The sequence below is a fragment of the Platichthys flesus genome, chromosome 5 (assembly GCF_949316205.1).
Source record: "Platichthys flesus chromosome 5, fPlaFle2.1, whole genome shotgun sequence".
Classification (NCBI taxonomy): domain Eukaryota; kingdom Metazoa; phylum Chordata; class Actinopteri; order Pleuronectiformes; family Pleuronectidae; genus Platichthys; species Platichthys flesus.
In genome coordinates this window covers 24,312,032-24,456,210 of record NC_084949.1, presented here as the reverse complement: position 1 = coordinate 24,456,210, position 144,179 = coordinate 24,312,032, and the positions used below count along the sequence as shown (strand labels likewise).

General features: G+C 44.1%; 1 protein-coding gene across 1 annotated transcript; it reads left to right on the top strand.

The window, feature by feature from the left end:
* The first annotated feature begins 31,900 nt into the window (after positions 1–31,900).
* Positions 31,901–143,944, top strand: LOC133953468 (protein sidekick-1-like). Its single transcript, XM_062387393.1, has 6 exons — positions 31,901–31,937; positions 113,015–113,171; positions 116,479–116,585; positions 118,248–118,395; positions 143,528–143,661; positions 143,925–143,944. Exons 1-6 carry the CDS (start codon positions 31,901–31,903, stop codon positions 143,942–143,944), a joined length of 603 nt encoding a protein of 200 aa, XP_062243377.1.
* Positions 143,945–144,179: the final 235 nt, after the last annotated feature.

Here is a 144,179-nt window from a genome sequence, read left to right as displayed (position 1 = left end):
GTCTGTGTGTGTGCGTGTTCGTTTGTTGGGAAGGTGTGAGCATAAAATTGAGCGATAGAGTGCTCTCATTGATTTCCACAGTAAAGGAAAAGTAATCTTCTCTGGGCTGGACTCAATGTTCACCTACCTGTGCGTGTGTGTCTTTGTTTGTGTGTGTGTGTGTGTGTTTGTGTGTGTGTTTGCGTGTGTGTGTGTGTGTGTGTGCTCTACCAGTGATTAAAACACTGATCAGAAAACAGTATTAAACATTTTATGGGCTCCCCTCACAGATATATCACTCCAAAATCAGCTGGTAGCAGATTATAATTGTGGCAGTAAAGCAGGAGCAGTGTGGGTCCAGTCAGGAAACACTGAGCTGTTGTGTGTGAGGCAGGTTTCAGGTCAGTTTGCTTCTTCAGCTCCGAATTGCTTTCCAGTGAACTGGTATATTTCAACCTGTGGAAAAGGGAGAAATTCTCCGTTTGGATCAGGAAGCGAGTCGAGTGTGAGATTTATGAAGCACTCTCTGAAATCCAGGGACCTTCTAATATGATCAGGAACCTTTGTCTGTTTGTGTTTCTTTTACAGGACCTGCACCATCCTCACACACTCACACACACACAGAGGAGGAGTCGTGGATCAATGTGAACACAATCACTGCAGTGCATCTCTGTTACAGCCTGTGTGTGTGACCTCTCCTCCCTCTTCAACCCCCGTCCTCTCCCACATTACGGCCGCGGACACACCGTGGAATAAATCAGGGCTCGGTTCCCCACAGATGACCTCAGTGATGAAACACTACACAAGGTTAATTCAATATAATCTCTTACAAATGTGATTTATGTGTCGGCTAATAGCAGAGACAGACAGCCTGTCTGGAGGTGTTTGTCTTGTTGATTTAACAGTGTTTCTATAATGTGCCGTGCATTAGAAAAACAGACATTGTTCAGACACTTGAAAACAGATAAATCTGTTAATCGTGAGCGGGGGGGGGGGGGGGGGGGTTAAGGGGAAGGTGATAAACCATCCGCTGCTTGTGAATGTGTCTGTGCAGCCGTTAAGATAAGGAGCTTTTCATCAGGAGGGAAGACAGATCCTGATAAACACGTAAAACTCAGAGCCAGATACTGTAGGTGATTAGCAACACACATTCTTCAAACTCCTTCATGCTCTACTGGAAACACTGTGGAGGCTTAGATTCCTTCATTTATGTGCACTGTAGTTACATTTGATAAATCCTTTACTCAGAAATATATGTACGAGAAAGGACGACTTCAGTTCTCAGAGATCTGCGAGGTAGCGATCAGGGGGTTGGAGCAGGCGTATAGCGCAGATACACAAACTCGACCAATCGCGACTTCGTACCCATGTCCTATCTGCTAACATGGAGGAGACAGAGGTTGATGTGCAATACTCCAGCCAGCCACCAGGGGGCGGTCGAAATGCTTTGGCTCAACTTATTGGGAGCCGTCATGTCCATCTTTTCTTTTATGGCCGATGGTTAATGCATAGTCATCTGGGTGTGTTAGTTTGTGAGTGTGTGCGTGTGTGTGTGTGTGTGTGTGTGTGTGTGTGTGTGTGTGTGTGTGTGTGCGTGTATGTGCAATAACTCACAAGTTTTTCCAAGATCTAAAACTCATATTTGTCAGAAAATCATTTCCATTATATGACGTCGTATGATAAATGACATCATACATATTTTAAAAAATATATATTTTGAGGTTTCCCTGCATCCTATACGACTATAGGCAGCACCTGAAGCTATATACATCAAAAAAATACTAACGACCACGAGGTAAAAACTACTAAAATCATCTGAAATGGCAAAAGGACATAGAGAAGTGGGGGGTAAAATCATTCTATCACCAACAGATAGACAATAAGAAAACTTATCACCCGACTGCAGCTCCTTCGAGGTTCTCCAGCTCTCCTTGTTCTCCTCCTTGTTTGGTTTCACTCGGCTGTTGTGGTTCGGTGTCACTGCTCTCATCATCATCATCATCATCATCATCATCATCATCATCATCATCATCATCATCCTCAGCAGCAGCAGCCTCCTTGCGTCCTGCCTTTTTAAAAAGCCCGGTGTTTGCCAGCTGCTCCGCGGCCGAGCTGCACTCAGACCAGGTGAGTGAACAGGGAGCAGCGTTCAGCAGCTGGAGACACAGATACCGACTCGGCTCCGACTCAATGCTAATGTTCCACAGAGGCAGACACATGATGAGGCGACTTCGGCAAATGTCCGAGTTTTGTAGTCGGATTAAACGCTGCACTCAATTCAATCAACAAATACGACTTAAATATCAAGTGCTATCAATTCCATTCACTCGTTTGATTCTGTTTTCTCAGTCTGCTTTTTAATTTTGACTTCAACCAGCTCCGTGCTGCCGGAGCGGACCCCTCCTCGCTCTCTCCTTGTTTAACTCACTTCAAGTTTCAGAGGTTACATCATCACTTCTCGAGTTCATTTCACCCTCTTCAGGATCCTGTGCTGCGCACCACCAGATGATGCCGGTGATGATGCTGGTGGTGATGCTGGTGGTGATGCTGGTTTCAGTGACCTGCAACAATCGAGCCTCGTCTGGACTCAGCCCTCAGAACCGTGAACCTGATATTATTGATAATATATATGTTTTTTTATTATATAATCTTTCTTAAATAGCTTTTTTGTCCATCTTCTCCAACACAGAGCTCTGGCCCTTTGATTAGAAAGCCCAGCAGGGATTTATCTGGTACTTCTGGGCTCATCATCCTCATCGTGGTCATTGTGACCATGATTGAAATAATGGTGGATTTATCCACATATTTCTGATGCAGCTTCCGTACAATGAAGGTTAATGTGAGAAAAATATATACTCCGTGGTTAACATTAACATTAACCACGGAGCTTTGATCTCCGCGCTTCAGAATCAAAGACCCAGAGCTCTTTTCACTATTTTGCACAAACGGCAATCATCACAATCATCACAATCATCACAATCATCACAACCATCACAATCATCACAACCATCACAATCAGTAGGAAGAGTTCTGACGCGGAGCAGGGTGACAGTGTGACGCAGTATAAACGCAGATCAAAGACGCTACTGGAGTGAAACTGGTGTCTTTGATTCTCCGACCAGGAAAACCTTAGCGCGTTCTCTCCTTGGGGTTCTCTGCTCGGTTCCCTGCTCGGTTCCGACAGAACTGTCTGATGGCTCGACGCCCTGGTTCAGCAGTAGAGCAGTTTCCCACTCAGCCTCCCTCTACCGTTGATTAGTTAACTCACAGTAAACCTGCAGGGGGCGAAACTAGGCTCATTTATGTGATTGCCAATCATATAATCAGAACAGCGATTATGTCATTAGAGTAACATGGAGGTAAAATCCCGCCTGTGCTTTTGTCGCTCTGGTCCCTGATGGATTGACAGTGAGACTTTGTTCTCTGCAGTAGTTCAATCATCCTTTATTTATTTTATTAATCGGTTGAACCTGGTTTAACTTTATTCTCAGCATGGAATCTTTTTTCTTTGAGCCTGTTTTACATTCGCCCGTTTAGGTGGAAGAATGAAACTAACGAGGAAGAGTTCCAGCTCAACCCTGATCCTCCCAGTTCCTGGAGAACCTGAGAACCTGCTGCCAACTAGAGCAGAGAAGTACTGAGCATAGACTGCACGTACAGAAATGAAGCCACAACATCTGGGATTCGAACTCTGTGCCGTAGAGATCAGGAGCTGCAGTATTGACGAGCTCGACCAATCGTGAGTCAGTCTCAGCTAATCAACAACGACACAATAAATGGGTCGTAGTTTCATCTGTTGTTCCTATAGCCTGAAAAGAGATAAACTGACCCATTATTAAGACATACTATAACACATAAGAATCATAATTTTGTAACCAGATCAATTTAACCTGCATGATCACAAGATTAAGGGAAATTTTGAATTCTCAGAAGATGACTCCTAACGAAAAAGGGCAAGGAAAGGTCGAGGACCAGCTCTCACTGTAAAAAACACCGGTTGGAATAAACCTGCACCTCTGAGGATATGAGATAATAATCTTCATAATCAAAGCCCAGCACAGAGCAGCTGGATGGGGGGGGGGGGGGGTATGGGTCATATATTTAAAGATAATTATATCCAAGTCCGACTTGAACTGAAACCAAAACACATTCGACTGTACAAGTTTAAATTGAAACGCTTTACGCCACCGATCAGACTGCTAATGGTCGGCCTGTCTGTCACAGTGAGTCGTCTTCATTAGGCGGGGGACCGGGGGGGGGGGGGAGGGGGGGCTGAACAATAGAAAACTACCACGTGGAGACACAAGTCGCATCAGTGGAGCTCGTGATTAGACAGGACTGGGCTGTGTGTGCAGGTGAAGATCTCCTCTTCCCTGTCCGGACTGGCCCCTGAAATCCAAACAAGAGGGAGATCTGAATATCACGACCGCTGACGCACTTCTGCAACAGCATGAAAAATGTTGCTCTGCATCAGCAAACAATGGCCCAAGCGAGTCATTAATTACCTGGCATGACTGTTATACCACACACAAACACATAAACACACACACACACACACACACACACACTCTGTATTCTGCTGTTGTTCACTCTTTATGTGTTTGATCCCCGCAACCTAATTTAATTTTCACCGCCGAGAGCTTCCTCAGGTTGCTGTCACTCTGCGTGTACAGAGCGGCGGCGGCAGCAGCTCTGCTAATTTCCCTCTCTGTCCCCTCTGTGGAAGCTTAAACCTCATGTCTCATGTCTCAGCATCAACGACTAGGACGTACACACACACACAGACGCACACATGGAAGGCAAACACATTCTGTGCACATTTGCCAACAGCCCGAGGACAGCCTGGAGCGACTCCAATTAACAGCAGCGCTCACAAAACACAAAAAAACGCAGACTCCTCTGTTCTGTACATTTTTTGGGGGGACTTTAAAACGGGGCCGCTCCAAAAATTGGCCCCCAAAGCAACGTGGCACAGACACACACAAACACACACAAACACACATACGCCACCAGGAGATGTTTGATTAGTATCTTTCCGATGACTTTTTATTTTTATCACCATCGTCATCATTCTAGCCTCCGCAGTAATGAACATCTTGGCCCCGGAGAGAGAACACACATGCAGACAATAGCACGTGTGCATAACACAGCCTCTAATGTCAGGTTGAGTGTGGGTGGATGAAAGAGAGGGAGAGAGAGAGAGAGTGAAGGAGAGAGAGAGAGAGAGAGAGATTGCTGGTAGGAAAGACAGAAGGTCGGATGTAGAGACAGGAAAGGCTGAGGGAAGATTAAGGATGAGAGCGGAGTCAGGGGGTGGAAAACAGAGGTAGAAAGGGAGAAGGGCGGAGGGTGGTACACAGAAAGCTGAGGAAAAAGATGAAAGGAGGATTAAAGGAGAGGGAGAGAGTAATAGTGGGAAGGCGTGGAGGTGGTGTTATGGGGGGGGGGGGGGGGCGATTCTGCAGTTAATTCCTCTTCTGACTTAGAAAGTAACGAGTGAAGGCGGAAACAAGAGAAGACAGAAGGAATAGCCTTGAGTGGGACCGGGGATATGCGCCATGAATAATGGAAGGCTACAAGGTGCATGAGGAATTGAGATGCTAAGAGACGGAGACGACAAGAGGGAGGTGGAGAAAAGACGAGTTTGAGTCAGAATTGATGAAGAGGACTCGGGGCATCTGTCATCCCTCCTGTTCCTTGAGAGTCCGCCGAGAAGGGGAGATATTAAATGAAGAGAAAAAACAAAGTGGGGCTCGACACAAAGGGGTTTTGTTCGAAAGATTACAAATGAGATTGACCAAAAGAAAAAGCAGAGTAGCCTGACTTGAGAGGGAAAATTTAATTAGGTAAGAGTTTTATGAAGCAGCGAGGGAACCGAAGGGATTTAGACTTTTAAAATTGTGCGTTGTTTCAAGTAGCCTTGTGTTATATTTTTCTTTGGAAGCCGCACAAGGTTCAAGTGTCTCTCAAACCTCTCAGAGGGTCGGATGTAGAACAAACATCCATTCATTATCATTACAGCTGAGGGGGGGGTGGGGGGGGAGCACAGAGTTTATGGTCTCAATCGCTAGTTTCTTCTTTTCTTAGAGCATGATGTTCATTTTGATGCCGTGTGACTGACGGCTGCTACCGTCCAATGGGTGCGGCCCGCAGGTGGAGGTGGGTGTGCTCCCAGTCAGGCTCCACCCCCATGCTCTTCCAAATATGGTTATTTCTGGTTTCAAACAAGTCACGATGGACAAAATGTCTGAAAAGTGGAGGCAGCTAACAAACTTGTGTCACAGTCTTTTGTGTAATCACCTTCCCTGACTCTTGATGTCAAAGTGAAGCTCTCAGGTATCTATGACCTACAGTTGTGGTTGAAGCCTGCACAGATCTATAGATCTATATTCAGAGGAGCTGCATAGAAGATACTGATCTGCTCATCGAACTCGCAGAGTTAAGCAAATGAGCAAATTTCCTGAAAATGTCCAGCTTTGGCTTCAAACTCCCGATGGGGGAATATTGATTCACAGTTCAGGCTCAAGGAAAAACATTAAAAACAACAAGAAAAAGATTCCGGTTGTGATAATTACTTATAACGATGTGGAAAGGCTGAATAATAGAAACTTGACAACACAGCAGCAGTTATCATCTATTGTGGTTAATTAGATGAATTAGACACCTCCGTTTATGATAAATACAATAAATTATCTTGTATGCTGTATTTTTATATATGTTTAATTGTATTAGGTTTGTTTACTGCGTAGTAATGCTCATATTTTGTATTTCTATTTATTGTTATTGTCTCGTAGGTCGATTCGTGGCTGGAGCGTCTGTATTGAAATCCTTTTGTCTGCGTTCTGATCCCCACCTGCTGCTAAAGAAAGAATTATTTTGAAATCCTTTGCTTGAACTTTGGTTGAATCGAGAGTTTAAATGATTTACTCGGTAAGTAGAAGAGTTCTCATGTGGGTGGAAATGGCCTTGAGCGGACCACGCAGAACTTTACTAGTGTTTCTGCTGGGGAGGAGACCCTGACCTACCTGTGGATCAGATCTACAAATCTGATGAAAGCAATGAAAAACACAGTGATTTTTGTATTTTCTTTTTCTAAATGAGATTTCCTTTATTGACTCTCGAGCACATCTCCCCCCCCCCCCCCCACCCCCACCCCCCGCTCCACTCAGCCTCTGAACATAATTGCCAGATCCTCTTTGGCCACAGTCGGTTTTTCATACTGCAGAGCAACGTTTTCCTCTGGATAAGTTGATCTCTAAACTTTGACAGTGGAATTGTCCGGACGTGACAATGCAGACGATTTAATGTGTCGCCACAATCGAGGCTTTCCTGCGCCTCCATGGGCAGTTAGAGGGTACCCCTCGTGAGAAGGTAATGGAACAGAAGCACTTAAGTTAATTAAGAAGCCTTATCTATGGTCCCTGCGCTCCCGGAGAAAGAGACCCCTTTGAATTGACGATGGCTACGTAATTACCCTTTATCTCCTCGTAGAGAGGTTAGGAGTTCTTTAATGAAGAGCAGTTTTGTTTAAGAGACAGCTGGAATATAAATGGCGGGCGCAGGCGTGTGTGTGTGTTTGTGTGTGTTTGTGCATTGGGTGCAACACAAAGTTCTTTCCATTCACGAGAAAGTGATTTTTGTGTGTGTACGTGTGTGTGTGTTTGTGTGTAATCGCGATAAGTGTGTGTGCTGTGTGGGTGGGTGATGAGGGCGACTAATTTACAATTTAGATTTTCCCTGTCTGGTGCGATCATTGTCCTTCGGCTAAATGATATTCGACGTCCTCTTCCACATATAACCAGTCTATCTCACGTGCACACAAACACACGCATGCACATGAACAAATGCATATCCACCTATTTCCTAAAGGAAGTCTATGCCGCCTCTTACTGAGACAACCTTAAAGGGAAGATATTAAAAACAATTAGCATTAATTCTACAGCAACAATGAAATGTGAGGAGGGTCAGTCGATCATTTTCAGACAGGATCGAGTGTTTAATTGTTCCAGCGTTAAAATGTGTGTTTAATGGAATATTAACGTCAGTGGAAGAAGATAGAAGTAACATCTTTTGTAGCGTAGACATTGTGTGTGGAAATAAAGTTTCAGCTGGTAAGTCATTGCAGAGTTCGGGGGCTAGTCCCTCAGTCTGGGGGGGGGGGGGGGGGGGGCTCTGTACTTGTTGCTGTGGTTTGCTGAGACAGTCTCTGGTTCCTGCAGATGAGAGCAGCTCCTCTGCAGCTCTGCTCTTTTTAATGAAGCGACAGCTTGTGTCCTGGCAGCCATCATGAAAGATTCCACTGGAAGCTGCTGCCAGAATCTTAATCTCTCCGTCTTTCTTTTTTTTTCTTATTTTTTCCCATCAGTGAGAGGACATGAGTTATTGTGCATGTTTCTTTTTACGACTCATTATAAGTGAATAATACTATATTAGAGTGATGTATTGGAGTGGACACTGCACATACACATATATCCGGTCTGTAACCTTGAATTACTGTTACATTGCGGTTGTTGATCTAATTTTGTTCACACCATAGACTGTAAATTAAGATGGATGAAGTGTCTACGTTCAGAAATGAACCAAACTTTTCAAACCATCCTTGAGAAGTTGACATGTATTTTGATTTCCTGGTCCCAGCCACTACCATTGAACATGAAAACATGGAAAGTGAGCTACACTATTTTAACTCATCGTCATAATTATTCAATTTATTCAATTTATTTGTCCTGAACGTTATTTTCTTAAACTTGCCTGTTCCCCTCCGTTCATATTGACTCTGTCACTGTTCAAATAATCCTTGTAATCCATTGTTTGTGCAGTGTTTAATTCAACTAAATAAACTTTTAAGGCATATAACTGAATAAAAGGTGGATTTCTTGGTTCATGAAAACCAGATCGATTCACAATTCTTAGGAGGGTTTCCCCAAAACCTCCACACACTACGTTATGCATAGAATAATGAGGGAACAGGATAATGCTCAAAGTCTTTTCATAGCACTGAACTTTAATGTCCTCCCCAGTCCCCAGATCTGAATCCAGCAGAAAACCTCTGGGCCGTGGTGGAACAGGAGATCTGCTGCTGACAGATCAGCAGAAATGATCTCAGAGCAAAGTTCCCAGCATCTTGTGGCAGAAAGAGCTGAGGCTGTTTTAGTGTACGTGTTCCTATTTAAGTCCTTGATGAGAGTATAAAAGGAAACAAAACACAGTGTTTGACTTTAATTATCAGTAAATGTCAGTCAGACGTAAGAGTCTCTTGAAAAGGGAGCACGCACACACACATACACACACACACACACACACACACACACGCTGCTCCTTTGTGGCTCTGCAGTGATTATAAATATGCATGCGATTGCTTTAGGTAGAGGAGATGGAGCAAGGATGGATGGAGCGAGGGAGGGAGGGAGGGAAAGAGGAAGGAGAGAAATCGGGGGCTTTAAAAAAGAGAAAGATCCTTTGATCAGCCGGGGGAGAGAGAGAATAAAGTCACTTCTGTTCCATTACCACCCTGTTGCTGTGGAAGTGGAAGAGCGACGCGTTTCTCTACACACATGTGATCCATCCACTCTGCTTCAAACACACACTCACACTTTATGAAGTTCAAAATCACTGTTTCACACACTTGGGGTTTTTCAGTGGAGCGGAGGTGGGACAAGGATAATCCTGGAGTGATTAAGGTGTGTGTGTGTGTGTGTGTGTGTGTGTGTGTGCGATTGATTCCCCCCTCCCTCTGATCATGAAGCAGAATCTCTGCAGAGGATATTTCTGAACCGTCTGATTATCCAGACAGATTTTCTGAACTAATGTCATTAATTAATGTCGCTCTTTTGTTTGTGATGTGTTCCAGGCGTGTGTATCAGCACAGACACACACACACACACGAGTCACACTCAGTGTTGTGTCGTGCTGTGACCTGTGTCTGATTCATCAACTGATGCTGCTGTGATTCATGATTCCACAGAACTCAAACCCTCTGTGGTTCAATCCCTGCTCCTTCTATTATCTTTCACAAGAAAGTGCAAGTTAAATTAAACGGGGATGTAAAACCAGCCAACATCATCAAAGTAATGTTTGTGTTAATGTCATTTATTACGATTTGATTATTGGAGATTTTCATAATGGGCTTGTTTACATGCACACACATGTCCCCCCCCCCACACACACACCTCTTAACGACATGCATGATTGCTGTGTTGACGCCACAGAGCTACAGACAGTGGATTTACATCAGGTGATGAATCAGCTAATCACAGATCGATGCCTCTCGACAGCTTCTCTACAACTCAGGACCCGGTGAGCTCCTTCGTTTGATGGTTTAACCAAACTTGTTCATGTTTGAGCAGGAATCCATACAGACGGTGTGACGTGGTGCCTGTGGCGAGAGAGTACAAACACACACACACACAGAGCGCACACACACTCTGAGACAAACGCACTAATTTGAAAATAACCATCTCTGAATTTCGTCCACAAATCAAACGCCTGCAGCTTCACACACAAGCTTCACGCGACTGTTGTTAATCGGCACAGACACAAAGGTTTGATTAAAGGAAACGAGCAGGTTCTCTCTCTCTCTCTCCCTTTACAACCTTTCCTTTCCCTCTCTCTGTCTCTCCATCTCTCTCTCTCTCTCACATCCATTGCTCACTCTCTCTGTCCAGATGAGTTTTCCTCATCCGGGCAGATTGTTTCCTGAAGAGTTCCAAAACCCTAAAATGTGGATTTAATCTTTTTATGCTCTGACTATATGAATGAAAACATGTAGAGTATTTGACCCTCTCTCTACTTTTGCGAGTGTATTTATCTGTGTGTGTGTCTGTGTGTGTGTGTGTGTTACAACAGAGAGTGCAATGCTACACAAACCCGAGAGGATTGAAAGGGGTATGATGTAAACTAATCTCCGTCAGCAGGCTACGTCTCCCTCCAGGCAAGACGTTCATTGTACACTCACAGAAACACAGAGCTTTTCATTACTTCAAACAGAAGATATCCTTAATAGCTAAATGGAAAAAGATGGAGACGCTCCCTCATTCTCTTTGTGTGTGTATGTGTGTGTACTTGTGTACATGGGAAAATATAAGCGAATCTTAAGATGTTTTCATATATGGATGGAAGAAAGAGATGGAGTCAGGGGCCATGAGGGACCGCACCCCCGCACTCAGGCGTCTCTAAACAAGCATTGATCATGTCCTCCAGCGTGGGTGCACAGGGTCTAGTGGCAAGATCAGGAAATATGGATTCCTTTGGTGGATGAGAGGTTGTTGGGGCAGAGGATGACTGCTGGAGGTCTGTCTGCGTGTCGCTGCCAAACAGAGACAGTCGAGTCATCGGCGAGGGTAGCTGACCGGAGAACAGCAGAATGGATCGGTTGATCCTCGGAATGAGAACCAGAAGCAGGTTTGAGGTCATCGATGGGCAACTCAGGACAAGCTTGGTGTCTAACGAGATGACGGCTGACTCAGGGACAGTCTGATCCGGCCTCAGCTCTCCTCTGTAGACAGGAGAGCTAGGTCTCTGTGGAGCTGAGCAACTTGGTGAGACACAGGCTTCCCTCAAGGGGTCTCAGATCCCTAGATATATTGGATGGATGGATGAACTTGCAGGAAAGGGAACAGGAACAGGATACTTCACACGAGGATCACAGGAGAGCAAACTCAGGGTGATGGGAGTACCGGGACTGGTAGTGTAAGGTGGAAACTTAGGTGATTGCCAATACAAAACTTGTGAGCGAGTGCATCATGGGAAAACGTCCAGGGACATCTTGTGGGTGAAACGGTTCTGAAGGGGAGAACATGGAGATGGAGGGAAAGTGAGCGAGTCCCCGAGACTCCAGGGAAACAAGGAATCAGACTGAGAACATTGTGTTGAGCACAATATGTAATGGATTCTTTGCCATACATATTGAAAAAGAAAGAATAGCAAGAGGAAAATGCTGCTGAAGATGCTTTAAATATTAACTTGATATCTATTATTTAGCATGTGTGAACAATTATTCAATTTTTTTGTGTTTTATCTGACATTCCCACATTCAACCCTTTTTACAGGCCTGAGGAGATTTGACTACAGTATTTAAAGACCCTATAAGGACTTTTTAACTGGTTATGAAACAGTCATAGTTTAATAGTTCTGCCTCTTTATGACCTACAACAAAAAATGATACATTCCAATGGGCTTTTTCTATAAACTATTCTCGATGTTTGTGGTCGGGACGGATGACCTTAGGCTGAGGGAGACCAAATGGAAGCAAAGAGAGCAGGCCAGGCTACATGCTAGGATATAGGCTAGGCTACATGCTAGGATACATGCTAGGCTACAGGCTAGGCTACACGCTAGGCTAAAGGCTCATTTGAACAGACCAGCGCTCCCAAGTCTGTTCCTCGCCAACTCCACTCCTCCGACAAGCAAGCTGGATGAGATCAGAATGAGAAACCTGATTACCTCATGTGTAATGGTGTGGTTTGATATTCCAGCCGACTTTATGTCCCTGTACATCAGGTGAATTGGTATGGTCTCGGGTGGGATGTTCCATTTGTCCACATGAGGACCCCGTTAATCTTGGTGTGGACGTGGATCATGGGACGAATGAATCTTCGTTAAACTAATGAATTTTTGAGGAACTAGATTGATACTGATATTGTTATTATAAAAAACCTAAATTAAAATCCAGTCAGAAATATGTTAATAAAACAGAAATGCATTTTGAAAGAAATGTAATTCTGTCTGGATGACATTTGTTTATGGGAAATGAGGAAACCTTTACATCCACAGTAACATGCTATTTAAAGGTACCTATGATTTGTGCACATGCATATTTTGAAGGTCATGTGACCACTGGTAAGCTGACATACATTAAACAACGAGACTGAATCTCACACTGCATGAATTCAGAGTACATGAGGAAAAGGTTCCAGTTCAAGTTTATCTGATCCAACAGTCTGTGAACGGTAAATCAAGCTTTCACTCCCAGCATGAATAAGTATCCACCTGGACCTTTCACTTTCCTCTCATTGGCTCTTTTGCATGACTAACACTTAAGTGATGATTGGATCTTCGAGCACTTGAATAATGAGCGGATTATGCGAACTGTGAATACTGTGTTCCCTCACTTGGAGAAAACGCCTGTGGTCAAGAATATTTATTATCCCCGAGGGGCCATTTGTTGTACAGCCGGCAATCAGTGCATGACAAAGCAGACGATCGATAATTCAATGTAAATAAATACGATATAAAAATGACAGCGGCAGCGGCAGCCGGGGACAAATGAGCTTTTTAATCTGTTTGTGCTGCAGTGACTCTGTGGCCGGAGGGAAGCAATAAGGAGTCTTTGAACAGAGGAGGAAGACTCTTCAAAGAGCTTGTCTTCTAAAGACGATGAAGGTCAGTGAGTGTCGTCCTGGCTGCACACTTTAACAAGTTCCCTGCAGTAGTTACAGACGAAGGCATCGTTCAGTAGAGCTGTGGTCATGCTAAAGAAAAACTTGATCTAAAGTTTTATTGACGCATTTTCTTTTGTTACTTTTAGTTCCAGCCTGGAGATGCTGCACCGCCAGCCTCCGTCCTCACAGCACAAGTTGAGGTCACATGTCCTTCTCCTGCCTCCACAGCCACTGACTCCTAATCCTGTTTCATTAATCACCTGAGCATGCACTCCTCCACCTCCACTCTGCATCTCCCAACACAAACAGTAGCCCCATACATCACAGGAGGAGTGGGGGTCCTAGGGGTGAATACAGTGGCCCTTAAGCAGACCTAATGATTAACGATAATAAATCCTTAATGATTAATGAAGATACGTGTAGTAGTTTTTGTTATCTAAATGAATATTTTTTCTACCATACTGGGCCAGAGGCAGTGGTTCTGCTCTTCGCACTGGTGACTAAAGGACAAACCTGTATAAATGAGTTGCTGCTATACAGGTGGGGGGGGGGGGGTTTGGATCCACTTGTCATTTTAAAGAGAAGCGTGACTGGAAATCAATACAGAATTTTTCTAAGTGATCATTTTTTATTCTAAGTGTGACGAAACATTTCAGTTCTGGTCCACACGGCTTTGGGGGGGGGGGGGGGGGGGGGGGGGGGGGGGAGGGGGGACTCACTAAACGGTTTGCTGAGTGTGACGTTCCAGACGGACAGGGTGGAAAATGGTCAGGAAATTGTGTCAGGACATTTTCTTCCGGACTTCTTCCTTTTCAGACATGAAGCAGATCAGATGTTTTCACAGCAACAACGACAGGAGCGAGCTGCAGGAGGAAGGATATGACAGCAGAGGTTCTTATCACTACAACTCTCGTGTTTGTATTATTTAATTTTGACGTTCTCCTGATGTTTTACAAGGGGGGGGGGGGGGGGGGGGGAGTTCGGAACATGAAAAGTTGCTTCAGTCACCAAATCTTTCCCCGATCAAAGATCTTCAGGAGATTCACTCAACGACCAAGATGAGGAAATATGGTTTTGGAAGAATTGTCCACATCCGTCAATGAGTTTGAGAGACTGAACCCTGATTCACCCGATAGAGATATTTCACTTGTCCTTTAATTTTCACCCGGTGTGTAGATATGCTTGTAAAGTCCATCTCGCTGGTGATTCAGTCCCTTGCCTCTGAAGTTTAGAGACAAACTGTATAAACTCCTTTTCTTCCCGAACAGATTGCAGTAGGTCGGCTCAGCGTATCTGCTGATTCAGAATACTGATCCGATGCCAGTGCTCTCTTGTTTCTATCTTTAAAATCTCTAAACCTCAGAGCGTACAACAAGGTAATGTAAAGCCAGGAGTGGCATTAGGAGCTGAGTCAGTCAGACATCGGGACAGAATGAAATTGAGTTTTATAAAGACAAAGAAAGTTATTTTATTTTTCTACTTGTTGCATCGTTCCCTGAAAAGCAGACGTGAAGAAAGTGAATATTGGACTCACACATTGTTTGGTCTGGACTTTTCAGTTCAGTTGAACCAATAATCCAAAATTTTATCCGATCTGGATCTCGGTCTGGATCAAATAACCAGCTGCTCATTTCCAGTGTGAAAACTGGAAATGATCTATTGTTCTAACCAATTGCAGGAATTTTACACAGTCAAAAAATAGTGGCCAAAAAATAATGAAATCAACTAAATTCATAAATTACAACATAAAACCAAAACTAACCAGATAAATTGCTAAGAATGTAAAATGACATTTATGCTTTACTGTAGAGTTTAACAATCACCCATTCACACACACATTCATTTTCGGGGTTCAGCATCTTGCCCAAGTAGAATAGGAAAGACTGGGAACCGAACTGCTGACCTTCTGGTTTGAGGATGGCTGCTCAGCCACAGTCGTCCCATGAAATGAAACAAGTCATCAAACTTGGAAACACTTTCAGGTGAAAACATGACTCTAAACTAGAAGTGTGAGAACCTCTGGCCAATTTACCATCATATTGCAAACACATATATTTAGAACAGATAAATACGCTCTGCATTATTTGTTGAGAAACTCCCAAAAATAAAATGAATGAAAGAGTGAAAATAAATCCTGGATCTGGCCCCGGAATCAAATCTGCTCCTCCAACTTTTAAATAAACCATCTCAGTGGCTTTTGTGTAACACTGCTAACATCAGCTCCCTGGTAATTGTTTGTTCAACGGTTCAATGCATCAACTGCAGGTTTTGAATAACTTTTGTGTTTGGAACACATCACAGCGGAAACGTCCATCCACAGGAAAACAGCAGGAACAGACGGAATAACGACCCTGAAACTAGAGCAGCTAAATAGAATTCAGCCAATATTGATTTTATTATTTATACCTGTGCTTTTCCTGCAGTGACATGTCGAGTTGTGCTCTGTGGGGGAAAAAAAGGCCTTTAATGAAACTGCATCTGTAATGCCTGCAAGAATTCCTCTAAGAGGATGTTGAGGTTTTAAACGACCACTTAAATAAGCCGCTGGTCCTCGACTCCCATGTTTCTCATTGTTTCCATCTCCGTCAACAATTTAACTACGGTGCATTCCAGGTACAAACAAGTCCCTGATGAGAAGACAAAAAGCAACAGGGCCGTCTTTAAACCAAATGTTAGATGATTAGCCTGTAGCCTGTTTGAGAAGAGAGGGAGAAACATCAGCTGCAGAGGCAAGAAGAAGAAGAAGAAGAAGAAGAGAGAGAGAGAGAGAGAGAGAGAGAGAGAGAGAGAGAGAGAGAATGATGCACAGGGAGATAAAGTGTTTTCAGTTGATTTGATTCTCAACCAGTGCAGCTGAGACCACTCACACACACACACACAGACTCTCTCACACACACACACACACACACACACACACACACTCACACACACACCGCTGCCACTTTCCAGCTGCATGTCAGACCTAAACGCTTGTAAAAACCGAAACCAATCAGATCTCCTTCTGAGTGAGAGGGCTGGTGTTCAGCTGCGGCTAACAGCTAATTTGGACGTGTGTGTATTCGGGCATATGTGCTCACGAGTGTGTGTGAGTGCGTAATGGAGTGTGAGGCTGCGTGGGAAATCCACTTCGGCTGCCGTCAGCCTGCTCCTCTGCACACGGTGCACTGTCAGGGTCAGGTCATCCGCTGAGCTCTGATTGGCTCCTGTGACCCGGATGGTCACAGGAGGTGGTAGCAAACACACACACACACACACACGTACACACACACACACACACACTCACTTATTGACCTAGACAGTTTTGTTCGAGGCAACACATCAGCCCCACATTGATGCTCCCTACCACTGAGGAGGACGGAGGCTGAGATGGCCTGAGGGGGGCAGTGTGGCTCTGTGGTCCAATGGGAGACGGAGGTAGAGGAGATAAGAGATGAAGATAACCTCACCTCGCGACCTCCAGCCCGGGGTCGCCCGCTCTGCCCCCGGTGCACATCTTTAGAACGAGACCCCACCTGTCACCGTTTCATCCTCATGTTTTCGTTGCTGCTGCTTTCAAAGCTCTTTTCTCTCCGGACTCTGAAAGGTGATTGGATACGAAATAGAACTTGTTACGGATTCAAGGACTTCGGGTCAATGTCTTTTTCAAAGCAGAAGTTTTGCCACGTCGTCAGTGGAAAAGCACAGGAGCGAATAATAAAATGAATGATGGCTGAATTCCACTTATCTGCTCCGGTTACAGGGGCATTGTGAGTGCTGGCGCGCTGTCACACAGTCACGGCTCATTGGGACACTCGGACTAAACACTGCCATCAGTCACGTTATCGGTAACACCTGTGTTTCACCATGACATGTCAAAATGTCTGCAGCGCAAAAAGGCCGGTGGAAAATAAAGCAGGATGAATTGCAGAATTTTGTGTAGTTAATCTGATGGAATGTGTTACAGTCTCCTCGTCTCCTGCTGAGTTTCCAATGCTCGTGTCCGGCCACGTGTCAGAAAACTGTTTCTTTCCTTGTTGATCTGCATTGTTCATGTTGTCTTTGGCATGTGCTCAACTCCCTGATGATATTTTTCCTGGCAACTGCAGTGAGAAAGCGTGTGTATTTGTGTGTGTGTTGTGTGTGTTTGTGTGTGTGTGTTACACTGAGAGGAACACATAGCGGCCAGAAACAGGAGACGTGTGAGGATGCCAAGGTGCTATGATGTGCACGTGTGACAGATGCAAGCAGGAAAGCATGTCAGGGGTGTGCACGCACCGGCTTCAGCTCAGCAGGCAGTTGCTGTGTGTGTGTGTGTGTGTGTGTGTGTGTGTGTGTGTGTGTGTGAATGTGTGTGTGTTTGAGTGACATGGAAGTCATGCCTTCATGCATGACTTCCATGGTGGTGAAAAAAAGTGGATATATTTCTGTCTCTCACACACAGGCAACACACACATACACAAACACACACACACACACAAACACACACAAACACACACACACACACACGACTCAAGGAGCAGTTTGGAGGAATGCACTTATTTGCTTCATGGTCGAAAGTCAGATGAGAAAACCGGCACCGTAAAGATGAAGGTTAACTCAGCTTTGCACTTCTAGTCTGATTAGAAGTGCAAAGCTGCATCAGATACAAAAATACATCAACCTGAATCATCTCAAACGTTCTAATTAACACATCACATGGAGTTTATTTCAAACGTGCAATAAATAAACATGTGAACACCGTCATCACTTTACAGGAAGTCATGTGCAAGACCAGTTCTTGGCTGCGACAGGAAGTCCTCGCAGGTTTTTACACTTCAGTTTCTGTCTGAATTCAATAAGACGTTGATTTTACTTGTGCATTAGTGAGTTAGTTCAAGCATTACCAGGTTCAAGCATAGACTATACGTATGAACATGGACAACATGACGGGTCCCCAAAGGGACACTAGCTTATCTTGATCGCCACCTGGTGGTCCATATTAGTAGACATAGTCCCAGATACAAAATCAAAGTACACGTCAAATATCTTTTGATGTCAAAGATGTTTTTTGTCAATCGAGGTAGGTCTGGTGTTTGTTCAACTGGGTGAAGCTTTATGATTGACAGCTGAGACTGACTCCTGATTGGTCAAGCGTGTGTATTTGTTGATACTGCGACTCCGCCCCACGATCACTACTGCAAAGACTCTGAATTAAAATGCATAAGATCGCAGCTTTCCTATATCCTATAGATATTTTGGCCTCATTTCTTGATAGCAGATAGTATTCAGATTGTATTATGACATTAATTTAATTTCTCTTACTGATACTTAAATCATCAGTAACGTTCTTGAGAAGGTTATAACTTTTCTTCCTCGACTTCGCATTGTTCTCCCACGTGACCACTTCTCCACCAGTAATGTGCTTGTTCTCCTTTTTTGTATTTCAGTATCTGCACAAAAAAGTGAATCTTTTAATTACAGAGTTCACCTTGTGAAAATGTTGCTTCATTGATAAAAATCGATCAATGATCAGGTTCCGTTTCACTGTTGCCAATGACCTCAGCTCCTGTTTGCATCCAGATGTAAACATATTGATCAGTGGTTCAAATTGATACTGGAGTTTTCAGAGCCCGAGCTTTTTGAGGCCACATATTGACCGGAGCCAAACAAAAATGAAGCAATATAACGATCGGGTCTAATGAAAGCATCACCCGCACAGTAATTAACACTAAGCAAATTAATAGCTGAGAAACTGATGAGCCTGGATCAGCTATAAAAGGTCAGGACTCTGAGGAGCTTGTGTCTGATCCGAGATATTCTACGTTCTGGATTTAAGCTCCTTTTGTTGTGAAACTAAAACAACCAGCGCTGCTCTGATCTGACCTCAGACACAAAGTCACTGGAACAATTTATTTCTGACACGAGGACGCATTTGTCTCACTTCAGTTATTGGTCGTAATGCGTCTTTGTGGAACAGTAAACAAGCGTCTTGCAAAACACAATGAATAACGTTCACGTCAAGTCTGAAGTCTGAAACTCGGATGTTACAACTTTTGATATTTAACATATTGTAACAAAAGTGTTACTTCAATTTGATCACCTCCCGGTGGCTGGCTGCAGTATAGGTCATGAACTCTGCCTCCTCCATGGTAGTGGATGGGACATAGACCAAACTAAAAAGTGTAAGGACACGTTAAAGGTTAAAATTTGTTATGTGATGTATCGGTCCAACATCTATAACGACAGATGCTATTCTGCTTCATAATCACGGTATTCTTTTATATTATTCTTTAGAAAACTTGATTTCATGAGGCAAATCAATCTGAGAGGAGTGAGTGGACATGACATAGATGGAGGTGAAGGCATTAAAGGTTTCTATGTTTGTCATCCCCACAGGCAGAAGAACATTTAGATATGTTTGAAAGATGGATCTGGTTAAAAATAAGAAAAGATGAGAGTTTGGGGGAGGACGAGTAGAGGACAGAGAGAGAGAGAGACAGAGAGAGAGAGAGAGAGCTGGTGGATGGGGGTAAAAAATGAAAATGAAAACTCATGGTGTGTTTCCCTCAGGGTATGGCATCACTTTTCTGTGAGGTCTTTGCAATACTGTCCACACCCTGCAGACTGAGAGGGCTGGGAGTAAGTGCCTATGGGCGCCCCTGTGTGTGTGTGTGTGTGTGTGTGTGTGTGTGTGTGTGTGAGGGTGTGCAGGACCACATGCTGCTACAGGCCTATGTGTGTCAGTACGCACATGCAAACCAACACCAATTCATCGGCTGTTTTTTTTGGGACAGAATGGCTTTTTGTGTTTGAGCCGTTCGAGCTCTGCTTTGTGTTCCTCTTTTGTTTGCTTTCTTTTCATGTGCGTTGCACGGGGCGTGCCGAGTGCCCACTCCGTCTCCTTCTCCTCCACAGTGTGACGCTGGGTAATTGCATGTGATTACAGGTGCACCGGGAAGAGATGGAGAATTTGATCCTGAATGTCCGCCCTGCAGCTCTCTGAGGCCAGCTGCGAGGCCCTGCAGTCAGGCAGGACGCGTGAGGAGCCGAGCGGCGTGACACCAGGCCCAGCGCTGGATTAACCGTCCACTTTGTTGCCACAGGGTTGACACACAGTGGGAGCTGAGAGATCAAGCACACACATGCACAAAGGAAGTAAAACAAACAAAAAAAAACGTGGACCCACAGACTCATCCACTAGCGCACAGCTTGACTCCTTCGTTTTGCATTTCTCTCTCTGCAGCCTCTCTCTCCGCCCGGTTCACACAACAACCCTGAAATCGTTGGTAATATTTTTCCCTTTTATAGTTTCTTTTTGACTTCAATCGTCCTTTTTTCTCTGGCTTTTCTCCATTCTCTTTCCATAAAAGATCCCTGAAAGCCTCGACTGCGATTTCCACAGCCTCTTCTATCGGCTTTACTCACTAAAAAAGTGATCCCTCTCCACGGCAATCCTCCCTTTCTCCCACTGGTGTTACACTTATCCCCACATCCCTCCCCGTCTCTTTGAGTCCGCGACAGGTGTGACCTAACTCCTTTCAATTCCCTCTTCATTTCCTTACCCGCTCGCTTCTCTCACATGAAAGGCTTCCTGCTCCCCTCAGCTCACCCTCATGCCTGCTCTTTCTTCTCGCTGCGCCCTCACCTTCTCTCTTAGCCCCAGGAGATAGCTCGGATAACAGGTGGAGCCACTGGTTTTGGCGGGGGGGGATCAAGTTTCCATCTGCCTGAGATGCAAGAATGTAGAATCACCCCAGGCTACAATGAAAACGAACAATAAACTACACCGTGTTGCACACACTGACGCACACACACTCATACACAAGCCATTAGGTGCTTTTTCGATTAGAAAAGTGGACTTCTATTCATTCGGTTTATTAGCTTTTAATGTCGTGTCTTCCTCTGTAATTATTTTTTATCACAAATGTGAAGCGAGCGAGAGAAGGTGGATAAACAGAAGACGAGTTGAGACGGTTCAATTGCTCACCCAAAAAGTGAAGCCAAAGCCTGCTGATTGCCCCCTGGTGGCTGACCACGCTATTACCATGTTAGTGGATGGGACATGGGCCAAACGAAAAGGTCAAAGTACACTCTCAAGAATGGTTTCTGTCATTTCAGGCAGTTTTAATGGCAGAGATGTTGAAGAGTTGTCGCTGCTAAGTTGGTGGTTTGGTTTTAATCAGTTATTTGATTGTTTAAAAACAGGGGGAAGTGTCGTGACTGACATCTGAGAGTGGAACATGATGGGTAACGATGGGATCTTTATACTGACTCCCCCGATCACCACTCTGCAGACTCCAAATGCGCAAGATTTCATAATCTGGATACTTTGGCTTTAATTTCAGATAATAGGAGTAAGTGGTGGATTGTACATACTATACTACTATATATATACACACACACACACACACACACAAGCACCATCCGTTTCCCCACAGGTCACGTATCATATCATATTTGCACATGGTTCGTTTGCGTTTCTATGCACAACAGAGGATGTGTGTGATGTCGATGGGGGCTGCTCTCTCTGACTGGGTGTGGCACACACGCTGTGCTCACGCTTGATTAATACACACCTGCCTGCGGCAATTACACAACGGTGAAAGAGCAGTTTACAACAAAAACAAGAATAAGCCATTAGTCGGTGTCCCACAGCTATGCTTTAAAATCTCAGTCCCTCTCGCCGTCTGTCTGCAGCCTCTCAGCCGAGGTGTGTGTCCCACCAGCTCTCTCTCTCCACTGCTATGACAGGTCAGTTAATATTGACATTATCTCCCTCCAGCACGCTGACAGCTCGAGCTGCTGGAAGCCGCTCGTTAGCTTTGCATGGGCCCGTACGTGTGCCGGTGCGTGTTGGAGTGTGTGTGCACGTGAGCACTGTGTTTATCGCCGGGACAGAAGTCATTACCCGAGTCAAACAGGTGCTAAAGAGACAGGGGACGGTCCCACTGTTTGCCTCGCAGAGACTAACAGAGATTGGTGTCATCATTCAGCCCGATCGTAGAGCCCTCTGTGGAGGTCACCTCACCGCTGCACTGAGTGCGTTGAAGAGAGAGTGGGTGCACCGTGTGTGTGTGTGTGTGTGTGTGTGTGTGTGGAACAGAAAGAGGGTGGGTGAGAGCAGCAGAGCACACAAACGGAGAGAGAGAGAGAGATTTGTGGAGCAGACCTGATAAAATAGATGTTCATGCACATGTCAGGTCAGATATTCGTCTGAGCTGTGTGTATCTTGGGGGGGCTTGTGTGGCCCTTGTGTCTGTGTATGTGTGTGTGTGTGTGGGGGGGGGGGGGGTAGAAGGATGCTTTGGTGATGAAAGCAATAGATGGATAGAGGGCAGGAAATGCTGCAGAAATTGTGTTGGCTGCAGGTAATTGGAAGATAAATTGGCTTCAGAATTAGAACCTGTGAGCACGGAGTCACTGTGTGTATTGAAACCAGTGTGTGTGTTTGTTGTGTGTTGTCGGCATGTTTATTGACATTTGAATTTGTCCCATCCACTGACATGGAGGAGACAGGATTTTTAACCTATACTTCAGGCAGCCACTGAACACTGTGACTATTTAGGTAAAAACACCTCCAGTCCGAAAGATTACAGTAAAAATATGAATTACACAAAAATGTATTCCCCTAAAAAATCACCGCTACCACTTATTATTACTTAGTTATCCAAGGCAATAATTTACTGATAAAAAGTCTAGCTTTCAGTGCGTCACTGCTTTAATTACTGAGCTGAGGTTTTGTATCTTTAAAAAGATTATTTTTAAAACTCCAAAATTATCAATATCTTCTAGGTTTTCAAGAAATCAGCTCTAATATACCGGAGTTTAAAATATGGACAACTTATTACCAAAAACATTTCCCAAAATGAATTCTAGCCCCCTTTCAATTTGTGATGTGGAGAATGTGTTTGGCCTGCAGCTAAATGTGTTAAGATGCTGCTTACATTCATTCACTTTACACTGTCTCACGACCTGACTCGGCTGGATCCGCACAGAGATCGGAGAAAAGTTAATGAGTTACACATTTATTTAATATATGAGCTACAGTAAAAGTAAAAGGATTACTTTTTTATGACGGAATTAGTCTGTTTGAAATATAGAAGTTGGAAAAAACTGGTAAAAACTGCATTTCATGGAGCAATTTTATTTTTAGATGATTAGTTCCAAGGCAACAAGGTAAAAACAGAAAAGTATGTTGAACTGTAAAATCACATCGTTTTTTAGTTTTGTCTCTACTTGTTTCAACTTCAACTCAGTGCTGAGGAAAGTAAAATGTCAAGCAGGTGACCATTGTGTTAGGAGAATTCCACATTAAAAAGAAGAACCTTGCTCAAACTCAAAGGCACCACACAAAGCACGACAGAAGGTGGGTTTTTATTTAACAAAATAATGCTGGTTGCAAACAAATTAAAGTAACTGTAAAAGAGAGAGAGAGAGAGAGAGAGAGAGAGAGAGAGAGAGAGAGAGAGAGAGAGAGAGAACCCAAAGCCGACTCGGAGCAAGCTTGAAGGTTGTGCAATTGGTGATGGTATCATAGCAACTGGCAGGCATCCAAGGTTCTGTCCCTGTCTGCAAACACCGCCGCCTGCCCGGTGTGCCGATCGGTGGAGATGTGTAACTGAGGGGGCGACAAGGAGGCCGTGATCCAGAGCTGCAGAGGCCACCGAGTGGGAGGAGAGGGAGGAACAGGTCAGCCAGGTGTGCGGTCGCTAAACTTTTTAGTAGCTCGCAGGTGAGGAAATAAATCTGGGAGGAAACACAGGGTTTGACACAGGTGGTGTTTGCCGAGTTTTAGTATTGTGCAGCCGGGAAAAAAAAAAAAAAAGCCACCACACGCCTTATGCAACCACAACAGGTTCTCTCAGTTAAAATGTGTGACAGAAATATGAATGAATGACAATAAACCACTTTAATCTTTTCATTTTGTTCTTTAAAATTAAGTCACAGACTGATTCCGAAATCACTCCCTCACTCACTATTCCCTTCTTTACGAGTGACTTGTAAATAGACGACTATTTAAAAGAAATATAACAATATATAAGTAAAGGGTGACATCATTATGATGTAAAACATCAACAACAACATCATCCGGTGGAAAATCCAAAAGTTAATGTTAAAAGGTTTATTTTACACTTAGTATTAATACTTCAATGTTAAAAAAACATTTAAAAGACCATTTTTAAATTTAGAAATAAACTTGTTCTGACACTACTACAAAATGGCGAACTAACTATGTAGTGAACTGTAGCGAGTGATTTCGCACACTGACAACACTACAGGCTCACATTTTCTCTCTGCAGCATTTTGTTCGAAGTGGGTCCAAATGTCGACCTCTTGTGTTGTCGTCATGTTCATTTCCCTGTGCATGGTCCAATCTGTTGCCAGTGCTTTCACTGTGTGCTGCTGTAATGCCGAATCGCCATAAAGATGATTTGAGCGCTCTGCTTTATTGTGCCTGCTCTCTTTCCATCAGTTTTTATCTTTAAACTAACTCGTCCGTTTTGTCGATAAATGATATTGCTTGTTGATATTTTCACATCCATTTTTTAATGGTGCTGTCTCATCGTACTCTTGTCCTAACCATGGAAAACTAAGGGAAAGGTATGTGCTGTAAGATGTGGGGGCACCGCGAGCTGCCGGATATGTTTTATTACTTTTTTACATTGTTTCTTCATCTTTCAGAAAGCACCTTGATAGATGAACACATTGACTCAAAAAGATATTCACTCATTCAGAGCTTTGATGATAAAGGTGTAAAGTTCTGTCCCTCTTAAATCTCCCTTACTTTAGGTCTTGGTCTATATTTATCAAAAGTTTAAGAACTACTGCAAGAGAAGGAAAAAAGAAAATATTTCTGTGATGACATTCCATCAAAGGAAAATGTCAAAACACTGTTACAATGTGAAAAATTTTGCTTTTGGTATTAAATCTACAGAGAATTACCTGCATTTGCGCCTTGCCTCAGTTTAACATAGGTTCACTGTGACTTTCAGCTCACTCAATGTCTGTCCTCACTGCTCTCATGCTGTCATTTCCTACCACATTAGGGTTCCGGTTATCAGAGAAAAAGCTCTAAAATCCCACTGTACACCACCTGCTCAGCGGCAAATAGCAGAGAGACGTGGTTAGGGGACATAGTTAGAGACTAACTGAAGAGCAGAGGGGTACATTAAGCAGCTGAAGGGCCTGACATTTCCTCTCAGGGGAGGGTAGAGACCAAAAATAGAGCTAAAAGGGTTCGGATATTAAAGTTATTTCTATAAAGAAGTTTCTCCTCTCATTCAGATGGCTGAGAAAAACTAAGGAAGGTTTTTCAATCGAGAGGAAAAACATCTTCCAGAACATCACGCTGCGAAAAGGTTTAGGAAACGGTGATGACGTGTTCACATCGCTGCCCCCTAGTGGCCAAAACAACTCGTAATTGCGGGTTTAACCAGTTTTTCTCTGGCAGAAGAATAAGACACATTTATCAAGTGACTTTTCTCAACAAAATGTGAGATTAATCATGATTAACTTCACACGTATAAGCAGAGCAGGAGTAGTCAATAAGATCAGTTCACTACCGGTGGTATATTTACAATTTTTTATTTTTAGAACTGCACTTCAGTACACTTTTGAGATACTGGTACTGCTATACCACACTGCTTTTCAGAGGCAAATATTGTATTTTTGCCTCGTTATATTTGCTTGATAACATGCTTTTTGATGGATAAACTTTTCATGCAATACTTTTACTTGATGGAGTATGTCTTCACTATAGGGTATTTATTTTACTTAAGTAAAAGATGTGAGTACTTCTTACACAACTGGATTAGTCCTCCAGCTTCCCTGTTGGGGGTTGACAAATAGAAAAATGACTGAAATGCAGATATATAGGCTATGTATCCCCCCCCCCCCCCGAGTTAATGTATTAAATTATAATGCTGTTCTGATAGTACTAGGGAATTAGAAAATGGGGATTTCGGTGATCTAATGTGGAATCCAGAGCAGCGCATGTGGTTTGGCTGCAGACGAAGCAGCAGAATATATTCATGGAAAGTCCAAGCAGCCTCATAACCACTCCACTGGAAACAGACTGGTGGAAGCCAAATGCCAAATGGGCCTGGATGGAAAGATAAATGGATGAGCTGAGGTGAAGGTGCTTGAGGAGAGTGGGTTGGGGACAGCTAGACGGAGCACGGAGACTATTTGGTCACTCGGGATGGAAAGTCTGTCTCTGAGGATTTATTGAGGCAATAAAAGATAAGGTCACTGTGTTGTAGGCTCTAACATTAATGTGCCATTTAATGACCCTCACCATGGAGGAAACTAGGTTATCACTGGTGCTGAGATATAACTCCAGGCAGTTTGTTTGTAATCAAGCAAGCGTATGTGTTTGTTCACCAGTGGCGCTTCAGAGGGCCCCACCAAACATTAATATATATATAGATATATATATATATATATACATCTCACTGTCATCCTGCCCACCACTGGCTCACCAACCACATTTACACTATTTTATTTCTTTCTTTGTCTTGGGTGTTTTATCCCCAACAAAAACAGCAAAGACAAAGTAAAAAAATTAATGATTTAAAAATGCATGTTCCTGAATCAGGAGTTGGATATTGGCCCCTTCGTGTGGGCAATGGCCCCCTAAATAGCCCCTGACTCAGAAAACCTTAGATCCGCCACTGTATTGGGTAGGAAAATTATCTTTTTTTATGACTATTTGTGTGTGTGTGTGTGTTGGGGGGGGGGGGGACTATATCAACGTATACAAACTTGTAATAATTTGAAATAACGTGTCATAACTTGTATTAGCTTGTGAGAACTTATTTTCTGTATGGGGGGGGGCTATAAAACGTATAAAAACTTGGAGTAACTTATTTTCTGTGTATGTCTGTGGGGGGCATCAATTTATAAAAACTTATAAAAACTTATAAAAACTTGTAAAACTTTTGAAACTATTTTCCGTGTATTTGACGCGGGACTGGAGGTTTAGTTGGGAGGGGGGGGGGCGTCCACCACGCTCTCACCACTTTGCGTTGCTTCCCGCCCCCTGAGTTCAGGTCACCCAATAGGAAAAACGGAAGGTCCTGGCTCGACCAATCAGCGCCGAGAGATGACGGTGAGCAGAAGTTTGGTTTGTGAGTTTGGGACAGAGCGAGAGATGAACGCGGAGGCTGCGGGAGAAGCGTGGAAGTGAGAGCGGAGCATTCAGACATCATACCCCCACTGAAGTCGCTTTAACGCGGCTAAAAACTACAGGAGACCCTCCCCGGTTCTCTCTCACTTTCTCTCTCCAGCCCCAAGTACCGCGAGTGTGCGCCGGGCAGCGGGGCGGAGGGCGGCAGGTGTTCAGCGGAGGGAGACGCATCGCCTCAGTCGACTCCCGGAGCCTCAACAGGGTGCACAGGACGGAGGAGAGCGGCGGAACAAAACCCCTCAAAAGACCCGCAAAGCTCCGGAGCGGACACCGACACACACCGAGTGAGGTGTGGAGCCCCGCGGAGGACTGTGGACGCGGAGCCGGGGAAGGCTCCCGTGTCGCAGGGGACAGACTCCGCTGCGTGTAACGGTCGATCTTCTTTTTTTACCCACTTTTTCCTCAATGAACTCCTCGGTAGCAGCGTGTTAGCACAGCGGCTACACAGCTCGGCGGCGGCGCTAACAAACTTAAACGGGCTTTTTTTGTGTGTTTCTTCCCCCCCACCCTCCGGGATAATAACCTGTTGTGTCATTTCTTCCGTGAAACCCGAGACGCGGAGCAGCATCACCACCACAGTGCGGCGAGGTAACCGATCTGGTGTCCGAGGAAAGAGTGCCCTGCCCGGGAGAGTGCGGGGTGATTGAGGGGGTGAACCGGTTAATTAGCTTAACTTGCAAACCGCAGACCTCGCGTCTCCATCCCCGGTAGAGACCGCCGGGAGGGGAGAGCTGGTCCCGGTGTGTTCAGCAGAGAGACAGCAGCGGTATTCACACAATCAATTAGTGGATTGATTTTTACACACACACACACACACACACACACACACACACACACACACACACGCACGCATGTGGATGATTTGTGTGTTTTATCGCTCCTCTGTTAATGCGAGCACCGCCTAAACAGCTAAATGATCCACGGGACAAATCCCCCCGGTGAAGACATCAAAACAAGCGCGGATTGGAGCTCTAATAGCGGGGGAATAAGCCGATAAGTCTAAAACACACTCAACTGTATTAATTCCGTGCTCCGATCAATCCCGCGGAAGATGAGGTATCGCAGGGCGCAGTTGAACCGGGACTCCGCCGCAGCACGTCGGGACCACGGGGCCGTTTTACCTTGAACACAGACACACAGACACACACCAGGGACCAGAAAGTCTTTGCTGCGGGTTAAGAACCCTACCCCTCCTCCTCATCTTCATCTGCATCCTACTCTTCCTCTTGCCGGGTGTTGCACGTCGGAGCTCGGGGACTCATAGCAAGGGACAGCGGTGAACTCTCCCGGGGGAGAAAGCTCGGAGCTGCCGGTGCTGAATCCCGGTGCCTCGCCATCCACGACCTCCTCTTTCTCCAGAGAGTTGCAGAAAGCGAACGCACTAAGCGGACACGGACACTGTCGTTCCCCCTGCTCTCCTGCGGGATGGAACCGGGAATTAGCTGCCCCGATGGCTCCCCTGAGCGTGCGGAGGGACCCGCAGAGGGGAGCCGGCCGGTGATCACGAGGAGCGGTACGACCCGGAGAGGGGGCCGGTGTCTGCCCGTTTTTGTCCTGCTCCTCCTCGGCAGCTGCTGCCACATGTTGCACGGCCAAGGTAAGAGCTCGGGAGCCCTTGGGTTCAAATGTCAGACGATGCACTAAATAATGTTAACATGGAGGGCATTCTTAATGTGGCAGGATGAGTGTGAGCAGAATGAGAATACCTCCTGACTGACTCAATTCCTATGGGAACCATGATGAAGAAGTGGAGAGTGAGATGGTGAAGAAGGAGAGAGTGAGGCAGTGTAGGAAGGGAAGAGTGAGATAGTGAAGAAGGGGAGAGTGAGATGATGAAGAAGGGAGGAGTGAGATGATGAAGAAGGGGAAGAGTGAAATGATGAAGAGGGGAAGAGTGAGATGATGAAGATGGGAAGAGTGAAATGATGAGGAAGGGAAGAGTGAAATGATGAAGAAGGGGAAGAGTGAGATGATGAAGATGGGAAGAGTGAAATGATGAAGAAGAGGAGAATGAGATGATGAAGAAGGGAAGAGTGAGATGATGATTAAGGGGATAATGAGATGATGAAGAAGAGGAGAGTGAGATGATGAAGAAGGGGGAAAGTGAGATGGTAAAGAAGGGGAGGGTTAGTTGATGAAGAAGGGAAGAGTGAGATGATGAAGAAGGGGAACAGTGTTGATGAAGAAGGAGAGGGTAAGATGATGAAGAAGGGAAGAGTGAGAGGATAAAGAAGAGGAAGAGAGAGATGATGAAGAAGGGAAAGAATGAGATGGTGAAGAAGGGGAGAATGAGATGATGAAGAAGGGGAAAAGTGAGATGGTGAAGAAGGGGAAGAGTGAGATGGTGAAGAAGAGGAGAGTGAGATGATGAAGAATGGGAGAATGAGATGATGAAGAAGGGGAGAGTGAGATGATGAAGAAGGGGAACAGTGTGTTCATGAAGAAGGAGAGAGTTAGATGATGAAGAAGGAAAGAGTGAGATGATGAAGAAGGGGAAGAGTGAGATGATGAAGAAGGGGAACAGTGTGTTCATGAAGAAGGGGAGAGTGAGATGATGAAGAAGGGGAAGAGTGAGATGATGAAGAAGGGGAACAGTGTGTCCATGAAGAAGGGGAGAGTGAGATGATGAAGAAGGGGAAAAGTGAGATTGTGAAGAAGGGGAGAATGAGATTATGAAGAAGGGGAAAAGTGAGATTGTGAAGAAGGGGAGAGTAAGATGATGAAGAAGGGGAGAATGAGATGATGACTCCAAAACTGGAAAGGGTTAGGGTTAGAAACAAGGGTGTGATTTATTGTGTAGCAGATATTGTATGGTGTCTGCAGGAGAGTGAGGTTGGTGGTAATCAGGTCAACTACATTTCATTTTGTAAATGAAGTCATGTTTGTGTGGGAGTCGGAATGGGGGGGGGGGGGGGGGGGAATCAATCTCCCACAGAACATGTGTGAATTATTGTTATTGTTATGATGCTGCATACATAGTGGGAGGATGATTGTAAGATTAAGGTATTGAGGATGTGTATGGGGGGGGGGCTGATAATCCCCCTCTTTGTCAATGACCTGCTTAACTACAGCTCTCGGTGTGGCCCCGAAGCTCACAAATGCACAAACACACAGACACACACACACACACACACGCAGCCACGCGTACCATATTAATTTGAGTTGCCGTCTATTTGCCCAGTATTAACCCTGTTGCACTGGCAGGTCTCCAGATTAGTAGTGGTGCCTTGTGGTTGCAGAGGTGGGGGGGCGGTGGTGGTGGTGGGGGATGGTAGTGGTGGTGGTGGGGGGGGCTAGGGTTTGAAGTAATTGTTGATTACAGCAACTAAAACAAGACAGATAAGATGAGATATCGATTCCTGGGCAGAGCTGTTTCTGGAAATTGTGTGTTGCCATGTTACATTAGTGTATGTGCCTTTTTCTTCTGGAGTCGTAGAGAGAGAAAGTGATGCTGTGTGTTTGTCAGTGTGTGTGTGTGTGTGTGTGTGTGTGTTTGTGCGCGTGCAACACATGGGATCATGTCCGAGTGGCAAAACAAAAGCACCGAAAAGGTCAGGCTGGTGTCAGCACAGTTTTCTCTGGGTCACAGATGGTGTGGGGGGCAGAATGTAAGGCTGAGGGAGATGTGGAGGAGGGGGTCTCTGGAATGTCTTTGCATACGTGTTTGTGTGCATGTGTGTGTGTGTGTGTGTTTGTGTGTGTGTGAGAGAGAGGTAGGGGTGGGCTATTTGTGAACGCACGGAGAATGTGTGTGGCGTTTGAGTGCAGGCAAGTGTCTGCCTGAGTGTGAAAGGAGGAGGGAGAGAAAGTGATGAGGAGGGAGGGAGTTGGTGTGAGGTAGAGCAGGGGAGCGAGAGGGGAGTGGCAGGGAAGGGGGGGGGGGGTGAGGAGGAATAATGGAGTGGTGGATGGTGAGGGTTGGGTGGGTGGTTGGGGGGGGGTTAGAAAGAGAATGCGGCGCACCGTGCCTGTCACTCAGAGAGCTGTGCCTGCAGTTCAATCGATGACGGCGGTATGACAACACCTCTGCGTGTGTCAGAAGTTTCCTTGTCACACACACACACACACACACACACACACACACACACACACACACACACACACACACACACACATACACATTGCCAAAGAGGAGACGAGAGGCCGAGGCACGGTGTGGCTGCAGAGTCAGCCCCTTCCGTCCTCCCTCTAATGTCAAGGTGTCCGCAACGGTGCCCAAGTTACTGCCGTCCGCTCCACACACCCCCCCCCCCCCCCCCCCCCCCCCCCCCCCGGAGCTTGGGGACGTGGCCGGGGGGGTTGCCTTGCTGTGATTTGACTGTACCTCAGGACGTCTGGCAGGAGTTGTGTGTGCGTGTGTGATGGGAAAGGGGGAAATCAGTGAAGCAGATTCGTGATGAGGATGCCAGAGGTGGTGGCTGTGGTGGAGGGAGGTAGGGGTGGGGTTATTGATCTGATAAGTCGTGCCAGGCGGCCAATCGAAGGCTGTCGATTTTCCAGGTTCCGACCCCTCTATCCCCGGCATTTATTAGAACGTTTTATTTTAGGAGGAAAAGGATGAAATTCATGAGCCAAGGTTGATCCTCCTGATCTCTCCCGTCTCTCTCTCTCTCTCTCTCTCTTTCTCCCTCCCTCCTCCCTCCCTTCCCCCCCTCCGTCCCAGTCCCTCTTTCACTCTCTCTCTGTCTTTTTTTCTCAGTCAATCGATGCCCACACCCCTCCTCATAAATGCAAGGCTTTATATACACCAACTCTCATCTCTTGGAGCACATTTAAATAAGCTCATCGATCTTTCATTTTAGAGTTTAAGTGACGGCAGCATTTTACTGTCTCACTCCTTCTCCTCCACCTCCCACTCCTCTTCTCCCACTTCCTCCACCTCTCATCTGCTCACCTCACCTCCCTGTCTTCCTTATTCATAACCCCCCCAACACCCCTCACCTCCTCCCAGTCTCTGAGAGTGTTCTGCTCCACAGCTGTTTGACTGGCTCACGTTTCCATCATGGATCCAGACGGAGCCTCATTCTACACTTAATATTCCACATGAAGTCTAGGAGGAGTGGGGCGTTTGAAAATGTAAATCATATTCTATATTGCTAACAGGCCAGAGTCCCGAACGCCTGTTAGTGAAAAGAAGGAGAACTTCTCCAGCTGTTATGCAGCTCTGCAGTTTGAAAGTCATGCATTTTGGAATGAAATGAAAAAATGATTTTACAAACACCAAATCAAATGGGACCATTTAATATTTTGAATGACGTTAAAGCAGGAAAAGGGCTTCACACAGCAACAGGGATGTGAGCAATTCGGTCTGTAATACAGAGAATGGGGAATTATTTTGTCCTATCTTTGCTAATGTGGGTAATGATAATGGTCCATTAGTAGCCGAAGTGTTTTAAAAAATACCCATGGTCTTTATTATTGCTCCCCTTGCCCGGGGTAATTGAATAAAATGTGGCTTGAGCCTCCCAGCTGTTAAACCAATGCTCTTCTCTCTCGTCTGAATAACAAGTTTCAGGTCACAGCTTTTTGGAGCACTCGCCAAAGTTGAGCTTCTCATCATGACTTTGGGAGTTGCCTTCAGTTGCGAGGAGGCCAAATAAAGCTTCCACACGCTGTCCCACTTTGTGGATCTGTTGATTGGGGCTGATATGACACATGTCATTGGCTCAGCTCAGCCAGAGCCCAACGCTGATTGGACCACACCGACAAGTGAACCGAGGCAACTGATCTGACGTTTGAGAGTTCAAATCGAATAGACTAGCGTGCAACTTATGTGCACTCTCACACGCACACACACAAACACACACACACACACACACATACACACTCAGTCCCTCCCTGTCGTCATCGTCAAACAGTTAGAGCCGAGGAGGACATTTGCTTAACTAGGCTGTAATTAGGCGAGGGTGCATTAGGAGCCTTGTCTCGTCTTGAGCTGATTATCATTGTCCACGCTGCACAACCTGACCATGACTTGTCCACCTTCGCCACGCTCTTTCAAATCTTGTGTCTGCCTCTCGGGTCGAGGACGAGACACAACCATGTCCACATCTAATTCAATTCACAAAAGTCATTTTGCATTCGAGTAGGACATTAAAAAAAATCTATTTGGGGGCTTAGAATAACTTTTGAGTAAATAAAGTGTGAAATACAAGTAAAATAAAGTTCTAGCTGTCCTCCACTCTAATGGTTTGTACTCGAGGTCACCATTATATCTTTAAGCAAACATATATTGACATATTAATCTAGAATATTCCTAATTATTGAAATTACCAGAGGAGTTTACTTACTTGAATACACAGTTCAATAGCGGTCGATCCGTGCAACATGATCAAGAAGCCATTTAGAAACATAGAAAGAAGTGTAAAGATTATACTGTTGCATGCACCACCACATTAGCATGCAGCCTGAGGGTTTTTCATGCATTTAAACTAAATTTAATGGAAGGTAAAAAACAATTCCTCTTTCTTTTTTGCACACAGACACAAATCTAATCCTACAGCGGAGCAGCTCAAATCCGGGAGACCTCTGCAGAGATTTACGATTCTGACGGATTGAGTGTGTGCATGTGTATCAGAGAAGAAAAGGAAACAATGAAGAAGAAGACTTTGTGTGTGTCTGTTTTTGTGTGTGAGTGTTTATGAGATTTCAAGTTAGTCAGGTCCAAGAGGGAGTGAGGTCCCTGGTGAACTCCCTTATTTTCCCGTCTGTCAGGAGAAACAAATCACCATACTTACACAGCCACTTGACACTTTGTGCTCATATGTGTGTGTGCGTGGTTTGAGAGGGACAGAGTGTGTGTGTGTGTGTGTCTGTCTAGTTGTTGTGTGTGTGTACCAAGAGATTTAAGTCTTAGCTGATCTGCAGACTACATACAGCAAAAGAAGTGACTGCTATAGGGAGGCAGTCAGAGTATCCTAATGGAAAGTGATCACTTGTGTGTGTGTTTGTGTGTGTGCAAAGAGAGCGAAGCAGGTGCATCTACTCCATCTTCTTTTGTTCAGGCTCAAATGTTTTTTATGCCATTTTAAGGTCAGATGGGCCGTATTTCCTCATGCAGCAGTGCTAGTATGACTGTGGTCAGCTCAAGGCACAGACTATCAAACACTTAATAGCAGCGTTGTTGAGCGTGTGTGTGCAATGTGTACATGTGTGTGTGATTTTGTGTTTGCCCAGTCAGAGCAGCTTCCTATCATTCTGAAAAGATTCATTTTTATAGACATTTGCCTCAAAACCATCCTTCAGAGCTTTGAAACATGAGCCAAGTGGGATAAACTCCGGTCTCCCTCTGCCTTCCTCTCTGTCTCGCTTCTTTTTGCGCTTCATTTGTTTTTGTGTTTGTTCTCCCGGTGCTGCTCCTCTTCTTTTCGGTTTTGATTCTTTTCTTCCCTGCTTGTATCCCCATAAGGGACTACACAATCCATCGCTGCAGGCCACACAGGTGGAATAGAGGCTGTTTTGCTGTTTAGGCCTTAGTGTATATTATGTAAGATAGGGGGAGGAGGATGCTATTGATCCCCTGTGTCGGTGTGTTTGGAGTGTGTGTGTGTATATCTGTGTCTCATCGTGCAAGTTTCAAGATGTTTCGACAGCAAAACGTCCAAATAAAGCAAAACACTAGCAAGATACCAACAAGCAAAACACAAAAACACAAAACCAACCTGACACACTGAAAAGTACGTGCATGGGCGTGTACAAACACCCTTTCACAACTTTTGTCTGTCAAGGAAAGTGCAGAAAAAGTTTAAATCCATGATGCAGGCTTACTTCTGTTACCACTACGACTACTGGTGCACTGCCCATTTGGAACTGGTTGTTTGTTTGGCCTGTGGTAACGTTGGTTGCAGCTTTCTTTCTGAAAGTGTAAATGTGCAGCTGGTAATTTAGTCAAAGCAAGTAAAGACCGACTGCTGGTCTAAGAACGCAATATCCTGAACTTCAAAATCAGTTGTCGTGGCTGTTGTCGTCTTATCGCAACCTGTTGTTGTGAACGTGCTGTTGTCATGATCAACAACATCACTGTAACCATTGCAGAGCACTGGCCGCCTGTATATTCAAAGTTTAAATCGAACATGTCTCTATCCAAATCTCATCAAGTTCCTCACTTCACCTTCTCTGTTGTGAAGCAGATAAGATGAGTGGTTCTAGAGATAAGCTTTCCACAGACAGACAAGCTGAGATTTCTGGAATTACTAGATAGATCCTCACGTATTTTTTATTCCTGAACATTTGTACAACTTTGTTTTGGGTGGCAGGTTGGACTAAGCAAGACTGAGATTTAAAGACTCACCTAAATAACTCGATTAATAAACAAATACTGATTCTATGCAGTTCAAATATGCATTTGGAAGGTAACTGTACAGTTGTTCTTAATTATGTATTGCTTTTATTAATTTTTCACAATGCATCACAACATAATCCAGGAATATTAATACATTAGTTATATGAATTCCCCTGAAAGGTCTTTGTCCATGGAGCAGATTAAATGTGGTACAATCACAGGCTCATGATCTGTACAGTTAATCTTTGGTAATTATGTTTTTTTTGGTCCCATGGAAGTTCTGGAGAAATATATTAAGCCCCTCAGCAGGGACAACCTTCAAAATACAATGTCTACAGATTTGTGTAAACACACAGAGAGCAGATTGAGGGACAGGAAGCTCTGACGGACAAATGGCTCTGTGCAAATAGGAACCAAAACAATCCAATCAGTGTACGAGAGGAATGTCCTTCAGATGTGATCCCGAGAGAGATGTTTTATTTTGTAATGTGGAGCATGTAACATTAGACTTACATTTATCTTGATATTTTAAAAAATTGAAGAAGACGGTGACCTCCAAACGCGTGTTGTGTGCAGTTTGCCTTTGGGTCATTGATGCACCCAGAAGTAATTAACTCATAATTTATTGGTTAAATGTGTTAAATAAGGCATTTTCATGAATGAGCCGTGACAAGTCAAGAACAGGACTTTGCCGCACAAATGAATGCAAGTTACAAACTAATTTAATAAGACCTCTGGCTATTGTGGAAGCAGAATGGCTGGGGAATCAGAGAAAGAGAAATGATTTCCTCTGTTGAGCAGTGACAGTGTGATACTTAGCAGCATGTAAATACCCCACTTACTAATTAAATGTATCACTGAACTGCTGTGCCCACACATATATGAAAATATAACATAATTACTACTGTAAAGTTGTAATTGTTAATGCACTGATATAAAGTGATAACATTTATGTTCAACTTCTACTAAATAGGGTTATAATAAGAATACTTCAAGCCTCTGCACACACACATGGGTGTTTTTAACTACTCTGGCTAATTAGACTTGGTCAGGTTGAAAATTGCTGTGGGAATTTACAATGTCACAAAACTAAGGGATCTAATATAAAGGTCTTAGTGCATGGCCTACTATGGCTAGTTCAATGGCAGGATAAAAGGTTGTAGTGGGTCAACGGGTGGTCATGGGTGTGTTTTGGGCACAACATTCAAATAAGTAGCATCTTCCATTCCCTGGCAAAGGTGTGCTAGCATCTTGGTGGATTCCTTATTGGTTGATTTTCCAGATAGTGACAACAAAAAAACGAATCTTCTTGCACATGTACAGAGTGTATGCACATTGTCTCCACTTAGGGGCACATAAGTATCTCGACAATGTGTCCTCAACGAAACCCCAAAATGGATGGACACATGACAGCTGCGTCAGTGGGAAACTAGCAAAGACACTTGCTTGACAGAGTGGTGCCTGTTGTGAAATATGGCCCAAAGTACCAATAAGAATGATAACAGGTCTATAAGACATCCTGTCCACATGGAGGAACAGGAGAGTGGAGCTGTCAGTCAAACCCAATTCGTCCACTTCCACTTAGTCCTGAGAAGAGTCAGAAACACTCATCTAAAGCCATTAAGCTTCACAGCACATCACTAGTAAAACTAACAGACTCACAAGCTAAGGAGACGATAAAGAAACATAAAGAAAACATGATTTCAACTCAACCTTTTTTTTACATAGGTGAGTACAATTGAAAGAAAGAAATGACCCTCTACCTTTTCCATTATTTCCAAAACACGTTGTCATAGATGATAACCTTTACGTCACCTACCACCGAGGCATATCAGTGTTTTAATATACATCTCCTACATAATAAAACTGCAGTTTTCACAGTTACTTAAGACCTACTTTAAAATGGTAGAACGGGTCCAATTTAGATGCTATCTAGAGCTGATTAGCTTTGCATTCAGGAGACATAGGCTGCGTTACAGCCTTTCTCTAATTTAATTGACATAAAGTGTAAAAAGTCCCTGTTAATGTAATCGAATGAGAAAAAAGGTTATGAAAAGAGCGACACCCAAAAACCTTGGCAAGCAATACTTAATTTATTTTCTGAATTGGCAGAAATATTTCGTGGAATTTAATATCGCCTGATTACTCACGCTTGTGATCTTTGTGTATTTTGTTCCCAAAGCATCTCATTAAAAAAATTAAATACATGAAAATCAGGGGAACTAAGGGCTTGAAAAAAATAAACCTGTCACACTACACCTTGAGATTATCAGGTATGCTCTTCCAAAAAACATACAAATACTTGTCCCTGAGATTATTTTTTTAATCTCAAATCCCTGATATGTTTTACCCACCTGTGATAAATGGTAACATCCTCCTCGGACTATTTTCAGTGTTTTTCAGAAGCAGCAAGAGGAAGATGAGAAAAGAACTAATAAATGAAACCGAGAGCTGCTATGACAGCTTCATCATTTGCGGTACATTTTATGGGGCTTAATGATTTTAAGAACTTTGAACCCAGTTATAGTAATAAACTGTGCAAAGTTGTAAACAACCAAACAACTACACGCAGCCACTAGGGGATTAATCTCTAATCAAGTCAATAATTCCAAGGGTTCCACATGCAAAAACAAAATGTCCTCGGATCCTTGTTTGGCTCAGGTTGTGTAACTGTACCATCCACACTCTCTGAAAAGATAACACTGTGACTGTATCCCCTAAGAAAAGTATTCCCATGTCAGCAGTTTGCTTCTCTTTCTCCAGGCCATTATTTCCTTCCTACTCAAGGCCATGCTTAGACTGCCCACTTAGGGGGGAGGTAAATGTGAGGAGATCTTCACAGGATTACTTTGCAAAGCACTTTCAGATAAATTCTCTTAATATTTGTCTTCAGTCATCTTATTTTCAACATAGCACTGAAGAAGAAAGGGAAGAAAACTAATGAATGACAGTGAGAGAAAGATGCAACAAAACAAATTGAACTTCTAATGCACTGCTGGCAAACAAAGCTATGTTTAACACTTGGTGTCATTCATCAGTCGTGTGATATCATTTGACTAATCTTCTGCCAGACGCTCTTTTAAAGTGCAGTGCTTTTGAACAAAAGACATTTCCACCGACCTAAATCAAAAGTCTGTTACAAAATTGTTGAACTCTAATATGATGAAAATTTTGTTTTAAGTTTTTGCATAAATTACTCACCATTGTCTGTTTTAAACAAGAACATCTGGTTGTGGATTCTCACCATAACAAAACCAAACTGTCATTAGCCTGAAGTGGTTTTTACACTGTGAAAACTTGTGTAACCAATATTGTGAGAAGTATTTAACTCATTTTCAACAAGTGTCCTTAATGGCCGATGACCTGGTCCAGATTACATCACATGTACCCAAACCCTTACATGGAACCGTATACATGCACTTCTTATCGGAAAATAATGTAAATGTTGAGGCAGTTATTCTACAGCCAATTTCATACCGTGGAGACTACACATGAACAAATACATTTTCTTTGTAATTAGTTTGCCCTAAGTCACCATAATACTGCGGATAGGCAATCTTACGTGGTGAATGCTGTTCCTTTCCCTTGATGGAGCTCACACCACACACATACTGTACATTGTGTACGAGGCACGTGTTCTGCATACATAGTAGAGCCTGACCGATTTATTGGTTGGCTGATTAAAATCTGCTGATATGAGCCTTTCACAGACACATCAGTGTTTATGTTTGTCGATATGCGGCAATACAAAAATCATATTCCTCTGAATAACCGATGCAGAAAATATTTGAACTGTTGCTTACATTCCGTCTCAAGCTCTGGGTGGCAACTGAAGGAAAGAAGCTGGAACAAAAGCAGCCAAATTTGTCTCTGTCAGGTGGCTGGACTCAGCCTCACAGATGGTTTTAAGGAACTGGGACATCCAGAGGAAGCTTGGCGAGTGGCTCGTTAAGGTGTTTTGGGAATCGAATCCTGGGTTCCTTCCCTTGAAGGTTTTTCTGGGTATGCCCCAAATGGGAGGAGGCCTCAACTGGGAGGAGACCCCAGAGTTGACCCAGAACTCACTGGTGGGATTACATATCCCATTCTGCCTGGGAACGCCTTGGGATCCATCAGGAAGAGCAGGAAAGCATGGTTACCTTTCCGACTCAAGCTTGGATAAGTGGAAGACGACGGATGGACAGATGAATGGAGCTCAGGAACCTGAATGTTACTGTACCTACAGTATGTTGAAATGCATGAGGAGAATACTCAGTATAGGACCATTGACTCGCTTTAGAATGATTTCATCTGGATTTATTGAAGGTAAAATCATCTTTGATGCTTAAAATCACAGAGTTCAGGTTCCTGACACATACAAACGGAACAGATTCGTGTTTACAGGAACAACTGGGGTAAATAAAATAGCAGGTGACTGGAGATACATCACACAAACACACATTCACTCTCTACTAACACCTGGGAAAAGCTTTTTAATCCCCTTTCTCTTCCTGCCAGTTATTCAGTGGCAGCACTAGATTTGTTAAAGGCTCAAGAGCAGTCTTATAGTGAGATGAAGAAAGTGTCTCTCCTCCCTTTATCCAGCTTGCTTCAGTCAGCATTGGGATTCGAACTGGAAACCTTCCAGCGGATCCTACCCCAGGCACTCTCTTTATCTCTGCACGTTATTTTTTACCTCTCTGATTCTTTTCTTCCCATCCGCCGGAGCCATTTTTACAGTGGCTTTCACCGGGTGTGGATTCATACGCTGTGTGCATTTTTCAGTGGGAGAACATCAAATATGGCCCCCTCCCTGCGCTCCCCCCCTCCCTGCGCTCCCTGCACCAAATGCACCTGGCTGAGGTTCTGTTATTTGTTTGTGTATGTTTTCATTTGTGGCGGGGCCATCGGGCTATTTGAATGGGATCTTTGCATAGTGAATCGCCAGTCACGGGATATTACCGAGGTCAGCTGGGGCAGTGTGTGTGTGTGTGTGCATGAGTGTGTGTGTGTGTGTCTGCATGTGTGGGGGGGCATTTTGTGCGTATTAGAGCAGCATGATTTACTTGTTCAGTGCAAAGGCTTTTACGCTGCTGCAGGTGTGTGTTCTCAGCTTGATGCTTTTGATCTGCCACAGGTGTTTCAGAGGATGGCTGTGTGTGTCTGTGTGTGTGTGTGTGTGTGTCTCTGTGTGTGCCTCTGTGTGTTTGTGCACACTCGTCTATGAATGGTGATTTATGCTAAAGACTCAGAGCATAAAAGGCCCTTTTTGATCATCTAGAAATAGAAGTAGTGTACTGTATGAGTGTGTCTGGCCAGAGGTTCTTAGCTTAGTTCTTTGATCCAACCAGAGTTATGCATACCTCAGTGGGAACTGAGCCAACAGTATGGAGATCTGGCTTGCAATACCGAAGTGTATATGTGTGTGTGTGTGTGTGTTCGTGTGTGTGTCTGTTTCTGCGCAGGTATATGTGTGGCAAGCGTATGGCCAGAATCAAAAAGTGGTGGCCTGCGTTTGTACTGCATGCTTATGAGTGTGCTGGAGCTGCACACTGCCAAATAACCCTGATGTTTTGCATGTTGGTATCTGCCTCATCAATAAAATGTCCAAACTCTGCTCTATCTCCAGACTGATGGACAGTCCTGGGAGTCCTGTTTTGGCTCTGCCTTTTACAGCGCCTGTTATCCAAAAGGGCCCGGGGAACGTAATGACATTTTTGGATGGTTAAGTGATACACGTTTAGAGGACAGGAGATAAAATTCCCAAACATAAGTCCCTCTTAAAGACATTTAAACAGAACCAAATCAATTTCCAAACCATTTCCCACACTGATGTGATTACATCTCTGTTTGCCTCTATTCTGGGACTCGAACGTTCAGATTGACACCCGGTAAATAACTCTTAACTCATTTCCAAGATAACATACCATATTTATATTACAGAGGATCGTGTCACAATATAGAATAGCACATTTTACATTGATTATGAAAACATTCTCCTACACACACTTTCTATCAAGGCAAAGGGAGTCATCTTGAAACCAATGGTGGTTGTTATGAGATGCAAGTGCCTCAGTGTAGGACTTAACCACCAGCTTCTCCATGTTAGTGGATGGGACATTGACTAAATGTGACTAGATCTTCATTTACAGTGCGTGGTTGTCAGATATGAGGTCACGTGGAGCAGATGGACGGATGACAGAGGTCTGCACAGAAATGAACAGACGTAATCAAAACAAAGTCTGAGATACTCTAGTGAAAATGGATGGAGTGAGTTCCTCAAAGAGAAAGACTAAGGATGCTCTCTTACTTCATCTTCCTCTCCAGTCGTTCCACATCCTCTCTTCCTCCGTCCCGGCCTGTGGTTCATCTTTTGCTCCTTTCTACCACTTACTTCTCTCCTCCACTCTCTGTAATTGGGAAGGGGAGGCGCACACACATTTGTCTTATTAAGTACACACACATACACGCGCAGACTCACACCCACACCCACACACACCGTTTGTAGTAAAATGAATGTGTGTGTGTGCTGGTAGAATCACAAGACATCTCTCTTTGGATTCACTTTAGCTTATGAAAGTAGGAGCAGAATGAGAAAAAAAAACTAAAAACAATTGAAAGTAAAATGGAAGCATTCAGGCGAAAGAGAGAAATGAATTATCCTGTTTTGCTTCTTGATGCACACCATTCACTTCACTGTGCCGAGCTGCTGCAGACTTTGCACACACAAGTGAACAATGCAGGACACACACACTCACATAAAGAGACACCCTCACACCCTCGTTTATATTATTAGTACTGTGGTTGTGTGTGACTCAGCAAAATGTTCATGATAGTCAATTGCGGCACTCAGTGTTTTGAGTGGCACAATAACTATAAGAGGTTAGAAGGGAAAATTAATAGTAGAGTAGAATTGATAAAAAGAACACAGTGATAAATTATGGTAAATCAAGCACATACAGGTATATATACAGACCAGACTGAAAGTATTAAGGAAGTTAAACATCTTTTGCTTTCCAGACTCTGCGCTTCAGCACTTTCAATTTGAAGACAAATAATGGATCCTCCACTGAAGTGCCAAGTCTCAGCTTTTATTTGAGTAGTTTTAGTACTTTACATCAATATTGAAATGCGTGGGAGATATATTCCTTTTAAAACACAGTGCCACTAACAGCAAGTGTTTCAAGGGATCGGGCTCTTAAAGACTAAATACTTCAGAGGAGAGAAAAGCAGCTGCATGTAGACAAATATGAGATTACCGTGAGTTTTCCGTGAAGTCTTGTGGTTGAAGCAATATGGTTCAGGCAATAATCTTCAGATTCATCAATGACGAAAACCAGACGTAATATGTTGTGGCTTGAAAAGAATCTGAACCTCGCTGCTGTAGTTTGACAGTTCAGGGGTAGGCTCGTTGTCAGTGTTCTAATGGTACGTTAAATTAAATCTTTCATGGTGGCTCACTCTAGATTACACCATGCATCTTATGCTGCTTAGACATGACAGCAAAATAATAATCTTTAATGAATTTTACATTTAATTATCCCCTCTCTTGAAAAAGGACATGGGATTCATTAAATGGATCACTTCGGAAACAAAAGGGTGTAAATGAGCCAAATGACATGACAGGATAATTTTTTTTAATAGATGATAGACCCGGAGTTCCAGTGAGAATTATTTTGTTTTCCAGTGGCAGTCTGCAGAGAGCCGGGTTCCAAAGACGCTGCTGAATCCAACGTCTCTTAGGTGCAATTCAAGACAAAGTTTATAACATAGTCAATTTCGATATAAAGAAAGTTATCAGGCATAATCATTTATGTTTTATGTTTACAGCCTCAGAAACAAGGGGAGCTTTTCCTCATTTGACATAATATTTAATTGAATACTTAATTTTTTTTCCATAGACTATAAATGTGGCTGCAGTTTAGGTCCTTATCTCCACCATCTCGTAGACGGATGGGACATGGAACAAACCGTTTCAGACCTTTTTGTAGTTTTTATCGCATTGATCAATGTTCTATTTTTGAAACACGTGATTGAAAGCTGCGACTGACTCTCAATTGTCAAACATATAGTACGGTTGGACCTTGATAGCGAGTGTCTCTCGAAAGGTGAATTCAACTCTGAATGGACATCGTCTGCCATGAGTTTCTGTAAGTTCAGAATTTGGCTTCCATGCAGTAATTTTTTCGATGGCCTGCTTTATGGCCTCATTAAACTGTCTGTTGTTAATAAAGGGCGGATGATGGGAGCTGATGTGATTGGCCCTCAGTGTTCTATCCATCTACACCTGCTGATACTGCAGTTCTCCTATTAATCACACTTTCATCCTGGTTCCACACCTCCACGTCGAGCCCTGCTCAAACAAGGCTGCTCCTGCAGCTTGATCCCCGTGCTGGTAAAGAACTTGTTGACTCCTACACATTAACACTCATTTCACATCTTAGACCAACTATAGACCAGAGTGTGCTTACTGTTGGTGTTTAAGTGTATGGCTGACTTTATTCGATAAGACGTGTTTTGACGTCAGAGCTGAAGTACTGTGTAAAGCGTCTTGTTCATCTTCTATCAAGGTCTCCAACTCACAAGTAGTCAGGTTAAACAGTTCTTAGAACTTGTATATGATTGAATTCCACTTATCTTGACTTCCATTCATTTACAGACCATGGTTTGAGTTTCACAAAGGCGCTATGACCATGATTATCCACAATGGAAGTGTGTGCCTGGCTCGCACAGTGTTTAGCTGGGCAGAGATTGTTTTTCCCCCACTGCATTAGAAAGACGTTGCAGTAGATGGCAGAAGTTAATTATTTTCCACACGCTCTCATGTGCATGAGAATGACAGGTCTGTTTGTGAGCTGACAGTGTCACAGCAGCTCATTGACGGCAAAGCTGAAACTACCAGCATTCTGTGTTCTGCTCGCCGGCCAAGGCTGGTAAAAACTTCAAGGGTTTTTTCAATGGTTCACTGATGCAGCGGGACTTTTCCTGGTGTTATCGATGGTCAGCTCGACTTTGATCCTTCCATCACTTAGTTTTCAACTTACACGACAGAGCGCATTTTGTGGAATATGCAGGGAAACGCTGGACGTCAGGAAAATCAATATATCAAAGCTTTTCTATCATTTTGTTTCACTTGCATCAGTGCAACAGTATGATGGACTCAGATGATTGGCTTATTGGGGCGGAGGATGGGATTTGTGTCATTAGGATTCTTTAAGTTACAGCTCCAGAGAGCAGCGAGAAGATAAAAAGCTAGATTGAGATGGTTCTTGGTAGTAAAACCACGAATGTGTCTTTTTATGGATATAACAACTTCGGATAAAACACCAGTGAAGTGAAAAAATATCAGTTGCATGGAAAAACAGTCATTGCGGCTCAATAAAAGACATACACACATTATTTGCTATAGTTATTGATATTTTCCTAAAGAAAAACCTGTGATGGATATGTTTGCTGCCAGGCTACTGTCTGCAGAGTTAATTAAAACATTCTGTTACTCTCAATAGGACAACCTTACCCGTCTTATACAGCCAGTTTCCCAGTATTTGTCCTTTATATGCACGTATCAGTGGCTGACAGCTGGAGGAGAGGGCTGCATCTTATCTCTTCATATTCAAGTCCGTCAACTCCCCAGTGAGTAAAGTATTTAAATGAAAAACTTACCTCTTACCTGATAATGACAGCACAACACATAAATATAACAACGACCAGCAGGTTGATGTCAACAAAGAAACAAGCAAGATTCAGGATTAGCATTAGCCGTAAGGAAAGCGGCCCTGCAACCTCTCATGGGAATCGAACATTAACATTAGATCTAATGCACTGATTTCAAAGGAATATGCAAAGTATGTAAATGATCATTAGATTAAAAGTGTCTTTTCTATTGTTGTGTTGATTCTAATACCGGTGTTTATTCTGTAAATGTTAGACGTAGTACTTATTTTTTTCATCTGCATGTGTCGCATGACTGCTTTGGTCTCATCATGACTTAGTGATCACGCCTGCGGTAAAAGAGAGGCTAGCTTAATTAGCTCAAGATGGATAACAACCCTGAGATTTCAGAGCCCTCGGGCGCAGGTCAGCAGTTAGCAAAAGAAATAAAAAATTCATCAACAATAACACTGGTATGAACCAAATCAAGGTCTGAACTGAAACGTGGATTTTTGGAGAATCGTTAAACCTCAGGTATTTCCTACATTATGTGTAAGCTAGACAAACATTCCTCCTGGTCAGTGCTGGACTACAAGAACTCTGACTTCTCACCATCCCTGACAAGTGAAGCCACGACGTGTGTTCACTGTCATTTCAGTCACAGCTCTCTCTCTTTCTGGAATTCATCGAAAAAAACCACTCACCTGCTTCGCCAATTTGTACCAATCTACATTAAGTATGTCACACTCGGATAAAACAAGGCCTGACACGGAAACCACAATTTCTTACGCGAGCAGCGTAACGTCGGTATTGAAGCAGTAATCTATAATAAAACCCTGTAATAATGTGATCGTATTCTCTGAAAGGCACTGTGTGGGTTTTGCTCCAATAATCCACTGTTCTAAATGTCAGTCCACGGCTCGAGGCAAACATTATGCTGATTACTGCAACCATCATTTCTAAACAGCTCCTCATGCCCGGCAAACACACCTTGACTGGCCTTTGTGTGTGTGTGTGTGTGTGTGTGTGTGTGTGGGTGTGTTTGTGTGGGTGTGTGGGTGTGGGTATGGGTGCGAGAGAGAGAGAGAGCATTTTAAGGCCTGGAATTTACTGTGCAGTCTAATTCTTGGCCAAATCGACTTAATTTTATTCTTTCAGAGTCACTTTATGTGACATAGTGGCTTATTAGGACGTCAGCTTCTTGTCAAAAAGTGTACGCGTGGGCTGTGTGTGTGTGTTTGTGCAAGTCTTTGTGTAAACCATGTGTATCTGAGCATTTTTGTGCACCAGGAGGGTGGATAATTGCTGTGTGTCTGTTGTTTGTGTATGTGAATGGGCTTTTAAATCACCTGCTTTCAACACGCTCAACACAATCACCGCTGAAAGAATTTCGACACCTCCAATACCCCCCCCCCCTCCCCTCTCTCTCTCTCACTCTCTCCCTTCTGCCTTTTCCTTCGCCTTCCACACCTCATGGTCTTCCTGTCCATTGCCCATCTAAATCTATTGTGCTTGTATCATGGATGTGTCAGGCTTGTATAATAACACAACCGGGTCCCCCCTCCCGCCCCTCACACAATCTGCACACAACAGACATTACACAAACCAACATTGTCATAAATGAAAAGACAGAGGGAGGGAGAGTTGGGTTTTGTTTGTGTGTTGCTGCTGCTGCTGCTGAAGGAACAACACTGTATTTAATACAAGGTCAATATAATTGTTCATTTCCTCATATTTCCCTGCAGCAATAACTCCACAACACAATGAGAAGAATATTGAGCTAACACAGTGTTCCAAAAATATTAAGAGAATTTATGAAAACAAAATTGTACTATTGCATTATTTAGATTGGCAACGAGAGAGAGATGCACATGTTGAAATTGGGATGACGGTGAATTTGAGATATATTGCGCTGCCCTAATATAGATCCACTTAGATGGAAAACCAGCTCTATCTTTTCTAAGTTTTCACATTTCTTTTCTGCAGCACTAATCTTTTGTTACTGAATGGCTTTTCTGCCACATTCATATGCTCACGAAGGTGCACACACAAAGCCCAGGGAACGACACGCACAATTCAAGTGCTGGTTTTTGTGTTGACTGAACAGCAAGACACAAGTTTAAGTGGTCCGTGTTTTTTTCTATCTCAGCCATTAACCTGTCAAAAAAATTGCATGCACACACAAACACACACACATACACAAAGAAATGTGGTTTTACATATTAAAGGAGATAAAGGCTCAGTGCCATATATAATATATATATATAAAATAAATATATATATATATATACGTACATAATGTGATTTACACTTCCAGTACTTTACATATTTCAAGGAGCTTTCTTTCGTTCTTTCTCGTGCTCTCTCTCCCTCTCTCTTGGTCTGACTGTGTCTTTCCATGCTGTCACCCCCCCCCCCCCCCTCTCCCCTCCTGGCATCACATTACATTCAGTCTGCAGAAACTTTCATTTCTCCCACTCTTCTCTTGCTCTTTCACTTTCCATCCCCCTGTTTTTTCTTTCCCAATTTACTTCCCTTTAATGTGACTTCTTGTTGCCCCTGTTTCCCTGCCTCACCATACAAGGGGAGGTTGGGAGGGGGGGTGATAACCCTGTCCCATGGGGATATCCACTACCAGCACCCTTTGGCACCAGCTGTGTCTGAGGCCTGATCTATGTGTACTATGTGTATTCTTGCATGGCTGAGGGTGACGGATTCCTTCCCTTGCATGTGTGTGTGTGTGTGTGTGTGTGTGTGTGTGTGTGAGAGTGACAGTAAGTGAGTCGGAGAGGAGGGAGTTTGGTGCATGTGGTCGGTAACTCTATCCTGGACGACATGCAGCTAAAAGCATTAGGTTATAACAACTGCCAGCCCTGGCAGCATTTGACTGGCTATGGGCAAGGATAGAAGGACAAATGGGGTGTGGTGCCTTACAGCTGTGTGAGAATGTCTGTGTGTGTGTGTGCGCATGTGTGTAGCCCATTCCATCAACGTCACTCGCTGTGTGAGCACTCAGTGATTATGGTAGCCCAGAGTTGTTAATTTGTGTAATCAGTGTTTAATTGGCATTCAGGAAAACACATTAATCAGACCAGAATAAGTCTCCAGCTTCTTCACGCTGTCATTCATTAGTCTACTTCAATCAGCCAATCACGGCCCGGACTGGGAGCCCGGCATACTGGGTCGCAATCACAAGTTCCACCAAGACGCAAGGACGGCATTTTACTGGTCACCATTATACAGAAGTGCAGAAGCCTGTGTGTTTTCAGCAGTGTGTGTTGTTTCAGCTGTCAACACACTAACTGTATCTCCAATGATTGGATGGGAAATATGGTTGGATGGTGTCTAGTGAATTGGCATGTGACAGCAACTACAGTGAAATATGGTGACGGTTAATTACATCATCCACTGGCCCAATACTGCTGTGAACGTTCATCCTGTGTTTGTGTGTGTGTGTGTGTGTGTGTGTGTGTGTGTGTTTGTGTGTGTGTGTGTGTTTGTATGTGTTAGGGGGTTGTGGCTCTGACATATGAGGGTCTTGAAGATATAACGCTCTGGAGAGTATAAGCATGTGTGTTCAAGTGGGTTGATTATTCATGAGCAGGACTTTTGCATCTCATCCTCTGCAGACAGAACAGAGAGATAAACAAATACAAAAGTAAAAGTTATATTTACTTTAGTTCAGTTTTATTTGCATGGCTCCAAGTCACAACATGCAGCGTAAGGTTCAGACCTTTGTCCCAGAGAGTAACCATCAGTTCTCATCATGAGCAAATGAAGGAGAGTAAAGAAAGACAGGGAGAGAGACGGGTATATATAAAATTGTTGTTTTTCTTAAAATGTTGTAGGATGTATATCCTTAGCTCCATGAACTGTGACCTCAGCTCCTGGTGTTGTGGTTAATTGTTGTGGCTACCTCTACTGATTTAGCTACTGCAATTATACTACCCATCAGCCTTTATTGATCAGGTAGAGAGTGAGTCTCTGGGCATGTTGATGAAAAGGGAGAAGAGGTTTTCTTATCTTTAAATGGCGTGTTCAGTCTGAGGGAGCACTTTGAGACGGACGACATTGCTGCTCGTATAGATCCTCCTGTTCTCCCATCCAGAAACTAAAAACACAAAATAGGCCCCACATTATCATTAACAGTGTTTCCCCTCGTGATGGCCCAGTCATGACCGGACTGGGACCACCAGTTTTTTTTTTTACCATCAGCCAGAGATCAGTGCAACATCGGCCCTGTGTGTGTACCACATCATTCTAGGGACGGCCCAGCACAGTGTTATTTGTCCTTTACATACATTCTTTTATACTTTTTCCATTGCAATAACATTAAAGATCTCTCTCTCTCTCTCTCTCTCTCTCTCTCTCTCTCTCTCTCTCTCTCTCTCTCTCTCTCTCTCTCGCTCTCTCTTTCAATGGACGGCCTGTTGCTGTAGCCATTACTTCGGCAAACAGTCATAAAGTATTTTCTTACCCAGTTACTTTCTACAGTAGGTGTGTGTCTGTGTGTGTTTGTGTGTGTGTGTGTGTTCCAGCTCTCCCTGTGTACCAGTCATCATTCAATGTGTGTCTAAGAGTGTGCTGTGCGCATTCTGTGACTGGGCCTTAACGGCCAATCACAGCAATCAAGCCTCTCTGCAGTTACGGCTCACAGATAGGATCTAATTCAGTGGATAACACTGCAGGTCTTATTGTTTAGCCGAGCAAGCTGCGGAGGAAAAAGGGTTTTTGTGAAGAGAGAAAGTTTCAGAGCGCTGCAGGCTGAGCCCCAGGAGGAAATCGCTGAGGTTATTTTTTTTAGCAAAGCAATTTTATGTTTCAGCCCTCCATCAGGAGATGAAGAACACATCACAGGAACACACTGGTCCTTCTTGATGCCTATAATTGGTCCTGGGATTGAATTGTCTAATTCAGAAAAGCTATTGTAAACATTTCTAAGGAGAATCTACGGTTAGGGCTTGAAGCATTCGATAACAAATATGAACGGGGTTGAATGATGGCCCTGACAAAAAAATAGTTTTTATGAGTCTCCAGAGGAGCCCTGGGTAGAGACAAGCAGGATGTACTGTTATACAATAAATACCACTGAGACTGAGGGAAGACTCATTTCTTCAGTTGTACCGACGGCAGGATTACACTGGCAAATCCATGCAGGTGGTACAACCTGTTCAGAGAAACACGAAATGCAACATGACAGGAAACACGAGCCTCCATGTCTCTGTCTCGGGCACTTTCCCGGCTGTTTGAACCTAATTTGTTTGTTTGGGTGGGTAAGTACAGCACGGTTTGTTGACTGCTAAAAAACATAATTGAGTTGTGGCCGTGGAGGATGAAGCTGCATCTGGTTATCTTGTTATCTCGCAGGATTGAATATTTTTCCTTGATGTCAGACACGTTGTGATCTCTCCACAAACAACTGGGGCTCTGATTACACTGATGTGTGATCTCCTGATGGTCCGGGATCATCAACGGCTTTTTTATTATCCTGTAAAATGCAAAGTCAGTTTGTTCTGTTCGCAGAACAAACACGGGTATCTGTTGAAGAGTAAATCGTATTATTCAGATTGAGAGTGAATTTTACCTCGTGTACAAAAACAAAATCTGCTCATGTTTACGAAATGAGGCACCGCTGCGCTATCACTGTGAAATCACATCTTAGATCTTTATTGTTATATGTTTAGATTCTGTGGCAATGACAGAAAAACAGGAACTTCTTTATTAGAATAATTAACCCAGAGAATCACTATTGGGAATATTGAGCTCCCTATACCACAGTAAATTACAGTTTGATCCACACATTTATAATATTTTCTCACACCACTCATTATGGCATAGACTCAGATGATTAGTTGAGCTTGAACTAGATGTAATTTCTGTATGTGTGTGTGTGTGTGTGTATGTGTGAGTGTGTGTTGTGGTGTGTCTGCTTGTTAGCACCATGCAAGAAGCAAGGTACACTTTTTAATTACAGCTCTCAGATAATTTAGAGGAGGAGAGGGAGAGCACGCCAGAAGGAGAGAGGGGCAGTCGTGGAGGAGGGTTAGTTTAATCTCACAGTTCGTTTCACCCATTGCTTTTGGTTTTATACTTCCTTTTAAAGACATAAATCACGGATCATCCCGGAGAAAGGCCGAGAGAGGGAGGAAGAGGGCGAGACCGAGAGAGAGAGAGATGAGCAGCAGTCGTTATATAATCATATAATCAGATTATAAGTACATTAGCCATCATTTTCTCTCTGTGATAAGAGGTAAAAGCACGAAGGAGTAAATATAGGGGGGGGGGGGGGGGGGGGGCGACCGACCATCGATGTGAATAAACAAATTGGGTCACAGAAGCATGTGTGTGAGTTTGTGTGCGTGAATGTGTGATTATGCATCAAGTGAATAAATGTTTGTGTTTGTCTCTTAAGTACATCTGCTCTCAGTGACTTCACAGTGTTTACCAGCTGCTCGCAGTTGGAGCATCCATAAATATACAAATAACTCATAAATTCATTCATTTAGTCCCATGTATGTATGGCTATCGAATCTTCATATTAAACTGCCGCCTGTGTCGACCTGTGTGTGTGTGCGCCTCTGCATAAATTACGATGAATCATGTGTTTACAGGAAGAAGGAAACTGGATAAATTCCCCTCTCCTCTTTTCAAACAAGTCTCGCAGGAAAATGTGGAAAGGAGAAGTAAAAAACAAACTCAAACAAGTGATGCAGCTCAAATAAAACTTTCTGCTGGATGTAGAAAAGGAATAATACATGGAAAACTTTACTTTTCTTTCCAGGACACTAATTTCCTACTAAGGCGATCATTTCTGGGGATTTTTATTCGCACAATTTGCCCAAAATAAGCATTAAACGACCGCTGCAAATCAAAGAGTTGCCAGTTATTTAAACACACAAGTTATGTGTTATCCGTCGCTGGCTTTGACTTTCTTAGCGTCCTCCATCGGCCCATATGGGAAGTTTAAGGAATGGGAAAGAGGAAGAAGAAGAAAGAGGGTCTTGTTTAAAGGAAAAAGTTGTTTGCTTGATTTGTGCAGGAGCATGAGGCTGATAGAAGAGTCAGGGGAGCTATAAGCAGACGGGAGGGGGAGGGGGTGGGGGGGGTGATGATGCTGCTTTGTGTTGCAAACCAGTGTAGGCTGCAGGACTTTATAAATAGACACGGATATGCATCATCGACTCCGGGCTGTATTCTGATCTTTTCATGTATGGTTGTGGGTAGAATTTTGATTGTTTTGGAAATCTGCGTATTCAGACGGCTTTGTTTGTGTGTATGTTGCATATATGTGTCGTCTTTATCGGGATGAAATCAAGTCCTCGTAACGGATCAATGCATCTGAGAGGGCGGCCATGTTTTCAGGTTGTGGTTATAGGTTTAGCTTAAGTTCAAGTTGGGGTAAAGGAAGATTTTCGAATGCAAGCTAATGAATCATCATTACGTGGATGGATTTTCACCAAACTGAGTGTGAATATAACTTGAGATTTTTAACTTGTACACCTGTTTTGTTGCTTTTGAAGCTTCAGATCTGTATGCATGAACGTGCACGATCCAATTAGCAACTTCCGAGCCAATGCCGAATCCTTCCCAACTTTGCAAAGATGGTAAAAATCGTAATATGTGTTTTAATGGCCACTGTGGCTGAGGCTGGTGCTGCTAATGGTCAAAGTGAGTTTGACAGACACAGTGTGAATGGAGGATAGAGAGGGAGAACAAAGCAAAGAACGCTCTCCTCCTTTGTGATGGCATTAGGTTTCTTCTTTTGAAACTGAACTGTGGACCCTGTGATTTAGTTTGCAGCATAGCACCTGCATAGACACACACTCACTCTCTCTAATACGGGATCTGGGAGATGAATGTTTGGTTATTTGGGATCAAAGGGGAAACCGTCCCCTCTCATCTCCCTACTAATGGCCTATTGGGTTAAGGAAAGGTCAGGTTTAAGTTCAGGCTATTTCTATGGTCAGGCACGCAATAGATATGGTTCAAGTTAAAGATACACAATGTTCCCGGTCATGGAGACAAGACTGTGTGTGCCACCGCGCGTGTGCGTGCATTGAGTGCATATGTGTGTTTTTATGTATGGAGGGAGAGGAATATCCATGCGAGTGGGTATCTTCACACCCTGGCCACAAACAGGAGTGTTAAAACCTCTCAGGCGGCGTGTGCAGACAGCACTTTCACTCCTCTCCCCTCCATCTCGCTCTCTGCCACTCACTCCATCCTCGAGGACATGTTCTGAGACATTTACACCCTGGTTCTGTCCGTGTGATATTTCCTCCCACCTGTCCCCCCAGCCCCCTATGACGCCTGTTTCCCCCCCACCATGTCCTCTGTTCTCTCTTCTCCAAACATGCTTTCAGACACCACGCACATCTCCACCCCTTCCACCCCTTCTGCTGTCGATTCCCCTCCTTCCCCTGCCAAGTTCAGGTGTGTCTGATCAATGTCTAAGCTGTTAAATCCTCTCGATGCTGCGCTGTTGGGTCTGCAAGCATCTGTGTATGTGCGTCCGTCCAATTGTGGTGCCCCTGTATTTAATACAGACGGGATGAAAAAAGTCAAGGTAAGAAAGGCAGAGGGCCATGACAAAGAAATGCAAGGGACTGATTTGTGTGCCTGGTTATTAACGCGTCTCAGCATTCGTGTGCGTTCATTCCCAGTTTTAGAAAATCTGATTCTGCTGGACTCCAATGAAGTTCTTTAGCAGAAGCATCATATTTCATAGGTTTATTTGTCAAGAACTGAATAAAAAATGACCACAAGCAGTCCTAGAGCATAAATTGTTGCATTGTACAAAACAATTTTGCCAACAGGATGTTTACCTGGCTGTAACATCGTCATCCATCCACATTTGGTATTTTCATGAGCACATTTCATTATTTATAAATGAGGTTTGTGGCTTTAAACATGGACTTCACCCTACAGGTATTTCCGCCCTGTGTGCTTTGTAAGTAGCATTAGCTGTTGGCAACACTCCTCGTTCTCTGCAATGTTTTCCATTAATTACCCAGACCGTGGCAGCTCGCCACAGTTTAATTTGTCCTGCTACAGTTTCAAAATCAAATTAAACCAATTTGGACTGGACATGGGAAGCACCGGGAGAAATCCTGCCAAAAAATATCCATGATGTGTTTACCGTCCTCGAAGTCAGAACTCCACATAACTTCGGTAGTTGTCACTCTAGCTGTGTGACATGTTCAGTGGTTCGCATGCAATTGGTTTGAATGTATTCAAATTACCCCACTAGGGACAGGATTTTTGCACCTTGCTCTTACATGTGGAGGCAACTACACTAATTGTATTGATGGGCGAAGGCCCCCAAAACACAAAACTAACTAGAAAAGATGTTAGTTCGAGAAAGTAAAGACTTCATATTTGCCTTAGGAAGAAGGAGAGTGAAGTGATGTCCGCCATTAGATGAAGATGTAGAAAGACTTCATGAAGTTTGTGACAGCAGTACAGCAGTGACTCGGCCAAGGCTGATTAGGGTTTAGAGGTTCTGGAACTAATAGCTGGGTTTGTAGTCTACTTAGCCCAGTCAATGACAAGGTCGTCTGAGGCCTCGGCCATCACTTCCTCTCTCCCTCATACTAATCCAAACACTTTAAACTGATTTATTAATCTCCCTCTCATTCCCAACTCTCTCTCTCTCTCTGTGCACACATGTGTGTATGCGCCCTAAAGGCCCGGGGCAGAGTACAAGCTGTGTGCTTAACTCTGGTCTCAGTTAAACTCTCCTGGATTAGCCCCTGTCCTCTCCTCTCGTCACCCCTTTACCCTCCGTCTCCTCCGTCCCAACAGTTCCTCCTCGCTGAGGCCACATCTGTCTCAGCTGCCATTTGTATGTATTTATTCACACTTACTGCAGCAAACAGATTCCTCTCTCTCTTCCTCTCCACCAGTGGTTGCTCTCTCTCTCTCTCTCTCTCTCTCTCTCTCTCTCTCTCTCCCCAACATATGGCAGTGTGATATCCACAGCCGCAAGGCTCTAATTTATTTAGCTAACGATCTACACCACCTCCCTGAATGCAGAATGAAGGTCTAGTCTCTCCCTCTTTCCTCATTCCCCTCTCTCTGTCTGCCTCCCTCTCTTTTTACGCTGTCTAACGCTGTCCGCTTCACCTGTTGTTCCATGCATGTAAACGAGCATGCAGACATACAGATACACATACACACACACAGACACACACACACACACACACACACACACACAAACTCTCTCTCTTGTTTAATCTAATTAAGCAGGAACATGTTTAGTCAAGCAGGCTGTAAATACTGAGACTGTATTAGTGGAATGAAATTAGTAGCTGCTCTGTGTGTGAGTGTGTGTTTGTGTGTGTGTGCGTGTGTGTATTTTGGCTCTATATATTGTCGTTTACTAAAGAATGTATGCATGTGTGCATGGACAGATTTCTGATGTTAATTGCTACAGGGGTTTGTGCTGGTTGCATGACTCAACTAATGAATCCAATATAATATTTTTGCACCCTGTTTACAAGCGGGTTTATAAAAACACATGTGTGTGTTAATGAGCGAAGATGCTCTGCAGTATGTTGGGCTAATACGAAAGGATCAGAGTAGATTTTGGTTTTTGTGTCTCTGCTCGACTGCTTTCCTTCCAATCTGTCGTTCCTTCTCACATCGTCTCTCACATTCACAACTTCACACACGTAACCATCTTCTGCCGCCGCCACTTCTCACTCTAATCCCCCGAAATCAACATATTGGTTGGAAAGCTTCATTAGAACCAGGCTGATTTCCAACTCCTCTCCCGAAGAGGTCGGAGACAAGTTTGGGCCCCGTGACGGAGAGCCGGCCCCCTCTCCAGTAGCTATAGCAACAGAGTCACCCTTGGACCAGCTGGTGAATGTGTGTCGGGATGGGGATTGGTTGTTAGTGTCAGTTTAGATCACATCAAATTATAGTGGACTGCAAGTTCCATTAGTCGTTATGTTCACCAGATTACTGATGATGCTCTCCCGGGAGCTGTTAAGGAATTATTAGAGCCTGTATTTCTATGGAAGTGTCATTGAGTATATTGGTTAGACTCTTTCTCCTATTCTTTGTGTGTGTGTGTGTGTGTGTGTGTCTGTTTGTGTGTTTGTGTCTAAGTAGGCCAGTGTAGCAGTCTAGTTTGAGTCCAGCTCCTAAGAGGCAGCTTAATAAATTGCTTTTTTCCCTGCATCAAATCAGGGGAGAGATATGTGATTGGGAACTATTTTCTCGAATGTGTGAGAGTTGGGCTGTGAGAGGTGTGCATGCATTTACTTGTGTGTGCGTTTGTGTTATTTGCGTCAGCCGCAGAATTGAATTGTATTCAGCCTGTTTTTTTTTATTCCCCAGACCAAATGAGTTAGGTGTATATAAAGCTTCCCTGTAAAAGGCGAGTGCCAAAACAGAGCTTCTCTCACTTCCCCGTGCCGTATTTGTCTTTTCACGAACCCCCTGTGCAGTGGGAAGAAGCATAATGTCTGTACTCGGCTCGCATCCTTTGTTTTGTTTGTCTCTAGCTCCTTCCCCTACCGTTAAGTGACATTTATATCCATGTCTCCTAATGAGGGGAAGTGTCTCTGCATGTGTGTGTTTGTTTGTTACAGTGAGGGTCTAGCAAAAGTCCGAGAAAGACAAAGTAATCAGCTAAGTGTTGTCTTCACTCCCAGTTCAACCTGCGACCATTTTAATTTGTTTATTCCAACCAGGCTGTGTTTACTTGCACATTTCTGCTGCACCAGATGTGTGTGTCTACTAATTTCCGTTACATCTTAAGGAGTGTGTGTGTTATCTTTCTCCTGATGTGTATTTCTATTCAAGTGCATGTGTATTTATCTGTGTATCTGAGTTGCAGAGCTCATTAGCTGTAACAGTAACACTATACTTTATTGTTTGCTCCGCGATAGTGAATGCTTTTATTGGAAGACTAATTAGCAGTATAGATAGCGATTGTGTATTTGTGTGTGTGTGTGTGTGTGTGCTTTAAAGTCATAGAGTTTTAGTGTATTTATTACCCAATGTAACTGAATGACTGCCACATATCCTTAACCATTGTTGTCAGTGAAGATTGTTTTCCCTGGCGTCTGTTCTTATTGTTTGTGCTGGTGTGCATATGCCAGCGCTCCCCGAGGGTGTGTTTGTGTGCATGTGGATTTGTGTTGTGTGTGTGAAAGTCAGAATGTGGGGCAGATGCAGATCAATGCATTTATTAGCAGTTATATTGATCTAGGGCTCTGTTAAGCCCGCTAAACGCTGATCAAAAAGTCCTCTGATATGTTACAGGCTCATAACCCTCCCCTCCCCAATCCGTTTACTGTCTCCATCATTCTTCTTACTATCGCCGTGAACCGGGCTGAAATGTGAAACTCGAATCTTCTAACGTAGCTCGTATGATATTACTGCAGGCAGCTGAAATATTATATCAGTACAATAGGTTTTCCAATAATCCAGTGATACAGGGCATTTTTTTCAATTTATTTCAGACAAGGCTTGTTGCAGCGCTGACTCAAAAAGTTGCTGGAAGTTATTTGGAGTTACAGCGCCCACTGATATGCACAGTTTTTGGTGTTCTTTCTGTCAAAGGCATACACACACACACCCACTCACACACACACACACACACACACACACTGCCTAACCTCTGGCCAGGGTTCCATCCAAGGTATTAGGGGGTCTTAAGAGGCAGAATTCACTAATGACTTCCTTTATCTCCTACACACAGCTTTAGACCAGATCACTGAGGCTGTACACACGCACACACGCAAACACACACTCGCAGTATGAGGCACTAAAGCTGTATTTATTTTTTAGCAACACATCTGATTACCCTAATGGCCTCTCCAATAACCCCTTCATACCAGACGTGAGAAGATGTGCTTAAGGTCTCCTCCTCATTTGACACGCTTTGTGACTTTGTGGTCTCCAACGCTCTCCCTAAGCTTTTGTTTTGCCAAATTTGCGTTCACCTTAAAGGTAGAGAGGGACATGTAAAATAGAAGACAGATGTGAAAAACACAAAGAGCATTTTGGGGATTTTGGGAAGCAGCCCAGGCTTCTGTTTAAGCAGCTAGGGAAGGATTTGCAGTAAATAAGTCAGGTTGGGAAGATGGGACTAAAAGATAGGGAGAGAGAAGTAGTGACAGATTTGGGTGGATGAAGGAATGAGGGAAGTTAAGCCTGGTTGCTCATCTAGGGAGCTCTAAATACACACACACACACACACACACACACACAGAGTCGTATTTGGATGCACGCAGTGAGGATGTGATTCCTGGACATTTAATATACAACCCTTTGGACTTGGTTAATGATTTGTAGCCACCCAGCTTCATATGTTCTTTGTTAACCTCCCACCTCCGCTCTCCAGAGACCCCCCCCCCCCCCCCCCCTGCTTGGGGAAATTGCTCTGCCAACTCCCTGCTTTGAGCCCTGTCACCACATGCCACTGCGGGGGGCTTAGATCAGAAAGACCATCTGGCTTCATATCACATATAAACATTCCTCTGTGTACGGGCTTGACCATCAATATCTCTTCATCACAGAGCAGACAAGCTGAAGTGTGTGTGAGTTTGGAGAGTGTTTGCAGGTCTGTCTGTCTGGATGTGGCGTGGACACCTGCTCTCAGAGTTCTACACTCTTCATCAAACCACAAACAGCCTCCTGTTTCAGGAAGTCTCTCGTCCTGCTTCTCACTTCACTTTTCCTCGTTTTCCCTGCCGGCACTCTGCCGGTTGTTTGAGCACATTTTCTAGCTGCAGTTTTGTTGCAGGCAGAAAATGTCCCAATCACTTGTCAGATGTGAGCAATCTGTATCCTGCTTTCTATCTCAGGACTCCTCGATGATTGCTCGTCTCTGTCTTTGTGCCGGAGGGGGGTCATGATAACTCTAATGTTGCCCTCTTTCTCGTGACTGATGAAAAGAGAATATCAGTTGTTTCCTACACATATAGGCTCCACTTGGGCCGGCCTGGTCAGGTAGAGTAAGACCTGCCAAGGTAAAACAAAATCCATCGGCTTCAACCTGACTTCATTTTACATAGAACAGCTTGTTTCACTCCTTTTAAACCACATTTACCTTCACGTGTCTGACTTGTGTGTCTGCTTAACTAACCTCCACCCAGAGCCTGTGTGTGAGGGGTTAAGGTCATATTGTAATTCTGCATGTGAGCAGGGGACAACAGGTTACACTCTGCATGTGCATTGTTCATGCACCACCCACAACCACCAGTAAATTGTCAACCTGTGGGAAACAGGAGCTTTCCATTGGTGGAGTCCAGCGCTCATCAGCATGCACATTTTTTTACCACTGCAAACAAGGTTGATGTTTTTACACCTTGAATTTGTTTTAATGGCTGTTGCATTTGGCAATATCTACAAAAAACTCATTTCCACAAAATTTGGTAGAAGGATGGGACAAGGGCCACGGAAGAATAAATGAAATTTTGTTATGAATCCACACACAACTTTCACCAATTTCCAATTTTTTAGGGGATTGAAACCCATGAGTGTCGATTTTGTTGCAGATACAAATAAAAATGTATCATGTATTTACCAAGACTTCATACATGACTCATGCAGCCGTTGTTGTAGATCGACAGCTGTGTTTTCTAACAAGAACTTATTAACTCAAGCTTCTCTGACCCCAGATGAACAGTTGAAAAGTGTCTGTTCCTTTGGTGAATGTGTCCGGCAGCAGCTGTTGTAATTAAAGTGACAGTGGGTTCACAGCAAATCTTTAGACAGTGCTCAACCTTAATTTTCCACTCGAGCAATCATAGCGCATTATTGCTGGGATAATTAGTTGAGAGTAATTGATTAGGCAGTTGAGAAAAAATTAATCACTGGTGATTTTTGTGGAAAGCGTTCTTTTTTTTTTATATCTCTCCTCTAAATTGAAAATCGGGCAATTTGAATCAAGCAAGCTAACTTTCACATTATGCTCAGAGATGATGCAAAAGTGTAAAAAATGTCTTTCTACTCCTGCAACTATCTTGAGTTATATCTGTGTGATATCTTAACAAATGTAAGTTTGACGCGTTCATTCTAACGAGCGCTGATAAGATTATTGTCTATTGTCCAAGACCCACTTAAGAGCCAGATCTCTCATCTAGAGATGTGACTGAGAATATAATTAAAACTGTTTGCTGGCTTTTGTCTGGTTATACAAAGCCACAGCTTTGTATTCAGTTGGCACAAACTGTGGCAGAGCAAGTGCAAAAATTAGCCACAATTGAAGTCCTGAGTGCTGGAAACACAGTGGATCTGTGGCGGTCCAGCAGGGTCAGTGAAGGCAATCCTAATTAGATATTGGCTGAATGTAGCTCAGGCAGCTCGGATTTTAGGCTGCCTCAGCATCCTTCACAGTCATTATAAACTCACCAAGAGACACCAGCTGCTATGGCCGACAGTCCTGCATTAGTCCGTCTCTGTGTGTGTCGACGGTCTCTAAACGCTGGAGTGAGAGTCGGAGAGACCTCGGCTAGTTACGCGCACACCCTGACATCCCTGTGATGGGAAATTGAAAACTGTGATCCTGTGTCCTCTGCCTTTTCCCTCTCTCTGTCTCTCTCTCTCTCTCTCTCTCTCTGTCTCTGGCCGTCCCTCTGAACCTGACACAAATCTTGATGAGACAATGGAAAAGAACACACAAGCACACACACACACATACTTGTAAGCTCAAGTACTCACACAGAAAACCGCTATTTTTTCAATCTTTCTCCTGTAGACTAGGTCCAGCACTCGCAGCCCTAGGGTGCTCATTCAAGGCTTTAAACCTGCACTGATTTGTGTGTGTCTGTGTGTTTCATTGAGTCTGCATCTTTGTGTTTCTTTTTCCGTGTGTGTGTGTGTGTGTGCGCACACTCCAGGGGGACTGCTATCTGATCCATTGAGATGAATGGCCTGTCTGTAGCTCCTCTATACAGCTGACACTATCAAATAGCCGCTGCCGTTCCCTCTCTTTTACTCTCTCGCTCGGCTTTCCCTCGCCTATTCTCTTTGCCCACCGGTCTCCTCTTGCCCCATCGCACCCCTCATTTGCTGTTTACAAGCAGAGCGAGGGATGACTGGCATTTCATTTTTTGCAGGAGAGAGGAGGGACAAAGATCAAGAAGTTAGGAAGAATAGAACAGAGGGAAGAGGCAGAGAGATTCAAAGACGGAGAGGTGGAGGAGGCCTCTCTGTCTGCCAGCATCTGTTGCTGCAGGGCAGAAACAGGAAGGTGTGTGTGTGTGTGTGTGTGTGTGTGTGTGTGTGTGTGTGTGTGTGTGTGTGTGTGTGTGTGTGTGTGTGTGTGTGTGTGTGTGTGTGTGTGTGTGTGTGTGTGTGTGTGTGTGTGTGTGTGTGTGTGTGTGTGTGTGTGTGTGTGTGTGTGTGTGTGTGTGTGTGTGACAGGGAAAGCGCGATGGTCAGGATTAATTCAGACAGACCATTTGATGCCTGAGTGATGCTCTTCTCCCTGTTTCTTTCTGATCCTCCTTCTCCTCCTCTCTCTTCATCTGTCTCTTAATTGTCTCTGTCCATTTATCAGCCATCCCGACTATTGCATCATTATTATCAGCTTGATGACTTTGTTTTTACAGTCATCCGTTGAGACCTTGTCCAGGGCAGATATTTGTCAGAGCTAGAACCCCCCCCCCCCCCCCCCCCCGGTCGATGCACAAGCCAGAAAGAACCTGAAGAATAGTTTTTTTCAACTTTACCAGCTTTTATATTTTTCCCATTTAACTCAGAAAGATTGAGCACAAACGCGATTCACTATTTATAACTAATGGCAAAGTGAAAACAAAACTTGATGGAGTTTGACTTTCTCTGACTGGTGGAGCTCATGGAGAAACACACACAAGTTAATTCACCAGTGTTTAACTAGGTATTAGGTGCTTTGAGTTCAGTTTCAAACACATAGACTGTATTTAAAGATGGACGACATCATGGTTACCCAAAAGTGAAGCCTTTAAAAAAGTGTCTTGATCCCCCCCTGGTGGCTGGCTGCAAACGAATCCAATGGCGCAAAAATGGAAGCGTTCTGTCTGGATAGTGGTGGGACGTCACGTGGAGACAAATTGTCCATCTTTACATACAGTCTCTACTAGGTACTTTAGGTCAGAGTTAAACCAGGAACCTTTTATTTTAAGTTCAGGGTTAAACCAGGTACTCCGTATTTTAATTTCAATGTTCAAGTAGCCTTTAACTTTTGGAAGGAGTTGTGTCAGTATTTAAGAAACTGTACTTTAATGAGGCTGGCATTTACCATCCGGACCCTAATAGTCCTGCGTCTGTTCCCCAGCAGCTGAATGTGGTCGAGCTCAGTTCAATCATTGGTTTCTGTTTCCCCACAGTGATTCAACATTGTCTCCAGTCTTAGTCCTGTATGCGGAGTTGGAGGCTACGCCTCATTAGGAAACATTAGCAGCTCAACTGGGCAATAATAACAGCTCCATAAATCACACTGTTCCAGCATATAGGTCTTAGTAGCAGTTTGGGCCGTTACGATTTCTATTCCACAGGTAACACCGCAGGTCAGTATACTGGTCAATCCACTGCTGTTAGCAGCAGACGGGCGATGGTGCCATTGTTTGTGATGGATTCATTTCTTGCTGTTTACTGCCTCCATTTTCCAGCAGCTCTCTTGCGGCTGTGGGCTGTTTTCCAAACACCACTGCCTCTGAATGAGACTCAGAATCACCCACAGTACCAGTACAGGCTCGTTCCCAGCTCAACTTTGTTGGCAGATTGTAAATGAATAGAACATCTATTTTGAGACTAATTGTTTTGTATCTATTTAATTAGAGAGGAACTTAAAACCCTTTTCATGAGTGTGTGTGTATGTAGGAGTACGGTACTGTACTGGTGATAAGCTGTGGTGTTGTACTGGGACTTGTATTCCTTCTCATCTTTTGATTGTCAGACACTAATCCACTCTCCGTCTTGTCCTCTCTCCTCCTTCTCTGTCCTCTCTTTCTCTCTTTGCTGCTTATTTGCAGAATAATACTTGTGGGACGCTGTCCATACGATTCCACCTTTGTCTCTCGTACAGCTTCTATTCTACTTTATAATTTCATTGCCTATTATTTTAGTGTTCAGTGTCTTCACGCCTCTGCTGCTCCCGTCATTTCTTTTCATATTCCCCATCTGAAATGAATGAATCAACAATCACTGCTTTGTGTGTCTGTTCTCTAGTTGCTCAATTATTATTCTGGCTGTGCGTTTGCTTTATTGAGAAGCCGGGTGTTCCTCTGACAGAAACCCTATTAGATGTTTACCTGTAGTGTCCTAATTAATCATTCACAATGCAGCGTGTGTCTTTAATTAAGCTCACACTCAGATGCTGTTGTCACAGTCAAGCTTTTCTGACGGTTTTAAAAAAGAGGCATAAAAGCGTCTCTGCCACCGTCCTCCGCTCGGCTTCGATCCGCTCTGCAGTTGACAGGTAATTTATGAGAGAGAGGAGGGGGGGGGGGGGGGGGCTACTCTGACACAGACCTGGCGTCAGCAGACACACACGCACACACACACACACACAGAAACTCACACACACAGACAGACACAGACAAATCATCACCTTGTCTATGTAACTGATGTTTCAGTTCAGAGGTCAATGACCAATACCTGACCTTTCTTGATACCTCAGATTACGTGTGTGTGTGTGTGTGTGTCTATGTCCTGCTGTCGGTGTGTGTGTGTGTTTGTGTGTGCTGCTGTCTGTGCTGGGAAAGGGTCATCAGTTTCCGTGTAGGGGTGATTAAATCTGTAGCTCACGTGCACAGGATGGATTCATCACAGGACAGCTAGATCACTGTCACATACATACACAGAGGAGGTGATTTGTGTGAGGTTAAATGATTGGTCGAATGGCAGCGCGGTGGCCTTGACCCTGAGGTCACCGTGGCACCTGCCCCCCTCCTACAGTCTTTGTCTCTCTGATAGTCCTCTGTCATGTCAAATCAGTCTGGACTCACACCTCCACTGCTTCCTTGTTGCAACACAGTTTAAATCATCATCCAACAACTGAGAGAACTAGGCTGTTTGTTGAACTATTGAAAGCAGAAGGTGAATGTGATAAAGGTCTTTACGATCTTTTGATTATAGAGGATACGTAAAAATGCACAACAGGTCTCCATCTCCTTCTGACGTACGAATATGAAGCCAAAATTCTGTGCCGCCATCTTGGATTTTTGTCGTCATTAGGTTCACTCACCAATCATGAGTCAGTCACATGAAACGCTGATTGAATGGGGCCAGGGGCTAAAACTGTTTGTGTATGTTGTTTTTCTAATTTGAGTTGTTGTGCAGGGTGTGTGTGTGTGTTTTTGTGTGTTTATGTCTCTCGACTCACGTTGCTCTCTGGGTAGTGCAGAGCGCCGACTATGTGTATGCATCTTTTTGTACCCTGTGCATCTATTGTGTTATGAGTATATGCTAATGTCTTTATCTCACTGCATCCAATCCGTTTTTTCTGAACTGAAACATTGAGATATTTATTTTTGGTTTATGTTTTTGAGCAAGCATGTGTGTGTTGTGTGTTGTGTGTGTGTATGTGTGTGTAAATGTGCATGTTTGTGTGCAGAGCAAAGTGTTTCAACCGAAAGATCGAGGCCTTAAGTCAAAATGATAGTTTTATGGAAAGACCCTCAATGTGAATTTGTTTAGTGCTTTTTTTTGTCGCACACTTTCCATCTTTCACCGAACACACACGCACACACACACACACACACAAACACACACGTAGAGTTAAAAACACACACTCAACCTGACCCAAAAAGCACAGGATAAGAAGCTAGGGCTCTGGAGAAAGTGAAAAGAGAATCAGTGTGGATGTGTAGCCGTTTAAGACTCTTTAGTTCTTTATTTTTCTAATTAGACCATGACACAATGGCACAATAAAGGTGTTTGCTTGCTGTAGGGCTGTATGTCCTTTGTGTGTTTGTTTGTGTTCCTTAGCACACCATGGAATTTATTGTATTTTTGTCCTTTGTTCGATAAGACAGCATAAAATAACCTTTACTCGTGTATATGCTAATTTACTTAGGTTTTTGTTTGTCTTCTCCAACATATTCCCCTGCTCCTGCATGTTCGTGCTTGAGTGCATTGTACGTTCAGGAACACAAGCATATACTGCATCACCACATGTGCTGCAGGCGGGATTGAAGGCAGGCTCTTGACATTTGCTTTATCAGGCAAGCTTCAACCTTCTTTCATGTCAATTAAGGCAATTAAGAGATTAAGTTTGTGAATGGAGATTAGCATGAATTACCATATCTGAGGGAGGGACTGGATTACTTCCTCTAGTCCCTCACTTGCTCACACTCCTTCTCTTTGCTGTATCTTATCTCAAACACTCTGGTTTGTTAAATGAAGATTTTAAAACATGGAAAGGGATTTCTTAGGATTTCACTGTGATTGTGTCCTCAAAAGGGACAAATGAAATATGACCAGTGGCACTGGTTCATCAGAACAGCTGGATGTTCCCTGGATGTTTCCCAAACTCCCCCCACTGTGCTGTTGACTTCTAAGACTGGCTCACTGTCAGCAAACTCATGGTTTAGTGCGTCCTCGCCTGCCTCGCACGCACTCAGGAGAAGGAGAACACTCTGTCACTGCTCTTACCGAGCGGCAGAAAGGCGCTAATGATCATCATGCTGTTATTATAATATTTCAGCATGTCTGCTTCTGCCAACACGCTGGTGAGCCAGTGATTAGCTCTGATCACAAAAACAGACCGAGGCTCTGAATCAAACTCAGGGATCGCTGCAGAAGAGTTGATCCAGGAGATAACAAATTGGAATAAAGATGACTCTGGCATTAGCCGGCTGACTGATCCGCTGGCGCTGTATCGGCTGGAAAAGTTTGCAGACGTCAGTTTTATTTTATTTTTAGTTTCAGGTTTTTCACCAGTATCACCATCTCTTTAGTTTCCCAGCTGTCAGCTGTTTAGGCTGCTGTTATGAAGCCTCATTTATTCTTTCACAAAAATTTGAATTTTTCATGTGCATTCCCCCCCCCAAATTGTTACTTGATAGCAACGTGATCTATTGCAGTAGAAATGTGAGTCTGATGTACTTTTTCAAAACTTCCTGTCAAAAGACCCATTATGAAACAGAATGCAGCCCTGAAGCAGTAATACGTCTCCCACTGGTGAGGGGAAAAAAGAACGCGTCAAGAGCCGGAAGAATTTCTCAAGCTGAGTCTGGTGCTGAGGGATCGCTGGGAGATCTGCTTCATGATGTCAGCAGCACAGTCGGATAACATACCCGACAGCACGCGACTAAACAAAAGGGCCAAATTAACACGGCCATGAGGATCAATTGGCAGTAAAGAGAGACACAGTACACATTGAGAGGCGTCATCTTAAGACATATGTTCACATCTCTAGCACTTCTGAAATGTTTTAATATAAAAACTTACATCTTTTTGACCCTTTTTGTTGGATTCTTATGTGACATATAATCTTTGTGTGTAAACTTAATAGACTAAACCGGAAGGTGATTTATTTAACAACTGATTTAGATTTAATAATGTCTTATAACATTTTTGGACAATAACGTCTTTAGGGGACTCAAATGCATCGAACCGTATTTCATTGTGCTTTTCACGAGCGCTGGCGGTCGGCCAAACGGCAAACTACTCAACAAAGTTCAGCCGAATTCATTGAGTCGCTCCTCAGATAGTGTTGAGAGGCTGCAGGAGGTAACAGGCCTTGAGGCAGGCTTGTGTTAGAGAACAAACTTTACCTCTAATCAAATAGTACCACTGGCCTTATTTTGATAGAATACAGAACTGCCACATTTCAAAACGCTGCCATCGCAGCAGCTTGTTGACACTAATGTAAGAAATCAAACTTTTCAATTCAGAGCTTAACCTATAAAAATGCATGTATGTAAATTAAACTTTATAGTTGCACTTAATCACTTTGGTCCAAACATGTTCATTAAAGGTTAGCGTAACTTCATTAGCTCATGATGGATAATAACTTTGACCTGTCAGTCTCAGACCTGTAGATTTGGAGAGTCACTACAGCCCCATGGCACGGTGGTGCACCGGGTAACCCACACCTCCCAGCAGCAAGAAGCTCCTTGATGGCCTGTGTGCATGGTTTTTAATCTCCTCGTGTCTGCATGGGTTTTCTCCAGGTGCTCTGGCTTCATCCCAGAGACATGCAGCTTAGGTTAATTGGAGACTAATTGCCCAGTGGTTGTTTGTCAGCCCTGAGATACACTGTCGACCTCTCCAGGAAGTACCCCCCCTCCCCCGCCCGGTGCCACCTGGGACCTTAGATTGGCTCCATCTCCCCTACAACTCTCAAAGGATAGGTGGGATAGATAATGGATGGATGAACAGATTACAACCCCTCGTCCCAATTATATATTCTGCAACCATGTGCACCTCTGAGTAAACCCTATTTGTTAGAGATGCTTCGTTGATATCTGGGAACATGACGACTTCTTTACTGCAGCTACAATCAACACAAACTTTCACACTGGCATCGTTGTCAAAAACAGGCGACAGCCCCTTCGTCTCCTGAAGAGAAACTTATCATCGAGGGACCTTGTGACTCTGCTGAATGTTTGTTTGGGCCCACAGGTTCTAAAGCAGATAAGATGCTCATGTCTGGGAAGGATCCCCCTCAGTGCTTTCCCATCTCCCAAAATGTCTGGCCTTTGATTTACACCCAACGAAGCATCTCCAGACTTTGCCTTTTGATGAAATCACTGACAGGGGGTTTAAATGCTCGCTTGTGTTTCTAAGAAAAGAAAGATGTGCTCATTTTCGCAAATTTAACTGAACCGACTGAACTGGTTCCTTTTCATTGTTTGACTGCTTCTTTCGAGGCCTGTTTTTTTACCCTGCATAGCTGTTGTTTTCAAGTCCTGCCAAACCGAGAGCTAAAGTGCGGCTGTCAAACCAAAATAGAAGCCTGAGAGAGCTGGTTCACACCTGTCACAGGAAAATCTTAAGGAGACACTTTTATAGAAACCCCCCCCGTGAAATGTAGATTCAAAATAAATCGGGAAAGGGATGCAGCACGGAGAGAATTGTCATTTTAGCACACTGTGACCATGGGAATCCGGTTCTCAAACCTTAATGATTTAACAACTGATCCTTCGTGTGGGTACAGGCTTGAGATGAAGCCGGAGTCCGAAGTGGTCATTTTAGCACCTCCTGCTATCCGGTCCATCTCTTAGTAATGACCTCTAACCTCAATGATTCATAGGAATAAGGCATAAGAACCCACGCACAGATTCACCTGCATATAAACTCACCCTGTCGGGCTTCCGCCTCTCCAGAGTGCTTTTATCTGTGAAAAGAGTCCATGCATCAACCTCCTCCCTGTGATTTCACTGGCTCTTCTGTGCTTCACTCCTGCCATCTCATACTTTACTTTCTCTAACCTATCATTACATCATGAAGTAGCCCTCTGACAAGTAGAAGACATGCTTTCAGAGCCGTGTGTGTTAGTTTGTGTGTCTGTGTGTGTGTGTGTGTGTGTCTGTCAGTGTGAGGTGCTCCAACAGTCCACAAGCCTCATCTCCTAATCACCTGCGGAATTGATTGTGTTGCCTCTGCCATCCATCACCCCAGGGACCCGCCTTGACCACCTTTTATACGAGTATGCATATGAGACCTTTTCCACCGAGATGCAGGGCTCTCGCCTTTCTGCCTAGTGCAGCTGTCTTAAACTTCCTGGACACATGCCCACACCTCACACACACACAGCACATGTTGGGTCTGCAGAAACACACACAGGTACATACACACACACACGTAGGCACAACTTGATTCATTTTGCTCATGCACATGTTTCATGTAAAATGCAGCATGCAGCATGAGTGATGTGACGTGTGTGTGTGTGCGCTGTGTGTCGTAACGAGGATAGCTGGGCAAGTGTGTGTGTGTGTGTTTTTGTTTTTGTTTGTGTGTGTTTGTGTGTGATCATAAATCTGTGCTGCTGGAGAAGATGTATGTGTGTTGCTTAAAGCTGTACCAGCGAGGAGACTGGGTTTTTCTCTACGTAGGGTAAACATCGCTGGAGGCTCGCAATCTCCTCTAGTCCCCCCCCCCCCCCCCCCCCCCCCCCCCCACACCCACTGCTGTTCGCTCTTCCTCTTAAGGGCAGACAAATCTTCTAGTCAAGTCGCACACTCGCAAATGCACACTGACAGAAGGGCGGGCCATCGCGCCTGCATTCCTTGTGTCTCTGGCGTTGATCAGTGTAACGCTGATCCAGATCCTGTCTGTTTCAATGCTGGCTAACATCTCTAGCGTGCGCCGCCATCAAATCACATTACATCAAATCTCATTACGTCTCCTCTGATAGAGGGCTGTGACAAACACCACCCCTGTGACAGGCTCACCCTCTGTGGTCAACTCATTTCTCCCTATCATCCATCCCTATCATTTCCTCTGACCCTCACAGCTTCCCTTATCACAGCCCGCATCCTCTACATCTGTGGTCCATTATATTCCACTATCTATTCGTTTTTTTTGCCTCCCTCGCGCTCATTCGATAGCTTTGCACACAGATAAATCTCATGCACATGTACAGAGGAGCAGACAATAGGGTGATAGACGCTCTATTGAGTCGTAGAAACAGCTCCCTGCTGGTTTGAATGTGTTTAAGTTCTTAATAGCTGCAAGTCAGCATAATCCACAGAGATAAGCACTGCATTATAAGAATGTGCACACACACACACAAATACTAGCACTGGTGCACAGACACACTCTGTTTATCCCCCTGCACATACACACTTGCACAAAGGGACGTTTGTTCGATGTGTTGTTCCTCCGTGGCTAGTATAGCATGAGTGGTGTGCAGGGTATTTACATGTGCCTCGGTGACAGCAAAGCACTTTCTCCATCTTACTTTCTTATTTCATACTTTCATGCTTCCATCCACCTCCCCCCCGCTCACACCCCCGCGACCTCCACCCTTCACAATCTGTCTCATATTTTTGTTTTTACGGCTCTCCTGCGTTTCAATAGCAACATTTTTTTTCTTTTTTCTTCATGCATGCTGTCAGAGCTTTTCTGTGGGTGTTTTGTCGTATATAGGGAACTAGTGGGGGGGGGGATGAATGTCAAACGCTTTTTTCAGGTCATCTGCGAGTGTTGTATGGACCAGCCCTTTGCTCAGACACTAACTGCCAGGATTCCTAGGGCTGAATGATATTAGACAAAGATATCAACAAAAAAAATGGGTTGGTCGTCCAATTTGAGTGGTTGTTAAGACCAGAAAGGTGCTCTATGAAATATAGTCAATTTATTATTTTAATGACTTTTGCACTTAAAGAACGTGACAAAAATAAAGAGTAATGTCACCAGGTATAATTTGACTTTGGCTTTGGGGTCTGTATCAAACAAGAATGCACCTTTTGGATCTGGAGAACGTGATTTGTAGGCCGGAGAGCATCATGTATAATATCTGGCATTTTGTGACACGTTTGACCTTTTGCAAAAAAAAAATGCAGCTCCGGCGATTTGGACGAAGCCGAAAAGCAAAGATAAAAGAAAGAGATAGAAAGTTCCTCCTACGTGAGATGGTGAGCAGCGGCAGCCGAGTTGTGTGGAAATTTTAAACAATACGGAATGTTTTTTGTTTTTTTACTTCTGTGATGGCTACAGAGAGTTTTTCACTTTAAGCCTCATTAGAGAGAGAAACAAACAGAAGATGAAAGTTAAGAATGTGAGAATGAAGAGATGTGAGTGTGTGTGGATGTTTGTGTCCAGTGCCAGTTACGATAAACAGTCTTTTAAAGGCGCCTTTCTTCATTGTTTTTCACCTCCCGTTGCTCTGAAGGACTGCGAGCATGTGTGTGTGTGCGTCTGTGTGTGTGTGTGCGAATGAGAGTCGGTAGGAGAACAGAGGGAATGACATGCAATGATATATGATGCAACACAAAAAAAAGGGTTTCTCTGCATTTCCTGCTCGCTTGAACGAGTAGTAGCTATTATCTCGCTGGGTCCAGTCCGTGGGTGTGTAGCGCTGGATTGCCACCTCTCGGGTTCATTGCTGTCTAATGGCTTCCTTTAGAGAAGCGTGAGAGAGAAGTCAAGGTATGTGCTTTCTTCGATTTCCCCGGTTTTCTTGAATGTGAAAGTGAAGGAGACGGGATGTCTCTTCTCCGTGCACACACAGTGTTTATATGAAACTCACCTACCCTGGAAAAATACACTTGTCACTTGCTTTTGTGTACAATCAGCCATCTTATGTACTTATACCAATATATCTGTCCTAAAAACTAGTATCCTTAAATAATAATGGAAGCTCAATCAGTCAGATTGTGCTGTTCATACTTTACTAAATTATGATATGCATGTATAAGCATATGTAACTTGTTTGTTTTTTAAAATAGACAACAAGTTCAGCAATGTTTTGAATAGAACAAACAAAAATAGATTTTTGTCAGATGATAGAAAGATAGATAAATAGATGTATACTTTATTAATCCCGTGGGTAATTCATATCAAATCCCTTCGACAAAGAAATGTAATTGTGCCTTGATATTTGACAGTCTGACCAAATGTTTATTATCATTAACTATAAATTAAAAGTAAAGAAAATACCAAACATTTAGAGCTTGAATATATAAATAAACCTCTTTAATGGCTGGATGCCCAAATCCTTATAAAGCTGCTCCAAGCACATACAGCTTGACACAGACTTGTTTGTCATAACTGTTGCAGCATTTCCACACAAAACCTCCCATCAACGTAAACAGCACAGGAGAGCAGCACCACTTACACATAGTCTCCACACAGCCTTTGACAAGTTGGATGATGTTTCTGCCAAAACACACTCAAAGAAGAGTTTCCCCTTAAAATGGGTCTCACTGATGGTTACACTTCAATATGAGAAGCAAACATATTGCAAAGTGCCGTTTTAAATTATCTTCTCAGAAGAACCCTCAGAGGAAATGAGACTCTGAAAAGGAGTTCTGATGTGTTTTCCTGTCATTACCGGTCCTGGCCTGAAGAGGAGCTTTGTCATTGGCTGCACAGGTACGGAGAGGGATGATGAGAGCACAGTAAAGGTTATCAGTCATAATTCAATCCCTTATTCCACAGAGAAATTCTCAGACAAATATTATTATGGACACAGGGGAATTGCACGATATTACATGTTAACATTTGTGCGTTTCCAACACTAACATCCAGGTCTCAGAGAGTGAATGAAAACAGAGTAGCTTGCCCCTTTGCTGAGGACATCAGCTATCGACAATTAGGACTCAACCCAATTGGACTAACTGTTCAACTGTCAAGTGCTCTTTCCTTTTAGCTTCACTCCTTGCCAGATGGCAGCTGTAATGCACTTTCTTCTTCTCTTTCCCCCTGAAAGAAGATGAAGGTGAGGAAGTGTTAGTGGCGAGCGAGCGAGCGCAGCCTCAACTAAATTAAAGTGGGTTTTCTTCTCCCATGCTATTCACCGGCGGCTTAATGTGAGGTGCGTGTTGAACAACATGTCCATGGTGGCGCATCCAGTGTCAAAATATGAATTCAAACCAAACCAAAACCAGCACGACACTCATGGACGTGTTCCCCACTGAGGCCAAACCAGTACCGACAAATTAACCACAACCTACTGTAGATCAAGTCATTTACCAGCTGAAATTGTCACTAGTTTCACCCCTCCAAACTGAAGTCTGCGTTTTACTTGTTGGGGTTTCAAATGTGAATTATTGCCAAATTGCTGACATGTTATTCAGCTCTTATTGATACTAAACTACAGGACATCACTTCCATTGCTGCTCTCAGAACAGTACTAGCCAGTGGCAGCGAGTAGTAGTGCAATGAAACTACTGCAGCAACCAAGAGGAAGTGATTTCTGGGTGAAACTAAAATACTTTCAAGACATGTTACTCGGATCAGTACATAGATTTGCATACTGTTGAGATGAGAAACTGTTTAGGAAAGTGATGAGTACAAACCCAGATTCAACCTCAGGTTCTTCATTACCATGCTGGTAATAGAGATTACAGGTTGTAGATTATCCCTGTCAAAAAAGAAGCAGCAGATACATCCAAACCCCGGCTCCTCATCAATCAGGCGAAGCAAAGTGCCACTGTTAATGCTCGGCTGGCAAAGTAACCCAGGATAGACCAGAAAGGAAAAGTTTATTGTGGCTCAAGTTTTATTGCAGTAGAGTGCGGTGTCATCTGCTCAAATACTGTACACTGTTGACCAATTAAATGCGTGCAGCCGTCCGTACACACTGGGACACCTGGTAGCATAAAAACGTGCAAACAAAGAGATGGGAGAATATTTTCGCTGCTGTGATAACTTGTCAGAGTTTTACAGTCCGGCCTCGGAAGTTGATTTCGTGGTTCGGTTTGCTGCACATCTGCATCGCCACCGGCTCTTTGCATCGTTTTTGCCGGAGAAGGAGAAAAAAAAATAAACGTAGACTCGCTGGCTCAGATTTTGTATTAATTCCTCCACCCCTCCCTCCCCCCCCCCCTCCCTCTCTCTCCTTGTTAATGGTTGTATAAGTGAGAAGTGGGAGCCAGGGAGGAGATTGTGATATCCCAGTGGGCTGAGCAGCAGATGGACCATTCCACTGCCCACAGTGCCTCCCCCCCCATCCCCCCCATCCCCACGCTGACTTCACCGTCTTCATAAACCGCCCCCAGAGGTTGCGGCCTCATCTTCTCCTGCCTCTCCCCCCTCCTCACCTCCTTGCCCTCCTCTTACCTCGTCACCTATTTGATCTCGCCTCCCTTCCCTTCCTCCGCTCGGCCTGCTGCACCTCCTCCGCCCTCTCGGGCCCCTTCATTTTCCCTTTGTCCTTCTTGAGAATCCATCTATGTCCATCTCTCCGTTTACCGTCATCCTCTCTTACCTCTCCTCTGCGCCGAGCGGCTCTCCACGCCTCCCTCCCTCCCTCCCTCTGTCCCTCCCTCCCTCTGTCCCTTACCTGTTGCTCCCTAACCCTTCCTCTGCTGCGAGCGCCTCCTCCTCCTCCCTCTCCGTCATCCCTCCTTCCCACTCCATCTGTTTCTCTCTGCCATTTCAGCCAACTGACCTGGTGCAGGGTATTATGGGGTTTCCCTGCGGAAGTTACCATTGTGGTCTCTGACAGGTGTGTGTGTGTGTGTGTGTGTGTGTGTGTGTGTGTGTGTGTGTGTGTTGCTGCAGGCTTTCATTCAGCATAATAAATGACTGAGGGTACAGACAGCTTTTCAGGGCAAATACGTCTCTTCTGTGACTGACATGGAATACATTAGCCGTCCATTCAAAGATAACCTTAACCTGGCCCACTAGAACGTGTCTGAATGTGTGTGTAGACGGTTGTGTGAGCGAGTTGCTGTGAGACTCTGTCCATGTGGTATAGAGGAGCATAGAGAATGAGCTGCCATAACTTGTTATGTCTCATTATAACACCTCTTAACGGCTGCACAGCTCCAAAATGAGCTATTTTAGTACTGCTGTCCTTACTTATCCTGAGATGAATGGGATATTTGAGCAGCACACACACATGCACACAAACACAAAACCCAATACAGATGGGAATTGAGTCCAGAGCAGCATGTCAATTATAGTGATTTTGTGCGTGTGTGTGTGTGTGTGTGTGTGTGTGTGTGTGTTTGTGTGTGACAGAACTAAAGATGGTATTTAAGTCTTTCTGACAACTACATAGAGCACTGTGGCGGAGACCTCGTGACAACCTCCAGATCCAAACGGCTCTGAGATGACAACGACAGGGTTCTTACTTTCAGCACCTCACTGGTGTGCTGGTGTACTGCAGGAGGGGGGGCAGGAGCAGAGAGGTGAAACAGACAGTCATTTCAAAACAGAGAGGAAAATAGGTGGAGGCAAGGGGTTAGGCTAGGTGAGGAGAGGGAGCGTAAGAGAAATTTGAAAATGTGCATTTGTTTCTCAGTGCCTGTGTTTCTAAGTTAGGGCGAGTAACCTGTGTTTGACTGGATCCTCAAGCAGCAGTGTTTTAAAAGCACAATAAGTCGGCTGGTGAGAAAGAGGGAGAAGGTGTTGCAGGGCCGGCCTCGTCTGTCTCCCACATCAAAAAAGAGACATAATTCAAAACTTAACAGAGCATTTGCCAGCCTTGATGGATTGACAGAGGGATTTAGACTAGATGATAGTATATAGAACGAGGGATGAAGAGGTTTAGGCAGTCATCTCTGTTTGAACGAAGGATGGGAAGTAGGATTTAGGATTGGGTTGTATCCAGGGTTGGATACCTTTAAACCCTCCACAGTTTTACCTCTGGTAAATTGTTTTCCCAGCTAAAAATTATGAAAATCATTTTACTGACAGACTGGGATACAAAATCAGTCCCAAATTTAGAGAAGAACGATGTCGTACAAGTAGAAGGTGCAGGGTTCCATCCCTCCGAACCAACTGGAATCGCAGATCATTAGTGCCCACGAGTATTGAACTCCTGAACAAACTGTGAAACTAAAGTTCTCGGTGTGTGAGGATGTCGCACCTTATAACACGTAGAGAACTTTCTATGACAGGTGTCTGACGACTGCTGTGCAGCAAGTGTAGAGATTCCGAAAAGGACAAAAATCTGCACTTCGGAAGGCGTTTGTTAAAATCTCCATTTTAGTGAATTAAAGAGATGTTTGCTTGCGGCCAAGAGGCTCAATCTGTCATACTATTATATAGATATTACAGATCTACTCTCCACAGAAAAACATCTAAAAAAGCAAATAAATAATCCTGAAGTTCTGAAAGCTGTTTTCAAGCTGAAGTGTGGAGGATGAACTCCGTCTGTGCACAGACACCTCACCTCACTGATGTCACTGATGTGTACCTGTGACGTCTTGTTAGTTCTGCTCACCCTCTGCAGAGTCTTTCTGTCCCTGGATGTGCACTTCACAGGCCAGGTTGTGATGTTTCTACTTCTGGTGCCTTCCACTGCTCCTCTGTACAAGTTGAAACAAACCTGGCACAGGAACTTAGCCTCCTTAAGTTTAAGAAGTACAGTTGTTCCTTTGACCACGACAGGTTCTCCGTGATGTTGAATTACAGAAACCTAAAACTGTTCACCTGTTCCATAGCAGCTCCACCGATGTGGGACTGTAACACTAACACTAAGCTCACTGGTTTCTTTCCAGTGCAGCATTCAACACGATAGCTGAGTTCCTCCCGATATGAATTCTCACCAGTGTGAAGATGGTGGCGTCGATCCAAAACCTCCCAGTAGAGTTCTCTCCATCTCTTAGGACACAGTCATGGGTGTGCGGTTTGAACAGAAGGGGGCCGAGCACACAACCCTTTGGGGGGGGGGGGGGGGGGGCAGGTGTGACTGCCAATCAGGAACTGTCTGGGGCCCGGTTGTGTGGACAGTCCAGTGTCCAATAGCAGGGTGCGAGGTTTGCCAATCCATTTCACTGGGGATGTATTGTGTGCTGAGCTGAAATGAACACACAGCATTCTGATGTAGGTGCTGTAATGTTCAAGCTGTGTGAGGGATGGTGGTCGCGAGAGGTTTGTTGTGTTTCCTCTTTTGGCAGACACTGTGTGCGTCCTGGATTTTTGTCCTGGAGGACAACCTCATGTTTGTTTCTGGGATATCCAACATAATCCCTGGCTTGGAGACGGATGGTGATATCTGTCTCACTTCACCCAATTATTTTCTCAGCTGCCTGTGTGTATTTCCCACCGACGCACCGAGAGCAGAAGGGAGATGCTCATGCGCAATTAGGATTCTGTTATTCGATAGTAAAAGGCAAATGTCATTGGTATAACTATCGATTTTCACATCAATGTGAACCACTGCAGCCCGGCTGTGGATAACGTTTTTAAGAAGCAGCTCCTCAAAACTCTAAATCTGATTGGGACCAGCAGCACAGGTTGTTAAAATGAGACAGAATAACGATGGTGGAGATGAAGCAGCGGTGATTTGTTAAAAAACGACGGTATTCCCATTACACATAACCTTTTAAACCTTGTAAACACCTTTCTGAACAAGATTGGAAGTGAAGGGCGGCTCGGTGGTGCAGCGGTTAATCACTGTCGCCTCACAGCCAGAAGGTTCCTGGTTCAATTTCTGGAGTTTGCATGCTCACCCCCTGTTTGTGTGTGGTTTCTCTCCAGCTTCCTCCCACTGTCCCGAATCATGCAGATTGGGGTTAGGTTGACAGGAAGCTCTCAGTGGACTGCAGGTGTGACTGGTTAGTGGCGACCCTGAGATGGGTTACAGGATAAATTGTTTAAATACATCCCACGTGTTCTCACCACATCAGTTCAAGTTGTCTGCTCTTTTGTGTTGTCCAGTTTACCACAAAGTTTGTGTTGTTTGTTGGTTGTCATTCAATACCTGCAGCAGTTGCAGAGGAAACGATTCTGAGATGATTATTTCCATTTCTTCCTTCTCACAGAAACAAAACCTGAACTGAGACGTGTTGGCACTTTCCTGTCTGTTGGTGCTTCCTACAAGTCAGGCTGAACAGCAGCAGTTGACATGTTTGCACTTGTCATATTATTCCCAAGCTCTAATGTGAGGAGTTGTGACCCATAGATATTCTCAACTATTTACTCTGTGTCCAGCAAACATCACTTACATTTCAGACGGTTACACGGAAACAGAATACAGACAACCTGCCTGTAGTGTTCCACTGGAAAGAATCACTCCCTGAGATTATAGAACATTGGATTTCCAGGCTGTTATTACTCTGTCTACCCTTTCAGACTTTAATCATGGTGTTTGGGGGTAGAAACATATTTTTGAACTGCAAGAGAAGCTGAAAACACAAAGGTGCTTTTCAGAAGTTAATTTTTTTTGTCACCTTTCTTTCCAGATAATCTTTCTTATATTCCGGACATTATGTTTCTACATTTTGTCCATTTGAACCGGACTAAGCTGCAGGAAGCAGCAGCTCGACAGGACAGAGGAGCTAAATAGGAGGTGAGAGGGAGCAGAGCAGACCCACTCCTCTCATCTGACCCTTCATCCTCTTGTGTTTTCTTGCTTGACAGGACAAAAGAATAGAGGGTGAACAAGGCCACTGGCCTCTATGATGAGTGTAGGCACCGTGCAGCACACCCTCACTCGTGTCTTCTCATTGATCCCAATCATGCCTGAATGGGCACACGCACCCACAAAGACGCACATGCACACTCAGTACGGGGGCTGGATAATAATCTTGATTTCTTTGAATCTGTGGGAGGAACCGCAGCCACTGATTGGCTCATTTATCCTGTAGCATAGTGGGAGGCTGGGAACGAGCAGAACTATCCCGAGGTTCATGTGTGGTGTGCGGTGTGTGTTTGCGTGTGCAAACCATTTTTTTTTGTGCGATGGCGTGTGTTTGACTTTTTGTCAAATTGTGCTGTTTCTTTGTGCACCTACCTCGGTTGATTTAAAGATCTTTGCCATTTTGTGTGTGACCCAGTGTGTGTGTGTGTGTTTTTATTTTCCAGCTCAGTGTGTGAGGCATGTTGGCTGATTGCCAGGACCCGGCTCTATACCCATTAGATGGAGTCTCAAATGGCAACCGCAGAGGCTCGCAGCCCATACACACTGCTACACACACACACACACATAAAAACACATGCACACACACTCATGGGCCGTTTTCACTTGTTATTTATGCTACTTCTAAACCTGCTTTCGGTTTTTCACTCTTTCTCATTTCTTTCTGGTGAATGAAGCAGAGAGAGACAGAGGGGCAGGAGAGTGTAGCTGGAGGATAGAGTGTGATAGGCAGCTCTAATAAGTGACACACTCTGATCTCTGGTCCTCGGACTCACCGAGAGTCTCCAAACTCAGAAACCCACTGACACACTCTCTCCGGTTTCACTGGAGGAGACGTGTCAAAATGTGAGTCCCTGGATGTACCCACCTCTCCTCTGCTCTGGGTCTATAAAAACATTTTGCTACCAACATCTTGTAATCATTTCTATGTGTTTATGTGCATGACTGTGGAGACAGCCGCTCTCAACCCTGCTCGGTTGCACACAAATTCAGTGTTTGCGGATTTTGACTTCTATTTCTCTTTCTTGTGACACATCTTGAGCCACATTGTCTTTCCAGTATCTTTTTCTTCACAATGCCTCCAGAGGAAAGCATCCTAACATTTTGCAGTGAATGTTTGACTATAATAAAACTAATTCTGTCTTCTCTCCCCCCCCCCCCCCCTCTCCTGGCCTGCTCTGCTGCTCCGTGCTGGTTCCTTGTGATTGGACACATCTGTTCCCTTAGGTGAGTTGAATTCTCTCTTACCGAACAATTCAGTGTAAAACTCCGGGGACACACTGACTTTCAAGGTTGTGCTGCATTGTTTTGCTGGAGTATACACACTGTCTATAAACCGCGTATCATGGCTTTACTTTAAATTAGTCACCGTAAAATCCTGGCAAATCATCAATTAGGAAACATCTGATTTAATTCCGAGCACCCGCTTGTAAATTAAACCCGTTATGGTGGTGCGCTCCCACTGCTGAGTAGTTGTGCCCAGCGGCTATAAAGTAACATGTGTCCCTTCTGCCCTGTGATCAAATCCTTTATCCAGTCCGTGGTTCTGCCTCCTGAATGTCTGAGCGGCCCACGTCCCCCGTGTTTACCGGCAGTCGTAATCACGATTTATAATTGCGATCACAACATCAGCTGGTATTTGTGTTTTTACGACTCTAGCTGTAATCGTGCGGCGCTCTCGCAACAAAGCAGAAGTTGGCATTGATGCTTTTTTCCCTGTTTATTTACACAGAGACTCTGATGTTTATTGAGAAGCGTCCCGGTAATCTCTGCTGTCCTGAGGAGGATCGTGTGTAATGAAAACGATTGTAAAAAGTAACCCTGAGAGTAAATGTGTTCTCCAAGGTTATGTGCAGTGTTTTTTTTAGCTTGTTCATTTTTGGCTCTGCTAAAGGGGCCTTGGCAAAGCTCCAGCAACAGTATATTCATTGAGATTCTGTAAATCCATTGATATTTGCAATGTTTCTTTCAGTACACGCGGCCTTATCCACGAGTAACTCAGGGTCTTAGCTTTGTAAATATGCTGCATTGACAATGCTAACAAAGTTTTGTTCATTTTTCCAGCTGCTGTGCAAAGCACTGCAGCGCTGGCGACACTGCAGCTGCATTTTAAAGGGGCTGAAAGCAAGTTTGTGTTATTGCTTCATAGACAAAGTTAACACAAACAGCTGTTTACTTCAGGATCTAAATAACTTCCTTCTCCCACAAACACAGTCTGACAGATGATCTGAGCTCGTCACAGACGGACCGGTGTCGGTATTTATTATTTATGATTTGAAAACTTTTTTTTTACAGAATAAGCAATGTAGAAAATCTGTGTATTCATACTTAAAATTTGCACAAAACAAGTATTTACCTAATGGTATTCATAGGTAATTATAATAACAAATATAAAATACCATGGTATTCAATTACATTTATTTGTCATGAGGGTTTAATAACAACATCTTAGGAATCATTTCCTAATTTGCTTTTTACTTTATATACTGCTTATATATAATATATCAGTGTCAGATCTTGATTAGCCCTGATATCGGTTTTGGCATAAGCCTCCCAAGAAAATCCATATTTGAGGGGCTCTACCTCTCTTTCTATCACTTCTTTTTTTAAAGTTTCTCCTTGAAGATAGCGTTGTAGTGACCCTGAGGAGATAGTGCTGCATGGAGGTCTCACTATAACATCACGTCTTAGCACCACAGCCGTCTCCTGCCAAGAAATCACATTAATCGGGGGAGAAAATGCACAAACATCCGGGGAGGTGTTGGATTAGGAAGAGTATAAAATGCACCGGCGTGCACGGGACCAGCTGTGGTCGTGGTCAATCACCTCCATCTCTCTCACTCTATCTATTACACAAGCTGACTGATGCATTTCCTCCAATCAGTGTTGTTTTCCTGAGGATTGATCGGAGCGGGTGGTCCTGACATAGCTCAGTGATTTCACGTGAGCAGAGGATTGGAACCCGCTGCAGCGACGTTAACGACATTATTCATATTCCCGTTTCTCTCACGACGGGATTAGCAGTCGCATCGTTCACGTTATGAAAGTTCTGCGGATTCTGTGGAGTTTATTTTTCTATATCAAACCAATTTGGGTCACAGAGGCACGGGAACTTTCAGCCGAGACTTTTTCATGTTAAATATGCAACAGCGCAATTTAAGTATGCGCTTTAAATCCTTCCAGCTATAGACTACAGAATTTAAATGGAACTGCACTCTCCGACGCTTATTATGTATTTGAACAGTAATGAATGGTCTTCACACAGTACTTCCTGAAGCTGTGGCAGTGCACTTTAACCACGTATTGTTCTTTTTTAATGACTTTGACAGACCCTGGCAGTAGATCAACACCTCTTTTGCATTTCCTCCTCCTCTCTTTCTTTCTTTTTTTAAAGAAACGTTTTCCCCGAGCTGTGCTTAGTGTACAGACACCATGTTCATTGTAAGCTGTAGTGATCGGTGTCCTCCTGCAGCAGGAAGTACAACATACTTTAGATATTCACAGATACTCACAGCCACTTCTAGACATATATAAAAAATATATATAGATAAATAAAAAGCTCTTCAGCCATTGCAGCGGTTAAACTGGTTTGACTGCGCAGCCCATGCATGACCACTAGAAAGACTCCAGTTCAAAGTTAAAGAAGTTTAATAATTTATTTTATTAAACTCACTGCAGTGTTAGACTTGAGTGCTTTTTCCTCAAAGAGCAGAATATTAATATAAAGGCTTGCAGGAGTAAAATTAGTCTTGTTTTTAAACTATGTTCAGAAGTATATATATAATATGTTAGTGTATATATTATACATATTTTTCTGGGGTTGGAGGTTTGTGTCCATGTAAATTGGTGCACTGGAATGAACCCTTTAGGCAGCGGCACGAGGGGAGGTCAGTCAGTTCTGCAACACACAATTTGTTGTGATCACAGTGTCACGGCTCACTATGACAATGCATGACAGAATGTGAATTGGAGCAGCGTTTCCCCGGGATGATGATGATGATGATGGAGGACCGGTTTGGTCGATGCTCTGGCGTGAGGTCACGGGGCTTCATCTGCATCCTCACAGAAATGGGTCTCTGAGTGAATCTGTGTTTGCAGGAACGTCCGCTCACTCATTAGATATTTTCATGGACGGTTTTAAAAAGAGATTGCGGGATGGCTATTTAAGCATTTTGGTTTACTGGCATCATAAAGCCCAGACCCGAATGTTCATTTGTAGTCATTATGTTAATGGGAATTAGTATTGACTTTTGCCTTTTGCTGGTGAGTGGGCCAAATATTTGCCGGGGGTATAACGGCGCCCCCATCACGCGGGGCAGTATAGATGCTGAGGTAATCTATCTTTAAATCACACTCGTACAACTGACACCTGTGTGTTTGGAGTGTGGGCATGTGGCTCAATGTGCTGATGTGCATTTTCAAGTGAATTGTGTACTACTTTGGCTGAGCAGAGTGAGTGGGATTTATGGAGGGTGCATTACTGAACAGAGGGAGCAGGCAGAGGAAACTCTCCTGGTGTGTTATCAAACATTATTCAGTGTGTATGGCTGTGTGGGCGCGTGCAGACCTAAAGATGCTGCCATGATATATAACCTCTCTGGAATATTAACACTTTTTTTTCTCTTAGAAGAAGCGATTGTGTGTTTACAGGCATAACTGGCTCTGAAATGCATTGTTGTGTTCATTCATTATTCTGTCGATTGTCGAACCAGAAGAAAGTACGTTTATCGGATATTGTTGTGTGTTGTTTTTGAGTAATTTATCAGTTTTGGCCCTGGAAACTATTTGTGATGGACTTTTGATAAAGATGTTTTTAGATACAAATATTAATGATAAACTAATGTGCGAGTGAAAGTGATCACTGCTCAGGGTCCAACATTTTTTGATCCTATCTGATCCTGACCTGAATCATTTTAACTTAAAAGAGAGATGTAATCTGAGCCGGGACCAAAGCGAAGCCAGATCCGACCACAGGGTAATCACACTCGATCCAGATGGGGTCGACTTTAACAGACTCTTAACAGAGACCGAACACCAGCACCCGCAGCGGCATGAGGCGCTATCAGTTAATCTAATGAACATCGAGTGAATATTCAATCTAACTTGGTTCCTGGGTCGGTTCATTGTTCCAGCTGGAGTTCTTGTCCCTTTTTTTTTTTATCCATTCTTGGTCACATCCCCTCCTGCAGCCTATTTTTTTCTCCAATTTTTCACTCGTATTCATAGTTTTGTTAAATTAGTATACCTCCCTTCAATCTCTCTATCCTATCCCGCCTCTCTCACCGACCTTCCTCGTATCGACCCTCTTTAGTCTCGTCATCCTCACCTTTTTTCTTTCATTCTCCATCTCTCACGCTAATCCCCAGAGGGATGGTACGGGTCTGCTCTCTCGGATTGAAAGAAGCAGGGGTTTAAAACCCTGCCTGACTTGCGTGTGTGTGTGTTTGTGTGTAGACGTGTGCACGTACACAAGCAGCTTTCGAATGCCTGTGAGCACACATCCTTTAGCTTGTGTGAAATAGGCAGATATTGGTCTGAATATATATATGACGATTCACTGGTGCAGGGTTGAATTTTCATTTCACTCGCTGCAGAGAGACGACAGGGTGACGAGACTGAGACGGGGGGGGGGGGGGGGGAGGGGAGGGGAGGGAGAGAGCTAGTCTTTGAGGTCCAAGTTGTACCTTTCTCTCCTCTCTACCAATCTCATAGTCACAAACACCTTCTCAGCCCTCATCGGGGGCAGAGTTTGAACGATGAATGGAGCTCTCATCTGCGATAAGCCTCATCCAAGCCTCTTTTCCTATTAGTCGTCTTTTCCACCAATCGGGGGCCTCTGAGCTCTTGTTTTGGGTCGATGAGGGCAGGAGCAGGGGGAGGAGGAGGAGGTGGAGGAGGGCAGCCCTCAGATGATACTACTCATTCCGTTAACTCTCCTCTTCCTCCCTTCGTCCTCCTCTCTGTCTTTCCCTCCTTCTCTCCTTCCATTTCTTCCTCCCTTCATCTCCCGGGCAGTAGAAATTACTTGTCCCCTTGCAAGGGCGCATCATCAATCCCATGATTCATTGCGTGTTGCCACTAAAATGGCAGCTGGTTTGATTGAATCGAGGGGGCGCGTGCGTTCATGTCTCTGCTTGGACACAGTTGCGTGTGCGTGAGAGATGACTTCTGAATGAAAGGTTTATTTTTTTAACCTTTTAAAAGCACCATGTTTATCTGGCCTCGCTCTTCTCTCCCCCCCGGCCACGCTCCCTCCATCTCTCACCACATCACCCACGCGTTTCCGGGCTGAAGTGGTGTTTCTCTGACCCTGCCTTGTTTCCCTTTTCCTTTATTTTGTGCAGTTTTATCAGTCCATTTATTACTAAATGCTAATGCTGCAATAATTTGTGCGTTTTTGTGTTGGGGGGGGGGGGGACGCACATAATGGGTAATACAATCAGAGAAATGGAAGGGCTTCTGCTCTCTGTTAATTCACTTCTTGCTAATGCACATCTCTCTCCCAATTCAACTCTTGTTCACTGGTTAGTTTGTCTCGTTATTTCAGGTGCATGTCCTTTAAATGTAATTTCTTAATTTACCCTGCTTCATTAATATTGTCGTCTTAATTGTTTTCTTGCTCTGTTATTTCTCCTGTTTTTCTCTTCAGCACTTTCTTACCTGCTCGTGAACTGTGATTGTCGTCATGGTGTCAAATTGATGTTAATGAGTTCAGTGTAAGTAGTTGGACCTTCAACCAGTTATTGTCAAGCCTAGTTTTCTTCAAGTTATTTGAGCGGTGGGCCAAGCAGGGTTTTCCACTCGCTGCTATCTCCAGCTCTCAGTGCCTTCCTAGTGGAGGAAGTGCGTTTCCAGGCCAAATGGGATATTTAATCCTTCCAACTAGTTCTGAGTCTGCCCCAGGGTCTCTATCCGAGTGGCTGGCTCTGGAAAACATCCAATGTACGGCACTCAGGAGGCATCCTATCTATTTAGAGGCCTGAATGGCTTCATCAAGAAAGAGCAATTCTTCTTCTCCAGAACCAGCACCTTAACCTGGTGGAGAGGTTCCTTTGTCCAGGTGATCGTGGGAACTAGGTTTGTCCCAGGGGAGGAGCCAGACAAAGAAGGATTCATAAAAAGTAAGATAAAATGGCCACGTGGGAGCAGTCACCCAATTCCTTGAATAGAGAAACTGCTTCCTCCATCCTGAAACCAGACCTGGGAGGGTGGCTCACCAGTGAGCGTGGGATAGGCGTCAGCTGGGAAGGACAGAAGCCAAGACCCGCTGACTCCCGGCTTTGTGTAGTCTAGTTCTTCAGACTTTGAATTTATGGTTTTTCATTCATTAGGCTTGTACTGTAGTTATTCTGAGTACTAAAGGCAGCATGCTCTTGTCTGATTAAACACTTAGAGGTGTGAAAAGCTTCTTGCTTCATCACCATTTGCACTTTGTTAATCATCAAGTGCTGTGATTGTGATTGAACAGTTAAGTTTTTCTCTGCTTAGGTGTGTACTTGATGTAAAACCCACAAATATCCTCCACCTAGCAGAACCCACAAGCCAGTAGTTACATGATGAAATCAGTTTTAGCCTTTGTTCCCCCAGTAGACGCTTCATTCAATACCTCTAGCTTCGTATTGATTGCTCATGGAAAACGCTGTGTTTGAACTCGTCCTGCTGTGACCATCCTTTCCCAAAGATATAACCGGCACTTTTAGATATTAAAAATAAAGTTGCAATTTAACACTACACAAATGCAGTTTATTCAAAGTATAATGAGAAATGCACCACCATCAACTGCTTCCAAGATGTCTTCCTGTTGATTTCCAGCCACCTGTGCATTACACAAACTCTCCAATGTCATTGTCTCATTCACACCCGCGATGACACTGCGATGGGTGTTTAGTATTTGTGAAAGTAATCTCAGGGGAGTTTAATGTTCACTTATCAGCCCGAATCACCTCGAAGTGCTTTTAAAACACAGTTTGTCTCTCCTGATGTTCTGTCCTCAACATAAGCTGTTTTAGGACAAAGGAGATTGTCCGTAAAATGTCCGAGTAGAGTGGGAACATCTTTGGAAAATTCACATTGACCTAGTGGGCGTGTTAAGGAGGTTTCTAACAGGCAACATACTGCAAACTGCAAAAATACAAGTATCTTAGGATGAAAAAGTAGCAGAGGATAAGGTATCAACTTTGAAAGATGAGATTCAAGAGCTTCAGGCAATAAGGGCTCACCACAAAGGTTCAAGGTGACACAGCACTTTTCATAGCTGACTTTATATCTTATAACCTTTCTCCACCCCCCCTCCCCCCTCCCCTGCACCAACCCTTTCCTGAATGATCAGTAAACTTCTTAATCGAAAGGCAAACTTCGGGAAATGGTCGGGATCCAGTTTTCCAGAGATTTTCATTTTAGAGAAATGAGTAAATATAACGACAGCAGAAAGTTGGACTACTTCGATAATACGAATGCGTAATCACTAGGTTTGTGATTACAGTGTTAGAGGTCTTGATCCACTTTGTACCTGTTGTGTGACCTCCTTTAGTTCTGCGTGCTGACATCCTGCATGCTCCTGCAGGGAGAAGAGTTGAATAGAAAGTAATTCTGAGCGATGTTCCATTGGACAATGGGAAAGAAAGGGTGGATAAAAAAGTCTGTGTCAGCGTTTGTTCTCCAACAAGCAGATTAATTGTCGTATTGTGTATTTTTGGTGGATTCACTGTAGATGACAAATCCCTCGTTCACCAAAGGGCTTGAACTTGCACTCACCTTTCCCCTCTTGGTTGTGATGAGGTCATCGACATCCGATGAGCAGCTGATTGGACGGATACGTGTTAAAGCCTGGGATCGTCTCACATGGTGATGTCATCCGCTCATCACGCTATTGATCGCTGTGTCTGTGGTGCTGCCTGGACAATCAGTGCTGATACAAGTGTGTGTGTGTGTGTGTGTGTGTGCGTGTGTGTGTGTGTGTGTGCGCGCGTGTGTGTGTGTGTGTATTCTCGTCCATCCGTGGCTTTTAAAATAAATGGTTATAAGCAAAGTAAGAGAATTAGATTTTCTCAGATAACAATGCCTCATGCAGGCAAGCCCTCACATAAACAACACACTCACACAACACACGCAGACACACTCAGACACACACAGGGACACTTTGCCAGGGTGTTTAGACCAGTCAATAGCTAATCAGCTCGGCGGGTATGTAACAGTAGTAATTCCGTCCTACCCACTACTCTGCCTTCATTGAGAATTAGAGAAGTGCTACTCAGATAGCACTGCAAATTGGAATCATCGCACACACACACACACACACACACACACACACACACACACACACACACACACACACACACTGGTGTTTTCAAGTTAGACTATGCTAAGCTGGATTATACGTGTTATACGTCTGACAACAACGAAAAGCGACGACACTAAATACTTTTCTTTGTGGAACAGATAATTTGAATCTTCTAGCAACTGGCTTTGACAACCGTGATACATGTTGATGGACGTATGATTCATTAAATCAGCTGCGAGTACTTTTCTTTTGGAAAGTTCTATCTTTCAAAAAGATTCAAACGAAGCCTTCCCAGATGGTTCTCTGTAACAAACCATCTGGCACAGCAGGTTAACAGTGGGCACAACAGGTGACACACACATATACGTACAGATCTAGAAAAAAAGCGTTTGTTTTATCAGAACATAAAAGAAACTGCCATCAGTGTTCTTCATCATGTTTTTCCCACTTCATCTTCAGGCTGAGCTGCAGAGATAATTTGCCTAAAAGTCTGTTTCTATAGAACGATAAAAGCCGCCTCACGCTCTATCTGAACATCTCACATCTGGTTACAAAAGGAATTAGGGAAGCATTTAGTGCGGTGAAAAGGCAATTGTGTTACACTGACACCAGACAAATCAGAGGATAACAAAGAGGGATAGCAGTTATTAATGCCCAAGCCGTCATCCCAGGTCTGAATTGTTCTGCGGAGGATTATCTCCCTTGTGTGTCTGTGCGCTCTGACTGCTAACCACACCCCCCCCCCCGGTACCTTCTCTCCATCTCCTCCTCTGCCTTTTCTTTATCTGCCACCTCCTCCACTCCAAGAGGCCGCTCCGGTGACACAGAGCACAAGTTAAAACACACTGACTGTCTGCGAGATGAATGGATCAGATCAGGGGAGGACGGAGGAGAGGACGGAGAGGTGGAGGAAGAGGTAGAGGAAGAGAAGGTCACGGTGGTTCTGGAGTTAAAAGCTCCGGTATTTGACCGTAGAGAGAGCCGGTGTTGATCTTTAACGTGGGTCCTGTCACCAACATCAGATGGTCGGCTGGCTGCATGAGCACGGTGGGGAGTTCGGTGTTTGTGGGGAGGAGGAGGAGGAGGAGGAGGAGGAGGAGGAGGAGGAGGAGGAGGAGGAGGAGGAGGAGGAGGGCCACAATAGGTGTTACATGAGCTGAGGGAGTCGCATATTGTGAAAAAGGTCATTCCGTGTTTCCTGCATGAAATGAGGCAGAGAACCGAGGGTTAAATCATCCTGACGTATTCGCACAGTATTAATCATGTGTTCTTTCTCATCCTCTGTTTCCTCTTCTTTATATTCTCTCTCACTTTCTCTCTTTCCCGGTCAAATGAAGAACAACAATGGATCCAATGAGTAATTAAAGCCGACCAAATACTCAAAAGTACCTTTGCTACCTCGAGGTTTCTCATACAAAGGGTCTGGCTACTAATTCATTTCTGTTCATTGAGGATTAGTATTTCCACTTACCTGTTTAGTCTGAACATTAAAATAATGAGTTTCCGAGACTCCGGGTTCCCGTCACCTGATTAAGGCTGAAAAATATGATTATTTTTTAATGTTGACAGCTTTGTAAAAGGCACTATCGTCTGGTTATGTCAATGTTACCTTGTCAGTATGTTTCTATTGCAAGCAATGTGGTTTGTTCCAGGAATGAAATAATGAAATTTTATTGTGGATCAAGAAAATGATCCATTTTCTGTTACACTTTTATAGAGGGTGTTTTTTATTTTTTTTATTGTTGACATTTTCAAAGATCTCCCAGGGAATAATTCACGGATCTTGATTTAAAAAACATCTGATTTCTTTAAAAGTGTGTGGTGCTTGATTGAATTTGAGGAGACCACGCGGTCATGGCAGCATCCTTCTAAATCTAAAATATTTTCACTTCACTGTTGAGTAAAAAAAGGAACAAAAAACTGCCAATTCACCTTTTCTGAAAAGCTGAGATTGGAATTCAAAACACAATAAAGAAACTAGTTTACCAAACTTCTTAACCCAATCTGCACAATTATTGCTTTTTTATCGTCTTTCAATTTCAAATCAGACTTTTTGTAATAACACTACAAGGTTTTTATCTACGTGAGTCACAATCGGTCAAAATGAAAATAACGTCTTCTTTTGTAAATCAGCTCCAATCACAGCGTTAAGCCGCATTTACCAACTGGCAACACCCACTCTCCCCACAGGTGTAAACACTGGGAGATGTTTTTTTTAAATTTTGAAAAATCAGGAGTCGTAAACAAAGAGCTGCTCCTCGTGACAAACGATTTTTTTGAAATTTCTCCTGACAGTAAAGACCAGTGAGATAGAAGACAACAGCTCCTAAGGTGAAACAAGTGCTCGGAGTGAGGCTTTTAGAAAAGTGTTTCTTAAGCACAGGAAAAAAAAGACATTATCAAGTTATAAATTGGCACTCTTTACTGGAGCTGCCACACAGAGACTCAATATTTCTCTTAAAATTGTTTCACAATCATCAACTATTTGAGAAAACAGTAAACACCAGTCGTCTGTCCAGCTCAGTTTGCTGGTGTACGTTCGAATAACAACAACCAGCACATTTACACCTGTAGACTCATTTGCAATCACAAAAAAACTGCAATTATTTATTTTAATCTTAAAGATTAAGAACTAGAATGATCAGCATAGTAATTACATGTAAGGAAAAATACATAAAAGAAGATAGAATAAGTACGTTTCACGATTAATAATACAGTTAATGTTCATTACATAGAATATGCTTTTCATAATTTCACCACATGCCCTAAGTAGAGACCAAATTATGTGTTTAGGCCTGTTGTTGTATAAGAGCAAAAAGTTAAGGATAACAATATGCAGGATAATAAGAGAAAAAGTAATAAACACCAACAAAATAAACACAAGGACAAATGAAAATATGAGACATACAAACTATACAGAAATGGTAAAAACAGCAGTAATATGATCAAAGTCTGACGGAAGCAAATGACATAGTCTCCAAAAGATGTTGTGAACGCAGCTCCAGGATCTGAGGCACAAAAAGAGCCCCAGGTTATTTCTGCTGTGGAACTGGAGGTCAGCGACGACTCAACAGCCGGGGGTCAAGGAGAGGAAGAAGAGGAGCCTGAGGACGAAGGACAGTTTTCTCAGATGAGATCACAGCCATTGTGGGAGTAGAAGGGGGGAGGCTGGGGGGGCAGAGACGTCCACGCAACCTGAGCTGCTGCACAACTGCATCTATCATCCCAACATTTAGAAATAAGAGCTGGTGAGTTACCTACTAGCTGCACTATGCTGCTGCCCTTTATGCCTCCCACGATCTATTGATCTACACCTCCCACCACATCCAGCAATCTGAGACCCAATTAAGGGTTTGTTCCTGCTGTGGGTGGAAGGTGTTACGACCACCTTCTCCTCCTCTCCAGGCCCACGGAGCATGCATGAGGAGGTTTGGGAACTTGTAGTGGCTGGAGTCCTCCGTACGATTATTTTTGTTATGTTTTGGCCCATTGGAAAAAAAACACTGATTGTGATGTAGATGAGATGTTGCAGCCGGAATGGACACAGAGGCAGGATGCAGGGTGTAGAACTTATTTAGTTGCTGGAAAAACCAAAGCATATGATGCTGTGGGTCTTTTTAAATGCAAAATGAAGGGTTTCGCATTTTGTGTTGGTGGTTTTGCATTTTATGTTGGTGGTTTTAGAGTGTGTTGAGATTTTTTAGAAAACTAAAAAGTTGAAGAAGTTGCCAGTTGATTTTGGAATGACAAAAAAAAATAACAAAACCCAAATATGTTCGATGTACAGTGACATGAAACACACGGAGACACAAAAGAATTACATTTGAGGAGCTGCCTCAGTTTTTCATGTCCGATACTTGAAACCAAGAGCCTCTGTGGAGAGGTCATGTGCATTCTGTCGGGGGGGGGGGTCAGACGTGTGTCGTTCACAAACGGGCAAACAGTGCAATAAGAGTTAGTTTTGTAACCTAGCAACAATAAGCGCTGTAAAAAGAAGGAGGTCATTGTCGCCTCAAGTCTTCGACAACCGCTGTGCAACTTCTTAAACACACAAACCCGGTGAACCGTGGAAAACTAACTCATTTTTTAAATAGGTGAAAATCCCAGCTTCTTCGATGGGCGTCCTTGTTTTTATTGTCTGTCTCTCTCTCTCCTGCAACATCTGGATAATCACTCACACTCAGACCTAGCTGTATAATGCATGAAGCAACGTGCACTTACACATGCATGCACACGGTGACGGCCTTGTAATTAAACCTGTTTTCCTCCCGGCTCCTACGGTGCATCTTATTTCTTTATCCGTGGTTGTGTTATTGTGGAATCCTGCTGAGTGGCTGTCCAGCTGTGGTTGGCTCTTCTTTCTCTCTCTCTCTCTCTCTCTCCTTCTCTCCTTCTTTCTCTTTCTCTTCTCACTGCTCACCACACTTGGTTTCTCACCTTTCCCACAGCAGTTCTTCTTTATCTCGTGTTTAAATATCCTCTTTCTGCAGCGCTCTGCCTTAATTGCTTCTTGCTGATTCCAACTCGGACGATTCGCCTCCCCCCAGCACCCCCCCCCCCCCCCTCACGTAGCTTTCCTCCACCCGACCTCTCCGACTGCTGCTTGTATGTTTGTCATTCGCCGCTCATTAGATATCGGAGGCCCGGTTTCCACAATTCATGTGCAGCAAATGAAAAAAGAAGGATGATAGGGGATGAGACAATAGTTGAAGTGATGGGACAGTGATGATGGGATAAGGGAAATGCCAATGAGGTAAACAAGCATGAAAGACATAGCGTCAGATGCAGGAGTTTAAACAGGACAGTGAGAAGAAGAGGAAGAGGAGGAGGAGGAGGAAGCAGACTTTGTGGAAGGCTCAACTGTCTTCTCAAGCTGGGAGTGGATAATTACTCCTTTACGGTTCCTCGGGGATGAATAAATGCAATAAGTGCAGGTACTGATTTAAAAAAAAGTGTTTAAAACAGCTAGTTTTTTAACGAGGCCGTAGGTTCAATGAGTTTGCAGATGTGAACGTCTTCAAACAGCTGCGGTGACCCACGTTTAAACTGATCTCAAGCCAGGATGCGTCGGTTCGACTCCACTGGACGGTTTAGTGACCAAGACTCCCTCCCTGCTTTGATCACACTGCAGCACGATGCCTTCACTTCACTGTGAACTTTTAAAAGATCATATAGACTGTGATTAAAGATGGATGTGGCCGAATAATCTTGATCGCTACACGTTGGCTGGCTGCGGTTTTCGGCTTTCAACCCCCATCTCCTCCATGTTAGCGAACGGGACATGGACTAAGTTATATAGTCATGGAAGTATGCTCAAAGATGAATCTTACATTTCATTAGTTCCTATCACACCGATGTTCGTTCAAGTGCTTATTTTCCAAGTAAGTTTTGTTTAAATTAGTCATTCGATGCTGTAAAAATGAAACGTAATGATTGACAGCTGAGACTGACTCACAATTGGTCGAGTGTGTGTATCAGGCTCCAATGCACAACCACAATCACACAAACTTTGGCTCTAAATGACATATGAAGCTCAACCTGGTGTCACACTCAATAGGTTTAATTCAGCTTCACTCATGTAGCCTGAGAGGAGGTGGAGACACGTCGTCCATCTTCAAAACAAATACATAGAAGTCCTTTATTTCTATTATTGTTATTTAACAGGGTCTGTGTGTTTTATCATATTTTATTAACTCATCTCTGTTTTCACTTACGCTCAAATTTTAATATGCTGTTGATTGTATTTGTTGTTATTGCAAATGAAAAAAGCGTATCTACTAAAAAACATCAGGACAATTTAAAGTTCCACTACATTAATCCCATCGCAGCATACTAATGACTTCACTGTTCCCTTCTTCTTTCCTCCTTCAGTTAATACTTTAAACTCAACCTCTTCTTCCTCTGACGTGTGTCTGGCTCTACATTCACTAACAGTTCAGAAACATCCTCCATAAGCCGCCCCTGAGCGACAGAACTCATCCAGCTGACTAGCGGGTTGATAAGGAAGTACACAGCCGCATTACAAATAACCTACTCAGGAGAATAGTCCCTGCTATACTTGACACGACAGATAAATGGCAAGAGAGCGGGTTGTGCGTGTGCTTGTATGTGTGTGTGTGTGTGTGTGTGGGAGTCAGTGTTTGTGTGTTTGACAGTTTCTGGAGGTTAATATACGCCTGGTGTAACGAGAGGGAAATTGCTTTATGCCGCTAAGCCCTCGGGCAAGAACATCACAGTTATGATGAACAAGAGTTTTACAAAGCCTTCACTTAAGAGGCTGCCACACACACACGCACACACACACACACACACACACACACACACACACACACACACACACACACACACATAAAGCCTGTATTCTCAAGATATCCACAAACACATGCACATGATGCAGGTATACGTGTAGAGGAGCATTACCCTCTATCATTTTGTATTCGATGAGTCTGCCGCTACTACGAGTGTGTGTGTGTGTGTGTGTCTGTGCGCGTGTGTTTGAGTGTCACTGTATGAGTGGAGCTGTCATGGAGCAGATTGTCCTATCTCTCATCATGGCGTGGTCCAGGGGTCAGTGGGAAGGGAGGGTGGTTGTGGGCGGCTTGATGTCTTTGCTGATATAAAACCCTGTCAACTGGAGACAGGACCTGTCACTGCGCCCGAGCCTGTGTGCGTGTACACACAGCGCATGTGTGTGTGTGAGACAAAGTGCCTGCGTCTGTCAAGCAGTCAGGACTGTGAGGACCTGATTGAAAGCAGTCTAAAAGGTCAAAGTCAAGAGTCAGATCAAAGCACAGAGAAGTATCTGTTTAGTGATTGAGGATGGCCATAAAGAACTGCCTGAAAAGACACACAGGCATTCACACACAGTCACACACACACACACACGCACACACATACACAGTCGCACGCAGGTGTACACACACTCACAAACACGTTTCTGCCATAGAATCAGGGACAATGCTGTAATTCAGTGTAACAATAATGAATGTTCCAATTAGTCTGTACTCAACAATACATCCTCTCGGTACAGCTTTACAACTGAGCGTGTGTCTGTGTTTGTGTGAGTGGTTAAGTGTGTGTGTGTGTGTGTGTGTGTGTATGAGATGCGTTTTCTACTGTACCTATATCTCTCTCCTGCCTGCACTCCAGCACTCCCAGTCAGATTGCACCTTATTACCTGTCTCTGCTCTGTGGACCCGAGGGGCGGCCGAGGGATGTTATTGCTCAGGTAGCTGCCATGTTGTGTAGGTCAGAGCGGCTCGGGCCTTCTGACGCTGTGGTGGCCACAGGAGCTTTCTATATATTCTTCTAAATGAAATATTGAAAAACATATCAATACTATTACACTCGTATTTGATGTAAAAAATAAACCCAACAAACAAAGCAGCAGTGGCATAAAATCGGAAAACAAAAGCAGCTGGTTTATTTTGAATACTGTTGTGCTATGAGGAAGTCAGCTCTCCTGCAGCTCTATGGAGTGTTTGCACTTTTCAGCAAAATATCCCCAGATAGGGTCCAAATATGAGTTCAGCAAACCAACTTTATTCAACAGTTGTTTTTAATTGGGCCGTTGATCCCATACCTGCTGTACTTTGACAATGGTAAAGTTTCACACTTTTCAATTTATCGAAAAGACCATCTGACCTCTGCCTCTCCATCCTCTCGCCAGCCGTCCTCTTAGAGGGACTAGCTGCCTGACATTTTGTGCTGGAAAAAAATAAATAGAAGCCATGTTTTGAGGGGCTGAATTTGTCAGCTCCATATGTGAAATGAAAATGTTGTCCCTGTCACCGTGGCTATGCCTTTAGCACCCACACAACCCCGGAGTGATTGTGACATTCTTGCTCTATATGCCACCATCTGCTGAAAATATCCCACTAGAGATAAATGTTTGCTAAAGGTCTCAGCCCTGCAGAGGTCGTGTGACACTGTCTGCTCTGCTAAGCCACCTTTATTAACTTAATCACATAAAAAATACTGTAAATTGGGCGTAAAACAACTTATCTAGGCAAGTTATCCCTCTGTGGACAAATGAAGTTGCCAATGTCATGGAGACTATTCAGGGTTATATCAGGATATCTTCTCTTCACTTACTATAAGATGTCTGAGGGATCTGTTATGATTTTTAAATTTCTGCTATTAAATTAAACGGATCAAAGGGGAAACTCCACTGTCTGTCACAATCTGAAATTATAGTGCATTATGTAAATCAGGTCAGATTGAAATGACGATGTAAGAGCCGGGGCCGCAGACTCCGGTTCATCTGGTTGATTGGTTGGTTCGTTATTCCCTCCCCTGCTATTGGACAGACAATCACTAGTGTTGCCTTCATGAGGAGGAGAGAGCTAGAGCCTTCAAGGATTAATCCATTAGGTTCAGTGTTCGACTCCCAGTGAAGCCCCATTCATGCTTTGGCACTGTAGCCTACGTGTAGATGTGAACCCTGCGCCGTACCCTGTCGTGCACACACACCACAAGCCATGTGTGTGTGTGTGTGTGTGTGTGTGTGTGTGTGTGTGTGTGTGTGTGACATTGGGCGAGAGATGGAGTTATCTCAAGACAAGTTAGCCGTCACCAATTTACCATTAAGCCAAGAAATCCCACGCAGACACTGGGAGGACATACAGTACATACTCACGACAGAAATGCCCCAGCTGAACTGGGATTCAAACCAAGAACCATATGGCTGAGGTTCAAATCCTTCTTCACAGTTAAAAGGCTCTTGACAGTGCTCTCCACCCCTGTGCCCCCCCCCCCCATTAACATAACTTTTTTTTATGACTTTCAACTCGTCTGGTGAGGTGGAAGTAAATTCCTCTTTCACTTTGCCCTTCAAAATATCCTGGACAATTCTGGACCCCTTGTGTCTTTTTATATAACGCTCTTCAGTGCTTGTTAGACAACCTCTAAAACACACAAGGAACATATAGAGGAAGCTTGTGTGTGAGGTTATACACATCAAGTACAAAACCCCAGCACACCACAAGTTATTTTAGGCATGTTAATGAGGAGGTATGCATTCATTACGACTGCTCAGGATACAAACCATCTAATATTCATTTGTTTTCCAAGACTCAAGCCTTTTTGCTCAAGGACACCTTGTAATGAAGACGACTGTTAGAATACAAACCCATCTCTAAACGTTTTGTACTTATTCCCTTCATCCAGAAGATTAGTCTGTAAGTGTTATATTTCTTTAATGATGTGCTTTTGCTCAAACAGTAACATTTTCATACAAGGCCAGTCTGGAGTGTTTTTCCCTCTCGTATCAAATCTCTGGACTTTCACCAAAAGCCTGTGCGGCGTGTTCAGTCTCAAGGAGGTTAAAGTATTTAACTAATAGAATAGGAGAATTTATTTTGACTAGCGTACAGTGCTCGGATCTTGCCTCAGGCGTTGTTGATCAGTTTTAATATGCAAGAGAAAACCTCCCGAGGTAACAGTAGCTCTGTTCTCCGCGGCGAGGAGGCTGCTGTCGAGCCGCAGCCGGGGAGAGACACTGCCGAGCGGGGAGGACGAGCTGCCAGGCCCCCCCGCTGATCAGCTTGATTAATTAGACCTCGACTTTATCAAAGTGATATTTGGAGTTTGTATGCAAAGAGGCCCCCGGTAATGATAGCAGTTGTATTTTGTGCTGTCATCCTGCCTGTTTGTTTCTCACTCCCTCATGAATAAACATTCACTGGTTATTCCTCCTTCTATCCAATAACCTGTATAATACAGAATTACTTTTTAAGAGTATATATATATAGCTGCTTTGTTTTCGAGTTTGTTTCGAGTTTGTTTCCTTTACAGACGTGAGCTTCAGACGTCACAACCAATCGGTGGAGAGACAGCACTCATTGACTCCTCCTCAATGTATGGCTCGGGGCGGCCGGGGCCAGAGCCGGAGGTGTCAACGTGCCAGACACTAAAACATAAAAAATGTTCTGGACATTTTTTACTCTCACCATAAATTCTCTGGTAGAATCCAGCAGCAGAGTCGGAGCTGGAGAGAGAGAAGGGCTGAGGTTACGAGAGGGGGATGACAGGTGAAGGTGAAGAGCGACTCGATTATGATAAATATCTGGCAGTTTAGGCTGAGCTCTTATATCTTTGTTCCCTTTTTTTATTATGGGCACTTCCTCTCCAATCCAAGGAAAGCTTTCGCCAAAAAAAAACCTGTATCGTCACACACACAAGCCACAACACACACATGCAGCGTTGTTGTGTGTCTGTGGAAGAACAAAGTGTGTTGTATGTGTTAGTTTATGAAGTTTGTTTATCATGCGTGCCGATAGGCCTTCGAGACAGACTGGCAGATGGGCTGCATGTGGAATTACTTTGGCTTTTGCTTTCCAATAACTTTGTATAATATCGTCCATTTCTCTTCTTCGTTTGGCCTCACATTCGCAAACATTGCCTCACTTTCAAATACACACACACACACACACACACACACACACACACTTACTCGATTACTCTCTCACCCAGACACATATCGCTTTACTCCCTCACCCTTTACGTTCGATCAATCTCCCCCCCTGTCTCTCTCGACCGGCAGGCCAATAGTGGAGCTCACGGTGTAAAGGCCATTTTCTGTGAATCGGAGCGTTGTTGTGTCTTTGCCATCAGCTATTCATGAGCTCTCCCGGCTCAGGTGCGTACACCTGGATCGGCGTGTTCTTGTGATGCGGCTGCTGACTGAATGTGGATTAACGAGAGTGTCACGTTTAATGAAGGCACGTGATGTCACCCTGAGAGCGACAGAGAGGCACCGGGAGATCGAGCGCCTGCTTATCTCATCAGCAGACTAAAGGAGAGGCCGGTCCTGACCTGCACCAATTGAAACTGAAGATAGATGCATCTGAGGAAATGTGCTCGCGTTGTTTGATCATTTTAATCCCGAGAAACAACAACAACAACACGAGAGCAGGAGCCGTGTCACTTGTTGATGTTTTTATTTACATGCCGTGCATATGCAGTATTTCTCCGAGCCAGCCCCCTTTGTCTTCACACCCGTAAAGGCAGATATAAATAATGAAAGGAAAGAAAATCAAGAAAGATAGAGGGGAGTGAAATGAAGGAGCAACTGAGTAAAAGTGCTGACTGCATGGTGATGGCGGGGGGGGGGGGGGGGGGGGCTGGCGGGAGGAGGAGGAGGGGGTGATGGAACACTTCATCATCGGCAACTGTGCTAAGTGACAGCACGGGGCGCTCAAGACTCAGACAGAGGGGAAGGCAAGAGGTTGAGATGGAGATGACGGGGCAGCGGGCGGGGGGAGTGCAACCGAAGAAATGGAAGAGCCAGAACGGGAGGAAGTGAAGTGAAGAGAAGTGAGAGGGAACTGACATGTCACCTGAAATCACCCCCGTCCTTTTAATCTGTCGTCCGGCTGTAAAGGACGAGGGAAACCGGAGACTGCTCGCTCTGTCCCTATATATCTCCTGTCCCTCACACACTTCAAATCCACAAGCTCATATCCAGACTCCTAGCTGCACACACACACACACACCCTAACACACATGCACACACATCTCACCACATTGACTTACAAATTGCAAGAAGACTCTGAACTTTGAATTCCTGACTCGCTTTGAAGTTTTTCCAACATCTCTCTCTCGCCCTCTCATGTCCCTTTAGCCAGAACTGGTGTGTTTGAGAGGGGGCTTCGTTTCTGCTGCTCTCCACGGGAAAAGTCTTTGTAATGTTTTTTTTAATTTTCTTAAAAACTCCCTTTTCATGTTCCAGATGTCTCTTACATGGCAATTTGACATTTTGACCCTTTCCTCTGTGTCTTTTTGTGCTGTGTGTATTTATGAGAAACTTGTGTGTTTGTGTGTCTGTTGATGTATCTCTTAGTTTCCAGGCATATTAAATTGTCTTAATATTTTATCTCAATGGGGAGGGACAGTGATGATGAGCCAGACATATTTCCATGTCAGTAGATCTGTGGTCACGGTGCCTAAAAAGCTGCTTCACACAAAAAATCCTTTGGGAATAATTACCTTTTTCCAAGGAGGTGATTTTGTCAAATTTAGTTTAATTATCAGCTGAATTACTCAAAAGCTTCTACACTGATTATCATCCATTTTCATGAAGGGGTGGGGCTTGAACCCATGAGGAAACCATTATATTCATGAGTGGCTCTGGATTAACGCACTTCAATATGGTTAGATCGGGCATTGAACATGGTGAAGGAAGGTCTGCCATCTCCTCCAGCCAGCCCCTCTAGTTTGTACTGTAACTTATTCAAAGCTGTTTTAATATATTAATATTATATATTTATGAATAATTTACGAATAGCATAAATCATTATCCAATGTCGAGGGTATTGAGAAGTATTTGGAGGAGAGTAAAATAACTTTCTGTTATCACATTCAGTTTATTTTAATTGTCAAATGATTCACTAACTCACACACACACACACACACAGACACACACACACAGACTCAACGTGTGTGTGTTTTTTTGTATCTGCCCTGACGTTAATTCAGGTTACTCAGAGTTTGAATGAGTCGTCCTGTCTCTTTGCATTATGTACCGATGACTGTTTCCTTGTCTGTCTGAGTCCCAGCATTGATGAAATGTTCCTCTTTGTTTCCTCTTGAGTCTGAATCAGCTCATCTATCCCTGAGATGTTTGTTTCCCCCCCACTGGAATTCACTCCAGCAGGGTTTGTGTGTTGTCTTGTGTAGTCTGGTTGTGATCACGAGCCTTGTAACCTGCAGTTTTCTTGCAGACACCAGAACGATAAGGCCTCTGGAAGCATGTGGCGTGCCCGCTGTTAAAAAGATTTCAGTCTTGCATCATCCTTCCACCCTGCTTAGTAAACTAGGACGACTACTGCTATTAATGACTCATCGGCAAATATAGGCAAGAAGTGTACCTGCGAACAAGTGTAGCTCAAAGTTTTCCCCCGAAAAGATATTTCGTGACATGAAGATGATTAAAAGTTGTTTTGAACCAGCGTCTCTTTCGACCACCCTCGCAGGCGCCTCTCAGATTCTCACCCGAAAGAAATCTAAAAATAACAAGGAGACAAAATGCGGAGAAACTGAGGAGCCGAACAATGAGCACGTATTCCTCAAACACTTTCTCCAGCTTTGCTTTCTTAGTCATTATCACTTTGTTTTCTATTACTGGAAACATCTGTGCTGGTATAAGCGCGCCTGACCTTCTCCGCGTGTGTGTATGAGCTCTCGCATCATGTGCCTAAACATGTACATAGTGTGTGGAGGTAAACAAACAGGGAAAGAAAAATTCATATTGTATCTCGTCAAGGACATTTGTCAGTGTTATTGAATTAATTTAAGTCTGTAAGAAGAATGTTCACTGAGAGGGAGTCTGCCCTTCAAATGGTGTGTCACCGAGCTGTCCCTGTCTGATGAGCGAGGGAGGGAGGGAGAGAGGGAGAGAGGGAGAGAGGGAGAGAGGGAGAGAGGGAGTAAAGTTGAACAAGGGAGACAAGGAAGACAGTGGTTTTTTTTTTTTGGCAGATGTTGTCACCGTGGAAAGAAGGAAGTAGAGGAGGTAAACATCCACATTTGCACACACATACAGTACCTGCACAGAGCATATGGACTCATGCACACACACACACACACACACACACACACACACACACACACACACACACACACACACACGCACAGACACACACACACTCGCATACACACACACTCACTGAAGCTTCTCCCGCATCTTCGACAACAACAAATTAGTTAAAATGTATGAAGACAGGGGCAGAGGGACAACGACAGTGAATAAGTTATTGAGAGAAGCAGGAAGTCGGGGGAAGTGGAACTTGTGAAGCTGTAATGTTTTTGTAGCTTCCACACGGGTAACAGGTAAAAGGCATCGCCAGAGGACATAACATGCACTCCTTTTCAAATAGAGAGCCTTGCTTCACTTCTGCTGAGAATCGATGCAACAGGGCAGAGTTGAAGAGGGGATGGAGGTGAGTGTGGGGTGAGGATGGTGGAGGAGACAGATGAAGGCAGATTTGATAAAAGACCGGAGAGAGAGAGAGAGAGAGAGAGAGAGAGAGAGAGAGAGAGAGAGGAAACAGTGAGGACCCTAGACAAAGTTCAGAGTGTGCGGCAGAAGATGGACGCTGGAGACAGGCTGCCGGTTCATGCCTGAATTTTTCTGGCTCCGGTATAAATGCAGCAGAGCATAAATTACTCATCGGCAGCCCTGACGTCAGAGTCTCCCCTGAAGGGCTCGATTCATAGTCCTCAGATGAATTTCCTTTGTGTGGTGACGTCAGTGGGGAGACAACTTCCTTTTCAGGTGGGAATGACACTTTGCTGTTTGAGGAAACCAGTTCTAAATGAGACGTCTGCTTAAAATGATCCCATTCATACTGGTAGTGTATTTTAAAACTCATGTGGATTTCCACTTGGAGGTCACACGGCGTCGGCGTCAGTCACATGAATGTAATTAGGAAGAGGTGGGGAACCTCTGGGTGTGAGGCCGGCATCGCAAGTAGCCGGTTCCCCTGAAATATTTAGTCTACCAGTTCAAAATGGCCAGGGGGGGGGGGGGACGGCGTTTTAATGTGGTGTCCTTCCCCCGTGTGATGTGAACCCCGGCGCTCGCATGTGACCTCGCCGGTGACTCACATGACACTTGGTGGGAACGTCTCACCGGGGGGGTTTAAATGGGGGCACGCGTTTTAACTTCATTAGGATAATAAAAAGGGGGAATTATCATTTTAATGAATACAGCAAACATGACCTTATTGTTAAGTGGAGAAAGTTTTACTCACTCTGGCTCTTTGCCCGTTCGTCTTGAGTTTTATTTTTAGATCTCCTGTGAGCGGAGCCTGAGGAGTGATACCCCCCCCCCCCCCCCACACACACACACACACACCCCCCCCACACACACACACACACACACTCTTCACTCCTTCTGCTCACCTCCACTTCCTTGCTCAGACGACCTTCTCCCTCTCCCGTGTGTGCCCCCCCCCCCCCCCCCCCCCCCCCTCTGAACCTCTGTGTGGTCGGGGTGTCACACTGATATCCTCGCTGCTGCGGTTTTGATCTCCGCCTTCAATAATGAATGAAAGGATACGATTCGTCAATCACTTCAAAAAAAAAAAAAAAAAAACGGGTAGCCAACAATGTCCAAGGTCAGGACAGAGGCAGCTGTCAGAGGGGCTGATGGCTCGAACAGACAGGTGTGTGGAGGGGGGGCCCCGGTACATGCACCACACATATACCCAGAGGAGAGCTTTGGTAAAGATGGACGCTAAAGGAGAGTAAGACTAAACATGGGAGGGATATGAAAGGAGTGGCTGAAATATTTAAAACTTAAGACAAGAGACATTTTTGGTTAAAAGTACTCATTCCTTCCGAAGTCTCATTTCCCTTCTGGATCCTGACTCTGGATTAAGCTGTTCTATTGTTGGCCGGTACCTTTTGTCAGTTGACCAGCCATTGGCAGATAGACCAAGAAGTTCATTTCAGACCCTGGAAAGGAGGCTCACATATGATCTGAGGTCCTCTGATGAAGACGACTTCTGAGGTCCTCTACTCAAGACTGGGACATGAGAAGAAGAAGGACAATACAGTTATTGTAGAGAACGTCTGAGAGCTGTAGAAAAAGAAGTGACAAGCTCACAGATGAAGAGAAGGAAGGACGGAGGGAGTGAAGAATGTTTCCTGAGGTCCACATCGACTCACTCCTCTCTCGGTTTGTCTCACTCTGTAAATACAGGGCCCCGTTTAGTCGAGTGTGATGAGAGAGCCTGAAGTCAAGTTATCACATGTCTGAATTCAGTCGAGTTTGTGAGATCACATAGTATCAGTGTGGATCTGGGTCAACTGTGTGTGTGTCTGTTTGTGTGTGTGTGTGTGTGTGCGATGCCCTGCGGCTATGATGTGAAGGTATTGTGGTAATTGTGTCCGACAGGTTCAGGACCAGACTGGTATTGCCCCCAATCACCAGTGCATGGTGGCCCCACTGGCACACGCACCACCACACACACTGTGTTCTCATATTATTATTGTGGATGTGTCTCTGATTGCAGCGCTGACAGATCGGATTGATAAATGTTGTGTGTAAATACACGTCTGTTTATCTACCTGCACCAGGACTTTTTGTTTTTAATGAGGGAGTGTGAAATGCTGAAGGAGGAAGGAGGCAGTGCGAGGGAGGCGCAGAGTCTGGGAGATATAAACAAGGCGCAGAGAGTTAAACAGAGGAATAATTATTGTCTGTGTGTGTGTTTGTCATTCAAAAGTATCGAGGTGTTTTCAGAATCGCTTGTGTACACAACTTTCTTCAGAGGGAGAGGAGGCTGCCGTCTCAGCAGGAGGTATTTATTTCACTCCCATTCACCTCCTCTCTCCTCCTGTCCGCCTGTCGGCTCATCAGGAGATAGGAGCTGACAGTTTCTGTGTGTGTGTGTGTGTGCGCTGGTGTTTGTGTGTCTGTTTCATTGTGTGTGTGTCCTAGCATATGCCCTGCAGTGTGGCCTACCTTTGAAATGTCACTGATCACAGTCTCTTCCACCTGATTACATCCATCCCCCCCCGATATCACCTCTCCATCTCCCACTACCCCTCTGCCCTATTTATTACACCATTTCCCCCCCCCATCCACAGCCCTGCACTTCAATGACCCCGTGCATTCACACCATAATTCTCTTTAAGACATGTAAGGTTGAGAGAGAGCACACACACACACACACATACACACACACACACACACACAAATAAAACTCTTGCTCTGTTAGAGTACAGAATATTAAAACTTGATATTTCAACTAGAAGTCCATGACACTCGCTTCATGTGAACACACAGGCATTAACACAAAGTTAGATGGCATTATGAAATGTCACAAAAAGCCCCACACTGATATTAAACTGACAAAGTTACTGCTTTGGTTCCCAGACTTGCTCGGGTTGATAATAGTAACTACACACTGGCCAGTAGCTGAGTGAGTGTGGGCCAACTGGGGAAATGTCCAAAGTCAATATGATTATGTATTTATTTTGCACGTGTGTTTCTTTTCACATGCCACTGTCCCTGTGTCTAACACAACACAATGTGAACCCGGACTGCAAAAGTTGCAATATGAACTTGACGTGTTAACACAAGCATTTTGACTTTGGACTCTGTGTCCAGGCTGTTCCCTTGTGGTTGCATGCACTGGTGTGAGGTGTTGTGTTGTGGATTTGTGATAGTGAAGGCAACTTGTCTCCTGCTCTGGCATCTGACAATCAGAAGATCAGGATCAGTCATTCATCCGTCAGCTCCTCAGAGACAGCTGTCAGTCAAAGCTGTCAGAAACTCTGATTGGACCAGGAAAAGATGTTGCTCAGAGGAGGGAACTGTGATTGGCTGTCTGAGCAGGAAGAGAGGTTGGTGGGGGGGGAAGGGGGTTGTCTTCAGTGAAACGCTTTGTTCTTGTAGTCAGGCTGAAACTCAGTAGTCAATTAAAGCAGCTGCCGACTTGAAAAGCCACGAGACACAGATCAAAGTTCTGCAGTCACATCCTGTCCGCCCCACCCACCTGTCCAGGACTACACTTCAAGTCCAGTCCAGTTCCCTGTGGACCCCCCCCCCCCCCCCCCCTCCCAATCTTACAGTTCAGCTGTGGCCTGTTGGGATCAGTGGGTGAGCATCACAGCCTCTTTGATTTCATCATCATCAAAAGCAGCAGGTGCTTTCTGCTTTCTGCTGCTATCAACTCCTGTGGTCACTAGATTGCTTCAGTTAGTTTAATAAATCGTGTGTGTGTGTGTGTGTGTGTGTGTGTGGGGGGGTGGGTGTGTGTGAAAAAGACAGAGCTGGTTATCAGTTGTGTGTACAGCAACACTCATTGGGAATGTAGGGCTAATTTTGTGTGTGGTTTTGCACAGACTACTAATGGCATGAATGTTTTGACACATGTCGTATGCAACACAATGTTGCTCCTACCTATTGCCAGGTATAATTTGCAAGACAAATGTCAATATAATTCATCACAATCAATTGTTTACCATCCAACATTGTGGAAGGATCACGTCCTGCTGTTATGAATATCTACCTCTATTTAAAGGAGACATATTGTGTATCTAGTGTGTTTTAGTGTGTGTGTGTGTGTATCCTGTGGTAAAGACGGCTCCTCTACTCAACAGAAAGTATTGCTCCTACAACACCTTGTCACTAGTTCGGGAATTTTCGGGGTTCCACACATTTGTGTAACACAACGCCTAGCCCCCCCCCCCAACACAACCAGGTTAACATTTCCTACCCAGGCTAGAAGAGCTAAATCTAAGTTTTTCTGACAGAGGCTGAAAAGAGGAGGTGCAGCAATAAACAGTTCTTGAGTTCTGACTGACAGGGATTTAAAATCTGTGTCACTTTGTTCGTTCTTGCTTCTTGTGTTGTTACGTCAGCGGCTGGAGTTAATCATCTGAGGCCATTTGTTAACAACCATCGTGTTTCAGGTCACATGAGGGCAAATGGTTGTTAAACCTCCTGGGAAGGAAGGAAAAGACAGTAAATTAAAAATGATGAACCTGAATATTATGTTATGTCTCCTTTACTGCAACAATCATGTGCCCACATGAACAATGACACACTGTGTGCTTGTTTGTGCTCCCCCCCCCCTGTTCAGACTTCAGACTATTGGGGTTGTTGTGCAAGTCAATGGAGACATAATCCATCGCCCTTCTTTTGTGCAAAGATACATCCCACAGTTCAGTAGAAGCTAATAGGAGGCTTTGAGTGGGGGGTGTCTTATTAGCCTCTTTCAGTATCTCTTTGTATAACTAACCCTCAAGTGTGACTCAAGCACGGAAACAGTGTCTGTAGAAACACAAAGAGGCCAACTGACTAACCCAGACTGCTGATGCCTAATATGAGCCTCAGATGAACTTGTGATCATATACAGCACCGAGCAAAAGGTTTGAGGAGCTTCAGATGTTTTGAGTTTATCCATCAGGCAAAACCAGGAGGGAGCGCGAGTCATAAAGAATCAGAGTCACTTAAAGATCTTCAACAACAGGAAGAGCTTTTATCTGTCGTGTCTGTGATAAGATCTCTAAGATGGTGGAAACAACCTAACTGTAAAGTACCTGGAAAAACTGTACGTTGGAGGATTGGTGCTGCTTTGAAGGCAAAGGGTGTTTATTGCAAATATTGATTTCCTTCTTGAATTTGGTGCTTATTGAACTTATGAAGTGATTTGATGAATACAAACTCTATTTTGTCATATTTGAAGGAGGCCTCCTCTAACTTTAAGTGTCTGAAACTTTTGCAAATAGAAAAGTTTGAGACACTTGAACTTTTTTCTATGTGGATACAAATCTATAATTCACATTTCAAATCTATAATTCACATTTCAGCAGGACTGTGAATTTTGCCCCTTCACTTACATTCTAATCGTATCAGAAAAGGATCGTTGAATAAAAAATATGAAGAGGAGACACGAGGACTGATGGAGAACAAGAACGAGGACAATAACTTATTCAACATGTCAGTTTTCCAGAATATGGTTTTCAAAGGAAAGTTGAATTGAGGGTCACTTGACGTGGACATGGATACTTGAAGACATTTCTAGTCTCATCAAAGAGTCTTCTTCAGATGTGACCCAGGTATGTAAATCTGTGAGGTTGTTATCAAGGCCATCGGTGTCACTTGGTTCATTAGAGCTTCTGGCTGTTCTCATTGGAGTCAGAGTATAGACGACCATCGAGTTTGGGTTCACATGAGGCCGACTGTCGATGGTTGTTAAAACTCCTGAGATGGGACTTCAGGACAGCAGAGGTGGGAGATAACTGGTGTTGAATAGATGTCTGTTGTAGGATGGTTTACGTTTCCACTCCTCCTTCGAACCATCTGTCCTCCCTATTTAAAGTGGTTGTTTTCGACCGGAAGAGTTGGCAGTCCCGGTGTAGAGCCATGCATTTGTTTAATGGTTGTTTAATTTCATTGATATATAGGTTTGTACTCCTCTAACTGCAGTGGACTGCATAAATTCTCATCTGGGTGTGTGTGGTGCATGTATTACCTGTTTTGTCTTGGTGTCTGTTGCTGGGTTTGAAGAACACTGGGATGCAGAGCTCGTCCCAGATCCTCCAACGGGTTCTTAGCCACTCCAGGCACGTACTGGGATGACGTGGACCAGACTTCTTTAGAGGCTATTGTTTAAAGGCGCTGCAGCATTTTCTTCATTAAGGTGATTTTAAACATGTCTGGAATCAGGACTGTCATTTAACTGGAGAAATGTGAAAATGATTTTAAGATGAAAACACGCGAAGCAGAGTTGATTTACGATTCAATTCATCAGCTTTCAGGTCAGAGCCACAGCTCACCTGGAATTCCCCTCACTCCTGTGAAGTTCACTCACCTCCAGCTTCCTCTGCAGAGGTTAGAGATCCTGTTGTCTGTCTGTCAGACCACATCTTCCCCCCCAAATACTGCACTCATCCTGGTTTCCTAATTTTGTCCTGTGCAAATTGCAGCGTAACTGTTGTTGATGAATGTTGATGATGAATGGATTTTGAGGTTTCTTTATGAAACGATTTGGCTTCAGCTGTCATCCAGTTTGTCCATTTTTCCTTTTGATTAGTTGAACAATCTCTGCTTCCTTTCGATCTTCAAGACCAAAATCTGTGGATTGTTCGATGAATACATATCTTTGTATAAGTAGTCACACTGTGTGGGGTGTGTAGTCGTTTTAGGTTCCAAGGATCTTACGTTTTTACAGCTTCAAGCAGCAAATATTCACCAACAGCATCTGAATCAACATTTTAATAATAATAAACTGAATCATCTTTCCAATTAACAATTTCTGCTTTGAGTGCTTTAAAAAAACAAGATAAAACAATAAATGGAAAAAAAGATTCCAAATAAATAAAACCACTTGAAAGTTATAATAAAGAAAAGATACAAATATGACATAGACATGTAATAGAATAGCAAGAGAAAAATAAGAAAATTGACAATATAAGGTTAGGTAGTTAATGGTGATAAGTGAAAATACGTAGAAAGGTGAAACTGCTGCTTTCCCTGGTTTAAGTGTTTCCCATCGTTAGCAGATAATTGCCATCAATTTTTAACAATTTAAGATTTTCACTTGACCTTTCTGACCTCTTCGATTGGGAAATAATCGTCCAATTAATTTCTTTATTTTTTCTTGAAAGCTTTTTTTTCTGAATGCATCAAAGAGTCGACGTATAAATCTCCTCTTGGTCTCGCACATCGTATTTCCAATCGTGTGTTTTTAAATGCCTGATGAAACAAGTGCAGGCAGATTTATTAGATTATAAAGCAGTGGAACTCATTTGCACCCCATAATCAAGAAGTCTGCTGTTAGCACTGTAAAAAAAAAACTAAAAACGGCTTAGCTCTGCAACTTTTACTCACTTATTCATAGAAACATTACTGGTAATATTAGACTGATCTAGTTATTTTCTCCCCTGAAACTCATGCATCAAAAAGTCTGTGTTGGGATGAATGTGTACGTGAGAGAGTGAGTCAGAGGCTGTCGGTGAATCAGTATTCATAGACTATCGCCAGATCTGCCAGGCCTGTCTCACAGCGGGGGTTCGGCTCTATGAAGATAAAGTGATTTTTTGGGGAGTGAGTGACCCTCAATCTGACCTGAAAAACAAACACACACTCTCACTGTGCACGCACGCACACACACACACTCCATCTTATCCGGCAATTAAGCAGGCACTGCTGGAGTGAGAACTCCACTTCAGTTTCATTCCCGCACTCTAAACACTGTGAGATGTGTTCACACGTCAGGGTTTTCACGCGCTCATCTGAATGCTAACTGTTACTGTTTGACCATCTTTGCCAAACGGGCAAATTTCAAATTTCCAATGAGGAAATTAACACCTTCAGCCACGCTGTCGCTTCATGACCTCATATCGAGCCAGGGAAAAATTTTCCATCCCGACACAGCTGTTACTGTAATATTAGGATTAATTTCCAGATGTTTAATGCAGCACAATGTAAGAATAATGATCCTTACTGGCCCATTTTTAAAGGACAAGTCATTTTGGGACTAATGTCCAATAACTGTTAAAGCGCAGAGAGATAGAGTGAAACAGAGAGGAGAGAGAGAGCGGGATGGTGGTGGACCATCAGCCCCTGAGCAGTGACCCTGCTCCTCTCCTCCTCCTGTCCTTTCATCATCTTCTCCTCGCTCCCCTCCTCTATCACAGCCTTCATCTCGCCGGCAAATTGAATTCCTCCCCAGCATCTGCCTAAGCAGCTTCGTGAGACGGGCCTGAGAGCAGAGGCTTGCACATGTCACAGCAGGGGGGAAGGAACATAAAATAAAGAGTGCATTTGGGCGATCATGTAAGTACGTCTGTGTCGCGACTCTCCTTTCACACTCGGAGGACAGTCTCTCTGTCAGGAGGCGGGACTTTGAGCTGCCACACACTTTGACAGAGATGGACTGAGGGGCATCAAGAGAAGAAGAACAAAGAGAGAGGGGGGGTGTCGGTCTTGACAGACAGACAGGTGACTGGATAGACAGGCATATGAGAGGGAAAGACTGTGGGGGGGGGAGAGAGTGACGCGTTGACACTGATTGAAGGAGAGACAGACGGGGGGGCCGAGGGAAGGAAGAGAGACCGATGACATCAATGAGTGAAACATGCTGTTAGCTGACCTTGTTCCTCTCGGATGTGGTGTTCTCCATCTCTGTCTGTACACTTCCTAATGGACTCTCTCTGAAATGGAAAGAAGGGATTAGAGGGAGTGGAGTGGGGGCGGGCGGGGGGGCGGACAGAACATTTGGATTTGTGAAGGAAGAAGTGAAATAGAATGTCCACTTCTCTCGGATTGTACAGTACACATGCACCTTATACACATTTGTAATTTAGGGTCATATCTGGTAAGCTGTTAGGACTGGGGCTCAGCTGCCCCCCCCCCCCTTTCTCCTTCCCACACCGAGGCAGGCGGAGGTGAGTTATTGTGCTGGTCAGCAGTTTGACATTGGAGTCTGCATTGCCAGCCATCGTCTGTAGAAACGGAATATTCCAAATAAATCCTTATAGTTGCCTGCACACTCACACACCATCTCCCTCTATCTCACACACACACACACACACACACACACACACACACACACACACACACAAGCACACTTACTCTCACACTCACAGACCTGAGTATAAATCTATCATAGATGGAACACTTCCCTCTTGTGCAAGGAGCGGGCAGCTATCAATCTAGAAGGGGGGGGGGGGGGGGGGGGGAAGAGGGTGAGACAGTGGAGAGTGGAGAAAGAGGAGAAGAAAAGGTGGCCCTGACTCGTCCACAGGGACTGAGGAATAAGGAAGAAGGGAGCCGAGACAATGGAGACAAAATGAGAGGTGCAGGCGAGAGCTGGAACGACAGGGTGGAGAGAAGATTGAGCTGACAGGAGAAGGAGAGCGAGAGAGAGGGAATGTAAAAGTTTGCCTGAAGAGTTATGGACCTGTCCATACGTACTGTCACAAGCAGATAAGCTTCGTCCCCCTATAACCCAGCGTGTGTGTGTGTGTGTGTGTGTGTGTGTGTGTGTGTGTGTGTGTGTGTGTGTGTGTAAACTGTTGATGGGCTGAATAAATCTGTAACTTTCCTTCACCTTCACCTCACGTCCCTCATCCAGGTGCAGGGTTTGGTTTGTTGTCTGGATCCCGGTCCCAACACATGTTGCCTGTCCTGCAGCATGGAGCCGTGGACAGACACCGGTAGCTTGATTCCCTCGTGGTGAGCCAGGTCTCAGCACCGCAGCCAAGAGTTAAAGACTGGATGCCATTGTTTGGACAGCAGCTAAAGCCGCAGCTGAGCCCTGCGGCAAATGTGCATTGTAAAATACGGCAAGTGATTTCCACAGGGTTATCATCAGGTTTAACACCGTGAGTCACTAAGTAATACAATACAGTGCGATTTCAGCCGAGCATTAAGAAACCAGTTCAGATGAGAGGAAAGGCTTGTTGTTATTTGATCAGATCCACATTACATCTGAACAGTAGGATCTCAAAACACGTGGATTGAAAGTGACTTTGAACGACTGTCGTGCAAAACCTCAAAGTTCCAAAGTGGGATTCGATGCAGCGACTTGCGTACACAGCCGAGTAGTTACTGCGCGTCATCCAGGGATTTGATAGAATTAAAGTTTTTTTTAAACTGCTGTTGCAGATCAACGCTGGTGGGAGGGATTTGTCGAAGCACTGATGCACATCGCCGTGCAAATGCAGCCTGTGTGTGGTCTCACACTGAACGATGGCCATGCATGTTTTGACATGCATCATATTTTTAAAAAGCCAAATGTCAAAATGATTCATCCTATTGTTTACCATCAAACATAGCAAACCGAAGACAGACAATCTTAATTATGGTTTTATGAATAGCTACTTTCATCTAGGGAGACATAATGTTCTTTTTCAGCTTTCTATGTGTGTTTTATAGTTGTGTGTTCTGCTAAGTTACAAAACCCCAAAGTTCCTGAGGCTCTTGAAACACCTCGTGAGTTTTCTGGCCAATAGGGCCTGGGGAATCGGTCATGTGACATCACATTGTCCCACATCTACATAATGCATGCCTAGTGGCCAGTCCAGTTCGTCTGGTCACTTCGTACACATTTCGTACACATGCTGGAAGTGTTTGACCAAATACGACAGAGTGTTTCAGCTGGCCAATCGGAGCAGACTATGCTTTACCAGGAGGAGGGGCCTTAAAGAGACAGGAGCTCAAAGTGAGTGTTTCAGACAAGTCGAACTGCAGTGATGGACTTTCTGAGTGGAAGTGGGGTGTTTTCTTACCATGAGAGTAACACAAATTAAAATGATGAACCTGAATATGAGCAGAATATATATATCAACCACATGGAGATAAACCCTCCAGATGTGTCTCATCACATGACATCACACTGTGACACTCACATCCTGTCTCTGGCACTTGAAGCTGCTGAAAGGTGTGGATGAGAGTGAGATGAAGTTGAGGTCTGGTTGCGTGAACTCCAGTGTACACGTGCTGCCTGTAACCTTCTGCTAAAACTCTGAATGTGAGGAGCAGGAGAAGGTAGATATGAGGAAACACTTTCTATTCAGTAGCTTTTCTCTTTATTGTTGCTATGATTCCACATGTCTTTTAAAATTTTAAAATGAGTTTTCATATCTTCCTTGACATTCGCTAAATGGCACCTGCCAACGTTATTACAGAATTCAGTTCAAAACTAGACGGGGAAAAAGAAGAAAAAAAAAATCAAGATAAGTGATGTGAATGTTTTTCCAACTTCTCTTTGTGTGAAGAAAAGAACATGAATAGAACCTTTTCTTGCTCCTTTCTTGTGTCATGGATGAATGCAGCTGAAATTTGCTGCAAGAATAAGGGAATTCAACTTTTTTCAAACAGCCAGAATAACATTTTTTCCTTTCTCTGTCTCTGTTTGTCTGTCAGAGGTGGCTCCCTACCTCCGAGGGGGCGTAGCAGGGCAGCAGGTGGTGTTGGAGGGAAACAGGCTGGTGCTGACCTGCCTGGCTGGAGGCAGCTGGCCTCTGCAGTACCGCTGGACTCTCAACAACAGCAACATCACCGACTGGACACAACAGTTCAGGTCAGTTAGCAGCAGCTGGATCGTGTGTGACTTTTTGTTGTGTATCCCTTTTCTTTTCTCCGAGTGTGCGTCTGCCTAATGCTCTGTGATCCTTTCTCCTGAGAGTCGTAGTTGTGTGATTCAATCCATGGACGTAGACTCCAAGTCCTGAAGGTGAAGCCAATGTGGATGTGCCTCAGTTTCTATAGAAGTCTAAGAAAATGACTTCTCACAAACATGTTCCTAAATAGTCCATGGCCTCAATCCCTAGGTTCAAGTCGTCTTCAGGGCCTGATGTTCCTTTTGTAAATGCTCACAGGCCGATGGGCGATGTCACGGTGGATTTAGGTTAGACTCATGAGTTTGGATGCAAAGAGGCTCGGCTCTAAAACTCTCTGCAAGGAAGTTACAATAAACCACAACCGTGCAGACAATTTATCTTTTCTTCCTAAAAATGCAACTCATCCTCTGGAGCCGCTCCAGGGTTGCGTCCGCAGCATCGGGATAAACAGCTGCTGCATAGAAGCTGCGCCTGTCGGTGATGGACGGTGCTCGCAGAAGGTCACAGCGTTTAGGCTGTGCAACAAAAGTGAGATTAATAATTGCATTAGCATTATAAATATGTATATGGTCCGGGGAAAGAAGAGGGGAAGCAATCAATAAGTGGAGCTTCTTTCTCTCCCCCGCCTCTCTCTCCCTCTGTCCCTTTGTGTGTCGGGGCTCGGGTCGAGCGAAGCAATCCCTCCCGGCAAAACTGCAGCTGTGAAACAAAATTGTTTTTCACATCATTCAGAAAAACAGAGAATCCTGGGAATACATGCACAGTGAGGGAATGAGGGGTTGGGCCAGCGTTCTGTCGGTGGAGCCAGGAGACGTTGTGTTGCTCTGGATCGCTCTCAGCGTTCTGGCTACTTCAGTTTGGTGCAGCCAGGGCTATACTGAATTGGCAGGGTTTTTTTGTGTGTGTGTGTGTGTGTGTGTGTGTGTGTGTGTGTGTGTGTGTGTGTGACCATCTGGTATTTTAGGCCTGATTTTTTAAATATACCCATACATCATTCATTTTGTTAAATGTTTTACTGTAAATTGATTGCAAGCAGACTAAGTAAGTAGAGTGGCGTCCTCTGCTTATATCAGTGTTGATATATTATATATAGATATTGATATATTTCCAGCCTCAGTAGCTCATTGCCACTGCAGTGTGAGTGTGTGTGTGTTAATGGAAACATGTGACACACACTGGAATAACTTTCACACATACTTTTCAACAATTCTTTTCATGCAAAGTCCACATTTTGTTCCTTTTTCTAAACTTCTTTATGATGTGATTTGATTTGTGCCCCCCCCCCCCCCCCCTCTCATGTGGTTGGACGCACGGGATGGTAAAGAATTCAGATGAGCAGAGCTGTAATTGCCAAATGATTTAGCAGTTAGCTGATTGACAGGAAATGAATTTGCAATTACTTATATAATACTAATCATGACCTGAGTCATTTCTCAGTCGTTTTTTTTTTCAAAGCAAACAAGACAAATGTCTGGTCTCAGCTGTGAGGATGTGATCGATGATTTTGTTAATAATAACACACTGGATTCCAGTCAGGACCATGTGACCTGAGTGAAATCCAGTCTGGGACCATGAGGCGCCATGGAGAGTAAAGCAGGAGGAGCAGCAGCTTTACACTGATTAGCTCTGATTCAGTATGCAAAGGAGGTGCTAGGGTGGAGGTGGCTTGTGGAGTCTCTTTGCAGTGTAAGCAGGCAGAGGAGGCAGTTAAAGCAGCTACACTCAAACCTGCCGTATAAACTGAGCCAATCGAAATCATGGGAGGGAAACAGCTGAGTCACCCCAGTGATCTGCTGCTGTCAGCTGACATCCTGGATTGGGGCTGAACTTGACCTTATGACCCGTCTGATCTTAAACCACATTTTCTTGGGGACTTCTGCTCAGGACAAAACGAGAACTTTGAAGATCTCTCTATGGCTGCAGCCCTAATGACTCGAATCAATAGAAACTTCAGCTTCAGTTCACCAACAGTCGTCTGTCACTTTTCTCACTTAAGGTTTAGAATTAAAACCATCATTAAAAAGGTTAGACCCAAACAAACAAGGACGTTAATATTTGCATTGTCTCCAGGAACATGATTAACGAGGCTACTTTCTTTATCTTTAACTCTCTGGAACATTTAGAAGCTGACAAATAAAGTTATTTCACATAGAGAACACTTTCTCAAACTAATCCCTGTGTTAATTAAATGCTAACCTCATTGTGCTGGTGGAAATAAATTAACTCACTCCACCTCCCTCCCCTCCCGGTTAAACCATGACTCATGGGAAACTCAAATCATATATCCCACAGTCTCTCATCCTGTTATATTTAAAGCACAAGGTTCAATGTGACAAGACGAGTGCACTGGAAATGTCCTAGTGTGTTAAAACTGTCTTCCTGTAAAAAAAACAAAAAACTGACTGAACTTGTTCTCGTCCCGAATCCAACAGAGAATCTCCGACTGTGTCAAACTAATTTACTGAGAATTTATTGTATTGATTCGCACCTGTCAGCACTTTGTGTTTAGTGGGATAAATAAAGGAAAAACAAAGAGAGAGAGAGAGAGAGAGAGAGAGAGAGAGAGAGAGAGAGAGATGCAGTGCTAGGCGGTGTCCAATATCAAAATCTGTTTCAGGATGAGAGGTGCTCTGTAATGTGTCACTCCTGATGCAAATGGAATTACGTGTGTGAGCCTTTTGATGTTGGTGTGTGTGTGTGTGTACTAGTGTGTGGTGTGGGTACGTTGGCATCAGACGCCGACAGCCTGGGAGTTAAATACTTGGCTGTACTGGTATTCATAATGAGCCCCAAAGCGATGTCCAGTTGCACTGTGTGTCTATGCCGTCTGTGTGTAGTATGTAGCCGTGTCTGCATGTGTATATATTTGTGTGTTTGCCCAGCATGGCACCAACCTAGATCCTATGCCAAGCTTCCCATTAGTGAAGCACAGTCCATTAAAGCCCCATTAACAACCCCTTTTAGAACCAAAACAACATGCACACAGTCAAAAACCTTTTATACAACACACATAAACACAAACACACCAACACACATGTCTTCCCTTCTGTTATTGGGGAACTTGGACAACCTCAGGCCCGGCTCCATTCTTAGATCAAGGTCGTGGATGGAGAAGTACACAAGAGTGCTTACATATGGACAAACCTCCCCCCTGTGCTGCTGGTCTCCAAACATCACTCTCAACTTCTCCTCCCTCGTCTTTATTTACCGCTCTGAGATAAAACAAACCCTAATGGCCGTCCTCTCCGTGTGTCTGTCCGTCCCCAGGCTGTCCGTCTCGTCCCTGAAGAGGACCGACGCCGGACTGTATCAGTGCACAGTGAGGAACAGGATGGGAGCGGTTATCCACAGGAGAACAGAGGTGCAGGTGGCCTGTGAGTACACAACGACACACACACACACACACACACACACATTGTACACACCACCATACCAACACCCAATACAAGAGGGTTTATGACAATGTTGTTTATGAGGAAGATTTTAGCCCGAAAAACAACAAGACGTAAATAAATAAGATAATTACTGAAGTCATAACTTTTCTATTGAAATTATTGTAAGAAATGAGAAAGAAAGGGGTTGTTTATCAGAATATATAAGAAGTTCTTCTATTTCTGAACATACACAGACTTTCACCTTGTTTTCAATAATCAGAAACCTTCAAATATTGTGAGACTGTGATATTCCTTCATATCTGTTCTACTTGACACAGATCTTACATCTCATTTAACAAGGTCTTACTTTGTTGAACCCTGCAGACGCTCCTGTTATCCAGAGCAGCAGAAGTCCCCAGACCAAATCCTTCATGGCCTCTGAACCATTAGCTTCTGTTACTCTACTATATCTATAATATGGTATTCCTTTGATCTCTTCTCCTAAAAAAGAGTCAAGCATGTTCCTGGGGTTTACTTTTCAGAATTTAAGATGGAACCGCATCCACTATCCCTGCTATTAAAGATTCCGTTAAACATAAATTAAACGACAGCTCCCATGAAACCAGTGTGGCAGCTCGGGTACTTACATCACTGTAACTTTTGTTCACGTTTTTTATAATTCATAAATTTCTCCAGTTATCTCAGCAGTTATGTCTCCGGCCTTAAACCCGGGTCAGTGGCCATTCCTCTGGGTTCTGCTGTTATTACAGACATGTCTGAACTTAACTGACCCCTGGACTCACCCTCCATTTGATTAGCTGTGACTTTTAGCCTTCATCGGTCCAGGGGCTGATGGGAAATTGTGTTTAATAAAGGCCGCCAAAATTAAGCTGTTTTAAATTCTCAAAGATATTTAATTGCCTGTCAAAAAACTCATTTTAATCTGAACATATGAAGCATGTGACACAACATAGAGTGGAGAGAGGGTCTGTATCAAAGCTACAGGGAGCCTGAGAGTGGTTCCCAGACAGGAAGGAGGAGTCAGTGTTGTTTTGAATGAATTCTATGAGCTTATTATAACTTGACGCTGCTGTAATATGACTCCTAATTGAATAGAATGATGTTCAATCCTGAGAAGATACCTGGTGACAGTGAAGAGTAGAGGGTGAGAACTTTGAGTGATTAAGTCCTGCTCCTGATTAACTAGCAGTGATGGAGGAAGTACACAACAGACGTTCTACTCAAGGAAAAGTACAAGTACATAAAGCACAGATTCACTTTTTTACTGGAGTTAAAAGTAAGTGAGAACCTTAGTTTTAAATATACGTATTGAAAGGAGGCGGGGTTTAATGTCACCTGCTCTTTCTGTGACACAATGCAGAGTCAAAACTGAGTTAAGTAGAAAGAACAGATATTTGCTGTTATGATAAGTAAATAACACATGAAGCATGTTAGCAGACAGTTTTAGAACAGCAGTAAGTTTACAACTCTACAAGTTTCTATGTCATCAAAGATCTAGAGCCACATATGAGATGGGTTTCTCTGTCCCATGTCCTGATGCTCTATTTTTCGGGTGAATGCTCTTTCTTTGGGGCTGAGTGTGACTTGTTATATTGTGTCGATTCCTCACGCTCTTCATTCCTCTCTCTCCCCCCCCCCCAGATGTAGGCAGCTTCTCCACGGAGGAGCAGAGAAAGACTGTGACTCAGGGCCGGGCTGCCATCATCAGCACGCCGCCCCTCGCCTCCTTCCCCCGGCCCCTCGTCACATGGTTCAAAGACGGACAGAAGATAATCCCGAACAACCGAATGTAAGTGTTTCTCTCATTCCTCTGTTCAGCTCTCCCTTTCTCTCTGTCACACTCACTCTTATCCAGGGACTCTTTCACTCCTTATCCCTCTGTGATAAATTAATTAACTTTCTCTAGAAGCCAAAATGCTCATTTTTAATCCCCGCACACCGACTGCTAAGAAGCTTAGATAACTGACCCTTTTCATTAGGCATCGGAACAACAGACACAACAGCGTTTCTCAATTAATCACATCTACAGGGTTATTGAATAATTTTAGGTTTACCAGAAATCATCAGAGACATGAGGGTCCCTAGATGTGCTGTATTTCACTGGCTCCTTTTTTAAATGCCCGTCATTTACATATTACTTCTTCGCCCGCTACAGCTTCCTGTCAGTGTTGTTATTTTGAGAAATGCCTCAAACTGTGTATTAATGATGTAATTACTCAGGCGAAGCAGGGGGAGGGGGTGCGTTTGTTGTGAAAGGTTCTGAGAATAATTTGCTCGTAGATTGTCCTAAATGATTTGAGGATATGCGGCTGTCGGACTCTACTCATCAGTGAAAGTAGGTGTGGAGGTGCAGACCTGTTAGACCTGATCCGGGCTGATAAAAGGCAGAGGCTTTATTAGCACTCACACTCGTAGATAACTAACTCCCCATTAAGAGCACTAACTGCTTCCCTGTGTGTTATTGGGTGAGATTGTCAGTGGCCTTGCTCTACACGTAAAAAATGGCCCCGAGAGCAACTTCTCCACTCCCTGTAAAGACAGTCACCGCCTCACAAGTGCTTTTCCGTGGACTCAGGTTACACAAAGCAGCTCGTTTTTATTTTAACTTTTGTCTTTGGCTCGCATCAACTTTGACTTTGCTTTTTAATTTGAACGCACACGGAGAAAGGACTCCCCCGTTAAGTTAATGGGCCGTCGTTGAGTGCGGCTTAATGACAGTGAACTGCAATTAGTTTGCTGTTGAAGACACAGTCGGTTGAAAGTGTTTACTGTCAGAGCATCGCCACTCCACTGCGCTGGCCTCTCTACACTGTACTCCCTGCTGCTCTCCATGAAAACACAAACCAGGGAGTCTCTTTGTTCTCAGCGCTTTGTACTTCTACTGATCGTTTCATGACAACAGCCTATTTACATATTTTTAATAAGCACATATATTGAAGCTCAGTGTGACCAAGGATGTTTCAAAAAAAAGTTTTTAGGTGTTCGCTGTTCCGTACCCAACTTTAAGAAGAAGTCTCAGCGAGAGATTGAGTGTTTCCCTCGTTTCAAAATGGAAAATAAATCTGTGACTGATTCGGCTGTAAATTAAAGTCACTTGCTTCTAGAAAAGTGAGCCAGGAAACGTTTTCTGCCACATCCACCTGTTGCTTTACTGGCCCTTTCCATCCATACCAAAGAAGACTGAGAACGTGGCACAACGAGCAGCCCGGATGCCCTTTGTCACGCTCACGTACTTCTGTCACATCCACAAGTGGTCGACAGCCACCTACAGAGGCAGTTGACTTCAGGATAATTATTTAGAGTACACTGGATGTTTTTTTATAAATGTGTGTAGCTGCTACAAAAGGTCTCACTGGAAAAAAGGCCGAGTGAATGAATATCCAGCTGTCACACACAGGAGTGAGACGCCATTAGCATTTCAACCAGAGGATAATGGGGCAGACTCTCATTTTATTTTTCTTCTGGAAAGTAAAGTAGGAAGTGTTCGAACATCTGAGAAACTGTTCTAGAGAGAACATGTCTGGAGAACATGAAGTAAAAAAATGTACTCGTCACAAACTGTTGTTTTTAATCCTGTGAGTTGCTTCCACTTCTTCTTCTACTTCTTTTGTTTATTACTGTCTCAACTTCCTGCATTTGGTCCAAAAGTCTGAGCTATTTATACTGTTAACAAACCCAATTGTTTTCCCACTGGTCCACAACACCTCACACCTGTTAGTTTGGTTCCTATTAATCTGAAACTGTCAGAATGAAACCAGGAAGGTGTGAAAGTGTCCTGAATTAAGCCCGACAGGAAAGGATATCTCACCAGAGGCTGTGGATGCATGTTCATATACGTGTGAAGAACAACCAGGACACATCCTGTATCTGTACGCTATAGGACCAACCTCTGTGTCGACCTCAGCCTAACCACAGCACTAGTGATTATCTCAGGTGGCAGGGGTCTGTTGTGGAAGCTCCCCCCCCCCACCGCCCAGAACCAGAAATGCAAGGAGCCAAACAGACGAGTTGTGGCATAATTATTTTCAAAAAATAGAGCAAAACATGCCGTGAACATCAGAATTGAAGATGATAAAAGTTGAGGTGAGGCGGAGGGAAGCTGCAGACTAAGCAGTGATGCAACAGCTGCAGCAGGAGGGTCAGAGGAGCATTTAAAACAAAATGTGACTCGACAGTGAGCGATGGGCTGTCACAGTTGGGCCGGTGCTCTCAGCTGAGCCGTCATCTGAGAGCCGCGGCCTTCTGATCACAGATGATGATGTCACCAGTACACGGGGCTCCGTTTCCCTTTAGCCCTTCATCTTGATAACTTAAAAAATCATAAACATCCTGGCCTAAAAATGCACAGTCTTGTTTTGTTTTTTTAAATCATTAAGATAACTTATTGGGTTCAGGATCTCCTTCAGTTTCCTTCAGAACACCTGACCGGCTCCACTGAGGCCCTGAGAAAATAACAGGTTTTCATGAAATACAATATCAGCGACACCCTGGGAGCAGGGAGCAGGGATGCTGTGTCACACAGCACCGGCCTTACACTTAGAGTAGGTGGGGTTTTATTTGGTCCATATACAAATTTTATGCGGAGACAGGGAGACATGTCGCCTCCGGTACTTAATATAAATCATTTGTCCACCTCCATTAACTCTATGGAGTGTCCTAGACAATCTCTCCCCTCGTTGAATGAACGAGGGAGAGATCCAAGCAGTCAATATGTCACACGGTGCACACCTCTGACAAACAGCTGGCACCGCTGCACATCAGGCCATTAAATTAGTCAGGGAGAGAGATTCTCACTCTCAGAGTCGACGCTCGTCCTCAAACCTTTAACGGTTGGATCAAACCAGGATGTTACCAAACAAACTCCTTCCATTTCCCATACAGAGAGACATGCATTTTCTATTTTGATCCATATGGAAATGTTTGCATCCAGGAACAGACTTTTTCCAAACACACCAACAGGCGTAACCAGCTCTCTTACCTGGCACCTTTGAGCAGCTGCTGGTTGACACCGACGGACATTTGGTCCACACCAGCTTGGACCTGCTAATTTTTATGCATGTTTAAAAACTTCACAGCTTGTGGAATAAAGAACAATTTTATCTGTTTTTTGTAAATAGAGTGGAGGCAATAACATCATACAGATGGAAGCAGTTTAAATGAGGGAGTGAGAGGATGCGTCTCGTCAGGCGTAATGATCCTCATCCTACTCGGGACTGTTTCTCTGTGTATGTGTTACATACTTGGAAATGTAAAAACTTTACTGGCTGGTTTCCTTATAGGAGGATAGTTTGTTATTATCGGACTGATTTGTGCATTTAAGAATTGTAGAACATAAGTTTACAGTTTCTCCTAAATGCAAACTCATTAACCTCCTGACAAGGAAGTTGTTTTTTCACCTCTGTTCTTCTTTGGATGATTTGTTAGTAAGTTTGTTTTTCAGCAGGATTCCAAAAAAAAACTACTGGACAGATTCCATTAAAACTTGGTAGAAGGTTGGAACATGGGCCAAGAGGCGACCCGTACAAGTTTGATGCACAAAGAGACCACTCTATCCATATTTCACATGATGTTTTGGGGGTTGAAACAGAAAAATAGTTCTCAGATCTTTCAAACTAACAACAATTGTTCATCTTTTATGTTGTTTAAAGTTTTAGATGCGCTTTTTGTTTTGCTCAGACTCGACTCCAGGCCTGATGACGAAATGTAAGCCCCTTAAGCTACTTCTAAACAATAAATAAAAGGTAAATTAAATAGAATAATTAAAAGTTTACTTAAAATATAACCTTTGAAATAAACAAAAAGCAGGCTATGCTTCACTGTTGTTTGCATGCAGGCTATACAAAGCTAGTGCTTGGATATGTTTAGGTTCTTGTGCAAAATCAAGAGCTGGTCAAAATGCTCTGGGGTGAGGTTGGTCCTACCCCCCCATATACCCCCCCCCCCCCCCCCCGTATAAGACCAATAAATATATGTTTAAAAAAAAAAAACGCGTAACTGAATCGATGTTTACCCATCCCTACTAAAATCCATCCTAAAGCATTCAATGCAAACCATGCAGCAGCTCCAACACTTTCAATTCACTTTCACAATATATATATAATTATCTTTAAAAAGGGTTGTGTGAACATTGTGTTTGATTTTAACATTCAGAGCTGTACAAGTGCAGAAAAGGAAGAGAAGTTTCTGAGGAGATCTTGTTATTTCTTTATTCCTGCTGCGAGGGTCGGTTCACACGTTGTTACAGTGACTTCGGCGGCTTGTTCGAGAAAATCAGATTTTATGTGAAAGTTCGGAGCCGAGAGAGTTTGTCTCAAATTGAAGGCTTTGGCACCAGACCCGTGTATCCCTGGAAACAAGATAAAAAGGACAGCTGCAGATCTGGTTATTGTAATATCACTTCTGATAAAGATCATTCAAAGGATTTTGTTAGATATTGTTTCGTGTCTGTTCCTGCTACCTTTGAATCAATTGAGGTTCTACCCATATGATGCTTAGTAGAAGTGGATCTGAGGGTTTTGTCTCATTTTCAGGTTTTAATGTGATCTGGTTTTATCTCTGCATTTTTCAGATGAAATATTCTGATTTGCTCCCCCCCCCCACACACACACCCTGTGATGAGGATTCATGCGTAGCTCTTCCTTTGAACCCTGATAGAAAAGACTAATTTGCACCTTTCTTCACGGCTCCTCTCTTGTCTCAACAAGACACGTCTTCCTCTCCCGTTGCCCCCTCACCTCTCTCTTCTGTCTCTCACTCCCACTTTCCTGCCTCCAAATTATTATTTATATTCCTCTGTTCTCTCCCTACGTGTCTCTTTCACAGTCATTACCATGCTACAGGATGCACTGTGATACAGAGCCCGTAAACTTCTGCTCCTGAACAAACTGTTTAACTGCTGTGTGGATGCACACACACACGAACACACAACCACACAAGCTGTCTCTCCAGACCAATCTCGGTTGCGTCTACCTGGCTCAAACGTCTCTGTGTGCGTTCATGCGTGACAAAGCGAGTGCAGTGAATATTTGCACTGCTCTGCGTGTATAACGGTATATATGTGTACGTGCGTGTGTGTTTGTGTGTCTGTCTCTCTCTTTGTGTGTGTGTGTGCATCCCTGTTTGTGTGCAAGGTTACGCTGGCTGCTCCTGCGGTCCGGGGAGACAGGGCCAGATGGCGCCTGGCGGTTGGCTGTCTTCGTGTTGACCGAGCTGATGATTTCGTTTATGAAGTTTATTGATCCGATATGCATCACTCCCAGAAGCCCCCCCCCATCTCGCTGTTTGACTGCCGCTCCCAATTTGTGTCCGTGTGTCTAACCCTAACCTCCCCCCCCCCCATCCAGCTATGAACATTCCCAAACTCCCCAAAGTTGTGGCCGGAACTTGAAAGCTGTCACTTCTCTCCCACTCGGCTCTAATCTGAGTCTCACTCTCACTCCTCTCTCCACTCTGCTCTTCCATCTCTCTGATTTGCTCCATCCGGCCCAAACATATTTTCCCTCCGAACTTCAGTCACGCTGAATCTGCTTTCCTCTGTGTCGTCCGGCTGCAGCCAAAACAACTCCGGGATGGTGCCGCCACCTCGGCTGCTGCTGCTGTCGATGCCGATATATATATATTTTAGCTGTGACCTGCAGCCGAGGTCGAGATGAGCGAGCTGCTGCTTTTAATTAGCTCTGAGGCCCGTGGCAGATGGACGTGAAATGATTCTGATAGCCGGCGGCTTCATGAGGACAGCCAGGCTGCTGAGAATTCGAGCTTTCCTTCCCCTCGTCCATCGGGGACACGGGGAGCCCGGTCTGATCAAATAAAGACAGTTATCTATGCAGAAGCATGGCTGACATGGCGGAGCGTGAATATTTCAGTTTCTTGTTGCTGGGGAGTCGAGTGGTGATGTCACAGGTGGTCAGTGCCAGGACCGGGCCTGATGGGAAATATCGGTCCTGGTAGACCCGGCCATATGCTGCGGACGATTCTGGCTGTCTGAACTTTGCCAGCAGATGTTTGATGAGTTTGTGTTAGTGGTTGTGTTCACCTTTACAATTAAGTGTGTCGGACAAACAATGAGATCAAAAGAAAGAAGCATTATTATTTCGCCCTGGACGGATATCTAACCTTAGATCTCACCACGTGTCAAACTGCCATTTGAAAGCTCTGACATCCACCACCGAAACTTATAATGACTCATTTTCTCACGGCAGCCAAAAGGGGGGAAGCATCAAAGTGACTGAGAAAGAGGTGGAAGACGAAAGTTGGAGGAATTAAAGAGTTTAAGCTCATCTGAATCCATTGTGTCTGGAACTTAATCTCTGGAGCCACCAGAAGCTTAGATGCCGCGTGTGACTCTCCTCTCAATGATATGATTTAGTTACTCTCAGGATTATAAAAGTATCCCCGGTTTTAAGACATCAGACTTCTGTAAGTTCAACATGTGTCTCACTGCATCAAACAACAAGGATCTCATCTAGCTCACTGTGTTCTGAGTCGAGCTTTGACTGTCGTCCTGTTTTGATCATATTCAGTTCTGATGTGTTAAATCATCTACATGATTGTTTGATTGTGTGATATCAAAGCAGCTCTGTGGATGAACACAGTTGAGTTTAGTTCTTCCTTACATCTGCTGCATATTCATTTTATACCTGCTGATTATAGCTTATCGTAAAATGTTTGCTCTGCACCTGCTGCTGTCACATGTTCTCTTTTTGTCAGCATCACAACATTATTCATCAACATTTTATCATTTAAATAGCTCAATTGGTTTTAAGTTGCTCTTATCAGACTGATCTATGTCCAAATGTCCGTCTTCCCGGTCATTTGTTGTGAACATATCCAGGAATCCTCCAAAATACACCCCCGATCATAACCGGCATCCTAATCTTCATCATGTCTGATGTTGCAGAAGTTGAATCCAAGTCCCGAAACCAAAATCGAATCAAAGTTCCTGCAGCACAGTTAAAAATTATATTTCCCGTAAAGACATTAAAGGAAGAATTGCTCCCTTTGGTTTGTGGTGTCTTGTCGTTTATGCTCCAACAACTTGTTGGATGATTGTAATCGTTTTTCATTAGCTACACAAACATCCTGATTCAATATACATGAGGAACAGGCTGGAGTCACCAGTGTGACTTGTTGGGGTATGTTTTTATTAACTATGTAATCTGCTGCCAGTGTGATTATGTGACATCTATATATTCATGCGATGTATTAGCTTGGAAAGTTTCTGTAAAATATTACATTCATAGACAGATTTCTTCTTTTGGGAGCCATGCTGCTGCTCTGGTAAGAATTACCATAACTCTGAATTGACGGCTCAAATAAGAGGAGTCGTGAGTTATTGTGATCGTTAGAGTTCATCGTCTGGTGTTTATCAGCCAATCACTGACCTGAAGAAGCAGGTGTGTGTTAAAGTGAATCACCTTTCTGTCACCAGTACTAGTGACCGCTGGCTCAGACTCACCAGTACTACCAGTACGACTGTATTAAAGGACTGGACTTTAAGCAGCAGGAAATCTTTGGTTGATGCCTGTCTGAACTTGATATTTTCCAATTTACCCCTCCTCCCTCCTCCCTCCTCCCTCCCTCGCTCCCTCCCTCCCTGTTTCCCTTCCGTCCCTTGCATCCTGTTCCATAATTGAATTGCTCCTTTGGTCCTCTAATGTGGCGGCAAATAACAGAACGAAAATGCTCCACCATAAATGCTTCCATTTCCCCTTCCAATATTTCATCGCTCTCTTCATTTCAACGGACATTCGCCTGTTGCTGCGTCTCTCTTGTTTGCTCCTCGCTCTCACCCCTCGTCTCACGTTGTCCTCCTTTCTTTTCAGGTAGCATTAGCGCTTGTTGATCCCCCCCCCGTTCAAAGGGAAAATGGTAATCCCACTATTCTTCCACTCCTGACCTGCAGCTCACCTTAGGCCTTGAAAGGGAGACTTAGAGCAGCGTTGGAGCAGAGATGTGGAAACGCTGTTGTTTCAGCGTTGGAGTTATGTGTGCTTATTAAGATGGGTGTTGTTTTACAATAATTAACCAGTGGAAGTAATTGTGGTAATGAGCCTACGGGATTGACTTCAGTCAGGAACACTTGTGTAGGAGAATTGATGATCTATAGTGAAATTATTACAAAGTTAGGTTTGGCAGAAAAAAGATTCTGCTGTCAATTAATCTCAGTAGAAATGAATGAGCGGCGGTCTGATCTTTGTATCCGGCTTGCTCAGCCATTTTCTTGTGTTGTTGATCAGTGTGATTTTGAAGTGTTTGTTTTTCTTGTCGCTGCTTTGGCACCAGCATCACAACGACTAACGAAGCTCTGCGGAAGCTGAAGATGAATCCAAATAAAGAAGAAAGCAACACAAGGATTCTGCTGGAAAACACGTTCGCATTTAATTATAACGTTCATGAAATAATAACAAGAGTCTTTGGATCAACGGCACCAAAGAGTGGTGGTAAAATGGTATAAGACACATACTACAATACTTTAATATCCACTGCATGTCATAGCCCAGTCACCACATACGTTCGATCCCCACAAACGACCCACTCTGCACTGATTCTGCACAAAAAGCAGACAAACAACAATATGATTGTGTAGTTCTTATTGTGGAATCGGTCCTAAAATGTAATATTCACCAAATTTCAATCAAAGATACATTAGACGCATGTTCCTGACTCCACATGATCTCAGCTTCACATTAGTGCTAGTTGCTGGTTTCTATCCTCGATTTAACACACAGCTAAGCTAACACTGATCTGCTAGATTCAGATTTTTAATTTGGATTCCCCCAAAAAGTATTACACCCTTTAAATATGCCTGAATTTTCAAATCAAGATCTATATTTGTGCATCATTTCCCAAATGATGATGAAAAACCCCTACCCCACAGCAACAACAGCTAAACCAAAAATCTGCATCTGCACCAGAATGCAGTTTGTTCTTCCCGGGGCCTCCTCGCTACCAAGATTGATTGAAATTAGTTCCGTACGAAAACCTCTAATCTAGTTTCACCGTCCCAGCAGGAGTTAGAACAGCAGAGCCTCACGAGCACAGTGGCCTGGATGATGTTCCCGCTCCCTCAGTAAACCTGTTAATGGCCGACCTGGTGCCTCGAGTGCACAGTGTCTCCCTCGTGACACAGTTTGAGTCGTCGTTAGTCTGTTTTCTCCAGGAGATTCTCCAGGAGAACATAATGTATGTTGGGGCTGCTTAACTGTAAGTAGACATTATAATGATACTCTGAAAACTAGGTTTATGTGAGTTAAAATGATGAAATCATTCACACTGTGCCTGTGTTTAAACCCATCACACCCAAGTAAACAGGTCTGATGTATCCAGGTCATGATTAATTATCATCTGATTATATTTGTAGTCAAATAATGCAAGAGGTCAAATTGGTCCTATTTGAAAACCTGGACATTTTCCCTGTGTTTGTGTTTGTGTGTTAATCTTTCAAAATCCGACGTATGCAAACAATCCTGCATAAAATATTCAGCTGATGATTACTAATCGTTTGTTTTCATGTGTAATCAGCAGTGTAAATAATTGAGGGACTTCCTGACCTTAAACTCGTGCGGAGACGTTTGCTTCTCCTCTGTTTGTTGTTTTTATTAATCTACGTCTCTTTCTGTGAGATTTAGGTTCAATGTCACACATTTAATCTGCGTGCAAAGGACCGGTTTGTTGCCAGAAACAAACCAGCCCGGGGCGACGTGTTCCACCAGCGGAACCATGGTGCATGAATTTTGCAGTAAAGAAATCAGATGACTTGTTTAATGTTTAATACCATCACTGTACTGCGTGGTGGGGGGGGGGGGGCTGGGGCAGCGGCACATGTGGCGAAGGGAGACAGGGAACACGGGTTGGCTTTAATTGCATTGCATTTTCTGGTAATATTATTCATTGTCAAGGTGGAGTGGGACAGAATTGCATTATGAAGACACCACTTTAGGGCCCGCTGTCGGACTATGAATATTCATGGCTTATTCTGCCAAAAGCAATTTGTTGTAGCTTTGTTTAAAACTGTTGATGTGCTCTCCAAGTCTGTAGGCTATAAGTAGACCCACATTGCACCACCAGGTAAAAACACGGTGTTTCTAATACGTTACGTTTCTGCTCCTGTCTTGAAACTGAATTCGATGGACGCTTTTAGACTTGATATTTCCATTATTCTCCGACCTCGACTCACCATCAGATATATTTGTTGTTTTGCTGAGATACCTGCGTCTGTGTCTGGTGGAGACATCAGGAGGATTTGAGACTAACTCGTGTCCTCGTCTTTGAAACTCTGCCGTCTTCCTCGAGTCTGATTTCTTGAACAACTAAGGTAAAAGCAAGAGGAACTTATTTTTTTGAACAAGTAGAAAGAAGGAAAGACATTAACTCTGAGGCTGTACTTAATGACTCTCCCAAATGACACAGGCTTACTCTGCCTCTCACACTCAAGGGAGGGAGACGAGCAGCAGGAGAGGGAGGAGGAGGAGGAGGAGGAGGAAGAGGAGGAGGAGGAGGAGGAGGAGGAAGAGGAGGAGGAGGAGGAGGAGGAGGAGGAGGAGGAGGAGGGTAGGAATGAGAATCTCTCTAAACTGCAGGAGTGCAACAAAGATGATTGCGTCGCAGTTTCAAAATATGGCCAAATTAACTACCATGATTTTATTTTTTCCTTTATCATATTTTAATTATCCTTGACAAATTGTCATAGTTGTTTTTGTTCCCTTGGCACTAAATGAATACTTTATGGACTGTAACAAGCCCTAATTGTCCATCGTTTATATTTGTTAAGACCCCCGAGCCCTGGTTTTAAAAACCTATCTGGATCTGTAGATAATAAGCAGGATGTAAACATAGGTGGCTCACATTTGCATACAAGTGTCACTGAATTTTCAAAAGCTCTCATTTTGTTCTCAGACACACTCTCCACCGCAGATCAGTGCAGTTCCTTTTGTGTTATTTAGATGTTGTGAAGCACCACTCATAGTGCACAGCTACCATGACTCACTCTGAAGTTTACTATCCACTCAGCTTCACAGAGCCACTCTGGCTTGTTCACAGCAGCTCAATGCAAACTACCTACCTGTGTGTTTTCTACCCTCTAAATAAACACATGCTGTCCGATGTCATGTATGTTGTTAGACACGTTGTCTGTATTTTGTAAGAGTTTGTTATTTTAGTTTTTTAGTGAAATGTCTTATAGATATAAATGGTCTGTGGTGGATTTGGCCAATGACTTTGGTGATCTTCTGAATCTGCAGCCCACCACCGGTTCTGAAGGAAATATTTGGTCAACTATTGGAAATTAACTAACCCTGCTCCCCTCAGGATGGATTGTAATAACATTGGCTGACCCTGCTAATTGGCAAATGCTAGCATGTTACGGCTCAAAGCAAAGTGGGGATTCCTTCTTTCTAAACATCAGCATGATAGCATTCACTTTCTGAGCATGTTAGCTTGATATAAGAAGCATTTAGCTCAAGGCACAGCTGACCCTGATTAGTGTCATAAAGCTGCTAACATGACTCTGGACGTTAGGATCTAATCTTCAACCTAAGTGGCAGCAAAGAAAGGCTTTAATAGAAAGGCCTTAGATTTGTTGTTGAGCCAGACACTGTGACGGGACAGAGACAGAGATCTGTTGATAATCATGGACTCTGACTGATTCCTTCACACGTACAATCCCTTTAACTCTTTAACCTTTGTGAGTCTTTCTATTTTCACGTGTGTACGTCTGCAGCTTCCCTGTTTGGTGAATCTCTGCTCATCTCTTTCTGTCTGCCGTAGAGCGGCTGCTTCAGTCTGAACCAATCACTCAGTGACAGGCGAGGGAAGTGTGCGGCTGTGTGTGTGTGTTTGTGTGTCGCGCTTGTGTAGCACGGGCCGATGATCATTCATTTTATTGATGCGTCTTTGAAAGACGCAGTTTTCAGATTTTCCATTTTCTTCTTTCTTCACCTCTCCCCATCCTGTCTCCTTCCATTGTTCTCTCCTTGCCTATATCCCACATGTACACAATCTGCGGAATCATTATTCCCCTATTACAGTATGAACTAACACACTCCCACCTGACAGCTTGTGTGTGTGTGTGTGCGTGTCCTCTGTCTAAAGTCGTTAAATATTCTAAAGACTGAGACCTCTTTTAATTATCCACTAATCACACTTTTAATTACCTGCCACATACACATCCATCACTGACCAGACTGTACACACATGCACACACACTCGGTGCACAAACACAGGTACCCTCACACACACACACACATCTGTCATTGGAGAGAGCTCTTCACCTATCGACGAGAGAGAGAGAGAGAGAGAGAGAGAGAGAGAGAGAGAGAGAGAGAGAGAGAGAGAGAGAGAGAGAGAGAGAGAGAGACCACTGAGGAGTGACTGATGAAGGTTTGGTTTGGACGCCCTGTTAGTGGCTCATCGGTGATTACCACAGACGAGACCATGAAACTAATGAATAAACAAATGAAGGAAATGCAAAAATTTGTTTCCAATAGATCATCATTTACATTGTAGACACAGTTTATCTTTGGATTTCCCGAAGCACAAGACGACCCACTGCTGATTGACCGGTTAATATCACAGCTACACGATGACATCCTGGAAAACCAAGAGCTGGATCAATAACCAGAAGGTCACAGGTTTATTTCTCTCTCAGACACAATTAAAGGCTAAACTTGAGCACACACTCCTTTCAGGATGCTACACTGCTCTAATCCCTCTGCTCATGTATTCACGTGGGAGTTTTCCTGTTTATGTCAAGAAATGAACGCGTCCAGCGTTTAAGATTGTGACTCGCCGTCCTCTGCTGTTGTGTCCAAACACTTAGCGATCCATCCTTGATGTAAGAAGCTCTTTTTTCTCACTTAGTCTCCTGCTTCCTTGCTTCTCACTGCTTGGTCCTGCTATAGGATTCCTATTCGTCAATTTCCCTTTGGATTACCAGATAATTACTTTGTGCCATCACCAATACAGACTCGCTCTCACACACACAGCCAACTATTAACTGTAACACACACATCAAACTGGCTCAAACACATCGTTCACACTCACTCACAGACTCTAAATTGTTGCTGCTGCATGACCAGTGTTAACAAACACATTGACGCCAGATTTTCCGTTTTTGGGGATTTTATTTTTGGCTCAAAACAAAGCTGCTTTTGCCAAAGTGGGAGGAGTTTCAGCTGAGGTCGTTTTAAGGCCGAGGAGAAAGCACACTTCAATTTCTGAACATTTTTTTTTAACCTGTGATTGAGCTTGACCTTCTTTCTGCCAATACAACGTGCCAGTAGGAAGATGAATTCCCATAGCTTTAGTTGGTCAACTGGTGCAAACTAGTGGGCAGCCCAGGGACAAACCCACCCCGTGTCTGTGGCTCATTTACACACTTTTAATTTGGCATCTGTGCCACATCCTTTTGCCTCTGTTAGCTCTCGCCAAAGATTAAAAGCGGGTCTGATTTTAACTGGATCCAGCTCCCTGCTCAGTCACTTCCTCTTTTCCTCAGCTTTGAATTACCAGGACAAACTCCTCTATGTTTCATTCGTGGCTCTCCCATGATGCACATTCTCAGAAGACCAAGCTAACTTTTTCTTACAGCTAGCCACGAACTCCGCCTCTGAGTGATGCTGAAAGACGTTTGTCGTAAAGCAGTTAGTTACACAGTGAGATGCGGCAATGACAGACACACTATTCTCCCAATTCTAGGGTTTGTGTAGCATCCAAATGATTTTCAAAGCATTACTTTAAGGTAAACAAAAAGACACACACATGGTGGACTATACTTTCTAAAGTGTGTCCATCGTCATTTCAGTTTATGCAAGTGTCAGAGTTTCTTTTTCCCACTTTGGAGAAAACAGACACAACAATCTCTGTCCCCCTCAGTGGCTTTGGTAGAAGGAGCAGGTCAGCGTGAGTGATGCATTCACTGGCTCTGTGGCTGCAGGCCTGGTGCACGCCAGAAGATCTATGAAACCAAGCGTGTGTGTGTGTGTGTGTGTATGAGTGTTTGTGGCTATGTTTGTTACAGAATAATGTAGATTAAAATGTTCGGGCCTCTAGGCAGAACCATTCTTTTGCATTGTATTGATTTCCTATCGCAGTGGTGACAAGTGTATCAGTTAAAACCCCTTGTTTTACAGGAGATGGTGTAACTGTGCGGTTGTGTCAGCGGGAAGCAGAGACATTGTGTTTGTTTGCTTGTTGCTAGTGCCACTGACCTTCAGAGCCGGAGCAGGCAATTTGTCTACATTCAAACAGCAATGTGCGACTGCGTTTTTATAAATGATCAGTGTTGTCCTTTGTAGAGGAACTTGCAACCACCCCTAATATCTATTATTTACTACAGAGGTGAAGCTATTCTCAGATTTAGGCAAGTATTCACGTTATCAGTCCAGAGAACAACTCGGTATCATCCATTCCCTCCATTATCAGAGGTCAAAGGAGGTTTAGAGCCAATCACAGCTGACACTAGGGGAGAGGCAGGTACAGTCAGGACAGGTCACCAGCCTATCACAGGGCCAACATACTTAGAACCATTCACAGGTCTCCAAGTGTAACTAAACTCAAAAGTCTTTGGTCTCTGGGAGGAAACCGGAGAAAAGCCCCACACAGATAGACTCAAACTCAAACCTTCTTGCTTTGGGGGCCACAGTGATAACCGCTGCACCACTGTGCCACCTCGATTGTGTATCATGAAATGTATTAACTACCTAAATCCAATTATAATGAAATTAAATGGTGTTATACAGCTTTTAAATTAGCGTATAAAGACTTCCTGTACAGTGCATCATAATGTTTAAATAGCGAATAGAGCTGCACCTACCTTGGCATCCATGTCCAATCAGCTGTTACCCTGATCTGAAGGGACGGTGCAGTGTTAATATCAAGACATTGGTAGTGTTTATCCTTTACTCTCCTCAGACAAGAGAAAAAAAACAGCTTTCCAAAAGCTGTAACCAGGAAACGGGCAGAATTAAACCAGAATTAGAAATTGACGTCTCATTTTCCAGTGTGAATATCAGCAGCTCCGTGTTCAGTCGGGTGAGATGACGTTTGAGAACAAGGTGTGTGTGTTTCCATCAGAGAGAAAAAAACAACAGAGAGGAAGAGAAAAGGAAAAAGAGAGCGAGAGACGTCACTGCCAGTTGTGTGGTTAATTGGAAGCAGACATAATTAGTGCTAATTAGGATAATAGCCATTCGTCTAGAGATCCATCCACCTAATGGGACTACAACAGTCACTCAGCTGCACACACACACACAGACACACACACACACACACACACACTGTGGGTTGTTACCATCCATCCTGCCTCCTTGTTACAGGAATGCGGTGTCGTACTGTAGATTCTACGTATACGACCTGTTCCCACTCTGAAAAGCAAATGTTTTTCCTCAAGCTTCGACATGAATTAACATCCGTTACGTGCACGTGGCTGACAGAGAGACAGACGGACACACAGAGCAGTGGCAGAGAGGAAGTGAGTCATGGCCGCTGCTGTAGCTGAACAAACAGCGAGCGCAGTGAAAAGTCTCTCTCCTCTGTTTGCTCAGCATCAGGCCCTCCATCCCTCTCTCCTCTCCTCTCTTCCTGCCTCCATCTCACCCTTGCCCTGCTTTGCTTTCCTTTCCTGTTTCGTTGCCTCCCCACTCCTCGCTGCCTGTCCCCCAGGCCACGCCAGGGGACATTAAACAAACGCAGTCTGTCTCGCAGCCCTCACTTACTCTCTCTCTCTCTCTCTCTCCCTCTTTCTACCTCTTTTTCCTCTCTCATCTGCACACACACACCAATTACTTTCGGTCTGCAGGCCCTGGGCTGTGTGAGTACAAGGATACTCCTCTATGTGTACGGGGGCAAGCTCTCCTTCTGCCCTTGTGTGTGTGTCTGTGTGTGTGAGTGTGTGTGTGTTTTATGGAACTTATTGGCTGTGGCAACTGGCCAAGCTGGTGGGCGACGACAGGAACTTCTCCCTTCTTGTGTCCGTTTGATCGTTTGAAGAAACTGTAAAGGTGATGGAGGAAGCGAGCCTGTGATTTAAACACTGCGTTAATTACAAGTCACAGAGCTGCAGAGTGTACAGGGCAGGAGGTAGGGAAACCGTTTTCTGAGTCAGTGAAGGGGCTGTTAAAATCTCACACAAACACATTAGTGTTCATTACTGTTGCAACCTCTACCATCTATTTATGCCCTTCTCTCCTTCTCTCTCTCTCTCTCTCTCTCTCTCTCTCTCTCTCGTTTGCTCTCTCCATTGGTCTCCTGTGCAGTCACTTATGCAGGTTGTATTTCTCGCAGAGTTAAAATCAACAAGATTCCTCAACCAGAGCCGTGACATTAACACAGAATTACTTTATATTGCTTTTTTTGCCCAGTGGGCGGAGCCGGGTCGTCCACTACATGGCCGGAGCTGTGTAGCTGTCACACAGACGTTGGGTCCGAGGTGACAGAGCTCTAATCAAAGGATCAATAAGGGGAGGGGGTCGGTATACTGTTAAAACAAACTTTATACTCGTTAAATTATATATCAGATTTATTTAGGCTATATTGATAATAAATATGTAGCTGTAGACATTTTGAAAAGTAAAAATTATTGATTCTACCAGTTAGTGCCATCTTAAATGTTTTTGCCAAAATAATCAAAATATTAAGTAAAATTATTGTTATTTGTTTTTGTAGCAGTGGTTTAAATTAAAATACAAGTTCCATCCATCCTCCTGTCCATCCATTTTCCTCTGCTTATCAGAGATGGGGTCACAGAGGCAGCTGGCAGGTTGACCTCTGCCCCTCAGCCAGGCTTTCCAGCTCTTACTGGGAACACACACACACACATACTGGTACACGTTCACACTGCTCTTTCACACTGTGCTGTTGGGTGGAGGTGCCCCGCTGATACAGAAGTGGAGCGGAGGACATCATTGGACAGGAAGGAGGCTGTGTGCCTTTCTCTCAGAGAGCGAGAGAGAGAGAGAGAGAGTGAGGGTTTGGTCAGCTCAAATAATAATAATAACTAATATTAATGTGAGTTACTGAATCAGGGTGTAAATAAATGGCAGTGATTCAAGAGTGTGGGCAGCGTGTGACTTCACACTCACAGTCACGTACACACTGGGCCCACGGTCACTAAAAAAGGACATACGTTAATGTGAAACCCTGCAGAGCTGCTGGCATCACTCCTCCCGCGTGTCAGGACTCATTTCATGACTTTAATGATTATATAGTACGAAGCAAACATGCAATACGTTCAGTCTGTCACCTGCTGAAGTGAATGAGACAGACTGAGCTCAGAGGAACACTTGGCTCACTCACTGTGTAAACCAGTGTGAAGAATATCATCTGATGATTGTGAGAAGTTTGTTTTTTATTATTGGAAACCCTAACGCCTCAGGAAACGGAGAGATTAAAGACACTGGATTCCAACTTTGTGACAAAAGTTTAGCGAAGCCTCTTTTCTTCTATTAACACGACAGGGTTTCCATGCACAGAGATATGAGGCCCTCTTTAGACATGAACTCTCAATGTCTTCTACTTGTATGAAACCTCCTTTTCATCCTGAGATATTCGTATTATAAATGTTTCTTTCATCTTTGTTTCCTTTGAACACGAGAAACATCATCATTTGCTCGTGGTGAACTCTGCTCGTTATCCAGAGTTTTGAATAGGAAGTTGGCAGGAAACTCTCCAGAGGTCGGCCGGAGCCTCTGACTTGGACGTTTGCCTTCTCACACACCTCCCGATCATTTCAGGAGATTATCCCTGACTCCAGTGCCCTGTCTGAAAGCAGCTCTAGAGTTCGTCCTGTTTGTAGTTGAAGCACCGGACTGAGCCGCGCCCTGACCTCAGCCTCATCAAGCACCTTCGAGATGAACTGGAACAGCCGATTCACAGCCAGGACTTATTAGCATCACCGACTGGCCTCTTTTCCCTTTGTCACTGAATCAGAGCAAATCCCCTGAAGCGAGTTCCTAAGTCTCGTGGAAAAGCCTCCCTGAGCAGCGGAGGCTTTTGTATCAGCTAATTAACGACTAATAATGGTTTGAATAATGGTTCTGGAACGAGCGCTTCAGTGATTCAGGGCTTGCAATCGATTCCATCATTTTCACTATCAAGTAACTTTTAAGTAGTTGATTAGTTTAAACTGAGACAGAGTTGTGTTAGATTACTGATTGATTAATAAATGAAAGAATGAGCATATGCAAATTAAGATACCACTGACACATGTGAGGTGTCCTTGGGTCTCTATATAGATTCAAGTTATGATCATTATTATTATTCTCCTGTCCTGACAGAGGTTGTCTGCTTGCGACCGTGTGTTCCTGAATGTGTCCACAGGGGGCCTCCAGTGAATGAATGTGTCCCTTTAATCATATTAATGTCGTCCAAAATGTTTTTGGCCCTGATTTAAATTGAGACAGACACAATCCAGACCCTTTAAATAGTTGATGCACATCTTTAATGCATCAGCAGCCTGCCTGCAGTATTTCTTCTCATTTGGTTCACCTCCAACTGGCTCATTATGGACGTGTGGAGTTTTCTGGTTGTGTTTTTTGTTTTATGCCTTTTGTTGATTACAACATGAAAGCGAAGCCGTTGTGTAATGTTTTAAATGTTTGAGGGATTTACTCAGAAGTCTCTCTTAATGGCTGTCGCAGGAGAAATGCCAGTCCAGCTGTGGGACCCGGCGACACCAGCCGGCTGGGAAGCTACCACAACAATTCATGCATGTCTCATAGCACTGGGGCTCAGAGTATAATCAGCCTCTCATTAAGGAGTTAAAGATGGACTCTTACCAGGTCATACTGGAAACTGTTTGCCAGTATTATTCATGTCTTACAGTGGGAGGCATGGTGGTTAGCAGAAAGGCACTGGGGTCGATCCCCACTTTGATCAGCGCCTCTCTGTGGGGTCTCAACTCCCTTTGGGTTTTCTGCAGCTCCTCCTGCTTCCTCCCACAGTCCAGAGACATGGAGGTTAATTGGTGACACTAGCATGAGGGTGTAGGTGTGAATGTGTTTGTGCAGCTGCTCTCACCTGAGAACAAGGGTGTCGAAATGAAAAGGAAAGGTGTTCCTCAAACCACCACACACACGTAACAGAGGCTTTTCGTATATAAACACATTCTCTCATTCAGGTCAGACTTACTGGTAAGGCAATGTGTTTCAGCAAATACACTATTACAACAAATCTTCCACCCCAGACTGTGTTAACAACAGCTTCTTTTGAACTACTTGTCACTGTCAAGATACTGGCTGCACAGCTCCTGGCATCAGGACAGTTCTCAGTTTGAACTCAGTTCCACTGTTTAATCCCATTACAAAAACAGATCTGTCGTATTTTCCAAAAACTGCATGAAACTGTTGTTGGAAAAGTTCTCCTCTTTGTTTTTTTTATTTTTCTCTGTTCGCTACCAGAGTCGTTCCTCTCTTTCTTTCCGCCTCACATTGTCCTTTTACATTACAGCAGCTTGGAGCACCTGGTGTCATCGAAGCTTCTCCTTGTGCCCAATTTACCCCAGAAGCATCTCCACAGGAACTTCCTGTCAGGGGCTGTCATCAGACACGAGGGAGCGCCTCCTTTGAAATCAGTGAAAAACACTAAAAGTTTGTTTCCGACTTCAAGGGCAAAAAAAATATAACCCTCATGAAGAGTCTGCGAAACAGTCAAGTGAAAATAGATCCTTCTACCGAGGAACTCGTTATGTTGATGGCTTTCCAGTGATTGAATTCACTGAGACTCTTTTCTTTCCAGTTTGCAGTTGTTGTTTCGCAGAAGCCAAACAACCCATTATAGCTTTTACTGATGAATATTGTGCAGATGCGTCCTCAGCCTCTCTGCATTCAATCCTCAAGTATCACTCACTAGAGCACAAAGCTCTTCTGAGGCCCAACAATTCAATTCTTACATTGTCTCAAGGAGACTTTACATCGAAGGTCGAGATCCTAAAAACTACAGAGAAACCCACATGTTCCCACAATGAGCAACTGGAAGCACCCTCTATCGAACCAGACTCCATGTGGGCGGACATCTGCCTCAGCCAGTTTGGGGCGAGTGGAGATAAAACTATTCTGGATTTGCGTCTTTGTCCAGAGATGTGCCAATTTCTTCACCGTCTGGCCTTCGTCCCAACCGTCCACCGGGTTTAATTAGAATCTGTACGTCTTGAGTAACCCTGCCAATAAACAAAGAAAACAAATGAATGGACAGGGGCCAAAAACACAACCTCCTTGGCTGGGGATAGTTACCCTTTAATTACCTGTAGTCCAAGGAGGTTGTGTTTTCATTGGTGTTTGTGTGTTGTGTGTTATAACCATGTAACTTAGGATGCTGTTGCAGTTGGGGAAGAACCTTTTAATTTTTAGTTTGGAGCCAGACATTTTATTTCCTCTTTCTCAAATATTGTCAGATACAGCATTTTTTCTTTTTTGACGTTTTCATCAATTTTCTAGGGAATAATTCATGAATTTAGATTAAAAAAATCTATGAGTGTTAGCAATCTGAAGCAGCCTGATTGAATTCAGCTGGGCCTGGGTGGATGGATATACGTGCTGGTCCAACCCCACAACACAACTCAAGCCCACAAACATTTTAAACACCTCAGTCCTGTGAATGCTTAATTTCTCTTTACTTTAAACTGGATATGTTTTCCATCCACACACAGTGAGGCCTTCAGCAGGGAGGAGCCCCAGTCCGTTAACCATCACTCCGTCCCACAGAGGCTGGATTCATGTGTCCATCGACTGAGACGCCAACGCAAACATCCTCTTTAAACGGCTGCGAGGAACAGTGAACACTCCCAACTGTGTGAGAGGCCGTTTGAGATGGTGCTTGTGTGTGTGCACGTGCACACACTCTGTGTGGGTGAGTGGGTGCGCTGGCACTCGCTCTGGAGACGAAGCTGCCAAAGAGCCTGCCTGTCTGGACTCGGTTTACAGTGGAGTATCCCTCCTTCTGCCCGACTGCAGCACTCGTCCAGCCCGAGAGAGTGTGTCAGACGCGTGGCTCGAAGGAGGTGGCGCGCTGCCTGTGAGACACAGAGCAGGGCAGAGAGGGCCGGGGTGGGTTCTGCTGGCAGGAGGCTCACCCCCCCGGATCTGACTCATGCACTGAGACCAACTTATATATCAGAAAACAGACTCGTTCTCCCTCGTCTGTCCTCCGGCCTGCGACATGTGTGTGGTAATTAGCTTTTGGCACGTATGTGTGTGAGTTGCTGTGTGTGTGTGTGTGTGTGTGTGTGTGTGTGTGTGTGTGTGTGTGTGTGTGTGTGTGTGTGTGTGTGTGTGTGTGTGTGTGTGTGTGTGTGTGTGTGTGTGTGTGTGTGTGTGTGTGTGTGTGTGTGTGTGTGTGTGTGTGTGCTCGTGTGTGTGTGTGATTGTGCATTCAGAAGTCAATCTCGCAGCAGAGACGCCCGTGAGTGTTTATGAAATGAGTCTTGGGGCCAGACACTAAATGAAAGACCAATCTGTCTCTGTGCTTTGGTTCAAAGAAGTCAGGAGGGAGGAGATAGGAGGTACGGGGGGGGGGGGGGGTGGTGAGACACACAGAGAGAGAGAGAGAGAGAAATGCCAAGAAAATTGGAAGAGACCAAGAAAGAAATGTGCAGATTGTAATCGAAGTAAGAACAGAAAATGGAATTGGAGAGAAAGAGTCAGAGAGGCTGTTTTCTTTAGTATTCGAGAGCGAGTGAGGGATAGAGGGAGGAGAGGGGAAGGAGAAGGGAATAGGATCTAGTTGATTACTGTCATTTAATTTGCCTCTTCTGCCTGGGGATAAACTGCCACACACACACACACACACACACACACACACACACACACACACACACACACACACACACACACACACAGACACACACACAAGCATGCAGTTTCATGCGTAGTTTTAAAATTGAGTTTGTCTTTAATTAAAATCCAGAACAATTTTGTCCAGTTTAATTAAATGTAGAACTAAAAAGAGAGCCCAAAGTTGCATGTTGAATTTATGTTGTATTTAATCCCTGTACTACACTGACATCCAGTCAGACTGAGGCTGCACATAGGCTGTTAATGTGCACGGATATTTGTATGCATGTGTGTGTGTGTGTGTGTGTGTGTATGTGTGTGAGTCTATTGCAATTCTTAGGATGCGATGGTGAAACCCCCCTCCAGCTATGAATAGGGACGTTTTATTAATTTTCTTTTCAAGGGAATTCCAAATGAACGGAGGTCGTCTAATCTGGACGTCTTACCGGCGTATTCCAATCCTTTCCCAATTAAGTAGGAATAAGAAAGTGGGAAGCAAATCGCTGCAGCCATCACCACCAAGTCATTTCACGTGAAATGAATTATGTAAATGAGGAGTCATTCTACATGAACAAATACTCTAAAGTTTTAAATGTTTTCAGATGATAGGTCAGTTGACACAGCTTGACTTTTACATGTCAGTGGATTTACCCTCAGCTCTCTCACACAGCCCAGGCAAGTGGACACATGCCCTCACTGTCTGTTAATCAGCGTGTGTTGGGAGAAGCAGACGTGATGAAATGGGCTGGTCAGTGCACTTAATGAGCTTTACAGCTGTAAATGGCATTACAGACCCGGGTGAGGATGCAGAATCTATCACTGCTCCGGAATAAGAGAGAGAACGGGCGAAGCTTCTAGCTCAGGCATTTAGCCCTGGTTGGATGCACACGCACGTACATGCGCTTCCAAAGGAACATGCACATTCACACACAGACACGCACATACACACACAGACACACACCCGCTCGAATAGAGTGTCAGTGTTGGGGTTGAGGCTCGGGCTGTTGTGGATGCTCTCCTGGGAAATCACCCCGAATAAAATTAGACCTGAGGAATTCTATCTGTGTGTGTGTGTGTCTCCTTCTCCTCTCCTCTCCTCTCCTCTCCTCTTCTCTCCTCTTCTCTTCTCTTCTCTTCTCTTCTCTTCTCTTCTCTTCTCTTCTCTTCTCTTCTCTTCTCTTCTCTTCTCTTCTCCCAGTAGTTCCTACTCAAACACGTCCATATACTTGATCATGTCCATGGCTGCATACACAGATTCTATAACCACCCACCTACACATCAGTCGAATGTATTGATCCTGGACTTAAACTCTTCAGTTTGGTCCATGTCCCATCTGCTAACCTGGAGGGGGGAGGAGTTAAAGGGCAAGTGAGCCCATAAGGGAGAGGCGGTGGTCTAGTGGCAGAAAATTGGACAATGGGCAGAGAAGGTCTCTGGTTCGTCTCTGGTTCGACTCCACGGAGAGACAACAAAAGACGAACCTGGATTGATCTGTCCAAAAATCCAAGAGTCTCCCTACCCTGTCTAGTGCCCCTGAGCAAGGCACCTTACTCCTCCAACATCTGCTCCCCGAGCGCCCTACATGGTCGCTCACAGTTCTGTGTGTCCTGCACCAGATGGGTCAAAAGCAGAGATTATTTCCCTACCTGCATGAGTGTGTTTGGGACTAATAAATGCATCTTAATTAAAAAATGGCATGAGTCATCTTTTGTATAGTTCATATAGTTTGTGGATGCAAAAATTTAAAACCTCGCAGCAGGATCTGGGTGATCACATTAACTCAATGTAGTTTAGGTTTGCCGCCATTACACAAGTTCTACATCGTCCAATAATCAAACACTAGCAAGTCATGGAGAAATGCAGATGGTAAACTTTATTTCCATCCGTCCCAGCTGGATGCTGCTGGCAGACACGGCTCAGAACATTTTCCTTTTCATTCTCAGCCACTACACCAGCCACGTGAAACGTCTCTGATACCTGCCTGTTGTCTGCAGCGCTGCAGTGGCGCACAGTGTTTTGTGTACTTGCCAGACAGAGCCATTGATTCCAGTCTGAGCAAGCGTCGTGCTGCTCTGTGGTCAAATGTAAACTGAGTGGCAACAACGTCTGTTCTGCACAAACCGGCACCGTGCAGGCCTCGTTCAATTAGCCGTGTTCACAGGAAACTACACAAACTTATACACACACAGATGTTTCATTCAAAATAATGTCTTTCCAGATCTAGGTGTGTTTCCTTTTTGAAACAAAAGTGTGTTTGAACAAAACGTTTGTCTCGCAGGGCTTCACACAGCGTAATTGTGTTATGAGGACACTGGGTCTATAAGGATATAAAACTAATGGTCATCTCCCTTTAATATGTTTGATTCCCCCTTTGGTCATATTGATTTCATCCAGAGAAGGCTCAGGTTAGAAGGTTTGGATTTCTGTCCACTGACAAGGTGAAAACACAAAGTCACTAAAAACTACCTGGGCTTCCCGTCGGCTTGAGTAAGGAAAACATAAAAAGCCCAGCATAACAAATCCCCCCCCTTCCCAGTCTCCCTCCTGCTCTCCTCCTCTCCCCCCCCCCCCCCAGTCTCCCTCCTGCTCTCCTCATCTCTAACCACACTGTCTCCCTGCAAAATCAACTCCTTCCCATTATGCTCATTTAAAAGGCAGCAGCAGCACACAGGCTGTTTGTGAGCGATTGTTTCTTATCTCCGTGTGCTCATGTGAGGACAGTGAGACAGTTGTGTTTGCGATTTTGTGTGTGTGTGTGTGTGTGTGTGTCTTGTTGTGTACCGTGTATTGATTGCTGCGGGTATGGGGGGGGGATGATGGATCAGTGAAAAGAGGGAAGAACAGAAGATAATACGCGACGAAGAATGAAAGAGACACAAAATGAGCCACATATCAATCTGAGACAGGAGGAGAGATTTATTTAAGACCCTGTGAATCCTCTTTCCTTTCTGATGCTTGTATATAATGTGTCCCCCCCCCCCCCTTTATGAATGCTAAACGGTCCATGTACCAAATACTCTCCTCATGTCAGAGTCTTAGTTTGAGACGAGGACTATAGGCCGAGGCGTGTTTCCCTTTCTCCTCTGCCAGTGCTGCGCTCTCTAATCCCTCGTTCTCTCTCGTGTGTCTCGTGTGTCTCGTGTCTCCGCCCTGCAGAGCGATCAGTTTGGACAATCAGCTGGTCGTCCTGGGGAGCACGGCGATGGACGCGGGGCGCTACCACGTGGAGGCGGTGAACGAGCTGACGGGAGAGAACGTGACGAGCGCCGCCGTGTACCTGAGCATCTCAGGTAAGAACCAAACCCTCCATTCAATCTGAAAGCAGCAGACACACTGGTGGTTCACTCAGAGCATCGGTTTGTTTCATCAGAGGCTGTCACATGATTAAATGTGACTGATTGTGCATTGGGAGCCTCTCAGACCCTTTGAGGAGCCTCACAGTTGATCTGGGCTGTAGCCGAGGTGGAGGTTCAATCGGGTTTTAATGATCTGAATCTATTTTACTGTGGGGGAAAAGGACTTATCTTAAAATCTCTTCTATTTGTTGGCTCAGAAGACAGTTTTGTGATGTAGCCTAATTACTGTGAGCTGCCGTAAGTACAACTTGAAACTGAGACGAGCTGCACTACACACAAACAGAGGATTAAAGATATATAATATTTATCAAGTATGCTTCAAACAAACTGCCTTTTGTCTGATTCAGTGACAAAGTGATGATTCTGAACCATTGATTAAGAAACTAGAATTAATGTGGTCATATAAATGAAAGATGAGATGGTCCCAGTAAAGAGGAATCACCACTGCCTCA

What these genes read in the sequence shown, in the direction of transcription:
- LOC133953468 (XM_062387393.1), top strand. Translation starts at nt 31,901, where the DNA reads ATGAGGATGCCAGAGGTGGTGGCTGTGGTGGAGGGAG. An exon ending in GACTGGACACAACAGTTCAG is followed by an intron (nt 113,172 to 116,478) that starts GTCAGTTAGCAG and finishes GTCCGTCCCCAG; the next exon opens with GCTGTCCGTCTCGTCCCTGA. An exon ending in ATAATCCCGAACAACCGAAT is followed by an intron (nt 118,396 to 143,527) that starts GTAAGTGTTTCT and finishes TCCGCCCTGCAG; the next exon opens with AGCGATCAGTTTGGACAATC.